At 44.0% G+C, this 127,606-nt stretch overlaps 1 protein-coding gene across 1 annotated transcript; it reads left to right on the top strand.

The window, feature by feature from the left end:
* Positions 1-26,341: 26,341 nt before the first annotated feature.
* Positions 26,342-98,497, top strand: foxo3b (forkhead box O3b). Its single transcript, XM_055634978.1, has 3 exons — positions 26,342-27,552; positions 77,397-78,804; positions 97,238-98,497. Exons 1-2 carry the CDS (start codon positions 26,965-26,967, stop codon positions 78,777-78,779), a joined length of 1,971 nt encoding a protein of 656 aa, XP_055490953.1. The 5' UTR covers positions 26,342-26,964; the 3' UTR covers positions 78,780-78,804; positions 97,238-98,497.
* The last annotated feature ends 29,109 nt before the right edge of the window (positions 98,498-127,606 follow it).

The raw sequence follows: 127,606 nt of genomic DNA, 5'->3' as shown, positions 1-127,606 counted from the left end.
CGCCCTCTGAGGCAGCGAATTCCACAGACTCGCAACTGTGTGTGAAGAAGTGTTTCCTTGTCTCCGTTCTAAATGCAGCATTCGCTGTAAGGCAGCAACTCTACCGCTGTAACGATGATGAAGGAAACGGTCTATTTTTAGGTGTGGGCTCGGTGAAAATGAGTCATACAGAGAATGAAACTCACCAGGACCACAGTGAAACTAGTCCAACCACTAGAGTGGGGTCAAAATGCCATCTGGACCACAGTCTACTCAATCCACCCTCCCTTCTTTCCACCCACCCTCCAGCACCCTATCACCTCACCCTCATCTGCTACATCCATTCCCCTCTCATCCCTCAGGGTTCCCTATCCCCTTACTCTCCTGTTCCCATCAGTTTGCCATCCCTCCGTTACTTGGTTCCACTCATCTACCTTTTGCATCATATTCCATAATCTACAGAGCTTTGGTGTCGCCTCTTATCACCTCCCATCTTCTGTTGCCATCTCCACCCTCATCTCCCTCCTCTGATTCCATCTTCACTAAACCCTTCGTCACCTGGATCCCTCTTCCCAGCTCTTAGTTTAGTCTAGTTTACAGAGACAGCGCGGAAACGAACCCTTCAGCCCACCGAGTCAGCGATCCCCACACACTGACACTATCCTACACCCACTAGGGACGGTTTACAATTTTACCAAGCCAATAACCTGTACATCTTTGGAGTGTGGGAGGAAACCGGAGCGCCCGGAGAAAACCCACCAGGTCACGGGGAGAATGTACAAACTCTGTACAGACAGCAGCCGGAGTCAGGATCGAACCTATGTCTCTGGCAACTCTACTGCTGTGCCACTCTGCACTAGCCCTTCCCCTCCCCCCCTGCTCACTTCTCATCACTTTATACCGGGTATCTATCTCCACTTGCTTACTGGAATTCAGGTGAAGGATGGTGAACTGACACATTGACTGGCCATTCCCTCCACAGATGCTGCCTGACCCAATGAGTTCCTCCAGCAGTTGGTTTTCTGCTCTGAATCCCAGCATCTGCAGTCGCCTGCATCTCCAGTCTGCTGTTTCTCCTTTAATGTCCACTAATCAGGATATCACAAAACCATTAATATGAAAGAGGGAGCACATATCGCCAATTCTGGCCTCCCTCCACTGGCGCCCGGTTCACTTTCGAGTTCATTTTAAGATACTGCTATTTGTTTTTAAATCTCTGAATGGGCTCGCCCCGCCTTACCTCTCTGAGCTGCTCCACCCATACGCTCCTGCTCGGTCCCTCAGGTCAGCTGGTCAGCTGCTCCTGGAGGTACCGAGGTCTAGTCGGAGGCTCAGAGGGGATAGAGCCTTCTCTGTTGCTGCTCCGGCACTCTGGAACACCCTGCCGTTGCACATCAGACAGGCCCCCTCACTGTCCATCTTCAAATCCAGTGTTAAAACACATTTGTACTCCCTGGCTTTTGACCGTGCCTGAAACTTTGCTTCTGTTTTTGGTGTTTTTGATGTTTCTTTATTTTACATGCCTTTTCCTACTATTTCTTTTGATTGTTATTTTTGTTGTGTATTAACTTTTTTTTTGTCAATGATTAGTGATGTACAGCCACTTTGTTGCAACTCTGTTTGTTTTTAGTGCTCTATAAATAAAATTATTATTATTATTATTATGAATACAATTAATCCTTAGGACAAAGACCACAGATGTCAATTCATTAACACACCCCTGACTTAGTCAAAAATGTACCTCAATTACCAAAATGTATACTCGCCTAAATGGTGACACATTTTTCCCTATACTAAGACATATTTTTAACAGCATCTTTCAAAGATTATTAAGCATTCAGATGCATGTGCAAATCAGATAAATAAAAATATGTTCCATTTCCCATTAAAAGATCGTAACCTATTTTCAGTCAGATACCAATATTGCTGGATACATTGAACAGCTGGTACTAGTAATCTTATTAAGTTTGTGTTGCAAACACAGACTCTGGAAAAAATGGGGCTCTGCACTTTAGAAAGCCTCCAAGTCAAAGGGACATTTCATTTAAAATATTTGGAAGCATTTCCTCCAATTTGGCATGTCGGATGTCAGATGTAAAACATGCCCATGTGTTCCAGAAATTCAGTGTTTTGTTTAGTTTAAAGATGCAGCGCGTAAACAGGCCCTTCAGCCGACTGAGTCAGCGCCGACCAGCGATACCCGCACAGCAAGGGCCAGGAAGCGAGCGGGCAAGATCATCTCTGACCTCTCTCATCATGGCCACAAACTCTTTGAATCACTTCCCTCTGGAAGGCGACTCCGGACTGTCAAAGCTGCCACAGTCAGTCATCAAAACAGTTTTTATCCACGAGTAGTTGCTCTACTCAAAAATCTGTAGCCTCCCTTTGATCTGGTATTTTGTTGGTTCACATGCTTGATCAATGGTGTTTTATCATTACTGTTTTATTATTATTCATGTTTAGTGTTTTCTGAGTCATTCGTAACTGTCACTGTATGTCATGTTGTTACTTGTGGGTGGAGCACCAAGGCAAATTCCTTGTATGTGAATACTTGGCCAATAAACTTAGTTACTTACATTAACACTACCCTACACATACTAGGGACAATTATACATTTGTACCAAGCCAATTAACCTACGTCTTTGGAGTGGGGGTGGAAACCAAAGATCTCGGAGAAAACCCACGGGGAGGGCGTACAGACTCCGTACAGACACCGTACAGATAGCACCCATAGTCAGGATGGAACCCGGGTCTCTGGCGCTGTGAGGCAGCGACTCACCAAGTACCAATAAATGTTGCATCTACAACGGCTGGTGTTGTGTGAATTTCATCCATTTCCGTTGATATGAACAACATAGAGACACAGAATCTTACAGCATGTAACCAGGCCCTTTGGCCCCACTACCCCCGTGCCAACCAAGATGCCCCATCTAAGTTCATAAGGTATAGGAGCAGAATTAGGCCATTCGGCCCATCAAGTCGAGTTTGTCCAACAACTCGCGTCAGCTCAGGAAGAAGCTGTCCTGAGTCTAGTGATGCGTGCTAGGAAAGGTTCAGAAGGATATGGGCCAAATATGGGCAGCAAATCGGACTAGCTTAGGGTGTCATGGGTTATGGGGAGATGGCAGTAGAATGGGGTTGAGAGGGAAAGATAGCTTGTAGATAGTATGTGGTAAATGAACTTCATGCTTTAAAACGCAGTCTGGAGCAAATAACGCAGGCGTGGTTGGACACAAGACCTGGCAGTCCGCGGCCTACAGGGGCATCCGCTGAGCCCATTCCCTGCACAGAGGACTCGAGGATTGCGGACTGCAAGGGGAGAGCACACCGAGCCGGCCCCTGCTCGTCCCCCAAAGACCAGAGAGTGGGAGGAAGGAACCGGCGACCACGACGGACATGAGGGGCGAGGATGGAGAGGAGAGGGAACCAGGGTCTGGCCCACCGTGCCCTCGAGGTCGGCTGTGGGAGGCTCCCACCACCCCCTCGTCCACGGGGAACAAAGGTGGACGGGCGAGGAGAGGAGAGGGACGTGGGTTCACCGCTCGATTCACACGACCAAGGAAGGCATTGGCTGGAGGCCCCACAGCAGCCTGGGGCTCGCCTGAAACGGGCACCGCTCATAATACCACTGCACTTTGAAAATAGCACCAAAACATAGCGTTCCTTGCATGCGGGATCAGTGGACTATTTCTGCACACTGGCTCATGGGGGATGTGCTTGGGTGTGGCAATACTCTACTGGACTTTTTCTAAGAAAATAATTTCACCGCACATGTGACAATAAAGGCTCCGTTGAACTATTGAACCAATGAACTATAATAACTCTGTTCTGAAACTGGAGAAGGAACTTCATCCTAACTTGCCCTTGGGAAACGGACAAGATAGGATCAGGCACCTGCTTTGCATGTCATCCCATTTTAATCTCCACCGACACAGTCCCATCAATCGTCATTGGATGGGTTAATTTTTTTTAATTCCCTATATATCCCTGAGGGCTCCACTCTATTATCTCCAGGAGTTGAAATGTTTCCATTGTGTTTAGCTCTTAAAATCTGTCATCGAGAAAATATGCTTCCTGGCAAACTTTATTGAGACATTTTTGTTGTTGCTTAGTTTAGTTCAGAGATACAGCACGGAAACAGGCCCTTCGGCCCACCGTGTCCGCGCTGACCAGCGATCCTCGCACACTAACACTATCCTACACACGAGGGACAATTCGCACTTGTACCAAGTATACAAACCCAAACCAATTAACCTACAAACCTGTGCGTCTTTGGAGTGTGGGAGGAAGATCTCGGAGAAAACCCACGTGGCCACGGGGAGAACGTACGAACTCCATACAGACAGAACCCGTAGGCAGGATCGAACCCGCGTCTCTGGCGCTGCAACGTTGTAAGGCGGCAACTCTACCGCTCGCTGCTCCACCGTGTCGCCGTACATGTTATAAAAGATGTTGGTGAGGCTGCATTTAGAGTCAATTATGTCAGACTTTATTTAAGGCAAGATTAGCAAGTTTACAGATGATACAACAGTGGGTGGATTTGCAGATAGTGAAGATGGTTGTGAACGATTGCAGCAGGATCTTGATCGATTGGCCAGGTAGGCTGAGGAATGGTTGATGGAATTTAATACAGAGAAGTGTGAGGTGTTGCATTTTGGGAAGTCTAACATGGGAGGGACTTACACAGTGAATGGTAGGGCTCTGGAGGGTGTTGTAGAGCAGAGGGCAGGCACAGTTCCTTGAAAGTGGAGCCACAGGTGGATAGGGTGGTCAAAAAAGCTTTTGGCACATTGGCCTTCATCAGTAGGATTGTGGATTGTGGATGATCAGCCATGATCACATTGAATGGCGGTACTGGCTCGAATGGCTGAATGGCCTGCTCCTGCACCTATTGTCCATTGTCTATAGTACATTTCCAGCACAGTTTAGTTTATTGTCATGTGTACCGAGGTACAGTGAAAAGCTTTGATCAGTAAAAAAATCAGTCAGAGTATTGAGTATAAAAGTTGAAAGGTCATGTTGCAATGATATAAGACTTTGGTAAGGCTGCATTTAGAATATCGTGTTCAATTCTGGACTGCATGTTATAGGAAAGATGTTATCAAGCTGGAAAGGATACAGAGAAGATTTACGAGGATGTTACCAGGACTCGAGGGTCTGAGCTGCAGGGAAAGGTTGAGCAGGCTGGGATGCTATTCCTTGGAGCGCAGGAGGATGAGGGGTGATCTTATGGAGGTGTATATAATCATGAGAGGGTAGATGCACAGAGTCTCTTGCCCAAAACAGGGGAATCAAGGACCAGAGCACATAGGTTTAAGTTGAAGGATGGAAAGATTGGAAGGAATCTGAGGGGTAACTTTGTCATACAAAGGATGGTGGATGTACGGAACAAACTGCCAGAAGATGTAGTTGAGGCAGGAAATGTTTTCATGCTGTATGACTATGACTATATATATTTTTTAATTCTGGAAAATTGACACTACTACACACAAGGTTACAGTTGATAGACACCAAGTGCTGAAGTAACAATGGATTAGGCAGAATCCACAAAGGAAAGGGATGGGTGACGTTTCGGGTTGGAACCGTTCTTCAGACTGAAAGTAGAGGGGGGTGGTGGGGTGGGGGCGTGTATTGAAGGGAGGAAAAGGCCAGAACAAATCAGAGCCAGCAGCAGATGACCAAAGAAGGGTGGAGTCAAAAATGGCCCATTGTTGGCTGGGGAAGACTCTGGAGTTTAGAAGGATGAGAGGGCATCTTATTGAAACATATAAGATTATTAAGAGTTTTGGCAAGCTAGAGGCAGGAAACATGTTCCCGATGTTGGGAGAGTCCAGAACCAGGAGCCACAGTTTAAGAATAAGGAGTAAGCCATTTAGAATGGAGATGAGGAAACTTTTTCTCACAGAGAGTTGTGAGTCTGTTGAATTCTCAGCCACAGGAGGCCGGTTCTCTGGATGCTTTCAAGAGAGAGCTAGATAGGGCTCTTAAAGATAGCGGAGTCAGGGGATATGGGGAGAAGGCAGGAATGGGGTACTGATTGGGGATGATCAGCCATGATCATATTGAATGGCAGTGCTGGCTTGAAGGGCCGAATGGCCTACTCCTGCACCTATTGGCTATTGAAGAGGTGATAATGAAGCGATACAGGAATGCGAACAGTGGAACAAGTAGGACGACCAAAAGTTAAAGATAGTAAAATAACAATTTTTCATAACCAGTAATTGCATTGTTCTGGGTACACAAAGACGCTGGAGAAACTCAGCGGGTGCAGCAGCATCTATGGAGCGAAGGAAATAGGCAACGTTTCGTGCTGAAACCCTTCTTCATTGCATTGTTCTACTCAAGAGGCAGCTGATTTCAATATGATGGCAAATGGGCATGATCACAATGAAGACAAAGCAGTTTAGAATCTGATAAACATTTCCTGCTTTACAACAGTAAGACACTAAAATTAAACATTCTGCAACTTTGTTTTATCACATTGCTTCCTCTCTTCTCTATATGTGAGGTGTGAGCTAAGTTAGGGTTTGCAAAGCAATGTTGCATCCTTGGTTTTATTTGAACTTAGAAGCATTGGCAAATAATATTACCAACTGTGAAGTCATTGTGTGTTCATTACTTTAACACAAGCATTGCACTAATAAATATTAGGGTCAATGTTATTTTTGGCCATCAGATCAAGTCATTTTTAGATCAATTTTGTGTTGGTACATTACAATGAAAACTCTATTTGTGACTAAAAATGATGCATTTCTTTGAATATTCAGCCTAATATGGTTTGTCAATGAATAAGCTGAATCGCCTCCTTAGCATGCATATACATTTGCAATGTTGTAGGATGGTATAAAGATAGCTTTTCAGCTTTCAAAAATAGATTTGCTCCTTTACCTTACGCATGCTGCTTCAATCATGTTTATTGTAAGGAAAAAGCTCTTTCTCTGCACTACGTCTTTTATCCTTTTATTAAAGTCATTGTCATACAGCGTGGAAACAGGCCCTTAAGTCCAACTTGCCCAATACTGACCAACATGCTCCACCTACACTCGTCCTACCTGCCTGCGTTTAGCCCACATCCCTCTAAACCTATCCTATCCATGTACCTGTCTAAATGTCGCAATCCTACCTGCCCCACGTCCTCCATCAGGGTATCAGCAGCTTGTTCCATACACCCACCACACTTTGTGTAAAAGAGTTACCCCTCAGGTTCCTATTAAATCTTCCCCCCCACCTTAAACCTATGAACTCTGGTTCTTGATTCCCCTACTCTGGATAAAAGAGATTTACCCGATCTATTCCTCTCATTCAAATTCAGATTCAGAATGAAGATCCAATTTGCAATTGATGATATTCAATAGTTTAATAGGACTTTATGGTCACATGTACCTAGATACAGTGAAATTCTTTGCTTTGCATGCAATTCAGAAAAACCATACCGTACATAAGCACATATAGAACATTTCTTCTTAGGCAGCACGCAAAGAGTCACCCCAATTTGGTCCAAGAACGTTCAAAATCTATCAATCATAATGCATGAAGCTCTGCACGTTTGTTGGCATAAGAATAACAACATTTTTTTTCTCTTTGCAAATCTTAATATGCATTCTCAGATCCATTTTACAAGATGCTGTTTTTGAACATCACAATGTATTAGCGGCATAACTGAACTCTGACAATCCGAGTCAAACATGCAAGTGTCGTTGCCTGGTCATCTTTAACCTTAAAGACAAGTTTGCAGAGACTAAAGGTGGCCTATAATGATGCCATGAGAACACTGCTAAGGAAACCTAGATGGTGTAGCGCTAGTAACATGTTTGCGGCTGCAGGAGCCAGTACTTTAGAAGCTATCATAAGAAATCATACGTATAAATTCATTTGCAGGATAAATGACTCTAAAAATGTCATTATTGTGGCTTTGTCAAACATAAGGTTTAGCACTACACGCTATGAATCCCAGTTGTGGAGACACTGGTATCGTTGTCTCGTTGTAAGGACACTGATCTTTCTTTTCATTCTGGATTTTAAACCATGTATTCCCTCAGATCGGCCGACTGGGGGTTAAAGAACATCCCACGGTCTAGGCATAAGCTCAGGGGCGACTGTGCCTTTGCGGTTGCAGCATCATCAGAACTGCCCCCTCCATCGACTCTTTTAAGTCGAGACTTAAAACCCATCTTTACTCTCAAGCCTTTCTTGACCTCCTCTCAGTGAGGGCTATATGTAGGTATTTATGTATGTACTTCATCTATGAACCACTGTTGTATAACGTTAGTACCTCCACCAATGTAAAGCACTTTGGTCAACGGGAGTTGTTTTTTAAATGTGCTATAGAAATAAAAGTGATCTGACTTGACTTGAAGTGACATGTATTGTGTTGTTTGGTAATATATAATTTATAATGCTCTTGTAAGTGATATACTAAGATTTTATATGTATTTTATGGTGTTTTTACATGCAAAGTATTTTTGTGTAATGTTGCCCCTTGTCTGGTCCTTGAGTCTGAAATATAGTTTATTATTAATATTATTATTATTATTATATTAACTTTTAAAAACTGCAGCTTTCCTGAATTGGGCTGGATGGATTTAGTGCACCATATACAATGAAAATTAATGATCTTAAAGAAGAAAAGGTTTCTGATGCAAGCTCTGTAGGGCAGCACGGTGGTTCAATCCTGACTATGGGTGCTGTCTGTACGGAGTTTGTACGCTCTCCCTGTGACTGCGTGGGTTTTCCAGATTCCTCCCACACTCCAAAGACATACAGGTTTGTAGGTTAAATGGCTTGGCAAAATTGTAAATTGTCCATAGTGTAGAATCGTTTTAATGTGCGGAGATCGCCGGTCGGTGTGGATATGGTGGGCCGAAGGGCCTGTTTTTGATCTCTAAACTACACTAAACTTCTTTGAATAAAAGTTATAAAACCAAATATGTAACACTGAACAGTTGATAGTCTTTTCAAGGGGAAAGAATTGGCTTAACCTCATTAACTCTTTGGAAATGTAAAGAGAGAGTGGACAATGTATGAGATAGAATTTATCTAAAATATATCTTTGCTAAGGTGCCATGACAGACTTGTCCCACCCTGGTGATTCCTTCTTGTCCCTGCTCCTGTCCGGCAGAAGATTCAGAAGTTTGAAAGTGCGCACCACCAGACTCAGGAACAGCTGTTATCAGGCTTCTGAACGGACCTTCCATAAGCTGGGGTCCTGTATGATTCACCTCTACCCCATTGGACTTTATGTCTATGAACTGATGCACGCAATGTTTAGTTTAGTTTTTTTTAGTTTAGAGATACAGCGCGGAAACAGGTCCTTCGACCCACTGAGTCCGCACCGACCAGTGATCCCCGCACATTAACACTCTCCTACGCTAGGGACAATTTATAAACATTTATACCAAGCCAATGAACCTACAAACCCATACGTCTTTGGAGTGTGGGAGGAAACCAAAGTTCTCGGAGAAAACCCACACAGGTCAGGGGGAGAACGTACAAACTCTGTACAGACAGCACCCGTAGCCAAGATCGAACTAGGGCCTCTGACGGTGTAAGTGCAGTAAGGCAGCAACTCGACCGTTGCACTACCGTGCTGACAACTCTATTCCGCACTCTGTATCTTCCCCTTTGATTTACCTATCGTACTTGATTTTGACTTGATTATATTTATGTGTAGTATTATCTGGTCTGATTGGATAGCATGCAAAACAAAGCTTTGCGCTGTTCCTCAGTACATGTAACAATAATAAATCTAAACCAAAATTTAAACCTTATTTCTATGATAGCTATTAAACCAAAATTGTAACATTGAATAGTCAGCAGTCCCAGAATGGCATCCCACAGGGATCCGTCTTGGCTCCGCTGCTGTTCAACCTGTACATCCATGGCCTCCCAGAGACCATGGCTGGAAAATATGGGTATGCTGATGATCTAGCCATCCTGATGAGACACAAAGAGTGGAAGACAATCAAAAAGCTCCTTGAGTCAAGACATGGGGACTTGGACAGTATACCCACGACAGTGGCGTCTAAAGCTGAGCGAAGGCAAAACAGTGTCAACAGCATTCCATCTAAACAACAAGGAAGCTAAGCGAGAGCTAGCTGTATTCATTAACAACAGGCGCTTGGACTTCCAACAAACACCCACTTACCTCGGCGTTAAGCTGGACCGGTCGCTTACATTTCGTCATCACCTGGCTGGTCTCCGCAACAAGGTCATGGCACGTAGCGGCCTCATCCGACGCTTGGCAGGAACAAGTTGGGGAGCCAGTCCATCAACTCTTCGCACCTCTGCCTTAGCTCTTGTGTACTGCGCATCCATATGGAGTAGAAGCAGACATACTAGCCTGGTAGACACGAGCCTGAACGGCACCTTGCGAACCATCACTGGGTGCCTTCAACCTACTCCAGTCAAGCAGCTCCCTATACTTGCAGGTATTCCGCCTGCAGGGATCCGAAGGCAAGCAGCAACTCTGGCACTATCTCGTCGTGCCATGGACCCAGATCACCTCCTCCATCAGGGTATCAGCAGAGAGCAGAGGCCATCCCGACTGAAGTCCCGTCACCCCCTTTGCTCCACATGGAAAATAACTCCTAGCATCCATCCAGCCAACTGAGACAAAAGCACGCTGGATAGCCACCAAGTGGTCACAGGGGTGGAAGGCAACCTCATCTCCATTACACAGCTACATCTCTTCACCAGATAAAAGCTGTCCAGGGTCTGACCTCCCCAGAGGAGCATGGGTGAAGCTCAACAGACTTGGTACTGGAGTTTCAATGCCAGCGTGTGGAGATGGGGGCTCCCTCCGCCAGAGCCCAGCCTGTGAATGTGGAGCAGAACAACAGACAGCCAACCATGTCATCTCTGGGTGCCCGCTCTACCACCCACCAAATGGAGCTGTGTCAGGGCCTGGCAGATATTGACGCCAACAGAGACAACAACTTGGCTGCTCAACACCCTAACTATTCCTTTGGTTTACGATTTATTCGCAAGAAGAAGAAGTCAGCAGTCATTTCAAAGGGATAGGATTGGTTTGACCTGATTAACACTTTGAAAATGCATTGAGAGTAGACAATGGAGAAGATAGAACTTATCTAAATATGTCTTTGGTAAGGTGTTATCTGATCAAATTGTGTGGAGGCAGCTCAATAGGGGCAAATGGAAAGATCAAGTCAAGAGTGTTTTATTGTCATATGTCCCAGATAGAACAATGAAATTCTTAGTTGCTGCAGCACAATAGAATATGTAAACATAGTACTCTGTAAACAATATGATAAACGAGGGAAAAAAGTTCAGTGTGTGTATATACACATACTGTATGAAGAAGGATCTCGACTCCAAACATCGCCAATTCCTTCTCTCCATAGATGCTGCCTCAGCCGCTGAGTTTCTCCAGCATTTTGTGTCTACCCTCACAAGTACACACACACACACACACACACTAGGACACTTTAACTAACACAAAAAAAATATATTGTGACAGGCTAAACTCTCTTTTGTTTTGTTCTGTTTAGACACACACACACATATATATACATATATACACATACACACACATATATATATATATATATATATATATACTATAGACTGTTGGGTTCCATATTCATATGGAAAGACTGGTCCCCCAACACAATATTCCATCTCTCCACCAATTCCAATACTGGTGGCCAGTGGGCTTTCTGGAGCGCTAGTATGGGTGTTGTGGGCCAAAGGGACTGGTTTCCAGAGGGCTAGTATGGACATTGTGGGCCGAAAGGATTCTTAGGTTGGCAGGTCAGTCATTCAGGCCTGGTGGGCTGGCAGCTCAGTCACTCACGCCTGGTGGGCTGGCAGCTCAGTCACTCAGGCCGGGTGGGCTGGCAGCTCAGTCAATAAGGCCTGGTAGACAAAAGTGCTGGAGAAACTCAGCGAGTGCAGCAGCATCTATGGAGTAAAGGAAATAGGCAACATTTCGGGCCGAAACCCTTCTTCAGTCAATAAGGCCTGCTGGGCTGGCTGCTCAGTCACTCAGGGCTGGTGGGCTGGCAGATCAGTCACTCAGGGCTGGTGGGCTGGCAGCTCAGTCACTCAGGGTTGGCGGGCTGGCAGCTCAGTCACTCGGGGCTGGTGGGCTGGCAGCTCAAAAAACTGCCAGAAATTTTGCCCAAAGAGAGAAAATTTTGAGAGAGAAGGGGGAGAGGGTGGAGAATCAATTTTCGATATTTTTCATCTATTTCTGCAGATCACAGCAATGAAGAAAGATCCTGGCCTGGATCTCACAGGGTGCTAACGAAGGGAGGGATAACAACTCCTCCTGGGCTAGTACAGGCCAGATGGGCTGAAGGGACTTTATTTTTTTTTAAAGAGTGAAATCTCAGTGAAAGGCACTTTTTCTGGACATTTCCTGGCCTGGAACAGGCACTGGGCCAAAATGCTCCTCCTGGGCTAATACGGTCATTTTGGGCAAAGGGGACTGGTTTCTGGGTGAATATGGGCCTTGTGGGATGAAATGATTGGTGTCAGGTAGGCCAAACAACTATTTTCCTTTCCATTTCAAGCACAGGGCAGGCCAACCCCTCATTTCAATTTCCTTTCCCTTTCAAGCACAGGGCAGGCCAACACCTCATTTCAATTTCCTTTCCATTTCAAGCACAGTGGAGAATCACAGTTCAGTTCCCTCACGGCGTAGACTCACAGTTCTGTTGGAGGAGAGGAGGACGGTGAGTGAGATGGAGAAAAAAATCATAGCGATATAGGGCAGTGTTTTTTCTAAAATTTATTTACAGCGTAGACAGGAAGTGGTCAAGATGAGATTTTTAGTAATAGTATAGATATATATTTACACACACACACACACACACACACACACAGTACTGTAATAATAATAATAGTCTATTCAGATCACTGACTGAAAGATATAAAGGAGGGGGTTAAAAGTAGCTCTTGGAGTTAGGACATGATATTGGGCTCCAACAAGGAGCTTTTTTTAAAAACAATACCATATTTTAATTTTGCCCAATGTAATTAGAGTCATTGAGTCATGCAGCACAGAAACAGGCCCTTCACCCCAACTAGCCTATGCTGATCAAGATGCCTCATCCATACTCTATGGTGTAATTCTGAATAACCAAATTGTACTTCATTCGTGTATGTCAATTTTGGAAAGGCATCGGAAAGGTATTACGACAAAGCAAGAATTTCTTTTTTCACTTTTTATATAGAGGATTTAGAGGCATTGGTGAAGGAATAAAAAAAATATGGGATACTAATAATGTGAGGAAAATACCAACAATGCGACCATACTTGGCAGGATGTGGATATCCTTTTTGTCGAAGCGGTAGAGTTGCTGCCTCACAACGCCAAAGACGCGGGTTCGATCCTGACTACGGGGTGCTGTCTGTATGGAGTTTTGTACCTTCTCCCCATGACCGCGTGGGTTTTCTCTAGGTGCTCCAGTTCCCTCCCACATTCAAAAAACGTACAGGTTTGCCTGCTAATTGGCTTCAGGAAAGATTGTAAATTGTCCCTGGTATATGTAGGATAGTACTAGTGTGCGAGTGGACTCGGTGGGTCGAAGGGCCTCTTCCCATGCTGTATCTCCAAACTAAACGGCTACCCTGATCTAATTGAGATCCGACAAATTGTGAAAGGTTTCGAAAGAAGGAATGGAGAGAGTGATTTCACTTGGGGAAGAACAAAATTAGATGCTTTCATTATAAATTAGTTCCCATAAAACGAAATAGGGAATCCAAGAGTAACTTGTTTGATTTAGAGTGGTGAAAATGTGGGACTTTATAGTTCCAATGTGAATTTGCTTATCCCTTCCCGCCCAGTTACATTCCCCAATAACCGCAGGAGATGTAACACTTGTCCCTGCACTCTCTCTATCACCTCCATTCATTATCCCTCTCCTCGATATTACATTTCACTCCTCCCCCTCGTTATCTGGCAGCCTCTTGCCTCCATTTTCACCTCTAGCTAATTATCTTTTCTCAACTAAATCTACCTAACATTTGCTAGTTTTAGCATTGTAGAAATTCAAGAGGGTACTGGGTAGGCTGAATGCAGTCTTTTTCTCAGGGTAGGGGAATCAAGAACTCCAGGGTGTTTAAGAACTGCAGATGTTGGAATATCGAAGGTACACAAAAATGCTGAAGAAACTCATCAGGTGCAGCAGCATCTATGGAGCGAAGGAAATAGGCAACGTTTCGGGCCGAAACCCTTCTTCAACTACAGGGTGTAGGTTTAAGGTGAGAGTTGGACGTTTTGTAAATGGCGCCAAAATATGGCGACTCGTGCATGAGTGAGCTATGCAAAAAGAATTTCTGTGCAGCACACACGTGACGATAAAGACCCATTGCAGGAAACATGTTCCCGATGTTGGGGGAGTCCAGAACCAGGGGCCACAGTTTAAGAATAATGGGTAAGCCATTTAGAATGGAGACAAGGAAACACTTTTTCACACAGAGAGTTGTGAGTCTGTGGAATTCTCTGCCTCAGAGGGCGGTGGAGGCCGATTCCCTGGATACTTTCAAGAGAGAGCTAGATAGGGCTCTTAAAAATAGCAGAGCCAAGGGATCTGGGGAGAAGGCAGGAATGGGGTACTGATTGTGGATGATCAGCGATGATTACATTGAATGATGGTGCTGGCCAGAGGGGCCGAATGGCCCACTCCTGCACCTATTGTCTATTGAACCATTGAGTTTTATCCCAAACCCTTCCCTCATTTCAGTTTACCAGCTTTCCCCCCTCTCTGATAGAATAGATTGGAACCCTTCTCTAGGCTGATAGTCTAAAGATGGGTTCCAATCCAAAATGGTGTCTGTCCATATCTCTACACTTTTTGCTGAGTTTTTCCTGCACTTTTTAGAGACTCTAGCATCTGCAGTCTCTTCTGTCTACCAAAATATGTGTTTGAGTTAAATTATATAAATTATATTAAGATTAGTTGAGTTTAGTTTATTGTCCCATGTGCAAAGGCGCAGTGAAAAGCATTTGTTGTGTGCTAACCAGTCAGTGGAAAGACAATGAGTGATTACAATCGAGCGATCCACAGTGTACAGATACATGTTAAAGGAAATAATGTATAGTATGAGATATAGTCCAGTAAAGTCCAATTAAAGATAGTCCAAGGGTCTCCAATAAGGGAGATAGTAGCTCTGAGCTGCTCTCTGGTTGTGGTAGGATGATTCAGTTGCTTGGTAGCAGCTGGGAAAAAACTGTCCCTGAATCTAGAGGGATCAGGGGTATGGAGAGAAGGCAGGTACGGGATACTGAGTTGGATGATCAGCCATGATCATATTGAATGGCGGTGCAGGCTCGAAGGGTCGAATAGCCTTCTCCCGCACCTATTTTCTATGTTCTGTGTTCTAATCTGGAGGTGTGCGTTTTCACACTTCTGCACCTCTTGCCTGATGGGAGAGGGCAGAAGAGGGAGTGACCAGGGATAGATTGATCCTTGATTATGCTGCTGGCCTTGCTGAGGCAGCTTGAGGAGTCAATGGAAGGGAGGAGTAAATGGAGTCAATGGAAGGGAGGTTAGTTTGTGCGATGGCCTGGGCTGCGTCCACAATTTGCTGCAATTTCTTGCGGTCTTGGACGGAGCTGTTCCCAAACCGAGCTGTGATGCATCCTGATAAAATGCTTTCTCGGGTGCATCTGTAGAAGTTGGTGAGAAGTAGGAAGTGGGCGTTAGAAAAGGAAAGAGGAAGAAATGTTGCTATAGTTAGGAAAGAAGAAGTTTAAATGCTGATATGGAAGGCATGGCAGAATGGCTTGTATATGTTCTATAAATTCGATATATTTATTTATAAAATTGCAGATATATGATCACTGTGGGAAACTAACAAGTTCAAGTTCAAGTGAGTTTATTGTCATGTGTCCCTGATAGGTCAATGAAATTCTTGCTTTGCTTCAGCACAACAGAACATAGTAGGCATTTACTACAAAACAGATCAGTGTGTCCATATACCATTATATAAATATATCCACACATGAATAAATAAACTGATGAAGTGAAACATCTTGGATGCGCAGTGAAGATTTACGAGAATGTCACTGGTCTTGAGGGCCTGAGCTATAGGCAGTGGTTGGGCAGGTTAGGACTATTCCTTGGAGTACAGGAGGATGAGGGGTGATCTCACAGAAGTCTGTCAAATCATGAGGGGAATAGACAGGGTGAATGCACAGAGTCATTAGCCCAGGGGAAACAAAAAAAAAACAGAGGACATAGGTTTAAGGTGAGAGGAGAAAGATTTAAAAGGAACCTGTGTTTAAGTAATGAGCTTCCAGAGGTTGTACTTGAGGCAGGTACTATAACAACATTTAAAAGACAACTGGACAGGTATATGGATAGGAAAGGTTTAGAAGATTACAGGCCAAATGTGGGTAGATTTGAGGGCGTCCTGAACCAGGGGGTCACAGTTTAAGAATAAGGGGGAGACCATTTAGGACTGAGATGAGGAAAAACATTTTCCACCCAGAGTTGTGAATCTGTGGAATTCTCTGCCACAGAAGGCAGTGGAGGCCAATTCACTGGATGTTTTCAAGGGAGAGTTAGATATAGCTCTTAGGGATAACGGAATCAAGGAATATGGGGAGAAAGCAGGAACGGGGTACTGATTTTGGATGATCAGCCATGATCATATTGAATGGTGGTGCTGGCTTGAAAGGCCAAATGGCCTACTCCTGCGCCTATTGTTTATGTTTCTAAATGGGGCTAGCTTGGATGAGGCATCTTGGTTGGCATGGATAAATCGGACCAAAAGGCCTGTTTTCTTGCTATATGGCTCCATGACTCAATATAGATAGAAACATAGAAAATAGGTGCCGGAGGAGGCCATTAGGCCCATCGAGCCAGCACCGCCATTCATTGCGATCATGGCTGATTGTCCCCAATCAATAACCCGTGCCTGCTTTCTCCCCATATCCCTTGATTCCACTAGCCTCTAGAGCTTTATCTAATTCTCTCTCTCTCTCTTAAATCCATCCAGTGATTTGGACTCCACTTTCCCCAGTAGCAGGGAATTCCACAAATTCACAACTCTCTGGGTGAAAAAGTTTTTTCTCACCTCATCCTTAAATGGCTTTTCCCCTTTCGGGGATGGAATTGGATCTAACCAAAAGGAATTGAAAAATCAGAAAAAAACAACATCATCAGTTGTTTGTTTGTTGACATCATCAGTAGTTTGTTTCAAAGCACAAAAATATTAACGTTCTTTAACTTTAGACATTTGAGACACAGTGCGGAAATAGGCCCTTTGGCCCACCGAGCCGCGATCACCCCCTATATTTGCACTATGCTACACACTAGAGACAATTTACAATTTTACGAAAGCCAATTAATCTACAAACCTGTACGTCTATGAAAGTAAGCATGTAGGTACAGCAGGCAGTGAAGAAATCGAATGGCATGTTGGCCTTTATAACAAGAGTCGCCAAATATAGAAGCAAAGAGGTCCTTCTGCAGTTGTACAGAGCCCTAGTGAGACCACACATGAAGCATTGTGTACAGTTTTGGTCCCCTAATTTGAGGAAGGGCATTCTTGCTATTGAGGGAGTGCAGCGTGGGTTTACAAGGTTAATTCCCGGGATGGCGGGACTGTCATATGCTGAGAGAATGGAGCGGCTGGGCTTGTACGCTCTGGAGTTTATAAGGATGAGAGGGATCTCATTGAAACATTTAAGATTATTAAGGGTTTGGATACGCTAGAGGCAGGAAACATGTTCCCAATGTTGGGGCAGTCCAGAACCAGGGGCCACAGTTTAAGAATAAGGAGTAAGCCATTTAAAACGGAGATGAGGAAACACTTTTTCTCACAGAGAGTTGTGAGTTTGGTGAATTGTCTGCCTCAGAGGGCGGTGGATGCAGGTTCTCTGGATGCTTTTCAAGAGAGAGCTAGATAGGGCTCTTAAAAATAGCGGAGTCAGAGGATATGGGGAGAAGGCAGGAACGGGGTACTGATTGGGGATGATCAGCCATGATCACATTAAATGGCGGCGCTGGCTTGAAGGGCCGAATGGCCTCCTCCTGCATCTATTGTCTTTGGAGTGTGGGAGGAACCTGGAGCACCCACGCAGGTCACGGGGAGAACATAAAACTCCGTACAGACAGCACCCGAAGTCAGGATCGAACCCGGGTCTCTGGCACTGTGAGGCAGCGACTCTACCACTGCGCTACCATGCTGCTCCTTTCATTGCATATCGAGGATTGTTAAGCATAATATAGGGAACATTTTCCACCTGTTTCTGTGCTGTATGAATGAGTCTATTACTCTGTGCCTTTCATAATTTCATGTACTTTAGTATAAGAATAGGCCATTGCTCCTTCAAGCCTACTCTGCCTTTGAACAAGATTACAATGGGTCTTCCACTTCAACATCTTTTTTCTGCCCTATCCATATATCCCATAACCCTTTAAAATCCAGAAATCTATCGATGCCTCCCCTGAATCCCAATCAATTTCTGAGCCACCACAACGTTTTGAATTACTTTCAAATTAAATGTAAAATCATTTGGTCTCTCTCTGCTCCATGCCCATTTATAAGATGATTATTAAGTCACTTGGATTAGAATGTACAAGGTATGATTAGTAAGTTTGCAGATCACACGAAAATAGATGGCATCAAAGTCAGTGGTTGGCAAGAATTACAGTGGGATCTTGCTGGAACGAGTGCAGAGTAGATTTGAATAAGTTTATTGGCCAAGTATTCACATACAAGCAATTTACTTTGGAGATCCGCCCACAAGTGACAACATGACACACAGTGATAGTTAGGAATTATACATAAAACATTAAACATTAATAATAAAACATTATTGATTAAACATGTGCATTAAATAAAATACCAGAGCAAAAGAAGGCTACAGATTTTTGATTATTGAGTAGAGCAACTACTCATGGATAAAAACTGTTTTTATGTCTGGATGTGACAGCTTTAATAGTCCGGAGTCGCCTTCCAGAGGGAAGTGATTCAAAGAGTTTGTGGCCAGGGTGAGAGGGGTCAGAGATAATCTTGCCCGCTCGCATCCTGGCCCTTGCAGTATACAGTTCGTCAATGGAGGGAAGGTTGCAGCCAATAACCTTCTCAGCTGATCAGACGATTTACGAGGGTGTTGCCATAACTCAAGGGCCTAGGTATAGGAGAGGTTGGGCAGGTGAGGTGTGTGGGAAGGAAGTGCAGATGCTGGTATATACCAAAAATGCTGGAGTAACTCAGCAGATTAGGCAGCATCGAAGTAGTGTTCTGACCAGAAATGTTACATATTCCTTTTCACCAGAGATGCTGCCTAATAGTTACTGAGTTACTTCAGCGTTTTCCGTCTCTTGGGTCTTTATTCCTCGGAGTGCAGGAGGCTGAGGGGTGATCTTATAGAGGTGTATAGAAGCATAGAAAATAGATGCAGGAGTAGGCCATTCGGCCCTTCGAGCCAGCACCACAATTCATTATGATCATGGTTGATCATCCAAAATCAGTACCACACTCCTGCTTTCTCCCCATAACCCTTAGAGCTAAATCTAACTCTCTTGAAAACAACACGATATACGATATACCATATAACAATTACAGCACGGAAACAGGCCATCTCGGCCCTACAAGTCCGTGCCAACACAACTTTTTTCCCTTAGTCCCACCAGCCTGCACTCATACCATAACCCTCCATTCCCTTCTCATCCATATGCCTATCCAATTTATTTTTAAATGATACCAACAAACCTGCCTCCACCACTTCCACTGGAAGCTCATTCCACACCGCTACCACTCTCTGAGTAAAGAAGTTCCCCCTCATGTTACCCCTAAACTTCTGTCCCTTAATTCTGAAGTCATGTCCTCTTGTTTGAATCTTCCCTATTCTCAAAGGGAAAAGCTTGTCCACATCAACTCTGTCTATCCCTCTCATCATTTTAAAGAGCTCTATCAAGTCCCCCCTTAACCTTCTGCGCTCCAGAGAATAAAGACCTAACTTATTCAACCTATCTCTGTAACTTAGTTGTTAAAACCCAGGCATTCTAGTAAATCTTCTCTGTACTCTCTCTAATTTGCTGACATCCTTCCTATAATTGGGCGACCAAAATTGTACACCATACTCCAGATTTGGTCTCACCAATGCCTTGTACAATTTTAACATTACATCCCAGCTTCTATACTCAATGCTCTGATTTATAAAGGCTAGCATACCAAAGAGTATGAATATCATTAGTATGAGATCATGGGGGGAATAGTGGAAATGTCTTTTACCCAGAGCAGAGCTAAAACAGAGAGATTTAGTCATATGACTCAATGACTAAGTGGACGGAATGTGTAGGAAAGAACAGCAAGTGCTGGTTTAAATTGAAGATAAGACACAAAATGCTGGAGTAACTCAGTGGGACAGGCAACATCTCTGGAGAGAAGAAATGGGTGACGCTTCAGGTTGAGACCCTTCTTCAGATTGATGTCAGGGGAGTGGGCAGGACAGAGATAGAATGTAGCCGGAGACAGTAAGACTGGTGGGAGAACTGGGAAGGGGGAGGGGATGGAAAAAAGAGGGAAGGCAAGGGCTATTTGAAGTTAGAGGAGTCAATGTTCGTACTGCTGCGGTGTAAGCTACCCAAGTGATATATGAGGTGCTGTTCCTCCAATTTGCGCTGGGCCTCACTCTGACAATGGTGGAGGCTCAGGACAGTCAGTTTGGGAATGGGAAGGGTAAGTAAAGTGCTGAGCAACCGGGAAATCAGGTAGGTGAAGGCAGACAGAGTAGAGATGTTCAGCGAAACGATCGCCGAGCCTGCGCTTAGACTCGTGTACATCGCCCACTCCTCTGACATCAGTCTGAAGATGGTCGGCTGCTCTGGAAGGTTAGATCCCATGGGATTCAAGGAGAGATAGCTGAGTGGAAAGAAAACTGGCTTCAGGGAAGGAAGCAGAGGGTGATGGAGGAAACTTGCTTCTTGGACTGGAAGCCCATGGCTAGTAGGCACTAGTGCTTTAGGGTTTGGTGCTGGGCCCATTGCTGTTTGTTACCTATGTAGAATAGAATAGAATGCCGTTTATTGTCATTTAAACATACAAGATTCAAACAAAATTACGTTCCTGCAGTCAAAACAGCAAAAAACTAACACACAATTAACACAATTCCACACAAACATCCGTCACAGTCAATCTCCAACCATCTCTTCACTGTGATGGAAGGCAAAAGTCTTATCTCTTCCCTGTTCTCTGTTCTTTCTTCTTCTTCTCTCGCAGTTAAGCAGTCAAACTGCTGCATCGAGCTGATCGAGGCTTTTGATGTTAGAGCCCCCGGCGGGCGATGGTAAGTCCCGCGACCGTTTAATTCGCGCCGGGCGATGTAAGGCGCTGCTCCGGGTTGATTTAAACCCCTCGATTCGGGCGGGAGAAGTTGCCATTGCGGGAGCTCCGAAAAGCGGTCTCCCACTAGGGACCCGCGAGCTGCCGATGTTACTGTCCACCGGGCCTGCAGCCGGAGCCTCCGAAGCTCCGAAGTCGGATTGCAGCTGCGCTCCATCACAGCGCTCCACGCTCCGAAGTTGGCCAGATGGTGAGTCCGCAGGCTCTGCGACTGAAGCCCCAGGTCGATTCCGGTTGGAGGCCGCCGGATCCACAGTGTTAGGCCCCAACGACAACGGACACTCGACAGGGAAAAGGTCGAGTCCCCGTGCAGGGAAGAGATGAAAACATTCCTCCCCCACCCCAACCCACATATACACAGCTAAAAATAAAGTGAAACTAAATCAAAAACTATACTGGACAAAAAGAAAGAAAAGACAGACGGACTGCAGTCAAATCGCTGCCACAAGGCACCGCCTTATATCCATGATTTGGATGAGAACGTACATGGCATGATTCGCAATTTTACAGATGACAAAAAAGTAGGTGGCATTGTATATAGTGGTTGTGAAAAATTGTAGCAGGCTCTTGATCGGTTGGCCAGGTGGGCTGAGGAATGGTTGATGGAGTTTAATATAGAGAAGAGTGAATGGTAGGGCTCTGGGGAGTGTTGTAGAGCAGAGGGATCTAGGAGTTCAGGTACAAAGAAACATAGAAACATAGAAAATAGGTGCAGGAGTAGGCCATTCGGCCTTTCAAGTCTGCACCGCCATTCAATATGATCATGGCTGATAATCCGACTCAGTATCCTGTACCTGCCTTCTCCCCATACCCCCTGATCCCTTTAGCCACAAGGGCCACATCTAACTCCCTCTTAAATATGGCCAATAAACTGACCTCAACTATCTTCTGTGGCAGAGAATTCCAGAGATTCACCACACTGATTGAAAAATGTTTTTCTCATCTCGGTCCTAAATGATTTCCTCCTTATCCTTAAACTATGACCCCTTGTTCTGGACTTCTCCAACATCGGGAACAATCTTCCTGCATCTAGCCTGTTCAACCGCTTATGAATTTTGTAATTTCTATAAGATCCCCCCTCAATCTTCTAAATTCTAGCGAGTACATAGTTCGTTGAAAGTGAAATCACAGGTAGATACGTTGGTCAAAAAGGCTTTTGGCACATTGGCCTTCATCAGTCAGGAAGGTCATGTTGCATTTGTTTAAGACATTGGTGAGGCCACATTTAGAGTATTGTGTTCAGTTTTGGGCACCGTGTTATAGGAAAGATGTTGTCAAGCTGGAAAGGGTACAGAGAAGGTTTACGAGGATGTTGCCAGGGAGACTGAGCTATGGGGAGAGGTTGAGCAAGCGAGGACTCTGTTCCTTGGAGTGCGGGAGGATGAGGGGTGATCTTTTAAAGGTGTATAAAAAATTGAGAGGAATAGATTGGGTTGACCAGGGGTCGGCAACCTGCGGCCCTCAGGCCGAATGCGGCCCGTAACCTGAAATAATCCAGCCTGCAGGCGGATTTTTTCCCCGCTATCATCCGGCCCGCCGTGCGGCCCAAGCAGCGGCCAAGTGCCCCATGCAGCTGCTGAGCTCTGGCTGCACTGCATCATGCGCAAATCCGCCAGTACGGCCGCTCATCTTCCGTGAACACATTTAAGAAAGAACTGCAGATGCTGGAAAAATCGTAGGTAGACAAAAATGCTGGAGAAACACAGCGGGTGAGACATGCAAGGATTGCATGAGGCTGCCTCACCCGCTGAGTTTCTCCAGCATTTTTGTCTACCTGTGAACACGTGATTTGATGCCTGCCATCAGGGGCGGGATCCATGTGTACACGTGATAGATGTGGCCCACCATCCGCTCACAGACATGCGTCCCGGCCCCTATTCAGAACAAGGTTGCCGACCCCTGGGGTAGACGCACAGAGTCTTTTGCCCAGAGTAGGGGGATCAAGAACCAGAGGACATAGGTTTAAGGTGAGTGGGAAAAGATTTAATAAGAATCTGAAGGGCGAATTTTTCACACAAAGAGTGGCAGGTGTACGGCACGAGCTTCCGGAGGAGGTAGTTGGGGCAGGTACTATCGCAATGTTTAAGAAACATTTAGGCAGGTACATGGATAGGACAGATTTAGAGATTTAGATTCACTGTGGTGGATGTTAATATGTGTTTATTGTTGTTTTTTATTGTATGTATGACTGCTTAAATTTCGTTCAGACTTCGGTCTGAATGACAAATAAAAGGCTATTCTATTCTAGAGGGATATGGACCAAACGCAGGCAGGTGGGACTAGTGTAGATGGGATGTTGCCTGGTGTGGGCAAGCAGGGCCGAAGGGCCTGTTTCCACACTGTAAGACTCTACGACTCCATAAATGCTGTTAGTGAACTGCCTCAACCACATCCTCTCTCAGTTCTTTTCATTTTTCCTCAACTGTGTGGAAATTACTCTGGATGTGACCTCACTAATATTTTGTACAACTGTAACATAACTTCTAACGGCTATACTCAATCCTGATAAATTACTGATAAATTACCGGTATGTACTTGTACTCATTTATGTCACTTACAAGGAACTATGTAGTCCTAGATTGCTCTGCACTACAGTAGGCTGGGGGAATCGAGAACAAGGGCATAGGATTGAGGTGAAAGGGGAGACATTTTATAGGAATCTGAGGGGAACGTTGTTATGCGAAGGGTGGTGGGTATACGGAACGAGCTGCCTGTGGAGGTAGTTAAGGCGGGCTCTATTGCAACATTTAAAAAGCAATTGGACAGGTACATGGATAGGGCAGGGATATGGATGTTCCAGGGATATGTTCCAAATGCAGATAAGTGGACTAGTGTAGATGGGACATGTTGATCTGGGAGGGAAAATTGGGCCGAAGGCCCAGTTTCCATGCTGTATGCATCTATAACTCTTATGACTCTCTAACATTTCAAATTGATGACCACTCACCTGTATTTGGAGGGAACCTAGATACCAATAACAAATGTGGGTGGGGGGGTGAGAGAAAAGAGGAGGACAAAGAGAAGAGTTCTACCACCAGCACAACCCTTGTGCAAATTACAGTTCACTTTTACAAGCAAAATGATTAAAAAGTGCGTTGGTCCAATTCCTTGACAGGGTGTTTTATTTCATGACTTGATTATAAAGTAACAAAGCATGAACTTTGAAGTATCACTTGAAAGCAAACCAGATTAGAATTCAAACATGCTGCTTCACTGATGGTGACTCTTTATATTCTCAATTGAATCTCGTTTCAAACCATTTATTTCTTCAATAGTGAGCTTGCATGTTTATCTAGGATGTAAAATTCCGACTGATGGTGGATAAGCAAACTGCTAGTTGTTGCCCCTTTATTTCTGTTGAAAGTGATGCATTCAAATTCTTAGAAAACACGGTGCCTTTTAAATCAATTTCCTTGCCAGAAGAGACACCATAATTGTAAAGATACTAAATCACTACTGCGATTTAGCAATATGTTTGGAAAGAATATGTCTTTAAATATATTTGTGATCCATCGCAGCTTAACATTAAAATCGCTTTCAATCTCATTAATTCGAACTTCGTCCCCTCTTTGTTTGCACAGTCGAGCTTCTCGAGAGACATTGCAATGTAGGTCAAATTACATAGCAACGCATGTGCAGTGCCAAATCTATTCGTGTGTTATGGTGCTTTTCTTTTTACAGTCAATCCTAATGGTTTGCAGATTTAACGGTAAATGCTTCCGTTCAGTGGCCGAGTGTAGGTTAAATTCTTTCCCCGCCTCCATAAAAGTTAAGGCGGCGTGTTGATAATTAAAATGTTCAGGCGAAATACAAACGAGCACATGGTGTACATAATGTTCTTCGAGAGGATTAAAACAGATGGTTGCGTATGCGGATTGCTGGGCTCACCAGGGGAATTGCAGCTCTCGTAATATTATGGGGGAGGGGAAGGGCGGGCTCTCTATCCTCCACCCTTTAGCACCATGACTTTGTGGAGATGTAAAAATTATAACAGTCCCTGTTTTACGAAACATCCCCTCAGAGTTTGTAAGTAATTTACTATATATATACACACACTGAACACACACACATATATATATATATATATGAACAAACATATATACATATATGTGTGCATCTATATATACGTACGCACTGAACACACACACACATATCTACTGTACACACACATATGAGTACACATATATTGATATGTGTATATGTATATATACATACACGCACACTGAACATATATAATGAACAAGACACAGAGATATATAATTTTAAAATGTTATTCAAATGGGTTAATTACTCGTTTATTTTGCAAATATATATTTTTAGTTCGCTGCATAACGTCAGCCCTTGTGGATAAAACAGGGCTAACAACAGCATGCACGTGTTGTGATGACATGCTGAAAATAATGCAGCATGGCTGCAGCATGCACCCCCTGACAACACGGAGCAGAGCAAGCCAGGGGACTCAACCTCCTCGGACTAACGCCAATGCAAGCAAGCAAACACCGCCAGCAACCAGCTTAATGCAACAAACGGCACCATCTCCATCCCTTCCCCCCCTCTTTTTGCACGTGTCTTCGGCCGGGATTTAATTATTAAATGCACTGTGCGTGCTTTTGTTATTATTGTGCCTCCCTCCCCCCTCCCCTCCCCTCCCTCAGCTGAAGCCTGAGTGACAAGCCGGGATCACGTGCTCCTGCCAGGGCGATGACGCAATGCATTGCTGACCTGGCCGAGCGGCCTGCGTGACGCACGCGAGCGGGGACGACCAATCAGGCGGCGCCCCCCCCCCGCCTCCCCCTTCACTCACCCTCCCGCCCGGAGACTACGCCGTCCAGTCAGCGGCCCGGAGAGGTAGGGCCGCGGTTGGAGTGGAGCTGCTTTCACGCCGTCTCCAACTTTGTTTCGCTGGCAGAAGTGGAAGATGTATAGAGAGTGAGAGAGAAATAATATGAGTGTGGCTCCCCCTCTCTCGCCAGTTTTCTTGTCAGAAGCGAAGGAGAGGCCAAGCCAAGGGGAACAGCGGCAGCGAACACCTCCCCCCTCCGATCGCCAGCTCCGTGCGAGCTGACTGCCGGGCGGCCCGTGAGCGAGCGAGCGAGCGAGCGCGCGCGTCCCCGTGACCTCCCCGGCGCGAGGGAGGGAGGGAGGGCTCGAGGCCAACGGTCGGTGCTCAAGGCCAACGGTCGGTGCTCGAGCGAGTGGGAGGAGGGGGGGGGGGGGGGGGGGAAGAAGAAGAGGGGCTTTAAACTCCCCTGTCATTAAACTCTCTCCCCCTCCCCCCCCCAATCCCATCCATCCCCGTCTCTGTAATCAACTCACTTCTCTGGTCAATCAGTCAGTCGAGAGGGAAGGGTGGAAGACACCTCCACAGGGAGGGGAGAGTAGTTAGAAGGAGGATAAGGTTGGAGGTGACACCGAGCCCGCTTGTCAAGATGGCAGCAGCGGCGGTGGCGGGCTGTTGAGCCGCCTCTCGCTCGCACCTCCAGTCCACTCCTTCCCTTCAACCAACCTACAGAGCCTTGCGCCCATCCCCTCCCAGGGTAATTGCTGGGCGTCCGGGGCGCTCCTCAGCCCCTCTTTCTTCCTCCCCCCTGCCCTCCATCTTTACTTCTCTTCACTCTCTCTGCCCCTCTCCTCTCTTGCGGGGCTGAGCTGAGCTGGAATCATGGCCGACGGCGGCGGCACCTCCTCCCCTCCTCCTCCTCCTCCCCCCCAAGCCGCCACGCTGGACATCGACCCCGACTTCGAGCCGCAGAGCCGTCCCCGCTCATGCACTTGGCCCTTGCCCCGACCCGGCGGCGACTTCCCCGGCGCTTCGTCCCAGAACGACTCGGCCGCCGAGATGATCCCCGAAGAGGAGGAAGAAGAAGATTTGGACGAGGAGCCCGGTACGGGTGGTGGTGGTGGAGAAGCGGAGCCTCCGGGCCTGGAAGGGTTGAAGCAGTCGGTGAGGGCGAGCGGCGGGCCGGGGGCTTCCCCTCGCTCCCCTCCACCCTCCTCACTCACCCTCAGCGGCGCCGGGGAGGCTCCCTCCTCCTTCCTGGTGTCGCCGGCCGCCCCGGGGCCCCAGCACCGCAAAGCCTCGTCCCGCAGGAACGCCTGGGGCAACATGTCGTACGCCGACCTGATCACCAAAGCCATCCAGAGCTCGGCCGACAAGAGGCTGACCCTGTCGCAGATCTACGACTGGATGGTCCGCTGCGTGCCCTACTTCAAGGATAAAGGGGACAGCAACAGCTCGGCCGGCTGGAAGGTAAATGTCCGTCTCTCCCTTGCCTCTAATGCCCCGTTCCCGGCATCACGCCAGCCGGTTTGCTGCTTTCACCAACATTTTAACGGGTCTGCACTCTGCACCTCTCCAGCCAGTTATTGCAGGCACTATCGTAATACACCTGGAAACCAGGAACTGCAAGTTGTGGTTTACCAAAAAAGAAAATACTGGAGTAATTCAGTGGGTCGGGCATCATCTCTGGAAGGGCTGTTCCTCCGACTGTCTGGATGCAGTTATTAAACTTACCGAATTGTTAGAAACAAACAAACCACAGATACTGGTTTGCAAAAAATATACATACAAGGTGCTGGGGCCTGACCCGCTGAGTTACTCCAGCACTGTTTTTAAATAAAAGTGCTACATGTCCTTTAGAGATGCTGCCTGTCCCGTTGAATACATTATTCTCTCTTGTATTTGTTTTGTTTCTCACGGCTTTTTTTTTGCAAATAAGGTTTTCAGCACAGCTGAGAACTTGTTCCGGAACACCCACAAGTGGCGTGGTAAACCTATGACAGGCGTTGAGGACGTGCTATTGGTTTTTCACACCCCCCGTGTCTTGGTTTAAATGAATCTGGTTAAATTAAATATGCCCAAGTGATATTCAGCGTAAAGAAATGAAAATGATGATAGCGTCCTTCACCACCTCGCAATTGCGCTGTAGCCAATGAGCTAAGGGGTGTGATTGTTATGGTGAATTAGGAACATGCCCGCCAGTTTGGATTGAGCAGAGTCCCAAACAGCTACGTGATCTATACTGGTTGATAATTGAAAAGGTCTTATCCCTCATACGATTCGTACGGGTGTATCTGCTGGCCTGGGCAGATTAACATTCAGATTTTAACATTTTCGTCTGTTAAGACTTGGTTCTGGCTATGGCTAATGGGGCTAGCCTTAAAGCCAGATAATATTCGTTCAGTGCCCACTACAGTTGTGGCAAGATAGGGTGAAATATGATAACGTTGTGATTTTGAATAAAATGTCTTGTTTGAATATTTTGTTAAGTCTGTGCGTGTGTGTGATGGTTGAAGGTTAGCAATGGTAGCACAATCTGTGGTGTTTATGTGGCTGTGAAGCATATCCTTTTGAGTGGGGGGCTTAGAGGCAAGGGAGCTTTATATTTATATTTTATTGTATTAATAAATGCAAACAGAAGAAAGCATAACAAAACAACAGACTTTTGGTTTGTTTAGTTTATTGAAAATGACATTTCTATTGTGGAATAACATTCATAATTTGCAAATTCTAATAGAATAAATAATAAATACAATGAGTACAGCAATAAAATATGTTATGCAAAGAATGTGTGGTCAGAAGAAGTACAAAAATATAGTGAATTAACTGAATGAGGTAAAGAGTTTATCCTGCATCTTAAGGGCACTTTCTACTTGGTTATGAGTTGTGACAAGGGGTTGCAAACATGAAATGTTGACTTTTTCTTTCCACAGAAGCTGCCTGACTTGCTGAATTTTGCCAGCATTCTCTGTTAGTTTTAGATGTCTAGCAAGTTCATATCTGCAGTCAGGATTTTCCTTGTCGTGGATGGCTAAAAGTACAGAAAAATAAATCAGTTGGAGGCGCTTTAGTTTGTGCTTGTGTAGTTTGAGCAGCAACTGATGATACCTTGGTTTATCTGGAAGGTTGTTTCATGGATAGGAGCACATTGCAGGAGGTGGTCACTCTGCAGTTCAAGAGTTTGCAGGCAGAGGGGGAAACAGACAAAAATTAGTATGTAGGCAGTTCAGACCCTGAGGGCATCTTGGTATGTAATTATTAATCAATTCTGTCCACTAACAGGGAGAGGATTTCTCAGGATAATGTAATTGGAGCCCAAACCATAGTGAGATGAGTAACTTACTATACAAGGAACGGCAATAGACAGATTATACAGTTGTTTTGGTAATCAAAGGTGGGATTCCAGGATGATATTTGTCACCGTTAAGGATATCTCTGAGCAGCTGCATGGTATTAGAACATAGAACAGCACAGGTACAAGGCCTTTGGCCCACGATGTCTGTGTCAAACATGATGTGAAGGCTATACATCTGCCTGTGCATAATTCATATCCCTCCATCCTGCCCATTCTCTCTTCCGGTCCCAGTCCCCCCCACCACCCCCCCCACACAATCAGTCTCGACAAGGGCCCTGACTCGAAACCTCACATCCATATTCTCCAGAGATGCTGCCAAACCCACTGAGTTATTCCAACAATTTGCCTTTTTTTGTAAACTATTAAAGTTCCTTGTATCTAAGTAATTTCAATCATGCATCCATTCTGTAACTCTTGTTTCATTTTGTACCTATCCAACATTCATGAATAATTTCATCCCAGGAAAAGTGTTGAAAGTTGACTCATGGATGTGTAGGAAAGAACTGCAGTTGCTGGTTTAAACTGAAGATGGACACAAGAAGCTGGAATAACAGCAGATCAGGCAGCATTTCTGCAGAAAAAGACTAGGTGACGTTTTGGGTCGAAACCTTTCTTCAGACAGTATGTGTGACACCTTAGATTTTTGAATCTCAGCAATGAGATGCTGGATTATAGAGTCATAGGGTGATACAGTGTGGAAACAGGCTGTTTGGCCCAACTTGCCCACACTGACCAACATGTCCCAGCTACACTAGTCCTTCCTGCCAGCATTTGGTCCGTATCCTTCCAAACCTGTCCTATCCATGTACCCGTCTTACTGCTTCTTAAATGTTGGGATAGTCCCTCCCTCAACTGCCTCTGGCAACTTGTTCCATACATCCACCACCCTTTGTGTGGAAAAAGTTACCCCTCAGATTCCTATTAAATGTTTCTTCTTCACCTTAAACCTATGTCCTCTGGTCTTCGATGCACCTACTCTGGGCAAGGGATTCTGTGCATCTACCCGACTAATTCATCTCATGATCTTATACACCCCTCGTCCTCCTGCGCACCAAGGAATAGAGTCCCAGCCTACTCAACCTTTGCCTATAGCTCAGACCCTCTGGTCCTAGCAACATCCTCGTAAATCTTCTCTGTACCCTTTCTAACTTGGCAGCATCTTTCCAAAAACACGATGCCCAGAACTGAACACAATACTCTAAATGTGGCCTCACCAACATCTTACACAACTGCATCATGACCTCCCAACTTCTATACTAAATACATATTGTATTGTCTGATGGAGGCCAATGTGCCAAAAATCTTTTTGACCACCTGATCTACCTGTGACTCCACCTTCATGGAGCTATGCACCTGCACTCCTAGATCCTCTGCTCTACAACACTATTGAGAACTGCACAGTTGCCAGTTTTAGAAATGTTGATACCCTCTAATTACCTAGATTACTTAAATGGCTCTCTAAAATAGTTGTCATCAAGGATGTTTGCCCAACGTTAGAGCTTGTCCATTTACAGATGCAGGACATATGCTGACCATGTTCTCCAAAAAATGGGAAGGACACCCATTATGGATCAGCCATGTGCTTTACTATAATAGCCTGGAGTTCAGCTGTTGTGATTATACACAGATGAAATCATGCTGCCTGCGCAGGTACCATCATGACAGCCCATGCTACACACTTTCTCAAAACAGACCTCCTTGGAATCTGTCCACTGGCTCCCTTGTAGTTGGCAATATGCAATTAGTAGCTGACTTGGAGCACAATGAGGGCAAGATCTGGAAGTGTTAATAGTACATTTTATTTAGAAAATGAACATCTCAATGTTGATAAAAATGCATCTGTCTTCTGGTGGAATAAATAATTTCACCTTCCTCCTCATGTTCCTTATCCATGGTATAGCTCTCAGATGAAATGGTAGTGTGCTGCCCTGTGTTTGAATGGTTTTAACCTGAACGTAAATGATTGAACCTTTCTCTGCAAGGTCTGATGCACTTGTCATAATCTGGATATGTCTGGGTCATCAGGAGAAGGCAACATACTGAATGCCAACAGAACCTGTTTATGCACCAATGGGAATTTAAAAACAGGAATTCTGAGTGTTGTTTGTATTTTTAGATTTTCTCCTTTTTATTTCTCTTCTGAATGCAAATGTAAGTCTGACTTGCAAGTCTGCAGGCAAAGTATTTGTCATCTTTTAAGACATCATTTAAATTTGTGCATCTTTGTTAATGGTGTGCACTTTGGAAAGTTGTTTTAAGCTTTACGTTGCATGTTTAAGGTTAGGATTGTTCTGCCAAGATGATAGTGGAGGCAGATTCAATTGTAATGTTCAGATGGGAGTTGGATAAGTGTTTGCAAATATGTTGGGTAGTGTTACGGGAAGATATTAGATGAATGAGAGTAGCTGCAGTCCAAATAAAAGGCCAATAAATATTTGCCGCGTGGTTTATGACTGCATATTTTGGTTTATGTTCATGTGTACTGAGATGCAGCGGAAAAACGTTTTTGCCTATCCAGATGGAACAAGTATAAATGATTACAATTGAACATGCACAAATGCAAAGAGAAAGGAAAAAGCATGCTTCCAGATCATGTTGGCTACTTTTCTGTGACAATAGTTGGTGGTGGTGGGGGGGGGGGCGGCGCAGAGGTAATTTGCATGATGTACTGGGCTGTACGCATAACTCTGCAATGCCTTGTGGTTTTGGGTAGAGCACTTTTTAATGACCATAGAAATTGAGATGTTGAATTACCTTCTGGGAAGTAGATGCAAGGTGTGCTTTTTTGGCCATAGCCTGAATTCTTACCTGTATTATGCTTTGGCTATCTCTATCAAATCCTGCTCTTCTCTTCTAAAAGATGAAAACTCAAATAAGTAAATAAGTGGCAAACTGCTCCCACGACAATGTGAGTATGTGAACACAGAAATGTTATTTACCACCTGGAATATTTTTTCTATTCAATGCGCATGAAATGTGACTAAGCGATATCACTCCTTGTCCCTTAATGCTTAATATTTTTATCGAAGTGATGAATGTTAATTAAAATTCTACCGACTTCAAGTTCAAGTGAGTTTATTGTCATGTGTCCCTGTATAGGACAATGAAATTCTTGCTTTGCTTCAGCACACAGAACATAGTAGGCATTTACTACAAAACAGATAAGTGTGTCCATATACCATGATATAAATATATACACACATGAATAAATAAACTGATAAAGTGCAAATAACAGAAAATGGTTATTAATAATCAGAGTTTTGTCCGAGCCAGGTTTAATAGCCTGATGGCTGTGGGGAAGTAGCTAATCCTGAACCTGGTTGTTGCAGTCTTCAGGCTCCTGTACCTTCTACCTGAAGGTAGCAGGGAGATGAGTGTGTGGCCAGGATGGTGTGGGTCTTTGATGATACTGCCAGCCTTTTTGAGGCAGCGACTGCGATAAATCTACTCGATGGAAGGAAGGTCAGAGCCGATGATGGACTGGGCAGTATTTACTACTTTTTGTAGTCTTTTCCTCTCCAGGGCGCTCAAATTGCCGAACCAAGCCACGATGCAACCGGTCAGCGTGCTCTCTACTGTGCACCTGTAGAAGTTAGAGAGAGTCTTCCTTGACAAACCGACTCTCTGTAATCTTCTCAGGAAGTAGAGGCGCTGATTTACCTTTTTTGATAATTGCGTTAGTGTTCTCGGGCCAGGAAAGATCTTCAGAGATGTGCACGCCCAGGAATTTGAAGTTCTTGACCCTTTCAACCATCGACCCGTTGATATAAATGGGGCTGTGGGTCTCCCTCCTACTCCTTCCAAAGTCCACAATCAGTTCCTTGGTTTTGCTGGTGTTGAGGGCCAGGTTATTGCGCTGGCACCATATGGACAGTTGCTCGATCTCTCTTCTGTACTCTGACTCATCCCCATCAGTGATACGTCCCACAACAGTGGTGTCGTCAGCGAACTTGATGATGGAGTTCGCACTGTGGTTGGCTACGCAATCATGGGTATAGAGTGAGTACAGCAGGGGGCTGAGCACACAGCCTTGAGGTGCTCCCGTGCTGATTGTTATCTAGGCTGACACATTTCCACCAATACGAACAGACTGTGGTCTGTGGATGAGGAAGTCAAGGATCCTGTTGCAGAGGGATGCGCAGAGACCCAGTTCTGCGAGTTTGGTAACCAGTTTGGAGGGCATGATTGTGTTGAATGCCGAGCTGTAATCGATGAATAACAGCCTGACATATGAGTTTTTGTTGTCCAAGTGGTCCAGTGCGGAGTGGAGGGCCAGCGAGATCGCATCCACCGTTGATCTGTTGTGGCGGTAAGCGAACTGCAGTGGGTCCAGATTTTTGTCGTGGTAGGAGAGTTGATTTGCTCCATGATCAGCCTCTCAAAGCACTTCATCACCACCGGCGTTTGTGCCACTGGTCGACAGTCATTGAGGCACGTCGCCTTACTCTTCTTGGGCACCAGTATAATTGATGCCCTTTTATAGCAGGTGGGGACCTCAGACCTCAGAAGTGAGAGGTTGAAAATGTCCGTAAAAACTCCCGTCAGTTGGTCCGCACAGGTTTTTAGAACACGACCGGGTATACCACCAGGACCAGATGCTTTTCGGGGGTTCACCCCTCTGAAGGATTTCCTGACGTCGGCCTCTGTGACTGAGACTGAAATGCCATCACAGCGAATGGGGGATCGGGATGGCACGTCAGTATTCTCCCTGTCAAAGCGTGCGTAAAACGCATTGAGCTCGTCAGGGAGTGATGTTTCACCGACATTCGAGCTGCCTCCTGGTTTCGCCTTGTAGGAGGTGATTGCATTCAGGCTCCGCCACAGCTGCCGAACATCTGTCTCATCTTCCAGTTTGGAGCAGAAGTCCCTTTTGGCCTTTTTGATGGCCTTACCAAGGTCGTATCTGGACTTCATGTAGGCCACTGTATCATCGGACATGAATGCCCTGTGTCTGGACGTTAGAAGAGTGCGGATCTCAAAGTTCATCCAAGGTTTCTGATTGGGAAACACTTGGAAGGCTTTTATAGGGATGCAGTCCTCCACACATTTCTTTATGAAGTCTGTAACGACTGTGGGGTATTCGTTCAAGTACGTTGCCGAGTCCTTGAACATTGCCCAGTCTACAGACTCCAAAACGGTCCTGGAGTTGTTTCTTCTGCACCCCCACACCTTCCCCTCCCCTCCCCCCCCCCCCCCCCCCCCCCCCCCCCCGACCAGCTCTGTGCTGTCCTCACTTCTGGGGGTGCGCTCTTCAATTGCTGCCTGTAGGAGCAAAAAAAAGAGCCAGGTCTTTCACAGTGGAGTTGCAAAAAAGTGGTATGAATTTGAAAATTCGCCTTGGGATCAATTGAAAATTAATGGCGAAGTTTCAAATTCATACCACGTTTTTGCAACTCCACTTTGAAAGACATGGCTCTTTTTTTTTTTTAAAGCTATCTCTCCTTGTTTGGAAATTTTTCTGAATTAATATCTTCACCTTGATACTAAGGAAAACAGTTAATGCAATCTAATTCTTTGTAGCTCTGGAATCATTTAGTTAACCTTATGCTACACATCTTTTAAGACTAATGCTAGTTTCTATGGTCTTCGTATCCAAATCTCACGTAATTCCAGCGATCATCTATTTAACATTTGGTATTGCTGTACCATAATGTCTTACCCTCTCTCTTCTCTTCTGGACCCCCCCCAGTGTCACGGGGGTCAGCAATACATGTATGTATATTTTAATAGTTCTAGCTTTCTACTGTTTGGGTAGTTCTGCCAGTGTTTTACTCATTCTTGTAATCTATCATTGATTTTTTTATATCCATGCTGCCAAAAGAAACTAGTGTGCAAAATATCCTCTTGCATCGTTCTACATTCCTGTCCAAGTCCCATAAAGCTGAGCTCAATGTTTTTAATCACAGCCTTAAATATACACAACAAATGTGCCAATTGTGCTCTGAATCGACAATGCCAACAATTTCAAGTTTATCTTCCCAATCAAAAATGGTTATTCTGAATACTGGTCCCTGAGTTTTAGACTATCCAGCTGGTGGAAACCATCTTGCCAAAATCTATTCTATCAAGTCCTTAAGTTATATATGTGTCAATGAACAAAACTCTGGTGGAAAAAAACAGGACAAGCAGCATCTGTGAAGGGAAATGAACAGAAGCATTTTGGTTCGGGACCTTTCTTCAGGCTGTTTCGGTCCGAAGAAATGTTTTGACCAGAAATATGATCTGTCCATTTCTCTTCATACGATATTCTGAATATTGTCTTCTTTAAAATCATGCACAATCATTGCAAATATTCCTTGTAAACCATATAACTTAAAATTTTGGTCAGTCACCACTTAAAACATTAACCTTCCATATAATATTAGAGTATTATAAGCAACAGTAGGCTGGTATGCCATTTGAGTCTGCTTTGAATGAATGAATAAGTTTATTGGCCAAGGAATTGCCAATTGTCTTGCACACACATCCTGCTTTTTAGTTTTTGTCAGTTGTGGAATACAATAGAATAATTGAAAAAGTAAATTGTTAATGAGTGTAAATCCTTACAACCTGACTTGTAACCAGAAAATGACCCGCTTGTTTTTTGTACTTTTGCCCTCAAAACAATCTATGCTAATATTTCAAAGGTACACAAAATTGCTGGAGAAACTCAGCAGGTGCAGCAGCATCTAAGGAGCGAAGAAAATAGGCGACGTTACGGGCCGAAACCCTTCTTCAGACTATTTCACCAGCTTCTTGAGTCATTATCTTGCAACTTATTTGCCTCTTATGCCTTTTTGTCTTAAATTCCAAGTAATATTATTATATTATCCTGTTTCATGCAGATCTGCTTGTCATATGTCCAATTTTAATTAACCCAGATCTAAACATTGCAAAGGGCATAACAAATTCTGGCAGGAGGACTTTAATGTCAAATGCCAAGAACGTCTTTGTAGCATCAACACCGACCAAGTTAGCCAAATCCTGAAGACCTAGCTGAGTCTGCAGCAAGTAATAAAGACAACATGAGCAATAAGCCGAAGATAGACACAAAATGCTGGAGTAATTCAGCGGGAATAGAAGGAATGGGTGACGTTTCGAATCGAGGCCCTTCTTCAGACTGAGAGTCATGGGAGAGGGAGACTAAGTGATAAGGACAGGGAAGGTGTCAAAACTAGACCTCAGAAGAGATGAAGATCAAGGAGAATGTAGGTCAGATCATTGTTAGCTAGGAGAAGGTGACAACAAAGCAAACGGATATAAAATGTAATTAAGGAAACAGTCAGACTGGTCGGGAGAACTGAGAATGGGGATGGAAATGTGAGAGAGAGAGAGAGAGAGGGGGGGGGGGGGGGGGGGGGGGGGGAGCAGCAAGCAAGGTTACCTGAAGTTAGAGAAGTCAATATTCATGCTGCTGGGGTGTAAGCAGCCCAAGTGAAATATGAGGTGCTGTTCCTCCAATTTGCACTGGGCCTCACTCTGACAATGGAGGAGGCACAAAACAGAAAGGTCTGTGGGACTGGGAGGGGGAATTAAAGTGTTTAGCAACCAGAAGATCAGTTTGGTTTAAGTGGACTGAGCGGAGATGTTCAGCAATACCCAAACAACCGCCCCAACCTCTACAGATGTGCTGCAGAAAGCATTTTATCAGGATGCATCTCAACATGGTTTGGGAACACCTTCATTAAAGACCGTAAGAAATTACAGAGGTTTCCACAAATCAGCAAGGCCACCAACATAAGAACCAGTCATGCCGCGGTCACTCCCACCTCCCTTCTCCCATCAGGCAAAAGGTACAGAAGTTACTACCCATTACTGATGCCCTTGTCTCCTTTTCATTTCTCGCCTTTGTCACTTCACTCAACAGCCTCCCATCTACAAGTATCACATGCCAGGCTTTGCCCTGTCCCCAACTCTCTTTTCCAGCTTTTCCCATTCTTCGGTCTGAAGAAGGATCCTGTCACAAAACCTCCCTTCAACATTCCCCGGGTGTTGCCTGAACTGCTGAATTTCTCTAGCACTTTGTGCTGTGCATAACATAAAATATTTAGTCGCCACTTTAATCTTTGGTTCAGATATTTACAACATTTGTTAAAGTTATAAGGGAATGTCCTTGGTATATGAAAGGCTGAGTGAATTTGTGGAAAGTCATTGATGTTTGAAGAGTTGAAATGTGAACCTGTTCCCAGTAATGGAGAGCACAGATTTGCATGAGAAATGGTTTTCGTGAGCACAAGCTTGGATCTGATTGATTGGCTCAAATGAAAAGGCACACTTGCAGTGGGGCAAAACTTCACTGATTCCATGATTTTGGGATTTATTGTTTCTTCATTAATGCCATGTAATTCACCAATTCTTGTGGCAATATTTGGTTCAAACTTGAGCTATAGAAATCTTTCCACCTTTGCATGCATCGTCACTTTAAAAAGTTAACATTTTCTTGGTTTAAACGTCTTTACATGCACAGTTCCAGGAATTAGAATCTAATTTGCCATGTTGAATGGTGCTGCTTGGTGAAATGATTGCACTGTGTCAAACTTGGAAAAAGTCCAGCGAAGCTTGCGTGAAGGTTTTTACTTGAAAGAATTGTCATATGATCATCCTGAATTAAAGGGGTATTCTGAAAGGACAAAAGGCTTAAGTATTAGTTAGTGATTTCTCTCACAGTTTATTACTGGAATATAGTTTAGCACTGATATCTACTTTTACAGGAAGCAAAGATTAATTTAAATGTTATTTGTGGAGTTCATAACAATTTACGCGACTTTTATCCATTACAAGCCTTGGTGATTTAATATGTTTTGGCTATGAATGTTGGGAGTACACCGAGTCTAATATTGTGGAATTATACAGCATAAAAATGAGTCTTTTCAACCCATCTCATCCTAACTGTGAAGCCCAACTGCACTAATCTCACTGGATTGTATCCTTTTATGCCTTTTTAATCCAAGTACTTGTCTCAAGGCCTTTTTAAACATTGTAATTCTATCTGACTTCTACCTTTGCTGGCTTGTTCCAAATAACCACCATCTTAACCCATGGGATCATCTTTAAATTTCTTCTCTCTCCTTAAACCTGTGCACTTTAGATCTAGACTTCCCTTGGAAAAGAGATTCTAGTGATTCCTGTCCCCCAAGGCACTATTCCACCACTGACGCATAGCCACCAACTCCGTAGGCGCGCTTGACGGGTTCCCGTTGTGATGCCCATGGAAAACCCTCCCCCAACAGTGCAGACGCGGCCAGCAAGTGGCAAAATGGCAATAACTTGTAAAATATCACCCCCTCCCCTCCTCCCTCTTCCCTTCTCTCTTCCCTCTCCACTCCTCCATTACCTCGCCATCCCTCTTCCTACCCCTATCCTCCTTCAGCATTCCCTCCCCCTCCTCTTCACCCTCTTTCCCCTCCCCCACTCTTTCCCTCCCTCTCCTTTCCCCAACTCTCAGTCAATCCCTCCATCCCGTCTTAACCCCTCTCCCTTTCCTAACCCCTTCCTCTACCTCCTCACCTCCCCGCAGCTCTCCTCTCTCTATCCCCCACTCCCTACTTCCCCCACTCTCCCTCCTCGCCTCCCCCACTTTCCCCTCCCTACCCCCCTCCTCTACCTCTATCCCCCTGCACCCCCCACTCCTTACCTCCCTCCGACCCACCCCCCCACAATGAAAATCGCGATCTTTTCTTTAAATGAAACCTCCCCCTATCCCACCCCCACAATGAAAATCACGATATTTTTTTTGAATGAAACCTCCCACCCATCCGCGATGAAAAACACAATTTTTTTTTAATGGAACCTCCCTCTATTGCACCCCCACAATGATTTTTATTAAAATGGAATTCTCAATGAAAATCACCATTTTTTAAAAATAACCTATGCACAATGTAAACTGTTAATAAAAACTGAAGAATTTGACTGTTTTTTTGAGAATTATGTTTTTTTTTATGTAAATGAGATTCGTGATGGCATTGTGATGTAATTGTGAATGAAAATGGAAGAATTTGATTAAACTTTGTTTAAAAATTGTGATTTAAAAAAATATATAAATGAGATTTGGGATCCCATTGTGACATTGTAAAGCGGCTGACGGGCAGAGCAAATGGAAAAGTGTATTTTGTAAAGTTTAAAGTTTAAAATATCAATAACTTGTAAAACATAACATCAATCTGAACAAAACTCATTTAATTTACATCGAAGGACAATAGTGAGTAAGGTGGGCCAACAATTGTAGCACTATCATGTACCGTTTTGGCATTGGGAGTAGGTGGGGTGGGGGAGGGAGGGGAAGGAGTTGAGTTTCTCAAAAATGGTCCATTTTGTGATCTTCCATAACCTGATGCTGTATTATGTGTTTTTTTTTGACATTTTTCCTCCGCCTTTTGTAAGATAAAATTTTTATTCCATCCCTAGATAGCAATTTATCAATTCTGAGATTTAATTGCTATTAACCTAACTGCTGTAATGCAGGTGTCGCCTTGGCCAATGAAGGTAAGTACAGGTGCACAACCTTTTATCCGAAAGCCTTGGGACCAGACACTTTTCGTAATTCAGAATTTTTCGGCTTTCGGAATGGAAGATTTTTAGCGTAGATTTTAACGGCTGGCTCAGTGGTAGAGTGCTCGGCTCGTATCCGCAAGGTCGCGAGTTTGCGCCTCGATCCCGGCAGTTACTCGGTCGCGAGTTTGAGTCTTCAATGTAGTTTTTTCTTGCAGAATAGGAGAGAATAGGGAGGGTTAGGCTGGGATCATTCTCTGCGAGATGATCTTAGTGCGGGAGACAAGTGTAGGAGAGGTGTACTGACTGTGTGGGCAGAACTTTGGAAGTGATTGCCCACCATTCTCAAAAGCCGCTGTGTCTCCCTGTCCCTCCAACTCCAGAGGAATCCGCTGCCCGATGGGCCGCTACGGCGACAAGTGGCAGTTCGCCCACAGCCCGAGCTGCGCCCCCTCATCCGCAACCCGGGTTCCTCTGGAGTTGGACCGGGGCTGGGCTGGAGTTGCTGCTGGCTGTGAGTCTCTGGGATCTCCGTGCTTGCAGTCGGTGTCCTGTTGGTCCTGATGTCTCCGGTCACCCCCCTGGAATGGAGCTGAGACTGGGAACTGTACCGCCCTTGCCCCCTCCCTCTGCAACTGCAAACAACCCCACAGTTCCCAGTCTCAGCTCCTGAACAGGGGGGTGGCCAGAGACGTCACAGCCCGAGCCATCAGCTTCTGTCCCTACGGGGACAGCGGAGAGCGTGTTCCTCTGGAATTGGAACGGGACTGGGCTGCTGCTGGCTGTGGGTCTCTGGGATCTCCGTGCTTGCAGTGAACCTGGGGGTCGGTGTCCCGTTGGTCCTGACGTCTCCGGTGACTGGCACTGGCTCCAACGTGAAGACAGTGCAAAGCCCCCGCGCCGGTGCAATGCGCGGGGAGCTGGAGAGGGGAGGGAAGGGGTCACACACATGGCCGGGAAGCAGAGGGGTGTAGGTGGGGTGAAACTGAAGGAGCGACAATTTGCTGCTGCCTGCACGCTGAGTTAAAAAGTTCCCACGCAAGACTCACGATACACTGTATCGTGAGTCTACCGTGGGAACTTTTTAACTCAGCGGGCAGGCAGCAGCAGATTGTCAATTATTAACCCTCCCGCGCAATATACCCTCACCTTCTCTTTTATGAATGGGGATTTAGTTCCCCTTTCTTCGAGAACCGACCGGAGGTTCCGCTGTCACCTCTGCGGGCCGCCCTCGGTGAACGTTTTCAAGGACCTTTCTTCAAGGACTGACAAAATGTCGCTATTCGGAGGTTTTCGTTATTTGGATCGTCGGATAAAAGGTTGTGCACCTGTATACCAAATACCGGGCTGGACGGCGTAAGAGTAGGGGCCAGTCTTCTAACTCAGTTAGAGAGTGAGCAGGGGTTTTGCCTTCTGTGCCCTTGAGTTTGGCTATGGTTCAAGGAGAGGAACAACTGTTTGCTGGATGATTCAGACAGAGGCAACAGCTGGAGGGAGTGACAAAAACTTTTTTTTTTGAAAAGGCTTAATTTAATCATCTTGCGAGAAGCAAAATTCGAGTTGACCAGTGCTAGCTTGAAATGAGAAATTACAAGGGATTTCAGAAACTGGAATCACCAGCGAAATCGGTGGGTCAGCCTGCATCTTTGGCAAATATCATCTGGCCTGCTGAGTTCCTCCAGCACTCTTTGCTTTGCTGATGAGAGGCAGGAGAAGTCAAGTTATTTTTGCTCCAAAGATAGGGTATTAGCAAAAGGTAATGGAGAGGCCAGAAGTGAAGAAGCAGATAAGGACATATTGCATTTGTTACTTTTTAAGTTAATTGTTGGCTTGTCAAATTTTCAAATTTAGCATTGACCAATTCTCATTTTGCTTGAACAGATAGATGCTGCTGCCTTGAACTCCATTCCTGCTGGTGAGATTACTTCAAAAGTATTGTTGAGTAGAGTACATTTAGAATGGTGAGATATTTCAAATCAGGATGTTGTTGTATAATTTGAAGGGAACTTTCAGGTTGTAAATTTTCTTTGTCCTTTCCAGCATTGGAAAGTTTTGCTGAAATGTTGCAGTACATGTTACATTTTATAGACAATACATACTTTAGTTACAGTGCATCATAGATGGAGACGCTCAATGTTAAAGAAAATCACAGGGTAACCCATTTGGCTGTTGGATATGATGCCACTGACAATTTTATTTTTTTTGTAGTTGAATTATTTCTGTTGCTGGTTACTTTGTTTTTGTTGAAGATGTTCATTGTGTGGCTTTAGTGAGAAATAAAAATCCTCGGTAGAATTGAAGTCAACGTTAATGTAAGGGAAATATCTCTATTTTTCCCAGACAGCGGATGCTAATTTTTGGAAAGGCTTCAAATATCCAACAATATTTGAAGACATCTTTCAGACTTGTGCGAAAGCTGCACAAGTGGAATGAGAATTAGTATCAGACCCACAGTGCAAAATTGTTTATAGTTCTTATGAATTTATTTGGAAACCGGCTTTTATTTGGAGGACCTTTCGTCACATATTCTGGTTCTGGTTTAGATGATAGAAAAATGGTTCCTATGATTGCAATTCAAGTAAAATGATGAAGAAATATATTTGCAGTAGATTTGATACATATGGAATGTTAAATGCATTGGGGGAAAATGGAACTTAGTCTCAAATTCCAGCATTTGTGTAACAACCAATATGAAGTTTACTTAGTGCCCTCCATAATGTTTGGGACAAAGACCCATCATTTATTTATTTGCCTCTGTACTCCACGACACATGGTTTCACAGGCGTTCGTAATAAGCGAGTTCGGTATTCTGAAAAACGTCAGGAATCATGGGATTCGCGATAAAGAAAAAGCGAATGAAACGCTGGCTTGCATAAACTGTATAAATTCTTATCTTCATTCATAATTCATGTGTAAAAATATATTTAATCTGAGGAACGGAGGTGCCGGGTAGCAGGAGAGCAGGGTATAACAGCGAGAAAGGGGGCAGATGCGAGTGGGAGACGGGGAGAGGCATTCTCGGCACTGGCACTGAGGGGGCCAACCGACAGCCCCTGGACAAGGCGAGAGGCGCAGCGGACGGCCCCGGGAGCCGGACCAGAGCCAAGCCGGAGCCTGCGCTGGCTGCAAGCCCTGGGCTGCCACCGCACAAGGCTGGCGTCCCATCAGTCCAGGGCTGCCGGCCGATCCAAGCTGGAGCCAGCCCCCCCCCCCCCTCTGCACCGGCTGCAAGTCCAGGGCCGTCACTACTCCGGAAAGTCAAAGAAGCCATTATGAGACTTAGAAACAGCCAAAATGAACTGTTTGGAACATCATTAAGAAGAAAGAGATCACTGGTGAGCTTACTAATCGCAAAGGGACTGGCAGGCCAAAGAAGACCTTCACAGCTGATGAAAGAGGAATTCTCTCTATAACAAAGAAGTATTTAAAAGTGCAACCACAGTTCTGGAAAAGGGTCTTATGGATAGATGAGGTGAAGATTAACTTGTATCAGAGTGATGGCAAGTATGGAGGAGAGAAGGAACTGCCCAAGACCCAAAGCATACCATCTCATCTGTGCAACACAGTGGTGGGGGTGGGCATGCATGGCTGCTGAAGGTACTGACCCACTTGTATTCATTGATGATACAACTGCTGATGGTAGTAGCATAATGAATTCTGAAGTGTACAGACACATCCTATTTGTTCAAGTTCAAACAAATGCCTCAAAACACATTAGCCAGTAGTTCATTCTACAGAAAGACAATGATCCCAAACATTCTGCTAAAGCAACAAAGGAGTTTTTCAAAGTTAAAAAATGGTAAATTCTTGAGTGGCCGTCAATCACCTGATCTGAACCCAATTGAGCATGTCTTTTATATGCTGAAGAGAAAACTGAAGGGGACTAGCCCCCAAAACAAGCATAAGCTAAAGATGGCTGCAATATAGGCCTGGCAGAGCATCACCAGAGAAGTCACCCAGCAACTGGTGATGTCCATGAATCGCAGACTTCAAGCCGTCATTGCATGCAAAGGATATGCAACAAAATACTAAGCATGACTACTTTCATTCACATTACATTGCTGTGTCCCAAACATTATGGTGCCCTGAAATGGGGGGGGGGGGGGGGGGGGGCATGTATAAACACTGTGGTAATGTCTACATGGTGAAACCAAAATGTATAAAAATTGCCTTTATTAAAATCTGGCAATGTGCACTTTCACCACATGTGATCTCTTTTTCTATTAAAAATCTCAAATTTTGTAATACACAGGCAAATAAATAAATGATGGGGGCATTATGGAGGGCACTGTATGCCAATATTGAAGCAATTTCTTCCCTTGCTCCTTTTTAACCAACTTTATGCTTCAAGGTTGCCAGCACTACTTCTTTTGTAATATCAATATGTTTCAGGACATCACTGTTTTCTTCCTTGAACTCTCTAGCTTTCATGTCCTTGTATAGATGAGCAATATTCATTTAAACCTAATCCACCTCTCGTGGTTCTGCATATAAATTACTGCACTATTCCTTATGGGAATCTCTCTGCCTAGTTACAGTTTTGTTCTCAATATATTTAGAATCTTTTGGGATTCAATTTTAGTTTATCTGCCGGCGATATCTGTTTCCTTTATTCACTCTTTACCACCTTGAAAATATGCTACATCCCTTCACTTTAGAGGGATTCGCTTGATCCCAGCTGTCCATACCCGACGTAGAACATGGAGCAGTACAGCACAGGAACAGACACTTTCGCCCACAATGTTCATGCCAAACCCAATGCCAGATTAAACTAATCTTCTCTGCCTACATGTGATCCATATCTCTCCATTCCCCGCATCTCCAAAGCCACTTAAATAGCAGTATCATATTTGCATCCTCCACTATTCCAGGCACCCAACGCTCTGGGTATGATAAGCATGTGTCTCCTTTTCCTTATCTATGGCGTTGGAATCCTTCTTCAACTATAGTTTACGGATCATTCACAGCTGCCAACTTTCCTCTTCATCTTCCACTGCTGGCATCTATACAGATCCCTGACCCATATAACTCTTATCAGCATACTCGGCCCATGATTTACGATTGAGGTAATTCCTGAGCACCACCTTCCACTCTGCGTACATGATAATCACTTTCTTCCTTGCGATATAAAGTTCTGCATGTGGTTTGGATCTACAGCCATGGAGGCATATTGTAAAACCCCCTGATTAAAATAGGAATACTGGAACTATTGTTTTTCTTTAACCTTAAATCTAATTGAACCCATTAGCAATAAAAGGTGCAGCAACGTAACACATTGCCCATGACAATTGCAATTTTACCCCACGCGTACTTGCTCTGTTTTACACAATTTGTCTTGCGCAATTAAGTACGCAAAACATTTTTGAATATGCACTGGTCATTGCATGGACGAGTTGGAGTTGAAAATGCTAATGAAAGATCATGATTGTAGACATGTATTTTTAAGCACATGATTGTCAAAGTATAAATCATTGCCAAAATAGTTTATAAATTTGGCATACTTTTTCTCTGTCCGTAAAAGCTAGATTAAAAAGTGTCGAATGAGTAATCTGCTCACCAACATAAACAACAAGGGCATCTTTGTTGTTATATTTCTTTCATATTTTATGATATATTTGTTTGATATAACGAAGATACAGTACATTTAGCCCCTTCACTTTTACCACATTTTATTACGTTACTGCCTTATTCTAAAACGGATTAAACATTTTTTTTAAATCATCAATCTACGCACAATGCCCCATTTAAAAAAAATCAAACAAACTGGTGTTTAGAAATTTTTGAAAAGTAATTAAAAAAAATACTGGAATATCACATTTTCATAAGTATTCAGGCCCTTTATTCAGTACTTTGTTGAGGCACCTTTGGCAGCGATTACACCTCAAGTCTTCTTGGGTATAATGCTGCAAGCATGGCACACCGTCTCCCAATTAATTTCTCCCAATCTTCTCTGCAGATCCTCCCAAGCTCTGTCAGATTGGATGGGGAGTGTCGATGCCTGATTGGTGGAGTGCTGCAGAAATAGTTGTCCTTCTGGAAGGCTCTCCCATCTTCAGAGGAACTCTCCAGAGGAACTCTGGAGATCTGTCAGTGACCATCAGGTTCTTCTCCTGACCAAAGCTCTTCTCCTCCGATTGCTCAGTTTGGCCGGGCAACAAGCTCTATGAAGAGTCCTGGTGGTTCCAAAGTTCTTCCATTTAAGAATGACCGAGGCCAATGTGTCTCTTCGGACCTGCAATGCTGCAGAACTTGTTTTATACCCTTCCCCAGATCTGTGTCTCAACACAATCCTGTCTCGGAGGTCTATGAACAATTCCTTCGTCTTCATGGCCTGGTTTTTGTTCTGACATGCACTGTCAACTGTGGGACATTATATAGACAGGTGTGTGCCTTTCCAAATCATGTCCAATCAATTTAATTTACCACTGGTGGACTCCAAGTTGTAGAACATCTCAAGGATAATCAATGGAAACAGGATTGAACCTAAGCTCAATTTTGAGTGTCATAGCAAAGAGTTTGAATACTTATGTAAATGTGATATTTCAGTTATTTCATTTTAATTACACTGCTAAAATTTCTAAACACCCTCATTCTGGGCTATTGTGTGTAGATTGATGATTTAAAAAAAATGAATTCAATCCATTTTAAAATAAGGCTGTAATGTAATTTTCCACAGTGTAAAGTAAGGCTTTTTCCACAGTGCAAAATGTGGAAAAAGTGAAAGGCTCTGTATACTTTCTGAATGCACTGTATGTTATGTCTTCTGGGTGAATGTCATTGTACACATATTTCTGATTTCAAGCAAAAAATATGTATTAGCAGTTGCATCCCTGAGGTTCATAACATTGAACTAATGTATTTATGGGGATGAACAGTACTTAATAGAAAGATACTAATGGATTTGAATGAACAGTGCTCGATTTACAAGCCCCAAAATGCGTGTTACATTGACATCATTAAATAGGATATAGAGCATAAATGTATCGTAATGAAACAGACTCCAAAGTGTGCAAACTTATTTTGCGCAATGTCCTTGCTCAATATTTGGAAAATATGGCACTGCTGATGTTGGTTTACAAAAGTAGACACAATGCTGGAGGAACTCAATGGGTTCGGCCGCATCTCTGGAGAACATGGATTGGTGACTTTATTTGAGGAAATTCTTTGATTCTCTCTTCTCATCCAAAAAGGACCGTGCTTTTCGTTTTTAAGCTCCATCTTACTACTCAATAGTCAGTGTTTTGACCTAATATTCTACAATCAGAAAAAATAGTCCATCCATCCTGGGAGTCCGTGCAGTGGTTGTGAACCAGTATCCTTATTAATTCTCACTTATCATACTTGTTACCAAGCAGGACATTTATTGAATTGCTTTGGACCCTCATCATTGGCATAATCCTCATAATTTAATGACACCTTCAATCTTGTCCTGGGTATTATGTGATCCATCCTTTGCTGTATCATGGACAAATTAGGTCAACGTTTCAAGGTCTTAAGGTCAGTTTATTGTCACATGTACCAATTAAGGTACAGTGAAATTCAAATTACCATACAGCCATACTTTAAAAAAAAAACAACAAAACACGCAACTATGTAAAAGTTAACATGAACATCCACCACTGCGGATTTCCCACGTTCCTCACTGATGGAAGGCAATAAAGTCCAACCTTCTTCCTCTTTTATTCTCCCGCGGCCGAGCCCGTCGAAATTCCTGCGGATTGGAGTTCCCGGTCAGTCTCCAACCAGAGACTGAGCTCTGCGATGGTAATGCCTCTGTCCCACTTGGGTGATTTTTTTTCGGCGGCTTCGAAAAACCAACGACTGGACCCCCCCCACGACAATGTTTATGACAAGCTACAACAACCTACCACCTAGTTGACGTCAAGCTACCGACAACCATTGAGGATAAATGGGGATCCTGTGGATAGGGTGAACTGTTTTAAATATCTGGGAGTCCACATCTCTGAGGATATGACATGGGCATCACACGCCTCAGCACTCATGAGTAAGGCAAGGCAGCGCCTTTACCACCTCAGGCAATTGAGGAAATTCAGAGTGTCTCCGAGGATCCTCCAGTGCTTCTACGCAGCGGCGGTGGAAAGCATCTTGTCCGGGAACATTACCATCTGGTTTGGGAATTGCTCTGCCAAGGACAAGAAGGCTCTGCAGAGAGTAGTGCGTTCAGCCGAACGCACTATGGGAACTTCACTTGCCCCCCTGCAGGAACTATACAACAGGAGGTGCAACTCCAGAGCAAACAAAATCATGAGAGACCCCTTCCACCCCTGCAACGGACTGTTCCAGCTGCTACGGTCAGGTAAACGCCTCCGTTGCCATGCGGCGAGAACGGAGAGGTTGAGAAGGAGTTTCTTCCAAGAGGCAATTCGGACTGTAAACGCCTATCTCACCAGGGACTAACTCTACAGAACGTTTTTCCTTCCATTATTTATTATGTAAAATAATATGTGTGTTATGATTGTGTGTATAATTTGTTTGGTTGTTTTGTTGTTTGTCTTTTGCACAAAAGTCCGCGAGCATTGCCACTTTCATTTCACTGCACATCTCGTATGTGTATGTGACAAATAAACTTGACTTGACTTGACTTGACCACGCTCCAGGACAAGGGGTCATCCAGGACATGGGGTCACAGCTTAAGGATAAGGGGGAAATCCTTTAAAACCGAGATGAGAAGAACTTTTTTCACACAGAGAGTGGTGAATCTCTGGAACTCTCTGCCACAGAGGGTAGTTGAGGCCAGTTCATTGGCTATATTTAAGAGGGAGTTAGATGTGGCTAAGGGGATCAGGGGGTATGGAGAGAAGGCAGGCACGGGATACTGAGTTGGATGATCAGCCATGATCATATTGAATGGCGGTGCAGGCTCGAAGGGCCGAATGGCCTACTCCTGCACCTAATTTCTATGTTTCTATGTAACCTGCGACCCAATCGTCGTGACCTAGGGCATCCACCTACGACGACACCTACGATAACCTACAACCACACAGGCGACAACCGAAGTCAAGCTATGACAAGCTACGACCCTGTCAGCGACAACTGAAGACAATTCACATCAATATGGCCTCTGAAACAATTAAATCACCCAGTTTTCCTATTAAAGCGATTGTAGGGTGTGGTTTCCAATCATTCTGCATCATGACTACCATGGAGCAACATCAGAGGGTGTTGCTCTTATTACAAGAAAAAGCCCTGCTGCTTGCAGCAGCCTTCATGCTTAAAGATCAGAAAGACAGAAGGACAAGCAGAATGGGAAAGAAGATATGCAAGAAGAGGTCTGTGTGGTTGAATGCCTTGTACCTGAAGAGACGCAGGTTGGGCCAGTATGACAACCTGATGACTGAGCTCCAGCAAGAAGATGAGGCTGCCTTCAGAAAATTCACTAGTCTCCCCCCCCCCCTGAGCTGTTTCAGGAGCTGAAGACACGGGTGGGCCCTCCTGCAGAAAAAGGAGACCCTCATGGGGAAGCCACTGGAACCAGGCCTGCGCCTAGTCACCACCCTCCACTACCTGGCAGCGGGAGACTCCTACAAGAGGCTCTCCTACAGCTTTCTTGTGGCCCACAACAGCATCAACAAGGTTGTCCGAAAGACCTGGAAGGCCATCAATGCTTATGAAGATTAAGTCATGGACTGCCCTAGTTCAGCAGATGAGTGGAAGAGAGTGGCGCAGGGCTATGAAACCAGATGGAACTTCCTGCATACATGTGGGGGGCCACCCACATCCTCCCAAAAGATTTTAATTTTCAATACAGTACAATGCTTGTGTTTGTTTTATTAATCAAATTATATGAAAAGATTTTGCTTTTCAATGCAGTGCAATGCTTTTGTTTGTTTTATTAATTGAAATATATGAAATTTTAATATTTGAAAGTAATGCCATGAGACGTTATTCTGAAATATAATATCTTCATACATCAATTTGCTGTCAATGTCAAGCATTTCCTTTATTGATATTGAAACAGTTTTAACAACAAAAAAAGGTTGATAAGAACATACAGCAGTGCATACAAAAATATTGTAATCACATTAAAATTGAAATTATCTATAATAAATCTATGAAGAATCATAACTTTCACAACAAATAATGTATTATTTATTATTAGATTAGAAAGAACATACAACTGTGCATACAAAAATAACTATTATACTCACATAAAATTGTATTCTCATACCTCAAACTTCAAACTCTAAATATAATACAAGTACAAAAACATACAGGATATTACATCATTTAGATAGGTTTAACACATACAAACAAACAACAAAGAAGGAAGGGACAGACTGTTGGCGAGGCAGTCATTGCTGATGCCACCCCGTGTAATTGTTCGTGTACAAATTTATTAAATGTTATCTAATCTTCCATTCTTTGCATTTCATGAGTTTTGCAACATTCCAAATGGTTTATTTCATGCAAACTGTAAATTAATAAAATATAACTGAAATATTGTTTTTTAGAAGATGGCATTCGCATTAATGTCAATGTCTCAGATAGGATGCTGAAAATCTTGGCATAAGATCATGTTGCTGTTGACAAAGGACTCTTGTACTAACTTTTATTTTTTTTAAAAGACACAGCCCTTGTATAAAGAGCAGATGATGAAATTAAATAGGAACAATAAAACCCCATCTCGGTTCTACACTATACATTAATTAAATCTGCATGCAGTTCAAGCTATACCATAATATAGCTTTTGTTACCTTGAACACTTATGGAAAATTTGTATGGCCGTTTAAATCTTTGAATGTTATCTCCTGAAAACAGAAGGTAGACAAAAATGCTGGAGAAACTCGGCGGGTGAGGCAGCATCTATGGAGCGAGAGAATAGGTGACGTTTCGGGTCGAGACCCTTCTTCAGACTGAAAATAGATGTTCCCACTCGAGTGCAGATTCTTGCACACTGACACCCGCTGGTGTCTTGTCAAATGTAAACTTTTTTTCATATGTTGGCCTTGAGCATATTCATCTGAAATATTCTTCCCTATGGCTGGACTTCAGAAAGGAATTCCTGGCAAGGTCCTCTTGAGTGATCAATGTATTCTTAACTTCCACTCGTACGCGTGCAGGCAGAAATCAGGAAAGTGTTATGGCCTTTTGTCTTGAGGATGGAAAATATTGTCAAAATATGCAAAAGCAAACTCCTTGTGTCCACTACTACATATTTCCTAAGCCTTTCTTTTTTTTTCCTCTTAAATATCTCGTTCAGCATTATACTGGTCTGTCACATGACTTAGCTCAAATCATTCATTATTTTTCTGGCCCCTCCTTGTCCATGAACCTACACCGTATCCAAAGTATAATCTTTTGGAATAAATAAATTGCTCAGTTTGTTATATTCCCACACTTTTCAATCTTGTTCTACTTATTTTGTTCCTTTACTTTATTTGATCTTTCTGATATTTGCTGACCTGCAAATATAAAGCAATAGTTCTACTATTAAAAAGCGTTGTGTTATAGAAAATCACGTTAGAAAAACAATTGTCAAAGGTAAAAAGGTGGTTGGGGAGCTGGAGAATTTCAGACCTTCAGTAAGTTTTGTTTCCCTGCAGGATTTTCCAAAAAAAAAAATATTTTTAATAGCTGTAGGTTTATTTTTATTACTACAGGCTAAATATTACTATAGGCTGTATGTCACATTGAAGACGCAAGGAACTGCAGGTAATGGAATCTTGAACAAAACGCAATGCTGGAGGAACACAGTGGGTCAGGCAGCATCTGTGAAGGAAGATGTACAGGAAACGTTTCATGGCGGGACTTCAGACAGATTAGAATAAAGGGACGAAAGCTGGAAAAGAGTTGTGGTGTCGTACATAGCCTGGCAAATGATAAGGGGAGGTGTAGGAAGGAACTGCAGATGCAGGTTTATATCGAAGATAGACACAAAATGCTGGAGTAGCTCAGCGGGACAGGCAGCATCTCTGGAGCGAAGGAATGGGTGACGTTTCGGGTTGAGACCCTTCTGTCAAGTTTTCAGACTAGTCTGAAGAAGGGTCTCAGCCCGAAACGACACCTATTTCTTCTCTCCAGAGATGCTGTCTGTCCTGCTGAGTTACTCCACCATTTTGTCTATAAATGATAACCGAATACTGGTGAGTTCATAAGTGAGAGGAGCAGAATTAGGCTATTCAGTCCATCAAGTCCATTGACGTGGCTTCCACAGTCTTCTGTGCAATACATTCCACAGATTCGCCACCCTCTGACTAAAGAAATTCCTCTTCATCTCCTTCCTAGACTCTGCAACTAGTGGAAACGTCCTCTCCGCATCCACTCTATCCAGGTCTTTCACTATTCGGTAAGTTTCGACGCACTCTCCCTCATCCTTCTACACTCCAGCAAGTAGAGGCCTGTGCTGTCAAATGCTCATTATATGTTAAGACACTCATTCCTGGGATTATTCGCATAAACCTCCTCTGGACCCACACCGGCGCCAGCACATTTTCTCAGATATAGGGCACAAAATTGTTCGAAATGTCTGACCAGAGCATTATAGAGTCTCAGCATCCCATCCCTGTTTTTGTATTCTAATCCTCCTGAAATAAATGCTAGGGGGGTGTTTAATTGCCAGATGGGTGGAGAGAACGACAAAGGCGAGGGGTGATAAGGAAATGATGCAATTTTTCACTCTAAAATAAGGCCCGAAAATGAGCCTGCATCTTGGAAGCCGAAGGTTAGGCCGAGCAATGCCACTCTCGTAGCGAGGTGCCTGCCAAGCCTTCGACCCTGAAGTGGGAAGCGGCTGTAAAAGGACAGGACCACTGGGTGGTGGGGGGGTGGGGGAAAGAGTTCCCTTTCACAGCGTGTGGGGAGTCTGGCCCGGGTCAGCACGGCCTGGGCTGCAGGGAGGGCAGGAGCGTTGAGAAGGAGGAGCTCGGAGATCATGCCAGCAACTCGCTCACTGCTGCCGCGGCGCTCCACACGCGGAGCCTCCGCATTGTGGCCAGGTGGGAAGTAGCTCGGGCGGCCGCTGGGACCGGACAGCGGAACCAGCCGCCACTTCAGGGCGTTCTGCCCGCCCGCCAGCAACGGTGTCCTTGGGCACAGGCGCAACTGGTGGAGGTGGTGGTTGGTGGGTAGCTACTGGGCGGAAGGCTGGCTTCTCCGTCCCGAGCTCGCCCTCTTTCTCTCACTCTCTCCCGTTATGTGATCTCCCTGAGCCAGGAAGTCCTCGTCCCTCTGACCTGAACCACACAGCGCATTGGGGGACAGGCGAAGATGGAAGTCCTCATTGCATCCTTGAAGGATTTTCACATCTTCCTTTCAACTGACTAAACCAAACCCTTGATCCTGTCCCGCAAGCTATTTTTCAAAATTTAGCAACTCAAAATGGGTGTGCGTCTTTGACGCCGGGAAATATGGTAAATGAAGTGTAACGCCAGAGGGAGGGATATGGGTGAAAAGAAGGGGGGGGGGGGGGGAGATAAATGGGAAATGTAGGACACTGTATTCCCATTCAAATGGCCTTGCGTCTGAGATTTTATCATTGGGATCATTATTCTCCAACTTCCTACACAATTTCACTCCAGTCTTTTCCACTCGTGACATTATCTAATCTTTTATAAGCTTGGCCTTATGAGCATTTCTCCTTTTGCTCTGTAATATGGATAAATTTCTAGTTAATCTGAAGGAAAATAAGAGAAATTCAGAGGTCATTGACTGAATTCTTTTTAGCCATCAGGTAATTTGCAGAGGTGGTAATTTGCCAAATGCAGTTGTTTGAAACTTAGAATGTAAGAAAATGAGGCAGCATGGGGACTCAAATAGTGAAAGGTAGTAGACAGAATGGGAGGCAGGAAGCAGAAATGGGAAGCACTCGGACACAAGAGGAGAAAGAAAAAAAAGGAAATAAACAGAGAATAAGAGACGGGGGTTTTCTTAAATGTGCATATTTTAATGCTAGGAGCATTGTAAGAAAGGTGGATGAACTTAGAGTCTGGATAGACACCTGGAAGTATGATGTTGTGGCGATCAGTGAAACGTGGTTGCAGGAGGGCTGTGATTGGAAATTAAATATTCCAGGATTTCGCTGCTTCAGGTGTGATAGAATTGGAGGGGCAAGAGGTGGAGGTGTTGCATTGCTAGTCAGGGAAGATATTACAGCAGTGCTTTGGCAGGATAGATTGGAGGGCTCATTAGGGAGGCTATTTGGGTGGAATTGAGAAGTGGGAAAGGTGTAGCAACTCTTATAGGGGTGTATTATAGACCGCCAAACGGGGAACGAGAATTGGAAGAGCAAATATGTAAGGAGATAGCAGATATTAGTAGTAAGCACAAGGTAGTGATTGTGGGAGATTTCAACTTTCCACACATAGACTGGGAAACACATTCTGTAAATGGGCTGGTTGGTTTGGAGTTTGTAAAATGTGTGCAGGATAGTTTTTTGCAGCAATACATATATGTACCTACTAGAGGAGGGGCAGTGCTGGACCTCCTGTTAGGAAATGAGACGGGACAGGTGGCGGAGGTATGCGTTGGGGAGCACTTCGGGTCCAGTGATCACAATACCATTAGTTTCAATATAATTATGGAGAGGGTCAGAACTGGACCTAGGGTTGAGATTTTTGATTGGAGAAAGGCTAACTTTGATGCGATGCGAGATGATTTAAAAGGAGTGAACTGGGACATTTTGTTTTATGGGAAAGATGTAGAAGAGAAATGGAGGACATTTAAAGGGGAAATTTTAAGAGTACAGAATCTTTATGTTCCTGTTTGGTTGAAAGGAAACAGTAAAAATTGGAAAGAGCCCTGGTTTTCAAGGGAAATTGGACATCTTGTTCGGAAAAAGAGGGAGATCTACAATAATTATAGGCAGCATGAAGTAAATTAGGTGCTTGAGGAGTATAAGGAATGTAAAAAGAATCTTAAGAAAGAAATTAGAAAAGCTAAAAGAAGATATGAGGTTGCTTTGGCAAGTAAGGTGAAAGTAAATCCAAAGGGTTTCTACAGCTATATTAATAGCAAAAGGATAACGAGGGATAAAATTGGTCCATTGGAGAGACAGAGTGGTCAGCTATCTGCAGAGCCAAAATAGATGGGGGAGATATTGAACAATTTTTTTTCTTCGGTATTCACCAAGGAGAAGGATATTGAATTATGTGAGGTAAGGGAAACTAGTAGAGTAGCTATGGATACTATGAGGTTCAAAGTAAAAGAAGTACTGACACTTTTGAAAAATATAAAAGTGGATAAGTCTCCAGGTCCTGACAGGATATTCCCTAGGACATTGAGGGAAGTTAGTGTAGAAATAGCCAGGGCTATGACAGAAATATTTCAAATGTCATTAGAAACGGGAATAGTCCCCGAGGATTGGCGTACTGCGCATGTTGTTCCATTGTTTAAAAAGGGTTCTAAGAGTAAACCTAGCAATTATAGACCTGTTAGTTTGACTTCAGTGGTGGGCAAATTAATGGAAAAGATACTTAGAGATAATATATATAAGCATCTAGATAAACAGGGTCTGATTAGGAACAGTCAACATGGATTTGTGCCTGGAAGGTCATGTTTGACTAATCTTCTTGAATTTTTTGAAGAGGTTACTAGGGAAATTGACGAGGGTAAAGCAGTGGATGTTGTCTATATGGACTTTAGTAAGGCCTTTGACAAGGTTCCTCATGGAAGGTTGGTTAAGAAGGTTCAACTGTTGGGTATAAATGCAGGAATAGCAAGATGGATTCAACAGTGGCTGAATGGGAGAAGCCAGAGGGTAATGGTGGATGGCTGTTTATCGGGTTGGAGGCAGGTGACTGGTGGGGTGCCTCAGGGATCGGTGTTGGGTCCTTTGTTGTTTGTCATGTACATCAATGATCTGGATAAAGGTGTGGTAAATTGGATTAGTAAGTATGCAGATGATACCAAGATAGGTACCAAGGGGTGTTGTGGATAATGAAGAGGATTTCCAAAGTCTACAGAGTGATTTAGGCCATTTGGAAAAATGGGCTGAAAGATGGCAGATGGAGTTTAATGCTGATAAATGTGAGGTGCTACACCTTGGCAGGACAAATCAAAATAGGACGTACATGGTAAATGGTAGGGAATTGAAGAATACAGTTGAACAGAGGGATCTGGGTATAACCATGCATAGTTCCTTGAAGGTGGAATCTCATATAGATAGGGTGGTAAAGAAAGCTTTTGGTATGCTAGCCTTTATAAATCAGAGCATTGAGTATAGAAGCTGGGATGTAATGTTAAAATTGTACAAGACATTGGTGAGACCAAATCTCGAGTATGGTGTACAATTTTGGTCGCCAATTATAGGAAGGATGTCAACAAAATAGAGAGAGTACAGAGGAGATTTACTAGAATGTTGCCTGGGTTTCAACAACTAAGTTACAGAGATAGGTTGAATAAGTTAGGTCTTTATTCTCTGGAGCGCAGAAGGTTAAGGGGGGACCTGATAGAGGTCTTTAAAATGATGAGAGGGATAGACAGAGTTGATGTGGGCAAGCTTTTCCCTTTGAGAATAGGGAAGATTCAAACAAGAGGACATGACTTCAGAATTAAGGGACAGAAGTTTAGGGGTAATATGAGGGGGAACTTCTTTACTCAGAGAGTGGTGGCGGTGTGGAATGAGCTTCCAGTGGAAGTGGTGGAGGCAGATTCGTTGGTATAATTTAAAAATAAATTGGATAGGCATATGGATGAGAAGGGAATGGAGGGTTATGGTATGAGTGGAGGCAGGTGGGACTAAGGGGAAAAAAAAAAATTTGTTCGGCATGGACTTGTAGGGCCGAGATGGCCTGTTTCCGTGCTGTAATTGTTATATGGTTATATGGTTATATGCCTGCTCTGCCATTTGATAAGCTGGGGGAAGTGTGGAGAAGATATGAGGATGTTGCCAGGACGGGCTTAAACTATAGAGAGAGATTGGCATGCTGGGACATCATTCCTTAGAGAGTATGGGGCTGAGGGCTGATGCAAAGGTGTGTAAAATAATGAGGGTAATAGATGGGGTGAATGGTTTCTTTTTCCAAGGTTGGGGGAATCGTGAACTAGTGGGCATAGGTTGCAAGTGAGTGGGGAAAGATTTAATAGCATCCTGAGTAGGATTATACCCACCATAGAAGGTATGGTATACCCACCAGAAGGTGGTGGGTATATAGAACGAGCTGCTTGAGGAAGTAGTTTAGGCAAATGCAGTAACAACTTATAAGACATTTGGACAGATACATGTTTAGGAAAGATTGAGGGATACGAGCCAAGCATGAGTAAATGGGTCTAGCTTACATTGGCATCTTAGCATTGGAGAGTTGCACTGAAGGGCCTGTTTCCATGCTGTATGACTTTATGATATGTCATATCTTTTGGCTCAGTACTACTTTCCTCATTATCATTATTCATATCCATATCATCTCGTTATTCTCATTATCTAATGATACCTTAGTGATGCTCCACAGATCTCTTGGGTAGGGAATCCAAATATTTCAGATTTAAAAAAATAATTCTTGCCTGTTTTGATTGGCTTATCCCTTTAAGACTGTAACCTCTGGCGCTAGAGTTCTGGATGGCCAACTGGGTCAAGAGCAATGCATTCATAGCAAAAGGATTTGAGTATAGGAGCAGGGGGGTTCTACTACAGTTGTACAGGGTCTTGGTGGGACCACACCTGGAGTATTGCGTACAGTTTTGGTCTCCAAATCTGAGGAATTGTTGCCATAGAGGGAGTGCAGAGAAGGTTCACTAGACTGATTCCTGGGATGTCAGGACTTTCATATGAGGAAAGACTGGATAGACTCGGCTTGTACTCACTAGAATTTAGGAGATTGAGGGGGGATCTTCTAGAAACTTACAAAATTCTTAAGGGGTTGGACAGGCTAGATGCAGGAAGATTGTTCCCGATGTTGGGGATGTCCAGGACAAGGGGTCACAGTTTAAGGATAAGGGGCTAATCTTTTAGGACCGAGATGAGAAAAACATTTTTCACACAGAGAGTGGCGAATCTCTGGAATTCTCTGCCACTGAAGGTAGTTGAGGCCAGTTCATTGGCTATATTTAAGAGGGAGTTAGATGTGGCCCTTGTGGCTAAAGGGATCAGGGGGTATGGAGAGAAGGCAGGTATGGGATACTGAGTTGGATGATCAGCCATGATCATATTGAATGGCGGTACAGGCTCGAAGGGCCGAATGGCCTACTCCTGCACCTATGTTCTATGTTTCTCCATTCAAGCCTCAAAGAATGTTATCCTTTTTGCAGTTGCCTCATCCAAACCTTATCGGCTTCATATCTCGGGCTAAATATGTCATCCTAGTAATCGTAGAACATGAGACTGCAGGTGGTAAAATCTTGAGTCGAAAACAATTGAATAAAAATGAGTCTGAAGGGTCGTGACCCAAAACATTGCCCATTCCCCTCATGGATGCTGCCAAGCCAGCATAGCTCCTCCAGCATGGTTGTTTTCAACCCAGGGATTGCAATAGTGGAACATTATGATACAATTTGGAATTGATTGATGCTTAGAATTTTTGGCTAAAAGTAAAATGCTGGACCAGTTTTGTATGTGTTTATTTATAATCTGCAAATTTGACTGAATTTACGTTCTGCATATTGTGACTCTTTTGTAATCAAGATCTTAAAATCAATCTGAAGAAGGGGTTTCGTCCCGAAACGTCACCTATTTCCTTCTCTCCATAGATGCTGCTGTACCCGCTGAGTTTCTCCAGCATTTTTGTGTTCCTTCTTAAAATCAATAAATGATTTACGAGAGTACTTATATAAGGTAGTCTTTCCGGAATTTGTTTTCAGGCATCCTTGTGTTAAAGATGCCTTTGCAGGTGAGTTTTAATAAAGTTCCCCAAGCTTTTTGTATTATAATGTTCCACTATTGCAATGGTTAGTGACACAAAGCCTTTGTTTTTATTCCGCTCCTGTTGCGCACAATGAGATTGAAATCTTCCTACTTCCTGCTTAACCTGAAAAACTGGCAAGAATTTGACTCGTGCTTCATTTACAATTCAGTTATCAATCTGATAGTGGCTATAATGTTGCTCCAAACCAGGTGATTTAAGCCTGTTTTATGTCGAGATTTTGTTTTCCTTCCCCACCCCAATCTGCACTTTTGTGTATGAAATAATATATGCACACATTTGTAATTTGGCTTAAACTTTATTGTTAGGTTGTTCAGGAATAACCTTCTGCATGCCAAATTATGTATGATTTACAAGCTTCAGGCCATAAATGCTACGCCTGCCTAACCATGATTTGAATATTTCATTGGAGACACAAGGATCTGCAGATACTGGAATCATGAGCAAACAAAGTGCTAGAGGAACTCAGTGGGCCAGGCAGCATCTCTGGGGTGAATGGACAGGTGACATTTCAGGTGGGAACCCTTCTTCAGACTCGGCACAGATCAGTGTTATTATTGTGTAGGAAAGAACTGCAGCTAGACACAAAACGCTGAAGTAACTCAGCGGGACAGGCAGCATCTCTGGAGAGAAAGAATGGATGACGTTTCGGATCGAGATCCTTCTTCAGACTGATCTGAAGTCTCCATTCTTTCTCTCCAGAGATCCTGTCTGTCCTGTTAGTGTTAGTGTCAGTGTTATTATTTGTATGGTCATGCACATTCTTTCTTGCTGCTCATGTGATTCTGAAACATGTTCAAGATTGTGAATTACTGGTGTAGTTTCCATTGCCTCTTGCTCACAGGCTATTCGCCTCCCACCGTTGCCCCAATAGTAAAAGTGGGTTTATTCTAGACATGATCAGCATTGTTCGTTGGACAATTTCTTGGCCTTCCTCCTCTTTAAAATCCTTATTTCTGTGCTGAGCTTGGACATTGGCAGGGAGACGTGTTCATTTTTTAACTTTGTGGTACAGCAAAGTGCATTGTACATGAAGGTTCTGCTGTATCGCTGGAAAAATCCTGTTTTCCCTTTACCACTGCCCCTTCATTTCAAGCAGTAATACACCTTTTATTTTCTTCTTGAATATAGAACTGGAACCTTGATTTAACATCTCAATTGAAATAACTTTTTGACAAATGCCATCTTCTGGATTACACTGAAGTGTCTGCATAGATTTAAGTCCATGATGAAATGCAGTGAATGCTCTAAATGTTGGAGACATTGTTCCTCAAAATGGTGCTAAGTAATTTTGATAGAATGAAAAATATTCACGATGTTCCAGTAGTAATGGAACAATCATAGTTAAGATAATCGTATTGGGTTCTATTGCAGGTTGTGATTAAGTAATGTCGATTTCCAGACTAATAGTAATCTCCCAGTTTTGCTTTGAGAAATCAATATTTATAACAAGTATGTGGTGTTTGATTTGGAACTTTTGATTTCATATGATTTAATAGTCAAGGGTATTGAAGTCTTAAATGTTGGCAGATATCAATGTTAGAAGAAAGTCCACGCTATTTGCAGACATGTAAACTTTAATTGTTCTGTTTTCGGTATATAGATGTGACAATGAAACGCTCTTGACTCTTGAAAACTGCCCCTGCATGATTTTAATCAGTTGGTAGTATTTTTATAAGTTTATTTGAAGTTTTGACAAAACATATCTGTTTCCTAAAGGAGAATATGGAGATGCCTTTGTGGAAGAATCACTGAAATGCAAAGGAGAGAAGGGTAGGAAAAAATCAACAGACATATGACAAAAATAAAATTGTCAAGCTATATTACCAAGCAACAGCAACCAATAATCTCTTCATTTTTGCCCAGTTATAGTTACAATAGATACACTTTGCTCAGGATGAGAAGGTGCAAGGCATGATTATTAAGATTGCAAATGATACTAAATTGGTGGTACTGTCGACAGTGAAGTGGGTTATCAAAATTGGACTGAAGAATGACTGAGTTCAATGCAGATAAGTGTGATGTGTTGCATTTTGGAAAAATTGAACTAGGGCAGTCCTTGACAGTGAATGGCAGGGCCCTGCGGAGTGTTGTAGGGCAGAGGGATCTAGGAGTACAGGTGCAGTTCCATGAAAGTGATGTCACATGCAGATAGGATGGTAAAGAAGGCTTTGGTACATTGGCCTTCATCAGTTATAGTAGTGAGTATAGAAGTCGGGACGTTATGTTACAGCATTGTACAAGACATTGGTGAGGCTGCGTTTGGAGTATTGCTGGCAGTTTTGGTCACCCTGATATAAGAAGGATGTCACTGTGGAAAGAGAGTGCAAAGAAGATTTATGAGGATGTTGCCAGGGCTTGAGGGTCTGAGCTGAAGGGAGAGGTTGGACGGACAAGGATTTTATTCGCCCAGGAGGCCAAGGGGTGATCTTAGAAGTGTATAAAATCATGAGGGGAATTGACAGGGTGAATGCATAGTCTTTTGCCCAGGGTAGGGAAATCAATAACCAGACTTGCATGGGTTATATTGCAATTATTTATTGCACTACAAGTCCATTTTTTTTGATGAACTCTGTTCGCATTTAATGTGCAGCAAGTTTACTTTGTGCTTGGTATGTGCTACAACAGTGAGATATGGACGCTCATGGTGCTTGGTCAGAGGAGCATCTTACAGAGTAAAGATTGGGAAGAGAGAAATCTTTGGGATGGGAATTTCAGAACCTAGAGTCTTGGTAGATGAAGGTGGCAGGGCAATAAGATTTATGATTTTTAAATTGCAAAGGAACAACCAAAAACAAGCTCTAAGGATCCATATCCTTGACTGTTTCTAGCTTCTGATTACAGGCATGATGTTACAAAGGTTGATGGCCATGAAGCCAAGGAGATGTTTGAAAATAGAAATGAGAATTTTACATTCAAAGTTAACAGGCAGTTAGTTAAGCCCAGAAGATGATTTAATCTGACATTCAATTTGAATAAAAATGATCAAGGGATTCATAAGGAGAAGTAAACACTCAACCACCTATTATTAGAATGCACAACGCAAACGCCATTCACCCAAATTGTCCCCCACCCTCTTTCTCTTCAGATTAAATTTGTACTTCTTGCTGCTGAAACAAAAGCTAAATTCAAACTGCTGGGAAATCTAAATTTTAGAAAATATTGGAGAGAGTTAACATTTCAGGTTGAAGCAGACCTCTACCTAAAATGTTACTTTTTTTCCTTCTTGACTGACCTTGTCCTGATCTGAACGTTAACAGCACCGTTTTATTGCTTCCTTCCTTCCTTCTATGTTTATCTAGCTATCATTGAACGCAGTTGGCACAGCTTCAAAAATGGTGAAATCTGCAGCATTTATATTTTTGGGATGCAGATAATAAAATTATATTTACCTGAAATGGATGTTTTGAGAAATGTCCATGAAGCCTCAAACGAGGTTGCTACGTTTCTAGATAAGTCTCATTACTTTCTATAGAGAGAATCAAACACATTTTCAACCAATAAAGACATTACTGTCGAGGCATAAAAGACACAGATTCTGGAATCTGGAACAAAAAGCAAACTCAATGGGTCAGGCAACATCTCTGGAATCCAAAGAAAGAGTCCTGACCTGAATCAACATTGTCAATATACCTCCTCCCTCGACTCTGTCCAGGGACCCTGACAGTCCTTTCAGATTAGGCAGAGGTTCACTTGCACCTCCTCCAACTTCATCTACTGTATCCGTTGTTCAAGGTGTGGACTCTTATACATCGGTGAGACCAAATGTAGACTGGGCGATCAGTTCACCTGGGCCTACCTGATCTACCGGTTGCTAAACACTTTAATTCCCATTCTCAGTGACCTTTCTGTCCTGGGCCTCTTCCATTGTATTTCGCTTGGGCAGCTTACAACTTGAATCTTGATTTCTCGTACTTCAAGTAACCCTTGCATCTCTCTCTCCGTCTCTCCCCCACCCAAGTCGTCGTACTAGTTTCAAAGTCGTCTTGTTGAGTCTCATTGTCTATAACTTGTTTTCCCCAGGCTCACAGCTAACAATGGCCGGTTTTCTTTTTCATCGTTACTTTTTTGCACATTTCATTTACTCTATATCTCTCTACTACTCTATAGCACAGTCTATATCGCTCGTTTCCCTTTCCCCTGACTCTGTTAGAATAAGGGTCTCATCCCGAAATGTCACATTCTTTTTCTCCAAAGATGCTGTTTGACCCGCTGAGTTACTCCAGGTTTTTGTCTATCTTCTGTCCATTTTCATACACAGGTGCCGCCTGTCCTCGAGCTGTATGTTTTGAGACAATTTCAATATACATTCCATTGTCTTCATAATGGTACCTTGGGTTTTAAATATATATATATATATTTGTTATTATTTTCATGGATGCTACTTGATCTGTTGAGTGCAGTATTTTGTATTTCCAGCACCTTGAGTTTCAATTTTTACTGATTGCAAGGAAAATTAGTGTAATTCTGGAGCTTGTACTTAACTCCAGTCATCGCTGAGATTGTGTTTCTGGTAGATGTGTTAGCAAGGATTTTGGATATTTGTCTCTTCCTCTCCCCCTCCTCCCTCTCTCTGTCTCTGCCCCTCCCTCTCTGTCTCTGCCCCACTCTCTCTGTCACTGCCCTCTCTACCCCCCCTCCTTCTCCATCTCTAGACGTGCCTGCGAGGTGGGGGCTATGCGTGTGGATAGGGCGGGCATGGGGTAAAAGGAGCGAATGAATAATATTAATATGATATCAAGGGGGTGGTTAGTGTGTGTGGGGGGTTGCTAGTGTGTGTGTGTGTGATGCCCCTTCCCCCTTCAAGGGTCCCAACGTGTCCCACATGGTCTAGCACATAACTAAAACTCTCATCTTGTTATCTTCCAGTTTGCGTTGTTTTTACATTTGTGCAAAAACGGTACACGATAGCGCTAAGATTTTTCGCCACCTTCCTCACCATTGTCCTGTGCTGCAAGTGCGACACATTTTGTTGTTATATTTTAAAAGTCATCAAGGTTTAAAAATCCTTAAAACAGCATGGGGGCTACGGCTGATTGATGGAATATTGCGTTGAGGGAACGCAATATGACAGGAACACAACGGATCGCACTTAGTCTAGTATATATATCATATACTTATTAAAACTCTGATCTTGTACGTGTGTGTATATGTGGTTGTCTTTACATCTTCACAAAAGCACTGCACGATAACGATTACAATTTTACATATTCCGATTGACATTTTTCCCCTCGAGACCGGGAACACCTTATCTGAACATTTTATACTTAATTTCTCGACTCATTACTGATTCAAAGTCCAAAGACTTTGAAATTAAAACCACCAGCTTCAACTGATGACGTCACAATGGCTCAACTAGCAAAGTTGATCACTATCTCCTTTGTCTTGCTGACATTGAAAGAGAGGTTGTTGTCTCTACACCAGGACGCATGGTTCTCGATCTCCTTCCTGTACTCAGTCTCATCATTATTTGATATCCGTCCCACAATGGCGGTGTCGTCTGCGAATTTGTAGATTGAATTAGATTTGTACATGGCTGCACAGTCGTGGGTGTACATGGAGTAAAGAAAGGGGTTGAGAACGCATCCTTATGGAGCACCAGTGTTGAGGATTATCATAGAGGATGATTTGTCCCCTATCCTCACTGATTGGAGTCTGTTGGTTCCGACGTCGAGGATTCAGTTGCAGAGATGAGTGCTGACACCAGTTTATGAACAGGAGTCTGATGTAGGTATCTCTTATCCAGTTGTTCTCGGAATGAGTGTAGGGCCAGGGCGATGGTATGTCCGTGGATCTGTTGTGGCGGTAGGTGAATTATAGTGGGTCATGGTTGCTTGGTAGACTGGATTTAACGTATTCCATAACTAGCCTCTCATAACCTCATGGATGAAGTATCTTTATTCCAATACTCAATTCCACATGTAATAAAGGATCAACTACAATTTGAGGCTTTAATAGCTTGCTGCACTTGCACATAGACTTTGACTTGTACACAAGGATATTTGTGTCTCTTTGAACATCAAGTTCAAGTTCACATTTATTGCCACGTGCACCAGTTAGGATACAGATGAATGTGACTTACCATGCAGCCATACAATCAAAAAGAACACAATACACACTAGAATATAACATGAACATCCACCACAGTGGAATCAACATTCTTCACTGTGGTGGAAGGCAATGACGTTCAGTCAGTCCTCCTTTGTTCATCTGTGGTCGGGGCCATGAACCCTATGCAGTCGCTGCTACAGACGGCCCGATATACAGGCCCTCGTCGGAATGCTCGAAACTCCGACATCGGGACGGAAGGACACTCTGCGGCTTCACGATGTTATCCCTGCAAGGGATTCCAGACTCCGCGATGGAAAGTCCACTGCGCACCCGCGGCTTCAGGATGTTATAGTCCGCGGGCCAGTGATCGGAGCACTTCTTCTGGCGATCCCCGGCCAGGGATCGCCCGGCTCCGCGATGGAAAGTCCGTGCTACGGCCGCTCCTGAAGTTCTGGGCCCCGACTCCAGGAGAGACCGCACCAATCCAAGCTGTTAGGCCGCGAGGGAGGGTGAAAATGTGACATGAGGAAAAGTCACATTCCGTCGAGGCAAGTGGCCGAAAAACAGTTTTCCCCCTATTCCCCGCTACCACCTGCTGGCGAGGCTGGAGACTCGCGGCGCCACCCATCACTTTTAGTGCTATAACACTTTTGCTGCCTCAAAAAGACTGGCAGCATCATTAAGGATCCACATCATCCTGGCCACACACTCATCACCCTGCTACCTTCAGGTAGAAGGTAAAGGAACCTGGCAACGACCAGGTTCAGGAATAGCTACTTCCCCACAGCCATGAGTCTATTAAACTTGGCTCGGACAAAAACTCTGAACAATAATAACCCATTATCTGTAGTAATATTTCGCTCCATAGATGCTGCTGCACCCGCTGAGTTTCTCCAGCTTTTTTGTGTAACCATAACCCATTATCTGTTGTTTGCACTTTACCAGTTTATTTATTCATGTGTGTATATATTTATACTATGGTATATGGACACTCTGATCTGTTCTGTAGTCGTGCCTACTATGTTCTGTCGTGCTGATGCAAAGCAATAATTTCATTGTCCTATCAGGGACACATGACAATAAACTCTCTTGACTCTTGAATCTAATCCAACAGATAGATGGCCCATATCACTCAGACTCTCCTATCCAACTGTTGTTTAAATGTCGTAACTCTACCAGGCTCCAATGCTTTTCTTGCGAGCACATTCCATATACACACCTCCTTCTGTGTAAAATGAGATTTTTTCATGGGCTGATGTGTCTCTGTCCAAATGTTGTTAGCTACCAGCATATAGTTGAGGTGGAATTTCATATTAGCCAGATTAGTTGTAGGGCATGTCTCTATTTTTAAAGATGTCGTAATAAAGTAGGCTGGCATGTTTCTTTTTTGATGGCAGCCTATAAATAACGTGATTTACTTAATTTGCATTTATTGGGTGAGATTTGACTCAACCTCCCAGTTATTAGGCCATTATCAGCAATACTCAAATTAAAAATCTGTGACATAATTTGGGCTTTTTTCTTTTAAATTCCTTTTGGATTTCCTATCAATGATCAGGGCATTTTTGATTGAACTAAAGTTTATTTTAAACTAGTTTACAAAGACATTCTGCACTTCCTGGCTCATATTAAGGAATTGCATGTTGGCAGAAGGTTAAGTTGTGGAACAAAAATATATTCTCTTCCAAAAAAACATACGCTTGGTTGTGTGGAATGGAATGTTCTTTTTTGCATTCCAAATATGCAGAGCTAAGATTGAGGCTATTGCAAGGTCAGTGTAGTTTCACTCATCTGCGATCTTTAAGGTAGTAATCATCAATACAGGGTGTGTCCCAATTAGATATTGTAGAAAATAAAAATGGGCCTGAGACTTATATTTTGTGGTTAAAGGATATTTAATTGTAAATCTACAAATTTTATTTGTAATACAATTAAATCATTATGATATATACCACTTTGATTTTATAGTGTTTGAGATTTACAAGCTGACCGTAGAAAATGCATATCTACTCTGCTGTGTAAAGTACATTTGATTAGTAAAGGATTTGTACTTCATTCATAACTTTGATCAAGCCTTCTATGGAATACCGCATTTAATTCAGTTGTTTTAGTTTATTTTAAAGATACAGCGCGGAATCAGGCCATTTGGCCAACCGAGTGCGCTGACCAGCGATTCCCTTATACTAGCACTAACCTACATACCCGGGACTTTACATTTTTTACCAAAACCAATTAACCTAGCAACCTGTAGGCCTTTGGAGTGTAGGAGACAACCGGAGCACCCGGGAAAACCCATGGGGTAATGGAGAACTCCGTAAGACAGCACCCGTAGTCAGATCGAACCCAAGTCTCTGGTACTGTAAGACAGAAACACCATGCTGCCCATTTTACATGGTGAGGAATTTACTGAAGTTTTGGGTAGGGGGCAGAAGAGGCCTATAAACATTCCCGGTTATAAAAAAGATTGTTTATTATTAAACTAAGACATGGAATGCTGCACATTTGCTAAACTTGAGTGTTTGTGATGTAGGAGATGATGGAGCAAAATTCTGTATGACTTAAATCAAATCAAATCAACCTTTATTGTCATCTTGCAAAGCAACAGTTGCACAGTGCAAAATGAGAAGACGTTTCCCAGGGAATACCGGAGCATCGCACATGAAACTTAAAACATTTCACACATAATAACAATAAAAAACAATCCAGTCCCTGATGAAACGGTATAAATAGTTAAAAGCAGGTAAAACAGCAACTTTAAAATACAGTAAAACCAATCATTAAAATATCCAGGGCAGCTGATTTGAGTGGCCAGTGCCAGAGTTATTAAAATGTCAGTGCAAAGCCACAGATCAGGTGACTATGAGCACAGAGTGACTGTTTAGCAGCCTCACAGCCTGTGGCAGGAAGCCGTTTAGCAGTCTTGTAGTCCGGGCTTTGATGCTACGGTATCTCTTGCCTGATGGCAGGAGATCCAGGTGTGTGTGGAGGGGGTGCAATTTGTCCTTAGCTATTCTCAGAGCTTTTTTCAGACAGCGGCTCTGGAACAGTTCTTGTACCGAGGGTAGGGAGACGCCAATGATCCTCTCTGCTCCCCTCACTACCCTCTGCAGAGCCTTCCTGTCTGAGCAGTTGCAGTTGGAGTACCACGTGTTTATGCAGTACGTGAGTACAGACTCCACCGTGCCCCTGTAGAAAGTCCTGAGGATGTTGGTGGGGAGTGAGGCCTGTTTGAGTTTCCTCAGGAAGTGCAGTCGCTGATGGGCCCATTTGACAATCCCAGTGTTGTTCCTGGACCAGGTGAGACTGTCTGTAATTTGCACTCCGAGGAACTTAATACTCTCCACTCTCTCCACTGTGGTGCCACTGATGTTGAGGGGTGTGTGTTTTGGCTGCGCCCTCCTGAAGTCGACAACCATCTCCTTTGTTTTGTCGACATTTAATGCTAGATTGTTGTTGCCGCACCAGTCCACTAGTTGTTTTACTTCCTCCCTGTACATTGATTCGTCATCTCCGCTGATGAGTCCCACCACTGTTGTGTCATCCGCAAATTTTATGATCTTATTGTCCCTGAATCTGGCAGCAGTCATGTGTGAGCAGTGTGAACAACAGCGGGCTGAGCACACAGCCTTGAGGGGAGCCGGTGCTCAGCGTGATCGAGCCTGAAGTGTTCTTGCCAACACGGACTGACTGCGGTCTCTCTGTCAGAAAGTCCAAGATCCAGTGACACAGGGTGGTGTTGAGGCCCAGCAGGGTTAGTTTCTCCACGTCTCTGTGGGATGATGGTATTAAAAGCTGAGCTGAAGTCAATGTACAGGATTCTGACGTAGGTGTTTTTGTTTTCCAGATGAGTGAGTACTGTGTGCAGCGTGGTAGAGATGGCTGGAGGTGGTCTAACGATGAGGGGAGGCTGGCAGTAATGTGAGGTTTCACCAGGCGTTCAAAGCACTTCATTATTATTGGGGTCAGGGCGACAGGGCGGTAGTCATTTAGGCAGGCAACAACTGGTTTCTTTGCTATTGGGATTATTGTGGACGTTTTGAGGCATGTGGGGACAATGGCTTGACTAAGGGAGATGTTGAAGTTGTCTGTTAGCACATCTGCTAACTCCTCAGCACATTCCTTGAGCACACGTCCTGGGATGTTGTCGGGTCTGACTGCTTTCCACGGGTTGGCCTTAGACAGGATTCTCCATGTGTCCTGTATGGTGCCTATTTTCACTAAGAATAGTAAATATGTGGACCAAGATGACTTCTCGTGCATGGTTGGCAATTTCTGAATTCAGCAAAAGCTGGGATGTACATTTCTATGTAACAAAAGTTGGATGTTGCAGATAATTCTGAAATTGTAGGAAATGGGATGATAAAATGTTTTGAGAGCTGACAGACTGGGCTGAATAGCTGCCTCCTGTGTTATAAGAAAATAAGAATATTATCTTGTAAACCCAACCTTCACTTTGAGCACCCCTATCTCTAGACTAATTGCTCCTATTTCTTCAACCTTCATATCCAGGTATTTTGTGCAACCCCTGTTTCTGCAGCATTGATGTATCTTGCAGAAACTGGATTCCAGCTATCTTCAGCTGCCTCAATCATGTCAATACATTGATGACTCCATCGGTGCTACCTCCTGCACCCATGCAGAACTCACTGACTTCATTAACTTCCTGCACCTTGCATCCTGCCCCACTCCCTTTCTTGTTGGAGATATACGAGAAGCGGAGCATCAGTAGAGCCATCTCCATCATCATGGACCCCTACCACCCATCACACCACATCTTCTCCATTCTGCCATCTGGGAAGAGGTACAGGAGCATCAGCTGCAAAACCAGCAGGATGCTCCACAGCTTCTTCCCACAGGCAATAAGACTTAATGGACTGTGTCCCCTCCCCAAATATCATTCACCAACACATTCAACCTCGTCCATACTTTGACAGCTAGTCACCTGTCAAAGTAAAGCCACTGTCGGTCGGAATGTCTGTTTTTATTCTATTGTAAATTTTAGGCCTACTTTCTGTTTTTAGACATGGTAATTTTAATTTGTTTTTAAAGCTCTATGTATTTATCCTTTTTTTTTTACTAACTACACTGAATGGAAACTGATCGAGTAACGTTTTTTCGTTTCCTCTGTGTATGCAAGTACTCAGTGAAAATGATATTAAATAAATACTGATACTGAATACTTTTCCTGCAGTACGGTTGGATAACAATTTCGAATTAGCCATTGTCCAGGCAAATTTTGGCTATTTGATGCATTTCAGTAGTTGGGTTTTGTACAGCAATGCATTCTTAATGTCTTCCAACATCTCTAGGGCGGTGTAATCAGATGTTCCACATCTGCATGGATGAGTATAGCTTCAATGTGACTTGTATACCTCAAGATTATCCAGGACACAGCAGCTCACTGAATATTCACTCTCACCACTAGTGTCCACAGCAGAAACAAGTCAAGAGAGTCAGCAGTCCAAAACAAGCAGCTTCTACTAATACAAGAACAGCAGTCACATTGGAACTTCACCATCTCCATCTTGAACTGGAGAAATATTGTTGCTTGATCATCACTGGGTTGACATTCTGGATGTCCTTACTACAGCTCTGTGTGAATTAATTTAATAACAGCGTTGGTGTGTAAGCCTTCAACATAAAATCTCTATCATTTGATTCCTCTCCATTCTGATGCAATTTATCTATCTTTCATCTGCTTATGTATTCTTTGGTGATATAGTGTCACCTTTTTTGGCAAGTCCTGTGAAATGCAGAAAGCAATTTTATTCCTTACAGTTTTTGAGGAACACAGCACAGTCTGACGTACAAATCTCATGTATGAAATACTTTGTAACTTGTAGCATTTTGTTATGATTAATCCCAGCAATATTTTGTTTTGGAAATTTTTTCGTTTCCAGAGATTTTGTTACGCAGCATTGCACAACTTGCTTTTTTTTAAAGTAGTCTTGTTACATTGCAGAATGATAAATTAATACCATATGTTTCTTTCAAACAAAAATCTAATTGGTTGATCAGTTGCAGCTGGTCAGTTTATAGTATCAACTTGCAATGTAAATGACAGTTGGATGGATCCCAAGTAAATGGATTTAAAGTTCCACGTACTTTCTCAATCTATATCCAATGCAGGGGGAAAATGGCTATTTCTGAAGCTCATATTTCAATTGGCCATATAGACATTCTTTTGGCCAATGTGTAGTTTTGATTTAAATGGTGCTGAAATATATTTTGGACTCAACAGTGTTTAAAATATTGACTGTCCCTGAGTCAGCCTACAGGGATGAGGTCCAGCACCTGAAAACCTGGTGTGCCAACAATAACCTCGTCCTCAACTCCAAGAAGACGAAGGAAATTATTGTTGACTTCAGGAAGATCAGAGGGGGCAGACATACCCCCAATCCATATAAACGGGACTGAGGTGGAGCGCGTCTCCAACTTCAAATTCCTCGGGGTACACATCTCGGAGGATCTGTCCTGGTCCCTCAACACCTCCAAGCTGATCAAGAAGGCGCAGCAGCGCCTTTACTTCCTGAGGAGGCTCAAGAAAGCTCACCTGTACCCCCAGATCCTGACCAACTTTTACCGTTGTACCATCAAAAGCATCCTGACCGCCTGCTTCACGGTATGGTACAGCAGTCGCACCGTAGCGGACAGGAAGGCATTACAATGGGTGGTGAAAAACGCGCAGTACATCATCGGTGCCCCGCTCCCTGCCATGGATGCCCTCCACCGAAAACGGTGTCTGAGACGGGCCGGGAAGATCATTAAAGACCCCTCCCACCCCAACCATGGACTGTTTGCCCTCCTCCCACCAGGGAGGCGGTACAGGAGCCTCAGGTCTCGTACCAGTAGGATGAGGAACAGCTTCTACAATAATACCATCACATTGCTGAACTCGGAGTCCCGCCGATAGACTTCTCCAGTCTCTCCGTCCACATTGTTTGATTATTCTGTATTTTTATTTTTATTTCTATATTGCACTATACTACGGACTGACGCTAAACTGCATTTCGTTGTACCCATACTCGTATTTGTGCAATGGCATTAAAGTTGAATTGAATTTGAATAAAGAGTATTCCCTTGCCTTGGAATTAATATCCTCTTTTATTTCAGTTTGAAGCTAATGGTCTTGCTCATCAGAATTTCTCAGATAGCCTAACCTTTCATCAACTGCATTTTAATCCATTTTACTGTTGAGATTTTACTTGTAGGCTAATTCTCAAGGTGGTTTTGATTTGATTTTGCATATTCTGAGCTGTTCCAACAAAAATATACTTCATACAAAATGTTTCACCAACTCCATAGCAAAAAAACTCCATACCTTCGATAATGGGGAGGTTAAAACCTGTAATGGACCGGGTCATGTCCACCACTTTCTATCTCCTTTGTTTCTGGATGTTTGACTTACCGAACAGGCTGTGAAGCAGTCAGTGAATATACTCTCTACTATACACCAATGGTAGTTCAAGAGAATATTTGTTGATGTGCCAAATCTTCTAAGGAAGTAGAGACATTGATGGTCTTTCTTATATTCTCAGCCCAGGAGATATGCACATTCAGGAACTTGATGACTCTCTCCACTGCTGACCTGTCAATGAAGAAAGGTTTGTAGATCTTTGGCCTCCCTCTTCTAAAGTCAACAATCAGCTCCTTGATCTCCTGATATTGACAGCAAGGTGGTTGTCTGGTACCATTCAATCAGACGGTCAATCTCCTGCCTATTCTCTGACTATTTGTAATTCGTCCAACAAAGATGGTGTTATCAACACACTTAAAGATGGAGTTGGAACTGTATCTGATGATGCACTCATGGGAATAGTGAGTAGAGCAGGGAACTGAGCATACATCCTTGAGATGCGCATGTGCTGATGGTTGTCGATGAGGAAGTTTTTTTGCCAATTTGTACTGATTGTGGTCCGTTGAGGAGGAAGTAGCGGATCTATTTGCATAGGGATGTGCTCCCAGTGCCATGAGCTTGATAACAAGTCTGGAGGGTGTGGTGGTGTTGAACACTGATCTGTAATCGATGAACAGCAGCCTGACATACATGTTCTTATTCAAAGTAATTCAGTGCAGAGTGAAATCACATCATGCATAGATCTGTTATAGGGTCATACAGTGCGGAAACTGGCCCCATTGCCCATATACAAAAACAGGAATGTAATGTTGAGGCTCTACAAGGTGCTGGTAAGGGCGCATTTTGAATATTGTGAGCAATTTTGGGTACCATATCTGAGGAAGGATGTGCTGGCTCTAGAGAGTTCCACAGGAGGTTCACAAGTATGATCCCAGGAATTAATAGGTTAACCTATAATGAGCGTTTGTCGGTACTGGGCCTGTACTCGCTGGAGTTTAGAAGAATAAGGGGGGGACCTCATTGAAACATACAGAATAGTGAAAGGCTTGGATAGAGTGCATGTGGAGAGGATGGTGCCACTAGTGGGAGAGTCTCTGACTAGTCATAGCCTCAGAATTAAAGGACGTTCTTAGGAAGGAGATGAGGAGACATTTCTGTAGTTGGAGGGTGGTGAATCTGTGAAATTCTTTGCCATAGAAGGCTGGGGAGGCCGCCAGTGGATATTTTTAAGGCACTGATGCATGGGATCTAGGGAGAGCTATCTGACTGGATGCAGAATTGGCTTCATGGTTGGAAGTAAAGGGTGGTGATGAAAGGTTGTTTTTTTGGGCTGGAAGTCTGACTATTGGTGTGCCACAGGGATTGCTCATTGTCAACAAGAGCAATGATTTGAATGAAAATGTACAAGACATGGTTTGCAGATGACACTAAATCTGGTGGTATCATGGAGAGTGACAATGGTTATTAAGAATTGCAGCAGGATCTTAATGAGCTGGGGGGGGGGGCAAGGAATGGTTTCATGCATTCAATAAATTATATTGGAATTTTAATATAGCACCTGAAGGAAAATGTGTGTAAGCCTTCCATGGGTAGCAACGTATATTGTTGATTTTGGCTGTTAGTTGGGAAATACACAGAGCACCAGTAGATGGTAACAGTATTGCTGCAGTATTGTAGTGAATAGCATCAAAAGCATATGTGTATTTTTAAATACTGGCACACAATAATTTCAAATTCCTTCAAAAAGGTTGGCAAGCACTTTATTGGGTTCATGACTAACATAGTATCAACAAAAAAATTAAGAAAATATAGCATATTGATGGCAAGTTTCCGAAAATGACATCAGAATACACAAATACATTTTGTGTAACGGTTGTCACTTTGTGTCCACAGTAAGTGCACGTATTCATTACTCCTTTCTATGTTTATGAACACCACATATCTATCTTCTATCTATCTATCTATCTATCTATCTATCTATCTATCTATCTATCTATCTATCTATCTATCTCTATCTATCTATCTATCTATCTATTAATATATAAAACTCAAATCCATCCGTCCGCCTGCAGTACGGATCCCTTCCTGCCTTTTGATTCGTTGACGGCTGCTCCTTCCTATCAGCTTCCAACACACTTCGAAACAAAGTTGCAAGACAGGAACACTGAACTTTTCACTGCTGCAGCAGGCAGGGGAGGTGCAATTGAGGGAGGCAGGGGAGTGCTGGAAACTTACATTTGGCAACGGCTTCAGTTCCATTGGAGGAGACGGGTGCATGGTGGAATATTGGGTTGGGGGAATCACACCATTGGGGGAGCAGACCCAACGGGTCTGCACTTGGTCTAGTATACATTTAAAACTCTGGGGCCATCCGACCGACTGCCGACCGGCATCCTTCCTGCCTTTCGATTCGTGCCCGATACTCGCAGATGTCCAATCGGAATGGCTGATGCTCGCAGATGTCCAATCGGAATGGATTCATTTGCATGTACGGCTGCCGGCTGCATTTCTTCCTTTGATTCATTGCCACGCCCAATCCAGACGCTCAATCTCCGAGATATTTTCCATTTCGGTAGAGATTTCGCTTTTCTTTCTAAGTATCCGCTCCTCATTTCATTTCGTCGTGTTGAAGTACACGTTTTTAATCAAATCCTTCTCCCCCCCCCCCCCCAAGTATTTCAAAAATAAACAAGTATTTCAAAAATAAACAGGCTTCTCCATTTACATGTCAGCTTCCAACACACTTCGAAACAAAGTTGCAAGACAGGAACACTGAACTTTTCACTGCTGCAGCAGGCAGGGAAGGTGCCATTGGATTTTTTTTTAAAGAGGCAGGGCAGTGCTGGAATCTTACTTTTGAGAACGGCTTCAGTTCCATTGGAGGAGACGGGTGCATGGTGGAATATTGGGTTGGGGGATCACACCATTGGGGGAGCAGACCCAACGGGTCTGCACTTGGTCTAGTATACTTTTAAAACTGTGTGTGTGTGGGTGTATGTCACTTTACCTTTGAAACGTATCTCCTCGAAAACCAGATGCAAAAACGCAGAGATTTTTACATATTTCGGTAGGGATTTAACTTATGATTTCAGAAATCCACTCCTCTCTAAATTTGCTCAATTATTTCCCCAGATTTTGAATAAAGTTGTTCACAAAACTCACTTTAAAAAAAATAATCGCCGCTTGCCAGCTGCTGACGTCACAATGCCCACATGCCCACCAATCGAGGCCCACCTGCCTCCTGGCCCCGACCCACGCCGCTGTAGATTAATGCAGCTGCTGTCAACGCACATGCGCAGTTTTCCACGAGGTAAGTTCGCCCACCCACACCGCCATTCTTCAAAAGGTGCAGAAAGATCGAGAATGTTCTGCAGAACAAAGATTCTCAGTTCTCCGCTATAGGATCTTTGTTCTGCAGATCTCGGGGTCAGCAGTGCCTCGCGCGCTGAACCTTCTCCTCACTGTCGGTGCAGCTCGTGAAGCCCCACCTGCGCGCTCATTCCAGCTGCTGGTTCCCAGAGAGTCAGAGGCAGCTTCTGTCTCCGCATTTTGCAGCCCACTCACTCGCCCGGCTCCCCTCTACCCTCCCCCCTCCTCTTCTCACCTCCTCTCCTCTCCTCCTTCCCTCTCTCCCATCTCCTCTCTACCCGTCACAGGGGACGACCTCCTCTCCGGGGAGGCCCAATCGTCTGACTCCCCCGGCCCGGCTCTATCATGCTGGTGGGTGCGCTTTCATTAGCGGAAGCCACGATCAGCTGGTCCCCCCCGCTGCTTTTCACCGTCCTCAGATCGGGCCCCCGCGAGCTGCCGCATTATAGTGAAGAACAATCACTATAATTGAAGAGAGAAAACTTGATCTTCCATTGATAGAAATTAACTTGTGTATGTTTGAATGTTTGAATTTAATACTATGAGAGCTCTTTTGTACATAGCAGCATCCATTAGCTGGTTGTTTGTAACCAGGAGACAGCGTGTAAAGGTCTTTCAAGTTGATATTCATTTTTTAAACTTTGTACTCTTCAGTAACAAATAAAGTGGGAAGTTTGTTTATAATTGTACGTACATAATTGCCTAAAGATGTGCTGATGGTTAGTCATACAGTACTGAAATGGGTCCTTTGCCCACCAGGTCCACACTGACCATCAAGCGCCCATTTATATTAATTTTGCACTTATGACATTTTATCTTCCCCATATTCCCATTAACTGCCCTCACCGCAAGTTCTATCATCCACCTACACGAGGGCCAATTTATAGCAGCCAATCCACCTACAACCTGCACATCTTTGGGATGCTGGAGGAAACCCGTGTAGACAGGGTGATGTAGTCATGTGCAAACTGTACACGGATGACATTGAAGGTGAAAGGTTGAACAAGTTAGGGCTTTATTCATTTGGAGCGCAGAAGGTTAAGGGGGGACTTGATAGAGGTTTTTAAAATGATGAGCGGGATAGACAGAGTTGACGTGGAAAAGCTTTTCCCACTGAGAGTAGGGAAGATTCAAACAAGGGGACATGACTTGAGAATTAAGGGACTGAAGTTTAGGGGTAACATGAGGGGGAACTTCTTTACTCAGAGAGTGGTAGCTGTGTGGAATGAGCTTCCAGTGAAGGTGGTGGAGGCAGGTTCGTTTTTTTTATTTTAAAAATAAATTGGATAGTTATATGGATGGGAAGGGAATGGAGGTTATAGTCTGAGCGCAGGTATATGGGACTAGGGGAGATTATGTGTTCGGCACGGACTAGAAGGGTCGAGATGGCCTGTTACCTTGCTGTAATTGTTATATGGTTATAAGGTCGGGATGGAAACTGGGTCATGAGCTGTGCGACAGACTCTGTGACATCCAAATGGACCTATTTGAATTCTTGCCCAATTTCTTTGGCATCTGCTATTTTCTCTGCTAAAAATCGCAATTATTCAAAATGTTGTTGTCATTTTCCATTTCTTGTCCAATTATTCAATGACTAGTGTAATCCTCTTGTACCCTACTACCACCAACCAACCAACCAAGCGTACTGCTTTGATATTTTGAATGCTATATGATTGAGATGCATTCTGCAATGAGTTGTTCACAGCCAGAAAGGAAGTACCAATAAATGTTATTGAAAAGCTCCTTCAAACCTCAGTTTAAAAGATGATTGGTAATTTGCAAGATGTTAAATTAACATACATTTTTTCGATTTTCCACAAGCATCATGAAATAGCTGTTTTTGTTTTATTTTTTGACTCCCTATTGTGTTATTAACATTTTGATTTTTGTTTTCCCTTTTCAGAATTCAATTCGTCATAACCTTTCACTGCATAGCAGATTTGTCAGAGTTCAGAATGAAGGTACGGGCAAAAGTTCTTGGTGGATGATCAATCCAGATGGTGGAAAAGGTGGGAAGTCTCCACGAAGGCGTGCAGTTTCCATGGATAATAATAATAAATATGCAAAGAGCAGGGGTAGAGCAGCAAAGAAGAAGGCAGCCCTGCAAGCTGCACAAGAAGCTAGTGTGGAAAGCCCGTCACAGCACACAAGAAGCCCAACATCTCGCAGCAGTGACGAATTTGATGTATGGACAGACTTTCGTTCTCGTACTAACTCAAATGCCAGTACTTTGAGTGGGCGGCTTTCACCTATATTAGCCAATCCTGAACTAGACAATGTTCCAGATGAGGAAGCGGCTCCTTTGTCTCCCATGCTTTACTCTAGTCCATCCAGTGTTTCCCCAACTGCAACTAAATCGTCCACTGTTGAGCTCCCTAGGTTAACTGACATGGCTGGAACCATGAACTTGAACGATGGATTGACAGAACATTTAATGGATGATTTATTGGACAATATTACTTTAACACCTTCTCAACAGTCATCACCTGGGAGCATTGTGCAGAGAAGCTCAAGTTTTACTTATGGGTCAAAGAGTTCTGGTTTAGGTTCCCCAAACAGTTTCAGCAATTCCATATTTGGACCACCGGCTTTGAATGCTTTGCGGCAGACTCCCATGCAAACTATTCAAGAAAACAAGCAAGCCACATTTTCTTCCATTTCCCGGTTTGGCAACCAAACGTTACAAGATCTGCTTGCGTCTGATTCTCATGGTGACGTTATGATGACTCAGACAGACCCTCTGATGTCTCAAGCGAGTTCTGTGGTGTCTTTACAAAACTCACATAGAAATCTGATCATTCATAATGATCCAATGATGTCGTCCTTCACTGCCCAGTCTACTCTGGCAAACCATAATCCACTGCATCGCCAGTCTCCACCTCGGACGTCTGCACTTACTGGTGATAGTGCCTTGTCAAACTCCATGAATCATGTAGCATTACCAACAGATTCTAACAGTGTCGCCACAAAACACCAGCTTCAGTCATCTGTCAATCGGTCTATGCATATGGGATTGTCTGATACACTTACTGGCCCTCCCTATCCTGGTAGCATGGTTCTTCCACCTATGGGGCAAGACAAGTTTCCCAGTGACCTGGACTTGGATATGTTCAATGGAAGTTTAGACTGTGATGTGGAATCCATCATTCATAATGAACTCATGGACGCTGATGGGTTAGATTTTAATTTTGATTCACTTATATCTGCTCAGAGTGTTGTGAACTTGAATGTGGGAACTTTCACTGGTGCTAAACAGACATCGTCGCAGAGCTGGGTTCCAGGCTGAAGTTGCCTTTTAATGGTGGAAGGAGGTGAGTGAAATCTAGGGAAATATGTAATAGAAGTGCCCAGGAGTTTAATAGAATGTAAATGAATATATAGAATTGTGTGCATTTGGAGCACACCAAAGATAAGTATAAGTTTTTGATTCATTTCCAGCATAACCCAGTGCTAATGAAGCTCAGCAGGTCAAGCAGCATCTGTGGAGAGAATGGGCAGACGAGGGTTCAGGGCCTAAAACGAAACATTCCTAACCTAAGATGTCATCTACAGGAAGGAACTGCAGATGCTGGTTTATTGAAACTGAAAATAGACGCCAAAAGCCGCAGTAACTCAGCGGGTCACACGGCATCTCTGGAGAGAGGTGACGTTTCAGGTCAAGACCCTTCAGACATCTGTCAAGGCGTCGTCATCTGTCCGTTCCCTCCACAGATGCCACCTGACTGCTGAGCTCCTCCAGCAATTGTGCATTTTGCTCAGGATCTTGTCTCCAAGTTCTTGTCTCCACTTTCTATTCATTTTGTGACATGCTGCATTCATGATTTGCCAATAATTTGCTTTAAGTAGTTGACAGTGGTGAATTGCCATGTTGAACAGTTATATTGTGAGGATAGTTGTACAATATTGGTTAGAGAGCAGCATGAATTAGAGACATGACTCTTGAAAGAATGGTGATTTTATTACTAAGGCGGGATGTTTGGTGATTTGAGGGGAATCTATAGCTGGTGGTGTTTGCATGCCCCTGCAACCTTTCCACTGGTTGTTAGAGGTCATCAGTTTTGGAGGTATATCAAGTAACCTTGATGAGGAACTGCAGTGGGTTTTGGAGACGGCACATTCAACAGCCATAATGTACTGGTGTTGGTGGCAGTGCATACTAAACGTGTGGATGGGCAACCAATTGTGAGCAGCTTTGGCATAGTAACACAAGTTACTTGTGTTGTTGGAACTTCACCCTCGACGTATGCCCTGAAGATACTGCAATGCTTTGTGGTGTCAGGAGATGAATCACTCTCTGCTGGTTATTTCTATATGGTGAAACCAAATATATAAAAATAGCCTTTATTAAAATCTGACAATGTGCATTTTAACCACGTGATTTTTTCTATTACAAATCTCAAATTGTGGAGTACAGAGGCAAATAAATACCCCCCCCCCCCCCCCCCCCCCCCAAGGGAAAAATGACGGGTCTTTGTCCCAAACATTATGGAGGGCACTATGTTTGATGATCAGTCCATGCTTGATTGTTCTCTGTGTATTGCTGTCTGCGGGATGCATTGCTTCATTCTCTGAATCATTGTGGATGGAACCTTGCAGTATGTAATTATCAACAAATTAAAGTACATTAACACTATCCTACACACATTAGGGATCATTTACAATTTTAGCCAATTAGTCTACAAACCTGTGCGTCTGGAGCATGGGAGGAAACTGGAGCTCCCGGAGAAAATCCACACAGGTAATGGGTAGAACATACAAACTCCGTACACACAGGCACCCATAATCGGGATCGAACCCGTGTCTCTGACGTTGTAAGGCAGCAACTCTGCCGTTGCGCCATCGTGCCGCCCACAGTGCCCCTTGTATGCAGGTACAAGATGTTAGAAACTCGCAGCATGTCATTATAAGGGGTAATTGCATTGGGAAGTGAGGAGGGCTTGCTACATTTATATGGGGCATCTGTGAGAATGAGTGTACTGAACAATTCTAATATCCATCAAGGAAGAATGTTAATACATTAGAAGCAGTTCAGAAAAAACGACTACCTGGAATAAAGACGTTGTTTTGTAGGGGGAAAATAGGTTGACAGGCAAACTTGTATTCACTGGAGTTTAGATGAGAGAGGGGCACTTGTTGTTTTCTAAGATCCAGTTGGTTATGTTATGTTATGTTATGTAATTGTTAATGTCATAAATGTAATTTGCTGATTGTTGCATGGGTTTGTTTTTGCTGCTTTATGTACATATAAATGTCATGTCCTTGCTGGATTGGCATCTCGTCGTTAGATATGCCAATGACAGTAATGGACCTGGTTTCGGCAGTCTTCACTAATCGCATAAGTAGACTGAAGAATATCCTTCGGCATGGGCTGTACAGTTCTGTTGGAATCTGCTGATTGCGACTTCACATTATGGATACTCAGCTTTGAGCTTTCTGGTCTGCTGTGAATCCACATTGTCTTGTAACATGATAGAAGATTTTTGCAAACATTTGAGTACATCAGGAATATGTGGTGGTTATTTCTACTAGTTGAGATATTAGCAGCAGGTAGTGAGGCAGTAAATTTATTCCTAGTTTTGTTCTCTCATTGTCTGAAAACAATGCTTTCAATTATTTGGCCAACTTGGTCAGTGGTGATATGCACGTCACTTCTCGTGATGCATGTTGAAATCTTGCTCTTTGAATACCCTTTGCATCCTTGTCACCGTGACACTCTCCATAATAACTTTGACATTTTATGGGCCCAACTCATTTCTCATCTATATACTTCAGCTCATTCCAAATACTGAATTGATCCAATCACCTGTACATTTTAACTTTTCTAGTATCTATTGGCTCCAGTCCTACCATTTGTGCATTCAAAATTATCTGTTGGTTTGCCCTTCTTACGTCTTGTAGTCCTGCAATCTTTGTTCCTTCATCTATGGCCTAAGCATTTTGTCACATCCCTTGCTTTAGTCATTGAATATATCTTTGAGCTTCCATTTTCTTCATCTCCTTAGAACCCTCATGTAAAGCCCCATCAAAGCTTTTGGATAACCACAAGATTTTCTTTAGCTATTTTTATATTTCTATGAACTCATTGAACTTTAAGTTTTCTTTAAATGCAAACTGTGAAAGGGATAGGTTTGATCAAAAACAGTTACCCCGTCCCAATCGTTTTTATAGACCTAGTCAATCAGAATGTCAATCGACATCGACTTAATAATGCCTTTGTACCCCAGTGAATCTTACATGAATTTGTGGTTTCTATACCTTTTCTCTCTGTTATCTTTGTATATCTTGCCCACTCATTTTTTACACAAATATTCTCTTTTACTGGTTGTTTGACTCAATATTAATTAGAAATTAAATAATATTTAAACTTTTAATTAAATGTGTGCTTATAAATCGATATGTTATCTTCCTCTTTAAGTAAAACAATTATAGAATAGAATGCTATTTATTGTCATTCAAACCTAGGTTTGAACGAAATATCATTTCTACAGTTTTTTACATTACAAAACAATCCAAGACCCACACTTAACACAATTTACATAAACATCCATCACAGTGAGTCTCCAACATCTCCTCACTGTGATGGAAGGCAAAGTCTTTATCTCTTCCCTTTGTTCCTTCTCCCTTATGTAAAGCTATTTAAACTTTATTTGAATGTTCCTGAGAGTGGGCCCACTGGATGTGTCACTGGAGGCCAAGAAACCCATGTAAAACTATTCTAGACCTGCTGAACTTATCTTGTGGGCCCACAAAAGGTTAATTGTGACCATGCATGTATTGAGCATAATCTGGCCCATTAATTTGTTTTTCAATCAGGTGAAAACTTTTTTGGGAAGTACTTGTCTGTGTTCATATGAATTCATTTTTTTGAAAATATGGACTGGCAGTCCTGTTTGTATTCCTCTTTCCTTACACCGATAGTTTTGCCATCTGCTGGTGTTTTTTGTTTGCATTCATGACTCCAAGGCAAGTTGGTAACTGGATCCAAAATTTGGCTTGGCAATGGGAAATGTAGTGTGATGGATGAGGCTTGTTTATGCGATTGGATGTCTGTGATCAGTGGTGTCCCACAAGGATTTGAGCTGAGACCATGATATCTGCAGTATATGTGAATCACCTCTGGGAGGTATGATCAGCAAGTTTGCAGATGACATAAAGATTGGTAAAGTTGATGTGTGTAGGAAAAGTCTGAAGAAAGATCTTGACCCGAAACGTCACCCATTCCTTCTCTCCTGAGATGCTGCCTGCCCTGCTGATTTACTCCAGCATTTTGTGTCTACCTTTGGTAAAGTTGATAGTTTGGGAGGTAGTTCTGGGCTGCAGAGTTATCAAAGTGTTGAAATGAGTGTAAAATGACACTTGCCGTTTAATCCAGACAAATGAATTTTTGTATTGTGAGAGTATCAATGAGGCTCAGACCTACACTGAATTGTAGTCTTGAGGAACAGAAGTATTGAGGAACAGCAGGACCAGTGATCATTGATAGTAGTTAGTATAGTTGGAAATGTATATGGGATACTAGCCTTCATTAATCATGACATTGAATAGGGACTTGATACTTCATAGAAACATAGAAACATAGAAATTAGGTGCAGGAGTAGGCCATTCGGCCCTTCGAGCCTGCACCGCCATTCAATATGATCATGGCTGATCATCCAACTCAGTATCCCGTACCTGCCTTCTCTCCATACCCCCTGATCCCCTTAGTCACAAGGGCCACATCTAACTCCCTCTTAAATATAGCCAATGAACTGGCCTCAACTACCCTCTGTGGCAGAGAGTTCCAGAGATTCACCACTCTCTGTGTGAAAAAAGTTCTTCTCATCTCGGTTTTAAAGGATTTCCCCCTTATCCTTAAGCTGTGATGTTAAGTCCTTGCCTAGACCTCAGATGGAATGCTATGTACAATTCTGGGCACAAAAGTAAAGGAAGAATGCGATAGCGTGGTGAGGATGCAAGGAGATTCATCGGGAAGTTGACTGGCATGGAGCAGTTCAGTTACGAGGCTAGAAAAACTAGGTCTTCTCCCTGGATTAGAGATGGTTAAGAGGGATATGATTGAGGTATATAGATATGATAGATTGAAAGAAACTTCCCCATTAGATAAAAGTGGAGGGTATATGTTTAGATTAATGGGGACACTCTGAATCTCCTCAATCTTCTAAGAAAGTAGAGATGTAAAACATTATCAAACATTATCTTATTTTTTTGGTTGTAATTTTATTCAATTGTGGTTACATCTATGTTATTGCACTTTGAATACTTCACATAAGAGATAATTAGTTACTGTGCAGGCAGTCTATTTAGGGATTAACTGATTAGGCAGACAAATAAAAATAACACGTGTGCACTCTTTCAGTTCTCTGCTTTTAAATAGTTGGGAGACCCAAGTGCAGTTTGACATTTTAAAGTTCTGTGTGTAATCCCTACCTTTTGTGGTGTACTTTGAGTGAAGCCAGTTGTGTTTTGGGGGGTATGTATGTATGTAGGTAAGTTTCATAAGATTTGCTCAAGGATGAGAAAGTATTAATGACTGAATTATTTATTTAATGCTTGATTTCAGGATAATGTCATACAATTGATTAGTTGGTGTTCAGTCACACTGATTCCAAGAATGCTGTTGAAGCCCTGGTCACATAATATAGGCATTCGTTGATGTCAAATCTTTGTGCTCATGCAGAAAAATTTACAGTCTCAAGATCAAGTTTGTCCTTGTTTATTGAATTATTGTTAATAAGGACATGGATAAATTTATGGACACAAAATATTTTTCATACATTTGTGCACTTATGTAATAAGCTATGCTTAGATTCGTTTTTTTAGTTTAGAATACAGCAGGGAAACAGGCCCTTTGGCCCACCAGGTCCACACCGACCAGCGATCCCCGCATATTCCCACTATCCTACATCCACTAGAGACAATTTTTACATTTACCAAGCCAATGAACCTAAAAACCTGTACGTCTTTTTAGTGCGGGAGGAAAACGAAGATCCCGGAGAAAACCTACGTATGTCACGGGGAAAACGTACAAACTCTGCACCCGTAGTCGGAATCGAACCCGGGTCTCAGGCGCTTTATTCGCTGTAAGGCAGCAACTCTACCGCTGCGCCACCATGCCGCCATGCCTCAATAACAAAAATCAAAATATCCAGGGAATATTTTGAAAGCATGGCACTTGGTGTTCTTCTAGACCCACGATTTCACAATTGGGCTTTCATTTCTAAACGGATTAAAATTATAATGGTACTGTGACAAGAAATTGGCGATGTTCCTGAATGATGAGGTTGCTTGGGCATGGTTTCACTGCTTTTAAATTGAGGAAATTATATCATTGATGGTGTTCCCTTCATATTTGGATTTGAGGGTAGTTGAGCTTCGCTTCTTCTTTGAGTTATTTAAGCTATGAAATGTGCCTCTTTAGAATACCGCTTCCATATTTATATTGCACTATTACGTAAACAAATGTGGAAAAGTATTCGAGATTTGAGATGGGGCTGTTTCTTGGCACCTCTTTCTACAGACAGAAAAGTAGTTGAAATGACCAGATTCAAATTTGAGTGGAAAAATTGAATTACCTTATTACAAAATTGAATGTAACAAAATCTAGATTTTTGCAAAATTACCACGATCTGGTGTAAATGAAGGAGCAGGTCGTCAACTACAGGAAGTGGTGTGGAGTATATGCCACAATCTTTGCCAATGATGCTGAAATGGAGATGGTCAAGAGCATCAAGTTTTTAAATGTAAATATAACCAACAATTTGTCTTGGTCCAATCACATTGACGTTATGGCCATGAAAACACATCATAGAAAAATAGAAACATAGAAATTAGATGCAGGAGTAGGCCATTCGGCCCTTCGAGCCAGCACCGTCATTCAATGTGATCATGGCTGATCATCCACAATCAGTACCCCATTCCTGCCTTCTCATAATCCTTGATTCCGCTAGCCCTGAGAGCTTTATCTAACTCTCTTTTGAAAGCATCCAGTGAATCGGCCTCTACTGCCTTCTGAGGCAGAGAATTCCATAGATTCACAACTCTTGGTGAAAACGTTTTTCTTCATCTCAGTTCTAAATGGCCTACCCCTTATTGCTAAACTGTGGCCCCTGGTTCTGGACTCCCCCAACATCAGGAACATGTTTCCTGCATCTAGCTTGTCCAATCCCTTAATAATTTTATATTTCTATAAGGTACCCTCTCATCCTTCTAAATTCCAGAAAATTCAAGCACAGTTGCTCCATTCTTTCATCATATGACAGTCCCGCCATCCCAGGAATTAACCCCGTGAACCTACGCCACACTCCCTCAATAGCAAGAATGTCCCTCATCAAATTAGGAGACCAATACTGCACACAATACACCAGGGCCCTATACAACTGCAGAAGGACCTCTTTGCTCCTATACTCAACTCCTCTCGTTATGAAGGCTAGCTTTCATCTCATCACTGCCTGTTGTACCTGCATGCTTACTCTACTTTCTCAGAAACCTAATAAAAACTTGGCCTGTCTGTAATGACCCATGCCATTTTCTACAGTGCAGCATAGAAAGCATTCTATCTGGATGCATCACAACTTGGTGTGATACTGCTCTTCCCAAGACTGCACAAAATTACAGAGTTGTGAACGCAGACCAGTCCATCACTCAAACCAGCTATTGACTCAATGTACACAATGCTGTCTTGAAAGAGCAGCCAATGTAATCAAGGATCTTGATTATTCTTTCTTTTATTATTTCTCCTGTCAGGCACAATACAAGTAAGCTTAAAATGATGTATCACCAGATTCAAGAATAACTTCTTCCCTGTGGTGTCAACTGTTGAACAGACTTGTAATTGGCCCTTGAACTTTTTTTCTACGCTTTCTCTGTAGTCGTAATACTATATTCTGCACTCTCAATTTCTCTTTTGCAATACTTTATATACTGGTATAATTTGCCAGATTAACATGCAAAACACGTTTTTCACGGTATCTCAGTATACGCTACAATAATAAACCAATCTCACAAAGCAGTCACAAATGAAGAATGTCATTGCCTCATTTTAATATTCATCAAAATGTTTCATGTTTTCCCACAGCCAAAATATTAATCGTTTAAGTTTCAACTGCTACTTGGTTTGGCAGTCATGATGCATATTTATTTTATAATTTAGTTATTAAATCAATGGTCCAACGTAATAATTTTTCTCAACCATATATAAGATTGCCTTTTGGTGCTTTGTTCATCTTTTCTGCCTTGACAAATAGTCCAGCAACTTGAATATGAGCAAGACTATACAACAACTTCTATTTTCCAGCCCTGTTCCAATATCCCTAGTCTGTCTTTCTGTCAGGATATACTGCTTGCACAACACTTTAACACATGGAAATCCAAAGATAAAAATCTTGAAAAGTTCTCATCATTTGTCTTAAAGTCACGATCCTTTATCCTTGGACCATGCTTATTGCTCACCTTCATTCATTCTTTTAAATTCCACACAATACAAAATCTATCAGTTTAACATTTCCTCAAGATAACTCTTAGAGTAAATCCAGTAAACCCCTCCACTGACTTCAAAGTAAGTACATCATTAAGATCAAGGCTGAGCACTATATTCATACGAGATTTTATCAGAACATAGAACATTACAACAGAGGAACAGGCATTTCAGCTCCATGTCTGCACTGACATGATGCCTATATAAAGTAATCCCATCTGCCTGAGCATGGTCCATATACCTCCGTTCCTTGCCTATGCACGTGTCTGTCTAGGATCCACCTTAAACTTTACATTGTATCTAAACATCTATCTCTATCTACACCTTTCATGATTTTTTAATTCTATCAGGGTTGCCCCTCAGCTTTCAATGATCCAGAGAAACAATTCAATTTGTCCTTCGAGCTAACACTACAATCCAGGCAACATCCTGGTAAACCTTTTCTGCACCCATTTCAAAACCTCTCCCTATTGTGTGAGAACCAGACTGCATAAAATGTGGTCCAGCCAAAATGTTATACATCGGCAACATGACTTCCTGATCACATACCTTCTTTACCACCTTATTTAATTGTGTGCCTTCTTGGTGGAGCTATGGACTAGGACCCCAAGATCCTTCTGAGGGATCTGTACATTAATGCTATTAAGGGTCCTACCATTTTTCAAGCCACCAACTCCCTCTTAATATTGATAGGATCTAGTTTATCAAAATTATCTTTCCTAAAGAAATTTTCTTTCAGTATGTAATTCCCTAAGTAATATCTTTCAGTCTGAAGAGGGGTATAGACCCGAAACGTCACCTATTCCTTCACCCCGTAGTCCGAAGAACGGTCGCGACCCGAAACGTCACCTATTCCTTCGCTCCATAGATGCTGCCTCACCTGCTGAGTTTCTCCAGCATTTTTGTCTACTTTCCTAATCTCTCAATTATCCGTGCCCTTCTCCATGTCGAACATTGTGACATTCGTTAAGGACCATGCCCACTTCCTCTGACACCAAGCAGAAATCACCTCTTTTGTCCTTTAGGGGTCCTACTCTTTTCTGAGCTAGTTGTATTACTCCATACACATATGTATGCATATTTCTATGTGTATATAAAATGCTTTGGAATTTGTCTTAATCTTATTTGACACGGACATTTCATGGTCCCTTTTAGCCTTTCTAATTTCATGTATACTTTTTTCCTGCTTCATATATATTTAGGGACAAAGACCCATCATTTACTTATTTGCCTCTGTACACAATTTGAAATTTGTAATAGAAAAAAATCACATGCGGTTAAAGTGCACATTGGCAGATTTTATAAAAGCCATTTTGGTACATTTTGGTTTCACCATTAGGAATTACAGCTGTGTTTACAAGAGAGCACTGGTGAGCCTGCTAATCGCAAAGGGACCACGCAGGTCAAGGAAGACCTCCACAGCTGATGACAGAAGAATTACCTCCATAATAAAAAAAAATCCCCAAACACCTGTCAGACAGATCAGAAACACTCTTCAGGAGTCAGGTGTGGATTTGTCAATGATCACTGTCAGCAGAAGACTTAATGAACAGGAATACAGAGCCTACACTGCAAGATGCAAACTCGTTAGCTGCAAAAAAAAAGGATGGCCTGGTTATAGTTTGCGGCCTGGGCATGTGTGGCTGCTGAAGGAACTGGCTGACTTATCTTCATTGATGATACAACTGCTGATGGTAGTAGCATAATGAATTCTGAAGTGTATATACATATCCTATCTGCTCGTTCAAACAATGCCTCAAAACTCATTGGCCGGAGGTTCATTCTATAGCAAGACAATGATCCCAAACATACTGCTAAAGCAACAAAGGAGTTTTTCAAAAGCTAAAAAAAAGTAAATTCTTGAGTGGCTAAGTCAATCACCCGATCTGAACTCAATTGAGCATGCCTTTTATATGCTGAAGAAAAAACTAAAGGGGACTAGCCCCCAAAACAAGCATAAGCTAAAGATGGCTGCAATACAGGCCTGGCAGAGTATCACCAGAGAAGTCGCCCAACAACTGGTGATGTGAATGGATCGCAGACTTCCAGCAGTCATTCCACGCAATGGATATGCAACAAAATGCTAAACATGACTACTTTCATTTACATGACATTGCTGTGTCCCAAACATCATGGTGCCTGGAAATAGGTTGAATATGCATAAACACTGCTGTAATCTCTACATGGTGAAACCAAAATGTATAAAAATGGCCTTTATTAAAATCTGACAATGTACACTTTAACCGCATGTGATTTCTTTCTATTACAAATCTCAAATATTGGAGTACAGAGACAAATAAATAAATGATGGGTCTTTGTCCCAAACACTATGGAGGGTACTGTAAGCATAACTACCTGTAAATTGTGGCATCATGGTTACTGTTCTCAAAAATGCTCCCCTACTGAAACTTAGATTACCTGGCCAGGTTTATTCCACACCTCTGGGTGTAGAACAATCGCATTCCTCATCGGACCATGTCGTTTCAAGACTGGATGCAGCACGATGTCCAAAGAAAGGCTCAGGACTCGAAGGACTAAGCTGTAGAGAAAGGTTGTACAAGCTAGGGGTTTATTCCTTGGGGTGCAAGGAACAAATAAAAGGAATCTAAGGTGATCTTAGAGGATACAAAATCATGAGAGGAATAGATTGGGGATAGCACGCTAGTTTTTTATTGTACCTCGGTACACGTGACAATAATAAACTAAACTAAAGCTTTAGGGCAGGGGTCACCAGCCTACGGCCCACGGGCCGAATCCGGCCCGTAACCTGAAATCATCCGGCCCACAGGCGTTTTTTTTTTTTCAATTCGTTATCGTGACCTGGGAACTGTAGCCAGTCCCGGGGACGCGAGCTGATCTGGGAACTGCAGCCAGCACTAGTCAGTGGATACACGGGGCGGCACGATGGCACAGAGGTACTGCTGCCATACAGCTCATTCAGCGTCACAGATCCGGGTTCCATCCCGACTATGGGTGCTGTCTGTACGCAGTGGCGGACTGGGTCTAAAAAATATTGGTTGTCTGGAGACAAAGGGGGCCCACTTCATCAGGGGCCCACTTGCCATCAGGCAAGCTGACACCCTGGACAGTCCGCCACTGTCTGTACGAACTTTGTACATTCACCGCGAGGGTTTTCTAAGACATTCAGCACATGAACAGTACAGTCCCTTTGGCCCACAATGTCAAGACCTTCTCTCATCTATCTACGCATAATCTATATCCCTCCATTCCCTGCATATCCATGTGCCTATCCGAAAGTAGAAAGTGATGAGATAGAACAAGGTTGGGATTGTTGATGCAGATTGCTAATGGAAAACTCATCTCCGCACCATGTGACTTCACAATTGTGAAGACATTGTTTCGGCCACATCTGCCATGAACAGAATTGTCAATGAACAAAAGAATGAAAATGTCTTCTCATTAGAAGGTCAGAAGATAGATCTGAGTATTATTGGCGTGCATTTTAAAACTGCAGCTTTTGGACACTGTCAATTGGCAGTATGCAGGTGATAGATTGGGGAAGTAACTGAGGGAAAGTGCTTTTCAATTGATTCTGTAATTGTACCCAGATGGATACAAATGGAATTACATGCATGCAGTCACACCCAATTGATAACAAAGCTCTATTGGAAGTGAATGATCAGGTGTTAACGGTTGAGAAGGACCACAGGGAATAATAAACCATTAATAGTCGCACGTAGTCATTTGTAACCGAGCCATGTTGTACTGTGACAAGGGCAGGAATCCGGAGGGATTCCAAGCTGGGGAAACATAGAAACATAGAAACATAGAAATTAGGTGCAGGAGTAGGCCATTCGGCCCTTCGAGCCTGCACCGCCATTCAATATCATCATGGCTGATCATCCAACTCAGTATCCTGTACCTGCCTTCTCTCCATACCCCCCTGATCCCTTTAGCCACAAGGGCCACATCTAACTCCCTCTAAAATATACCCAATGAACTGGCCTCGACTACCCTCTGTGGCAGAGAGTTCCAGAGATTCACCACTCTGCGTGAAAAAAGTTCTTCTCATCTCGGTTTTAAAGGATTTCCCCTTTATCCTTAAGCTGTGACCCCTTGTCCTGGACTTCCCTAACATCGGGAACAATCTTCCTGCATCTAGCCTGTCCAACCCCTTAAGAATTTTGTAAGTTTCTATATGATCCCCTCTCAATCTTCTAAATTCTAGAGAGTATAAACCAAGTCTATCCAGTCTTTGTTCATAAGACAGTCCTGACATCCCAGGAATCAGTCTGGTGAACCGTCTCTGCACTCCCTCTATGGCAATAATGTCCTTCCTCAGATTTGGAGACCAAAACTGTACGCAATACTCCAGGTGTGGTCTCACCAAGACCCTGTACAACTGCAGTAGAACCTCTCTGCTCCTATACTCAAATCCTTTTGCAATGAAAGCTAACATACCATTCGCTTTCTTTACTGCCTGCTGCACCTGCATGCAGGTGGGCACAGACTTATTAGGCAGCACTTTAAGGATTTTTGCAAGTGGGTGCAAAGTAGAATGCAAGGATGAAGGGGGTTTTTTAAGTAGAGAGTTAAATATTGTGTAAAACCTTTGTCTTTCGAGGCACAATTGCAAAGAATGTTTCCTAAACTAAATCTTGGCATTTTCTCAAGTCCTTGGGAGATGAATTGCTATTTTCAGTCTCCAGGGAGCTGACGGTTTCCACAGAAATGAAAGAAAATGTTTTCCAAAATGGCTCATGACATAGTTTGGCCAACCGGAGTATGCCATTAGAGATGTACTGCCTATCCATGTTTTAAGCACGGTCATTTGTAAACGAGCCAGACTGTACTTGATTCCAAGCTGGGGAAAGATGGGCACAGACTTATTAGGCAGCACTTTAAGGATTTTTGCAAGTGGGTGCAAAGTCGAATGCAAGGATGAAGGGTTTTTTTAAAGTAGAGAGTTAAATATTGTGTAAAACACTTGTCTTTCGAGGCACAATTGCAAAGAATGTTTCCTAAACTAAATCTTGGCATTTTCTTGGAAGATGAATTGCTATTTTTAGTCTCCAGGGAGCTGAAAATGTTCCACAGAAATGAAAGAAAATGTTTTCCAAAAATGGCTCATGACATATTTTATTTTGAATGATGTATGCCATTAGAGATTCCACTGCCTATCCATGTTTTAAGCACGGTGTAAACAAGACCTGTACTTGTTTCAGAAATTATTGCATCATGCTTGAGGGTGAGCAGTTTCTCTTTTATAGTTTCATAAAATAGTGTAATTCATTATCTATGTTTTTCAGTATCAAGAGAACTGAACTGCTCAGGAGCCTTTACATTCACTTTAAAAAACGTTGACTTTTTTCTTTCATAGTTCTAAATGGATGTCCTTATCAAATTCTCAGCTGTTGCTCTACTCTGTCTGTGTCTGTGTCTGTGTCTGTGTCTGTGCCTCTGCCTCTGCCTCTGCCTCTGCCTCTGCCTCTGCCTCTGCCTCTGCCTCTGCCTCTGCCTCTGCCTCTCTCTACCCTCTGCTCACAATACTGTCAATAAATACATCTGAACTATCAAATTGAGTATCAAGCTGTTTCTCCTTATACTGGAGCCTTTGTGTGGCCTGAAGCACACCTGTTCTTACTATTGCTCAACAATTTCATAGAAATAGAATTGAGAAGTTCTCAATTCCACAGTAGTCAGCACAATTTGTTAGCTTACGATTCCTAACAATTATCAAGGTTGAATGTTCACAATCTTGCTTTGAATTCAACTTTTCCCTATTGAGAATTCACCATAGAGACTTATGTGACTCAAATAACTGACTACTTGTTCCATATCACATCTGTCCAGATGATCTCTAGAGCCAATAATTGAATGACATTCTACTGTTAATTAGGTGCGCTCTTTTTACCCTAGGGTTTGGGCGTTTTTAAGCAAGAATTGTTGCAGTCCGTGGTGATACTTGAGATACCACATGCTAATAAATGGTTTTAAGCTTTTATTTAATGGCTGTTTAGTTCTCAACATGTACAATAGTTCTCAACAGGCAAATACTTTGCAAAGAATGATGCTACCAACACACAGGCATCTTATTTTCAATTTGCTTAAGTTGCTGACTGTTTTATTTATCTTTATGTGCTGGCTTCATCACTCTGGTTTGGGTAAAATGATTCCATTAGAGTATTCTGTTGCATTTTGAGTAAAATCGCAATAATTATATCATTTGTGGCCGAGACCTCTGTGCTGCCAGAATCAATTTAGCCACAGAATAGGTGGTGTGGTACAGCTGGCACTATTTTAACATTCAGGCATATCTTCATGTACTGTCAATGTATTAGTTATGTAGTGAACTGAACCAGTGTTTGACAGTCAATAAAATATGATCTGGAGTAATTTGTCAAACTGATAGTCGGGTTCATGTCACTTTTCTGGCCTGCGCTTTGTATTGAGTACATTTGAAATATACAGAACATTTTGGCTTAATTCACAATGGAATGGCATTTTGGGTCTGAACAAAGGTCCCAACCAAAAACATTATCCATTATTTTCTAAGAGTTTAGCCCGCCGAGTCACTCCAGCACTTTCTGTTTATTCTTGATTTTATTTTCTACTTGGGACACTAAGGTGCATGATTTTGAATGTTTTGTGAGGATCTGCTCCTTTTATTGACAATTCCTCTCGTCTTTCCAAATGTTACAAACCTTCCTGCTGCAAATAGACCCTGTTTTGGCATCGTGAAAATACTGCAATTCCGTCCACCTGTAAGTTAAAGGGTCTGGTGTTTCCATATATGGCATTGCAGTACATCCATTTTGCTACCTAAGACAAATTCATGGCTGTTAGAATCAAGGATGAGGGCAGCAGGTACATGGAAACACAACCAACTTGGGTCCCAAGTCACACTATTTATTATTGTTGGATTTAATTCTTGAATTGAGGTCTTGTTTAATAAAGTACTTTCTTTTACAAAAATCTAAGCTCAATCACAGATCTAATTTATGTATTTGTGAAGGTAGGACATTCATTTATAAAGCGTGCATCAAGACTTCCCAAAGTGCTGTGCAGTCAGTGAGCCCTTTAGAGTTGTACTCAACTGTCCATGTCGGAATGTTGCTTTTGAAATGTGTCACGTACAATGGTTAGCATTGCAGTCTAAATTATCGTGGATTTGTTATGAAGTGGGGATCATGTCTGTTGAACCGCTGGATGCACAGATTCCCTCTTGTGAATTAGAGAGGAGGTCTTTGGCCTTTTGGAGGTGGTGGTAGACAAGGCTCCTAGCTCCTGTGGTGAACAAGAAAACAAATTACTGAATCGCTTAACTAGGGTAATCATGATAAGGGTATCTCTTAATTCCTCTGACATGATTCCTCTTCCATTATGAAGGATATGATCATGAATTCACACCAGAAATATTTATTAATTTTTAATAATCAAGAGGCTTTTTTCCTGCTCCAGAGGCCTTTTGTTCATCTGCAGACGCTTCCGCCCATTAACGTTGTGACGTGTGTGACAGAGACTAGGATATCATCATCAAACCTGGTATCAAATTCACAAGCTCCTGAGCACAAATGGACTCCAATTGTTTCTATGGTTAAGAGACAAGTACAGCTTACATTAGGCCCCACATCAGTCTGAAGAAAGGTCTCAACCCGAAACGTCGCCTATTCCTTCGCTCCATAGATGCTGCCTCACCCGCTGAGTTTCTCCAGCATTTCTATCTACCTGAGAAATCTACCAACAATACCCTTTGAACATAATCTTCATTTGACAGGAAAGGTGAACCAAATGTTTGACGTTTCTCCCATGTTATAGTCCCCAGTACAAGGCTTTGATTAGCTTCGTTGAATGGCCCATGTTGTCAGCATGCTTGATGCTAGGCCTTTGAATTGAATGTAATACTTTATTGTCACATGTAACAGGTCACAGTGAAATTCTTTGCTTGCATACCCAAGGAAAGCAAATAGTCGCCACGTACGGCGCTGACAATGTTACAAAGTACCTTCACGTCGGGTTCTTCCCCCTCCCTCACAGCGGTCCCACCATGCCGGTTCCTCTTTTGTTCCTTCCCCCGGCAGCGGCGTCCTCACTTCCATATGGTCCATCATCGTCCGCTGGTCAAGGCCCTCATCGACCGCCGCATTGACCACTCCACTATTGCTGCCAGGTCCTCTCTGGACACCTCCATGGCGCCGACCCCAGCCCCAACCACGGCTCAAATGCGGCACGACCAAAGTCCTTCTTTGCCTTTGATCTGGTTCTGCGGCCTCGACACCTCTCACCTCCTCGACGCCTCTCGATCAGGTGGTAGTTGGCGTGGATGTTGGAGTGAACGCTCTTGAAGCACTGAATCTCTGAAACAAGCACTCTGAGCTTTGTCAAGACAAGAAATTCCCAAGAGGATAGAAGAAGCATATAATGGGCATTCGCTGTCTTCATGGGAATAAAACGCCTTCATTGACTCGACTCGTGTAACCGCTCGTATGGAGGAGCAGCAGCATCCAGAAAGCTATTGAGCAGCATGTATCGCTGCCTTCAGACCAACCAGACCAAACCAAATGGGAGAAGGAGCAAGCAACCCACTTCACAACACCATCAGGCACCACCTGCCTCATTGCAGCCTGTGAATCCTGCCTTAGATTCTTCAGCAACCTTAATGTCTGGAACTGAAGTGGCAGCAAGATACCCTGCATCCACATGAGGCAGATATTGCAGATTCTTTGTCTCATTAATGTGGCACCTGAAATATAAAGTGGTGTCAATTTTGTGCTTGAGTCTTTCATTAGATTTGGGTGCTTCTGATTCAAGTATGGATTTAATATTGTCAAGTGTACTGACAGTAATGTGTTTTTGTGTGTTATCCAGGCTGATCGTACCAAACATGGGTGCAATCATATTATGCACAAGTATAACACAAGTAGTACAAAAAGTGAACGAGTGCCCGATAAGGGAGGTGAGAAGAGAGAATGATGGCTGGGATGTGAGTGCTTATGTTGGCAGTGAAATGTAGATGAAGTGTGGATAGGGGCTGGGGCTGGTTTGTGTGATGGACTGGGTGGCAATTTCTTGTGGACTTTGGCAGAGCATTTGCCGTACCACACTGATTCATCCACACAGAATGCTTTCTGGGGGGGGGGGGGGGGGGGGGGGGGGGGAATGTGTGGGAGGAAACTTTTTTTCTCTCTTTGACAGAGATGAGACTTTTTCTGTATCGTATCCCCGTCCACACTGCGGCCTTAACATCATGGAGCTGACAGTCCCTTTGTTAGGGATCGACTTCGGTAGCTTCGACCGCCCTGATCGCAAGAACCTCGATCGCCCCGATCACAGGAGCTTCGATCGCTGACCTGATCGCGGGAGCTTTGATCGCCCCGACCGCGGGATAAAAGGAGGAAGATGGTATAAGTTATTTGGCTCCCATCACAGCGAGGAATGTGAAGTCGCCGAAAAGACAAGATGGACGTGGTGCCTGCACTGGTGGGGACTCGGAGGCAGTGCCCTGAGTGCAGTGATCTTGGTGTTTGTGGGGTCATGGACGGCTTTCTGACTGTTTGGGTGGACAGGGAGTGCAGAATGACAGCGGTCGGTACAACTCTGGTCACATCACGGTGAAGGAGTGTGTGTGTGTGGCCCGGACATTGAACTGATGGCTGTGGGTCTCCGCTTATGCTGTGTGGCCTGGGTATTCTCATACACCGCTGTGGTGGCTGTTTATGTTTAATCTTTATGTAATTTTGTATCTTGTTGGTTTTTTTTGGTATGGCTAAGGTAAATGAAATTTCACTGTACCATTTGACAATAAAGGACCATTCAACCACTGAAATTGGTTAGAGTGATTGAGACATGCCAAATTTCCTTAGTCTTCTGAGGAAGTAGAGGAGTTGGTATGCTTTCTTGGTCATGTCATTGATGTGAATGGATCAGGTCAAATTGGTGGAAATATTTCCATCCAGGACCTTGCAGCTCTCGACCATCTCCACATCAGCACCAGTTGCATTACCTCAGTAAACTGTAACCCACTGACCGCATCTGATACTACTTTTAATATCCTAAATGAGTTATTTTTAATGCCAGAGCAATCATGCGACAAGCTCCCTTCCTCAAGTCAAAAACTAGTTTTAGATTTCTGTGGTGATGTTTCTGAACGTTCTCTAGTCCTATTTACAGTTGATTGCTTCATATTTTGAGTAGAGTGCATTTATACTGGGTTATTGGAAGTTATGTAATTATAACATTGGAGAAGTTGAAGGAGAGGTATACTTATGAAGCCAAGTTTATTCTAATCCTTTCCCTTTTTTTCCCCATAGGTTAGTGAACTGAATCCTTCTCGCCAAATCTGCTATCATCAAGATAACATGAGTCAGAAGACAGCAAATGTATTTGACAGCTGTGTATCTGACATTTTCATCTGTAGTGGGGCCAGTTCCTGGAAGAATTGCATCTCAACCAAGCGAAAGATGTTAACGAGAAGAATACAATTTACACTTGAAATGATTTTTGAAGTGTTTAAAAGAAATTCCATTTAAGCTGTACAGTTTCTCCTGCATCCCGTTATATTTAGCCGTCTATAAATTGTTGGTTGATGCAGGTTGGTGCTTAATTTCAATTTTATTTGATGAGCATCTGCCTATGGTCTCCATTGTATCAGAATGATTGAAGTGGTGATAGAATGGGACTAATGAACAGTGCCAACAAAGGCAAGAATACTAATGAGGAAACGAACATGTCAACTGATTGAATGGAGTGCGACAAATCAGCATTGTCAAAATGCCGGAAGACTTAAAAACAGATGATGGTTTTAATCCTTTTTAACCTAATATGCAATTGATTAATTGGCATTTTTTAGTAATTTGAAACTGCATGAGCTTATTCACAATGAATTTCTGGTTTGAATGGACATCTCGAATTTATGACCCAACTTTATTTGGTCTTCTATAATAAGAGTGTAAGATTTAGAGGTGAGGTTGGTGATTAAAAAAAAAAAAAAATACATTCATGTGTTGACAAGTCACCTACCCTTGGCAAAACTGACTCTAACTTTGCTTGGCTTTACAGACCAATGTGTGTACAGACCAATCTTGTGAACTAGTGATTGGGTAGAAAGTTTTTTTTTTTGTGTGTTTACAGATTATTGCATTCAGAGAAAAAAGCCAAAATTATTTTCTCTCAAAGCCAATTTTGCTGCATGCATTGAAATTTAAATATATTTACAGGATTGGACAACTTGCTCTATTATATACATTAATCATAGATTTTTTTTTTTCAAAGTTCCTGTCGTTTAAACAGAAAAAAAAACTTTGCCCTTCCCCATTCTGAGTACAGATTGATTTGAGATAACAAATCATATCATCATCATCAGATAACAAGCTGCCTCCCTTTTGAACTGAATCATCAATGGTCAGCTTTAATGTGGTCTATTTTCTGTAGGTACATTTATACTTGTATAGTCAATTGTTTTCAATAATGCATTTCTGTATGACATTTGTACATTTATTGAAAGTTTTATTGTACTGTGTACCCTTGATCACCTTTTTGAAATGTTTCTATATAAATATACAGCAGCTCAGATTGCACCAATTTATGCATATTTCTTCAACTAATGTGTACGATCTTTCTCTTTATACAATAGGGTAATGCACATTTATATTTTATTATGGCCAGAGACAAATCATTATGCATGATTATTTAGTAGGAAATTAGCAGTTTGCTTCAACTCATTGCATGAAATTCTAGGCCATTGTGGTCGTTGATGTCAGTGCCCCTGGGGAGCGAACAGTGAAGAAACTTAATTGTGTAACTAATGTCTCTCATAAATGGATTCTTGTCTTCTCATCATGGACGTCATCTAAAAAGGTGTGCTGTATGCTATTGTAATTGTAGAATGATAGCATATCAATTATGGCTATTGAATTGTTCTCATCAAATGTAAATGAAGTTTAAGGTAGTATATTCATTCCTTTCATTTACCAATGTTTTTATTTTTGCTCTTTAAAATCATACCACTTATTAACTTCTGAATCAGGTATTTTGATAGAGAATTCTGCATATGCCAATGTTCTTGCTATGGTAGAATAGCAATTAAAAAATGCTCCAGTTCCTGCCAGTCTATTTGGAATCGTACCACAAACCATAACCCAGTGTTGACAGTGTCCTGAATCTGTGGCAAGTCTCAGGTTAGCATCTCAGGATATGGGGAGAGGGAAGAATTGCAGGGATTTACAATACCACAATAAGTGAATGTTAACTCAACCCCTTCTGGGGTTTGTATAAAATTAATGGGAATGGAAAAGTGCTTTTGTTCTTTTGAGATTAACTTAGTCCTAATGTTTGCAACTTGTAAAACTCAGATCATTCATACATAATCCAATTTGTTAAATCCCCCCCCCCCCCCCCCCCCCCCCCCCCCCCCCCCCCCCCCCATCCGATGAAAACGCACCACTTGGCTACCAGTTACATCTATTGGTTTGAAACTGCCACAATTCACGTTTCTGGGGGGGGAAAGCATTTTTTTATAAACTGTGTCCACTATCCAATTCTGCCTGCACCCATTGGTCAGAATGTGGTGACTGGTGCTGATTAAAATTGAGATGGGAATATCCTATATTTTATTTTTCAAATGCATATATTGAAATATTATGTACATGAAATCTATATTCTAAGATGAATATACTACCTTCCCTTCACCTCCTGTAAATTTGATTAGTTTTGACAAGAAAACAAAAGTTCTATTGAACTGCAGTTTTTTATTGAATAAATTATTGGTATGTATTGCTATGTACTTCATTAATCTGTGCTCTAGAAGAGTGCGCATGTAAAATAAAGCTTGATAACACTATATATATATTGAACTGAAATATTTCCTTTGGGTTCTAATTTTCATATGTAAATTCTATTCATGGGTTATTCCAAATGGAAGGTAGTTATAAATATAATTCCACAGCAAGTTACTTTCTTCTCATCTACTAATCTCATCTAATGCATCTGCTGTTCCCAATGTGCATCCTATACATCGGCGAGACCAACCATAGACCCATGCCAACCAATGAACACTTACGCTTGGTCCGCTGAGGCCCAGGGGATCTCCCGGTTACCAACCATTTCAACTCCCATTCCCATACTGACCTTTCTGTTCTGGGCCTCCTCTATTGCCACAGTGAGAACACATGCAAATTGCAGGAACAACACCTCATATTTCGCTTGGATAGCCTGCAACCCAGCGGTATGAACATTGAATTTGTTAATTTTAAATCACTTCCACCTACACTCCTGCCCACTTCCTCCTCCCTAGTCGTTTAACCAGTTCCTCAGCTCTCCTCAGAAGATAGACACAAAATGCCTGAGTAACTCTGCGGAACAGGCAGTATCTCTGGTTAGAAGGAATGGGCGACCTTTTGAGTCGAGACCCTTCTTCTCACCACATTGTATTTCTCCTGAGTTCACACCCTCTCTAGCCAACAATGGGCCCACCAGGGCACCACCCTGCCCAAAGATCTTACAGCGGAGCTGCGCTATAAGATCTTTGACCCTGCCTGAGATAATTTTGTTATCTGTCCCAATGGGTCCTGGTGTTATCTTGCCACCAGCGCTTCACACCCCCCCTCCTCCTCCTCCCACTTTCAGTCTGAAGAAGGGTCCTGGCCCTGAAACGTTACCTATTCCTTTTTTTCCAGAGTTGCTGCCTGACCTGCTGAGTTAGTCCAGCACTTTGTCTGCCTTTTTGACTAGGTTGTGTATGTTACTACCCATGTAAGAATCTGAGCTCTCATTTGGAAAATCTCCAAATTTGGAAACCTGAAACCATGGTGTCAGTGCCATTAATAACTGAGAAAGAAGGTTGGGCAAATTGTCTGACCTGCTGACGTAGTCACTGCCTTAACTACTGTCTTTTTCCCCTACACATAGGATTGTATACAAATGTACATATTCACTCACCCATCTAGTTCACTGGCCCCTTGACAAGCCACTGGTAGCTTGGAACGTTTTCATTTGTGGAGGCTTTCAGTGACAGCAGTCCAGGGTCTGCCAAGAGACTTTAGACTGACTGAAGTAAGAACAGCCTTAGTCTGGGGACACTAGAAATTGTGGGCCAAATGGCCTGTTTCCGCACTGTATCTCTAAAATTGCCGATACTAGAATCTTGAGGAAAACACAAATGCTGGAGGAACTCTGCAGGTCAGACTTCTTCAGACTGAAATTAGAGGTGGGGGGAGGGAGGGGGGAAATAAACAAAGTGAGTAAAGGCCAGAACAAATCGGGGCCGGCAACAGATGACCTCAGGAAAGGCGGAGCCCATATTGGCCCATTGTTGGCTGGGGGAAGGTGTGATAACAAGAGGGATACAAGGATGCAAACAGTGGATCTGGTAGGACGACTATGTGGGGAAGGAGGGAGAGGGGAGGGAATGCAGAGGTTACTTGAAATTAGACAAATCAACGTACATACAATAGACAATGGGTGCAGGAGTAGGCCATTTGGCCCTTCGAGCCAGCACCGCCATTCAATGTGGTCATCCCCAATCATACCGCCTTGTTGTAAACTGCTAATGCGAAGTATGAGGTGCTGTTCCTCCAATTTGCGTGTGGCCTCACTGACAATGGAGGAGGTCCAGGACTGAAAGGTCAGCATGGGAAGGGGAGTTGAAATGTTTTGCAACCAGGAGATCGTGTCGGCCAAGGTGGACTGAGCATGTGTACAGCGAAATGACTACCCAGCCTAAGCTTGGTCTTGCCGAGGCAATAGGCCGACGAAATATTGAGTCTGAAGAAGGGTCCTGACCTGAAACGTCATCTATCCAAAACCTCCACAGACGATAGACACAAAATGTTGGAGTAACTCAGCGGGACCGGCAGCATCTCTGGAGAGAAGGAATGGGTGATGTGTCGGGTTGAGACCCTTCTTCAGACTGAAGACATGAAACGTCACCCATTCTCTTCAGAGATGCTGCCTGTCCCGCTGAGTTACTCCAGCATTTTGTGCCTATCTTCGGTTTATCCATCTGCAGTTCTTTCTTACACATTTCACCTGCTCCACTGCCAAATCTCCGCAAGGTATGTCTACTTTGAAGAAGTTCTCTCTCTCTCCGACGAGAGTTCTGCAGCTCAGTCTAGACCTGAAACATCATCCATTCGTTCTCTCCAGAGATGCTGCCTGGCCCGCTGAGTTACTCCCAGCATTTTGTGTCCATCCCCTCCATAGATGATGCCTGATTCGTGAGTTACGCCAACACTCTGTGCCAGGGTCTAGTCTAGTCCATTCGATGGGGTGGTGATGCAGAGAAACTATAGTTAAAGAGGTATTTTTACTGAGATTTTTTTAACACATCCCAACATTGTCCTCGAGGGCTGTGCAGTCCAGGAGCAGATGACCCTACAATGCATTGCTCTCATGTCTCCTCCGCTTCACAGACTGTGAAGTGGATATTTTCTGAAATAGGAGCAACACAACGATTCAATTCTGTTTACTGTCAACAAAGGTAAAGTGATATACATTTTTTTTTTGCATCTAGATAAGACAGCACGGTGGCGCAGCAGTAGAATTGCTGCCTCACAGCTCCAGAGACCCGGGTTGAATCCTGACAATGGGTGCTGTCTGTACGGAGTTTGTACGTTCTCCCCATGGCCTACATGGGTTTTCTCCAGATGCTGCGGTACCCTCCCACACTCCAAAGACGTGCAGGTTTGTAGGTTGATTAGCGTGCTAAAATTGTAAATTGTTCCTAGTGTGTAGGATAGTGTTAGCGTGCGGGGATCGCTGGTCGGCACGGACTAGGTGGGCCAAAGGGCCCGTTTCTAGAAAATATATCTCTGAACTAAACGAATCACTGCGATTATCGTTGCACATAAAGACAATCCCCGATGAAGTACCCCATGCATGGAGTTTAAGAAGGAACTGCAGATGCTTGAATATCGAAGGTAGACAAAAGTGCTGGAGAAACTCAGCATCTATGGAGCGAAGGAAATAGGCAACGTTTCCTGACTACAGGCGCTGTCTGTACGGAGTTTGTACGTTCTCCCTGTGACCATGTGGGTTATCACCGAGATCTTCGGTTTCCTCCCACACTCCAAAGATATACAGGTTTGTAGGTTCATTAGCTTGGTAGAAATTTAAATTGTCCCTAGTGTGTGTAGGGTAGTGTGTAGCGGTCGATGCCGGCTTGCTGGGCCGAAGGGCCTGTTTCCGCGCGGTATCTCTAAAACTGAAAAACTAAAAGTTCAAACTAAAACTAAGACACAAGACACCGTATACCACATTTGCACCTTGTACAAAAACTCCATATCCAGCACCAAAGGTTAGGATTGAAGCCAGATCATGCCATTAGACAGCATTCCTAGCCAACCACTGTGCTGCCAATCACTTTAGTAGTTCTTACGGGAGATTAGCTGCCAATGCAACAACTCCTGACATTATGGGTCAATAACATAATGGAAAATATATTTTCATTCACCACAGCCCATTAATCACAATAGTATGTTGCAGAGTTTCAAGTTGCAGAAGGATCTGGATGTCCTTGTGTATAATATACAATAGCTTGGCATGGAGTTGAAGTGATTAGTAAAGCTAATACTGTTATTAGTGAAAGGCTGTGGAGAGGATGTTTCCACTAGTGGGAGAGTCCAGGACCAGAACTCACAATTAAAGGACGTTCCATTAGGAAGGAGATGAGGAGGAATTTCTTCAGTCAGAGGGTGGTGAATCTGTGGAATCTTTGCCAAAGAAGGCTGTGGAGGCCGTCGATTAATATTTTTAAAGCGGAGATAGATTCTTGATTAGTACGGGTGTCGGGGGTTAAGGGGGAGAAGGCAAGAGAATGGGGTTAGGAGGGAGAGATAGATCAGCAATGATTGAATGGCGGAGTAGACTGGATGGGCCGAATAGCCTAATTATGCTCCTAGTTATTGGTCATAATCATTTAGTAACAACTCGTAAACTAATGCTGTACAACGCCCACCTCATCCCATCTCCACTCGTCCCACCTCCCTGCATTTGGCCACGTATCATTCAAAACCCTCTCTATCCATGTACCTGTCGAAATGTATTTTATAGTTCCTGCTGCAACCACCTCCTCTGGCAGCTTGTTCCACACCACCCACCACCCCCTGTGTGTAAAAAAAAAATTGCCATTCAGGTTTCGAGCAATTCTTTCTCGATTCACATCAAACCCCTGATCTCTGGTTCTTGATTCTCCCTACTCTGGGTAAAAGACTATGTGCAGTCACCTTATCTATTCCCCCGTTCAAGAAGGAACTACAGATGCTGGAAACATCGGAGGTAGACAAAAATGCTGGAGAAACTCAGCGGGTGAGGCAGCATCTATGGAGTAAAGGAATAGGTGATGTTTCGGGTCGAGACCCTTCTTCAGACTCATTCCCCTATCTATTCCTATCTATTATCTACTACCCTTATGATTTTATACACCTCCATAAGATTACCCCTCAGCCTACTGCAGCTCCAAACAATAAAGTTCTCGCCTGTCCCAATGGCTGAGGGCCTCAATTCCTGGCAAGGTCCTCCTAACATAACGTTCCTGTTTTGACACAGATTTACAGTTCTGGGCTAAAGCTATTGGAAACATATGAGGAAAAAGTCTCTTCAAGAATATTTAAGATCTGGATTTTACTACCTGCGATAGGAAAATCCTGTTTGACAAATTTCAGTTTGCTTTTGAGGCTATAATTATCAGGTTGCATAAGTGCGAACCAGTAGTTGCGGTATTTCTGGATTACTGAAAGGTGTTTGGTGATGTACCACAGTACAAGTGGTGTAGGAAGCAACTGCAGATGCTGGAGTAACTCAGCAGGACAGGCACCATCTCTGGAGATAAAGAATAGGTGATGTTTCGGGTCGAGACCTTTCTTCAGATTGAGAGTCAGGGGAAAGGGAAACGGGAGATATTAATGCTGATGTAGAGAGATATAGAACACATAGAAACATAGAAAATAGGTGCAGGAGGAGGCCATTCGGCCCTTCGAGCCAGCACCACCATTCATTGTGATCATGGCTGATCGCCCCCTATCAATAACCCGTGCCTGCCTTCTCCCCATATCCCTTGACTCCACTAGCCCCTAGAGCTCTATCTAACTCTCTCTTAAATCCACCCAGTGACTTGGCCTCCACTGCCCTCTGTGGCAGGGAATTCCATAAATTCACAACTCTCTGGATGAAAATGTTTTTTTCTCACCTCAGTCTTAAATGACCTCCCCTTTATTCTAAGACTGTGGCCCCTGGTTCTGGACTCGCCCAACATTGGGAACATTTTTCCTGCATCTAGCTTGTCCAGTCCTTTTATAATTTTATATGTTTCTATAAGATAGAAACATAGAAATTAGGTGCAGGAGGAGGCCATTCGGCCCTTCGAGCCTGCACCGCCATTCAATATGATCATGGCTCCCCCTCATCCTTCTAAACTCCAGTGAATACAAGCCTAGTCTTTTCGATCTTTCCTCATATGACAGTCCCGCCATCCCAGCGATCAATCTCGTGAACCTACGCTGCACTGCCTCAATCACAAGGATATCCTTCCTCAAATTAGGAGACCAAAACTGTACACAATACTCCAGATGTGGTCTCACATGAATGAAAGATATGCAGAAAATCAAAGATGGTAAAGGAAACAGGCCATTAGCTGTGAGCTAGGTGAAAACAAGTTACAGACAATGAGACTCACCAGGGTGACAGTGAAATGGGAGTTAAAGTGTTCGGCAACCCGGGAGATCGGGTGTGAAAGGAACAAATCAAAGCCAGTCGTAGAGCTGGAGAGCAGGAGGAATCATGGGGGGGGGGGGGGGGGGCAGCAAGAGAGGACGTTGCAGAACTCCTGTCTGAGAGTGGAGGAGAACTCCTTCAAAGTAGACACACCTTGAGGATATTTTGCAGCCACAATGTGTAGGAAGGAACTGCAGATGCTGGTTTACACCAAAGATAGACGCAAAATGCTGGAGTGACTCAGCGGGTCGGGCAGCATTTCGGGAGAGAGACGTTTCGGGTCAGGACCCTTCATCAGACTCAGCGGGTTAGACAGCAAAGTTGTTGTACAAGGCTGGAGTGAGCTCTTGGCATGGGTTGAGTATTGTGTTATGGATAGAAAACAGAGGAGTCGTTAATTGGTCATTCTCAGATAGTCGCTCCATGGTGAGAGAGGTGCCAGAGATCCTTGGCTAATCGTGATTTAGTTTCATGATTTTTTTCGCTAACTGTGACAAGAAACTAAACTGAACTTTGTTCAAGAAATATAGCTAGACACTGATGAGTCTAGAGGTCATGGTGCAGCTTTATAAGACTTTAGAGAAACAGCGCAGAAACAGGCCCTTCGACTCACCAAGTCCACGCCGACCAGCGATGACACTGTACACTAACACTATCCTACACACACTAGGGACAATGCACAAATATATCTAGCCAATTTTTCATTCATTGTTCTTTATCTCTCCACATCACCATCTATATCTCTCGTTTCCCTTATCCCTAACCGGTCTGAAGAAGGGTCTCGACCCGAAACGTCACCCATCTCCTCTCTGCAGAGATGCTGCCTGTCCCGCTGAGTTACTCCAGCTTTTTGTGCCTGTCAAGGTGTAAACCAGCATCTGCAGTTCCTTCGTACACAGCCGACAAACCTTCACGTCTTTGGAGTGTGGGAGGAACCCGGAGCACCTGGAGAAAATCCACACAGGTCACGGGGAGAAGGTACAAACTCTGTACAGCCAAGTACCCATAGTCAGGCTGGAACCCTGGTCTCTGGTGCTGTAAGGCAGCTACTCTATTGCCGCCCTGATCCACCTCATTACAGGAAGGGTGTGGAGGCTTTGGAAAGGGTGCAGCTGAGGTTTACTAGAATGTTGCCTGGATTAGTGGGTATTAGCTACTGGGAGAGGTCAAGGAAAGAGCGTTCACGTCACGGCCCACAAGTAACAACATGACAGACACCAATGTATGCAGATGCTGAGAAGTGCGTTCAGTTCTGGCTGAACAACTTCTAATCTTGCGTGTGGACTCGATAACAAGAAGAAGCTACTGGGAGAGGTTGTAAAGTATAAGTACAGTATACATCGGTGAGACCAAGCTTAGGCTTGGCGATCGTTTTGTCGAACACCTCCGCTCGGTCCGCATTAACCAACCTGATCTCCCGGTGGCTCAGCGCTTCAACTCCCTCTCCCATTCCCAATCCGACCTCTCTGTCCTGGGCCTCCTCCATGGCCAAGAGTGAGCACCACCGGATATTGGAGGAGCAGCACCTCATATTCCGCTTGGGCCGTCTGCACCCTAGCGGCATAAACATTGAATTCACCAATTTCCGGTAGCCCTTGCTGTCTCCTCCCCTTCTCAGCGCTCCCTCAGCCCTCGGGCTCCTCCTCTTCCTTTTTCCTTTCTTCTCCCCACCCTACATCAGTCTGAAGAAGGGTTTCGGCCCGAAACGTTGCCTATTTCCTTCCGTCCACAGATGCTGCTGCACCCGCTGAGTTTCTCCAGCACTTTTGCCTACCTTCGATTTTCCAGCATCTGCAGTTCCTTCTTAAACAGTATAGTATAAAGTATCCTTTATTGTCATTCAGACTTTTCGGTCTGAACGAAATTACGTACCTTGCAGTCATGACAGAACAAAATAACAGAACACACACTTAACACAGTTTAACATCCGCCACAGTGAATCTACCAGGCACCTCCTCACTGTGATGGAAGGCAAAAATCTTAAAGTCCTTGTCGCTTCCCTCCTTGTTCTCCCTCTGCGTTGAGGCGATCCAGGCTTTCGATGTTGGGCCCCCCCCCCGCTGGGTGATGGTAAGTCCCGCGGCCGAATCTGAGCTCCGCGAACGGGCCGGTCCAAACTCCGCAGCCCGGGGCGGACGAAGGTGCCACCCTCCAGTCCAGACTTGGATTGTTTTCCCTGGAAACGCCAGAGGTTGCGAGGAAACCCGATGTACGATCATACGAGGCGCCGATCACGGTAGGCGATCAGAACATTTTTCCCAGCCTTGAAAATCAAAGATAATTGGGCATAGCTTTAAGATGGGAGGGTTAGAGTTTAAGAAGATGTGCATGGTAGGATTTTTCTACACCGAGGGTGGGGTGCGGCTGGATGTGTCGCCCGGGATGTGCTGGTTGAAGCAGAGACGTGGACTTTTGGACATGCAGGGGATAGAGGGACATGGATCACATGCAGGCAGACGTGATGGTCTTGGGCAGGAATTGTGGGCTGAAGGGCCCGTTCTGCTATACTGTTCCATGCGGATGAACGAAAGGAGGATTCAAAGACAACCATATAACAATTACAGCACGGAAACAGGCCATCTCGGCCCTACAAGTCCGTGCCGAACAACATTTTCCCCTTAGTCCCACCTGCCTGCACTCATACCATAACCCTCCATTCCCTTCTCATCCATATGCCTATCCAATTTATTTTTAAATGATACCAACGAACCTGCCGCCACCACTTCCACTGGAAGCTCATTCCACACAGCCACCACTCTCTGAGTAAAGAAGTTCCCCCTCATGTTACCCCTAAACTTCTGTCCCTTAATTCTGAAGTCATGTCCTCTTGTTTGAATCTTCCCTATTCTCAAAGGGAAAAGCTTGTCCACATCAACTCTGTCTATCCCTCTCATCATTTTTAAGACCTCTATCAGGTCCCCCCTTAACCTTCTGCGCTCCAGAGAATAAAGACCTAACTTATTCAACCACTCTCTGAGTAAAGAAGTTCCCCCGTCATGTTACCCCTAAACTTCTGTCCCTTAATTCTGAAGTCATGTCCTCTTTTATGTTACGTTCAAGTTATGTTCAAGAAGGAACTGCAGATGCTGGAAAACCGAAGGTAGACAAAAATGCTGGAGAAACTCAGCGGGTGTGGCAGCATCTATGGAGCGAAGGAAATAGGCAACGTTTCGGAACGAAACGTTGCCTATTTCCTTCGCTCCATAGATGCTGCCGCACCCGCTGAGTTTCTCCAGCATTTTTGTCTACCTTCAAAGACAAGTTATGTGTGTGGACATGAAAAAGGCAGATAGAGCTGATGCTTAAATGGGAGGTTATTCACCTTTTAGTATGAATATTTGTACATACCAGGGTCTAGTCAACTAGCACTGCATTATTAATCCATTGTATTATTGATTTTTATATTAATTTGTGTTATTGCATTAATAGGCCTAGAATTTCAATATTCTGTTGCCAGTACATATGACATTTAAAGTCTCTCCTGACTGCCCAAGGCTGCAAGAAATGTCAGAGCTGTGGATGTAGCCCAGTCCGTCACACAGACCAGACCCCCCCCCCCCCCATCGACTCCATCTACACTTCACGCTGCCTCGTGAAAGCAGCCAACATCATCAAAGACTTGTCCCACCCCGGTCATTCCTTCTTTTTCCTTCTCCTGTCTGGCAGAAGGTACAGAAGCTTGAAAGCGCGCACCACCAGACTCAGGAACAGTTTCTTCCCCTCTGTTATCAGGCTTCTGAACGGTCCTTCCATAAGCTAGGGTACTGTCCGATTCACCTCTACCCCATTGTGGACATTGGACTTTGTCTGTGGAACTGATGCGCTACAATGCTGAGAACTATATTCTGCACTCTGTATCTTCCCCTTTGCTCCACCTATTGTACTTGAGTTTGACCTGATGGTATTTATGTGCGGTATATCTGAACTGTTTGGTTTGTTGACTGTCTTTAGATTAGATTAGATTAGATTAGATTTTATTTGTTGTCATTTGATCCTAGAGGTTCAAACAAAATGTGGTTTCTCCAGTCATACACACAAGTAGAAAAACCAAGACACAACACAATTTACACAGACATCCATCATAGTGAATCTCCTCCTCACTGTGATGGAAGGCAAAGTCTTATCTCTCCCCTGTACTCCCCATTCTCCTCCCGATGTCAGAGTCAAAGCCCCCGGCGGGCGCTAGCAAAGTCCCGTGGCCATTTAAAGCCGCGCCGGGTGCTGTAAGGCCACGCTCCGGGTCCTGGTGTTGGAGCCCCCGGCGGGCGCTAGCAAGTCCCGCGGCCATTTAAACCCACGCCGGGCGATGTAAGGCCCCGCTCCAGGTCATCCTCAACCCTGCAACTCGGGCGGGAGAAGTCACCGTTGAGGAAGCTCCGAAAAGCGGTCTCCCAGCAGGGACCCCGCGGGCTCCCGGTGTCACCGTCCACCGGGCCGGCGTTTGGAGCCCCCAAATCTCCGGGGTCGGGACGCAGCAGCGCGCCACCTCCGCTCCTCCAATTCCGACCTCTCGGCCAGCTACACGGTGGTAAGTAGGTCCGCAGGCACCGCGACTGGAGCCCCAGGTCGTTCCGGTTGGAGGCCGCTCCACGGTGCTAGGCCCCAACGACAACGGAGACCCGACAGAAAAAAGGTCGGGTCCCCCGTACAGGGAAAAGATTTTAAAAGTTTAACTCCCCCCATCCCCGCCCCCCCCACACATACCCAGTTTTTAAAAAAAACACTATAAACTACACTCAAACGTGACAGAAAATTAAAAAAAAAAGACAGACGGACTGCAGAGGCCACTGCGACATGGACCTGCTGTATGTCGATATTCAAGAGGCGTACAGCTCCATAGCCCTTCCGCCACTGGGATGGAAGCTCCCACCACAACCTGGTTCATCTCCTACCCAGGTACAAGCCAACGGTCCCCAGAGGCTGCCAGTGACCACAAGGTGAGTGAGGAGGTGGTCACACAAGGCCTGTGACGCTCCAATGGGCTGTTTTGAGGACACAGACTGGGACGCACTCTGTAGGCCCCATGTAGAGGACATCCTTATAAGATTGTTAAGGGCTTGGATCCGCTAGAGGCAGGAAACTTGTTGGGGGAGTCCGGAACCAGGGGCCACAGTTTAAGAGTAAGGAGTAAGCCATTTAGAACGGAGACGAGTAAACACTTTTTCCTCACAGAGAGCAGTGAGTGTGGAATTCTCTGCCTCAGAGGGCGGTGGAGACCGGTTCTCTGGATGCTTTCAAGAGAGAGCTAGATAGGGCTCTTAAAAATAGCGGAGTCAGAGGATATGGGGAGAAGGCAGGAACGGGGTACTGATTGGGGATGATCAGCCATGATCACATTGAATGGCGGTGCTGGCTCGAAGGGCCGAATGGCCTACTCCTGCACCTGTTGTCTATTGATGGACTATATTACCAGCTACATAAAGTTACGTGTTGGTGACGTTGCCCCTGAGGAGACTACACTCTTTCCCCAACTAGCTTGTACTCGCTAGAATTTAGAAGATTGAGGGGGGGTCTTATAGAAACTTACAAAATTCTTAAGGGGTTGGACAGGCTAGATGCAGGAAGATTGTTCCCGATGTTGGGGAAGTCCAGAACAAGGGGTCACAGTTTAAGGATAAGGGGGAAATATTTTAGGACCGAGATGAGAAAAACATTTTTCACACAGAAAGTGGTGAATCTCTGGAATTCTTTGCCACAGAAAGTAGTTGAGGCCACAGTTCATTGGCTATATTTAAGAGGGAGTTAGATGTGGCCCTTGTGCCTAAAGGGATCAGGGGGTATGGAGAGAAGGCAGGGCCAGGATATTGAGCTGGATGATCAGCCATGATCATATTGAATGGCGGTGCAGGCTCGAAGGGCCGAACGGCCTACCCCTGCACCAATTTTCTATGTTTCTATTTTGTGTCTATCTTCAGTGTAAACCAGCATCTGCCGTTCCTTCGTAAACATTACGTCTAACGACTGTAAAATTAGTTTTGTGCCTCAGACCTCCAGCATCTGCACTTGCTCTATGCTTTGATGAAACAGGGTGTTTCTATGTTTCTATCAAGCCCTGTGTCACCAGTCACATAAAGGCCCTTCTCAACCAGAAGAAGAGAGCCATGAGGAATGGTGACAGGGAGGATGGTGAAACGGGTGCAGGAAGACCTGAAGGCCAGACTGAGACAGGGCAAGGAGGAAGACTACAGGCGGAAGACTGGAGCTGAAACCTCAGCAGAACAACACGAGGGATGTATGTGTGGAGTGGTATGAAGAGCATAACAGGCTACAAGAAGACCAGTGGCCTGGGGAGGGTAATGCCCCCGTCCCACTGAGGAAACCTGAACGGAAACCTCTGGAGACTTTGCGCCCCACCCAAGGTTTCCGTGCGGTTCCCGGAGGTTTTTGTCAGTCTCACTACCTGCTTCCACCACCCGCAACCTCCGGCAACCACCTGCAACCTCCAGGAACCGCTCGGAAACCTTGGGTGGGGGCACAAAGTCTCCAGAGGTTTCCGTTCAGGTTTCCTCAGTGGGACAGGGGTATAAACAATCAGCGCTGGGCCAACGAGCTAAACCTGTTTTTTTAAAATCAGATTTGATGGAGGGGTCTCTTCCCCCCCACCACCCCCCCCCCCCCCCCCTCCTCCCCGACAGACTCTCCCCCTCAATCTCCCTGGTCCACTTCCTCTGCCCTTTCTTTGACCATCAGGGCTGAGCAGGTGAGGAGGGAGCTGAGCAGAGTCCGCCCAGGCACTGCCACGGGACCCCCATGGTGTTAGCCCGAGGGTCCTCAAAGCGTGTGTGTGCCAGCCAGTTGTGCGGAGTACAACATGTCTTCAACATGAGCCTGAGCCTGGAGAGGGTTCGTTCCTGTGATGTGGAAGACACCCTGCCTGCTTCCTGTACCAGCTCCTTATAACCATATAGACCATATAACAATTACAGCACGGAAACAGGCCATCTCGGCCCTACAAGTCCGTGCCGAACTTTTTTTTTTTTTTCCCCTTAGTCCCACCTGCCTGCACTCACACCATAACCCTCCATTCCCTTCTCATCCATATGCCTATCCAATTTATTTTTAAATGATACCAATTAACCTGCCTCCACCACTTCCACTGGAAGCTCATTCCACACCGCTACCACTCTCTGAGTAAAGAAGTTCCCCCTCATATTACCCCTAAACTTCTGTCCCTTAATTCTGAAGTCATGTCCTGTTGTTTGAATCTTCCCTATTCTCAAAGGGAAAAGCTTGTCCACATCAACTCTGTCTATCCCTCTCATCATTTTAAACACCTCTATCAGGTCCCCCCTTAACCTTCTGCGCTCCAGAGAATAAAGACCTAACTTATTCAACCTATCTCTGTAACTTAGTTGTTGAAACCCAGGCAACATTCTAGTAAATCTCCTCTGTACTCTCTCTATTTTGTTGACATCCTTCCTATAATTGGGCGACCAAAATTGTACACCATACTCCAGATTTGGTCTCTCCAATGCCTTGTACAATTTTAACATTACATCCCAGCTTCTATACTCAATGCTCTGATTTATAAAGGCTAGCATACCAAAAGCTTTCTTTACCACCCTATCTATATGAGATTCCACCTTCAAAGAACTATGCACGGTTATACCCAGATCCCTCTGTTCAACTGTATTCTTCAATTCCCTAGCTCCTGTAGCTCCTCTACAGACTACAGACCCTGACTTCACACATCATGTAGTCCCTGGAGAGGCTGGTGCTCATTCCCCTGCGACCCCTGGTTAAACCCTACCTGGACCCCCTGCAGTTCGCTTACCAAACAGAGATGGGGGTTGAGGAAGCCATCATCCACCTGCTCCGTCTGCCAAGCCGGCAAACATTGTGTGAGTCGTGGTTTTGTTTACTTCTCCAGTGCTTTGAACACCAGGCAACGACTTTGTTGAGTGGTGTGGGCTGAATCACCTGCAGTTCAACACCAACAAGACTCAGGGGTTAGTGGTTGACTTTAGAAGGAGAGGAACAACCCTCCATCAATGGTGTGCAGTTTTGGTCCCCTCATTTGAGGAAGGACATTCTTGCTGTTGAGGGAGTGCAGCGTAGGTTTACAAGGTTAATTCCCGGGATGGCGGGACTGTCATATGCTGAGAGAATGGAGCAGCTGGGTTTGTACACTCTGGAGTTTAGAAGGATGAAAGGATATCTCATTGAAACATATAAGATTGTTAATTGTTTTAACTTACAACATTCTTAAGGGGTTGGACAGGCTAGATGCAGGAAGATTGTTCCCGATGTTGGGGAAGTCCAGAACAAGGGGTCACAGTTTAAGGATAAGAGGGAAATCTTTTAGGACCGAGATGAGGAAAACTTTTTTCACACAGAGAGTGGTGAATCTGTGGAATTCTCTCCCGCAGAAGGTAGTTGAGGCCAGTTCATCGGCTATATTTAAGAGGGAGTTAGATGTGGCCCTTGAGGCTAAAGGGATCAGGGGGTATGGAGAGAAGGCAGGTACAGGATACTGAGTTGGATGAACAGCCATGATCATATTGAATGGCGGTGCAGGCTCGAAGGGCCGAATGGCCTACTCCTGCAACTATTGTCTATTGAAACAAGTGAGGGGGCTGTTTGATAAGTAGAAGAATGGGTAATCGATGGTCGGTGTGGCCTTGCTGGACAAAAGGACTATTTCCACGCTGTATCTCTAACTAAACTGAATGTTTCTCCTGAGATGTTGGCTGAGTTACTCCCACTGAGTTACTCCAGCACTCTGTGAAACGTCACCTATCCATGTTCTCCACAGATGCTGCCTGACCCGCTGAGTTACTCCAGCACTTTGTGAAACGTCACCTATCCATGTTCTCCACAGATGCTGCCTGACCCGCTGAGTTACTCCAGCACTCTGTGTTCTCTTTTGCCATAATTATCCCTTGTTTTGATATTAGGCACAGGCTTTTCTCGTCATTTTGAGGTCATTTATTATTATGCATTTTTATGCCCCCTTCGGTCGTGGCTGACCATGGGTGTCTCCAGGGGTGCTGTTCCCTATATGGAGGATGCCTGTGCGTGACTTTGTTTAACGTGGGGAGACTGGTGCACAGACAGCCACCCCACACGGTCCTTTACAGATCTGGGTCAGGATCCAGTGGCATGGAGTCCAAGACGACCGGAGACCCTTTTCTGCTGCAGCCTTCATCCGCCTTCCCAGCCGTTGTGACGTTAGCTCCACTAAGGTCAGCCATCGTCCTCCGCCTGTTCCACCGTTGAGGTCTTGGTTGGATTGCTCTCTGTCAGAGACCTCCTCCTCGACCTTACCGCCGTGGGTGGCCCTACCAGGAGCATCGCTCCAGACGGCATCGCTCTCAGGATCTCAGGTCCACACAAGCTTCTCCACCACGACAAGGTGACCATCCACAGAGAAGTCTTGCATTAATTAAGCAAAAATAATATAAACCACAATGGAAAAACCCAAGGTCAGATTTAGATAAATTTCAGAATACTTTATTTAAAATCACATGTTGTCTAAAATGCACCTGTGATCCCATGACAGGATGACACGAGTGTCTGAACAACTCAAGCGTAACACCCTGTTTCATCAAAGCATAGAGCAAGTGCAGATGCTGGAGGTCTGAGGCACAAAACTAATTTTAGAGTCGTTAGACGAAATGTGTAGGAAGGAACGGCAGATGCTGGTTTACACTGAAGATAGACACAAAATAGAAACATAGAAAATTGGTGCAGGTGTAGGCCATTCGGCCCTTCGAGCCTGCACCGCCATTCAATATGATCATGGCTGATCATCCAACTCAGTATCCTATCCCTGCCTTCTCTCCATACCCCCTGATCCCTTTAGCCACAAGGGCCACATCTAACTCCCTCGTAAATATAACCAATGAACTGGCCTCAACTACCTTCTGTGGCAGAGAATTCGAGAGATTCACCACTCTGTGTGTGAAAAATGTTTTTCTCATCTCGGTCCTAAAAGACTTCCCCCTTATCCTTAAACTGTGACCCCTTGTTCTGGACTTCCCCAACATCGGGAACAATCTTCCTGCATCTAGCCCGTCCAACCCCTTAAGAATTTTGTAAGTTTCTGTAAGATCCCCCTCAATCTTCTAAATTCTAGCGAGTACAAGCCAAGTCTATCCAGTCTTTCTTCATATGAAAGTCCTGCCATCCCAGGAATCAGTCTGGTGAACCTTCTCTGTACTCCCTCTATGGCAAGAATGTCCATCCTCAGATTAGGAGACCAAAACTGTACGCAATACTCCAGGTGTGGTCTCACCAAGCCCCTGTACATGTTGGAGGGCCTTGGTGTTGGAGTAAGTCAGGAGTAAGTCAGCGAGTCAGGCAGCTTCTCCGGAGAGAAGGAATAGGTGAAATTTCCAGAAGGGTTGACAGTCTGAAGATGGGTCTCAACCCAAAACGTTACCATATAACCATATAACCATATAACAATTACAGCACGGAAACAAGCCATCTCGGCCCTACAAGTCCGTACCGAACAAATTTTTTTTTCCCCTTAGTCCCACCTGCCTGCACTCATACCATAACCCTCCATTCCCTTCTCATCCATATGCCTATCCAATTTATTTTAAAATTATACCAATGAAAGTTACCCATTCCTTCTCTCCAGAGATGCTGCCTGCCCCGACGAGTTACTCCAGCATTTTGTGTCTATCTTTAGAGTCTTCGAGACAGACAGCACAGAAACAGTCCCTTCAGCTCACAACAACAATGCCCACAAAAATGCCCCGTTTGCTGGAAATTTGTCCCTTATCCGTCTAAACCTGTCCTATCCATGTACTTGTCCAAGGGTCTTGTCAATGTTGTTATGGTTTCTGCCTAAACACCCTCCTCTGGCAACTCTTTCCACACACCCAGCATCCTCCGAGTGATAAAGTTGCCCATCAGGTTCCCATTCTAAATAAGGGGCAGCACGGTGACTCAGAGGTAGAGTTGCTGCCTCACAATGCCAGAGACCCGGGTTCCCATCCCGTTTACGGTGCTGTCTGTACGGTGTTTGTACGTTCTCCCCGTGACCTCGTGAGTTTCCTCCAGGTGCCTCAGGGTTCCTCCCACACTACAAAGACATCCAGGTTTGTAGTTAACTTGGCTTTGGTAAAATTGTAAATTGTCCCTAGTGTGCAGGATAGTGCTAGTGCATGGGGATTGCTGGTTGGCACGGACTTGATGGGCTGAAGGGCCTGTTTCCGCACTGCCTCTAAAGTAAACTAATTGGTGAACTTGCAGCTCGAACTGACTTTGAAGGTGGTTGGTGGTACACAAAATTGCTGGAGAAACTCAGCGGGTGCAGCAGCATCTATGGAGCGAAGGAAATGGGCGACGTTTCGGGCCGAAACCCTTCTTCAGACTCCGGAGAGAAGGGCTCGTAAAACTTAGATAGGGCTTGTAAAACTTTGAAGGTGGTTGGTCAGTTTGATATGTTTCATTCAGAAAACTATTAACGTCTAACTTGGTGCAGTATTAAAAATAAAGTCTGTTTAACAACTGAGGAATACTAAATGAATAGAAGAAAAGAGACACAATTGTGATGAAGCCATAGAGACATACCACACCGAAATAGGCTTTTTAGTCCAACTTGCCCATGCTGACCAAGATGCCCCATCTGCACTAGTCCCACCTACCCATGTATGGCCCATATCCCTCTAAACCTTTCCTATCCACGTACCTGACATCCTCTGTGTGAAAAAGTTGCCCCGCAGATCCCTATTGCATATTTCCCCTCTCGCCTTAAGCCTATGCCCTCTGGTTCTTGAATGCCCCACTCTGGGTGATATTGGGAGTAATATCTACCTGTCATGGTTACTGAGAGATATTATTAAGGAAGAAGGGTCCTGACCTGAAACGTCACCTATCCATGTTCTCCACAGATGCTGCCTGACCCGCTGAGTTACTCCAGCACAGTCACTCTGTGAGAACTGCCTGACACCTATCCATGTTCTCCACAGATGCTGCCTGACCCGCTGAGTTACTCCAGCACTCTGTGAAACGTCATCTATCCATGTTCTCCACAGATGCTGCCTGACCCGCTGAGTTACTCCAGCACTTTGTGAAACGTCACCTATCCATGTTCTCCAGAGATTCTGTATCTCAGAGGGCAGTGGAGGCCAGTTCTCTGGATACCTTCAAGAGAGAGCTAGATAGGGCTCGTAAAGATAGCGGAGTCAGGGGATATGGGGAGAAGGCAGGAACGGGGTACTGATTGGGGGTGATCAGCCATGATCACATTGAATGGCGGTGCTGGCTCAATGGGCCGAATGGCCTCCTCTTGCACCTATTGTCTATTGAGTTACTCCACCACTGTGTCTTTTAGTCACAATGAAAGCTAGGTTCTTTTAACTATCATCTTTTTAAAAAAAAACGTTATTTTTCAGTAGTCCCTCATCCAGTGCGGAAGCGGCCGTTCCAGGGTTCCCAGGCCGCTGTGAGGACTCTCCCGACGCCGGAGCAACATCACCCGGCGAGAACGGCCTGGAACATCGGGCCTCCGTAGAGGCAACTGTGGAGGCCTCAATAGGCCCGACTATGGGTGAACTGGGGATGGGGACTGGACTTTGTGCCTTCCCTCATGGTGGGAGCCATTGTGGGGGGATGTTCTTTGTGTTTAAGACTCTCATTGGTGTTATGTCTGTATTCTTTCTTTGTGCACTGCAAAATGGCAAAAAGCATTTCACTTCATTACACCTCGGTGTATGTGAATGTGACCAATGAAATACCTTTGATACTTTGATCTTACATTAGAAAGACTGAGGCAAATAAATGATTTTGGTAAATGAAAATGATTTATTTACTGTAAAGACCATAGATAGACTATAGGAAGACACAGTGGTGCAGCTGGTGGAGCTGCTGTCTCACACATCACCAGGACCCTGGTTTAATCAGGAGTCGAGTGCTTTATTGTCCTCAGTCCCAGAGAGAACAATGAAATTCTTACTGTTTACGAAGGAACTGCAGATGCTGGAAAATCGAAGGTAGACAAAACATAGAAACATAGAAAATAGGTGCAGGAGTAGGCGATTCGGCCCTTCGAGCCTGCACCGCCATTCAATATGATCATGGCTGATCATCCAACTCAGTATCCCGTACCTGCCTTCTCTCCATACCCCCTGATCCCTTTAGCCAGAAGGGCCACATCTAACTCCCTCTTAAATATAGCCAATGAACTGGCCTCGACTACCCTCTGTGGCAGAGAGTTCCAGAGATTCACCACTCTCTGTGTGAAAAAAGTTCTTCTCATCTCGGTTTTAAAGGATTTCCCCCTTATCCTTAAGCTGTGACCCCTTGTCCTGGACTTCCCCAACATCGGGAACAATCTTCCTGCATCTAGCCTGTCCAACCCCTTAAGAATTTTGTAAGTTTCTATAAGATCCCCTCTCAATCTCCTAAATTCTAGAGAGTATAAACCAAGTCTATCCAGTCTTTCTTCATAAGACAGTCCTGACATCCCAGGAATCAGTCTGGTGAACCGTCTCTGCACTCCCTCTATGGCAATAATGTCCTTCCTCAGATTTGGAGACCAAAACTGTACGCAATATTCCAGGTGTGGTCTCACCAAGACCCTGTACAACTGCAGTAGAACCTCCCTGCTCCTACACTCAAATCCTTTTGCAATGAAAGCTAACATACCATTCGCTAAAGTGCTGGAGAAACTCAGCGGGTGCAGCAGCATCTATGGAGCGAAGGAAATAGGCGATGTTTTGGGCCGAATCCCTTCTTCAGACACAATTTCAAATGAAATTCCTACTTGCAGCAGCACAACAGTATATGTGTAAACATAGTATTGTAGCGGCCTCTGCTAGCGCACGCATATATCGAACCCGGCGTTCGGAAGCCGCGGTCATGTGACTCGGGAGGGGCTGCTTGTTTGGCGCGGTTTTTCACTTGCGCGCGTTAGTTCAGCGCTGACCACCGTTGTGGGCAGACGTGTCTGGAGAACCTGTATACAGGATATCGAACTTTTGATTAAAGATCTGTTGAAAAGTCCAGTAGTCGTTTCTCAGACTACTAAAGTATACTGTAAAAAATATAATAAATGAGAAAGAAAATACATATACACACACACACACATATATATAGTGCAATAATAGTCTATGTAGTTCAGAGTTCAATGGAGGATGTTGTGATTACTAGCCTGATGGCTTTCTGACGATCCTGAATTGGGTGTTATCCATATAACCATATAACACTTACAACACGGAAACAGGCCATCTCGGCCCTACAAGTCCGTGCCGAACAATTATTCTCCCCTAGTCCCATCTACCTGCATTCAGACCATAACCCTCCATTCCTTTCCCATCCATATAACTATCTAATTTATTTTTAAATGAAAAAATCGAACCTGCCTCCACCACTTCCACTGGAAGCTCATTCCACACAGCCACCACTCTCTGAGTAAAGAAGTTCCCCCTCATGTTAAACCCCTAAACGTCTGTCCCTTAATTCTCAAGTCATGTCCCCTTGTTTGAATCTTCCCTACTCTCAGTGGGGAAAGCTTGTCCACGTCAACTCTGTCTATCCCTCTCATCATTTTAAAGACCTCTATCAAGTCTCCCCTTAACCTTCTGTGCTCCAAAGAATAAAGAGCTAATTTGTTCAACCTTTCTCTGTAACTTAGTTGCTGAAACCCAGGCAAAATTCTAGTAAATCTAGTTTTCCGTGTGGAATTTGTCCCTTCTCCCTGTGACCACGAGAAAGGGGGGGGGGGGGGGGGGGTTTGCATGTTCACGGGGATTCCGGGTGCTCCGGTTTCCTCCCACGTCCCAGAGATGTGCGGACCTGTATGCCATTTGTCCTGTGCAAACGATAGGATAGTCCCAGCCCCCAGTGTGCAGGGAGCGGATGAGAAATAATCAAGTGGACGTCGGAATGGACTCAATGGGCCGAAGGGCCTCTCGATGCTGCATCTCGAAACTAAACTTGAAGTAAATGGTGTCAATAAATGCAAAGTAAAATCGAAATGCAAATGACTTTATCCTGCCACTTATCGTTCCCACTGTCAAAGTGAAACCTTTGTTCGCAAATTGGTGCATCCTGTCAGCTGATTAGAGCAAATATTAGCAAGAATATTTGAATATTATTTTTCATGATGCATTTTAGTCGCGCTGTTCGGTCTTTTAAAAAAAAGAAATGCATTCTTGAATAGTGTTTGCCACCCATTATTAATGCAATGCCAACAATATTAAACAAAAGGACTGCGTGCGAGCGTGTGTGTGTGTGTGTGTGTGTGGTTGTGAAATGCTCTTCTTTGCTTCTAGTCCCAGCAACAGTCTGCCGATTGGCTTTCGGAACTGGAGGGTGTCCAAAACGATTGGTAGAATTGGCCTGCCAACTGGGGCTGCAGAAAGCAGGGATAAAACTGCCATTGGCTGACAAGGGGAGAGCTTCGAGACAAATGAACAGCTTTGTATCCAAGGCACTGAGTCATGTGCAGCTATTTTTTGCTTGCCTGGGATAATAGGAAGTGCCCTGCGTGCCAGTGCAGTACGTGGAGGAGCTACAGTTGAATTATATCATCTAAAGACATCGTGTCTGTCTGAATCGTTCACAGTTCTTTGAGCAGCATTCATGCAGGGATGACCACAGGCTAAATGCTACCCACACTCTGCTAATTCAGTATAGAATATTGTATTTAGGACATTAGTTAGATCACGCAGATAGACACAAAGTGCTGGAGTAGCTTTGCAGGGCAGACAGCATCTCGAGAGAGAGAAGGAATGGGTGACGTTTCGGGCAGAGACCCTTTTTCACTCTCTGTCTGAAGAAGGGTCTCGACCCAAAACGTCACCCAATCCTTTTCTCCAGAAATGCTGCGTGTCCCGCTGAGTTACTCCAGCCTTTTGTGTCTATCTTCAGTATCAACCAGCATCTGAAGTTCCTTGTGTAAGAAAGAACTACAGATCCTGGTTTAAATCGAAGGTAGAGATGCAATAGACAATAGACAATAGGTGCAGGAGTAGGCCATTCGGCCCTTCGAGCCAGCACCGCCATTCAATGTGATCATGGCTGATCATCCCCAATCAGTACCCCGTTCCTGCCTTCTCCCCAAATCCCCTGACTCCGCTATTTTTAAGAGCCCTATAACAGCCAACAATGTCCCAGGTACACTAGTCCCACTGAGTTAGATAGAGCTCTAGGGGCTAGTGGAATCAAGGGATATGGGGAGAAGGCAGGAACGGGTTATTGATTGGGGACGATCAGCCATGATCACAATGAATGGCGGTACTGGTACGAAGGGCCGAATGGCCACCTCCTGTACCTATTGTTTATGTTTCTATGTTTGCCTGCGCTTGGTCCATAACCTTCCAAACCTGTCCTATCCATGTACCTGTTTAACTGTTTCTTAAACAATAGGATAGTCCCAGCCCCAACTACCTCCTCTGGCAGCTTGTTCCATACACCCACCACCCTCTGTGTGAAAAAGTTACCCTTCGGATTCCTATTAAATCTTTTCCCCTTCACCTTGAACCTATGTCCTCTGGTCCTCGATTCCCCTACTTTGGCTACAAGACTCTGTGCATCTACCCAATCTATTCCCCTCATGATTTTATACACCTCTATAAGATCTCCCCTCATCCTCCTGCGCTCCATGGAATAGAGACCCAGCCTGCTCAACCTCTCCCTATAGCTCACACCCTCTAGTCCTGGCAACATCTACGTAAAAAGATGTTTACATCATACATCCTTGTAGTTACGGCAGTATTTTGTGTTTACCTACGTCTGACTCCTATTCATAGACGACAACTCTGGCCTTTAACACTTTAACTTTAACACTCTAACTTCTACAGGTTCAATACTTTAACTTCTACAGTCGAGAGCATGCTGACCGGTTGCATCGTGGCTTGGTTCAGCAACTTGAGCGCCCTGGAGAGGAAAAGACTACAAAAAGTAGTAAACACTGCCCAGTCCATCATCAGCTCTGACCTCCCTTCCATCGAGGGGATCTATCGCAGTCACTGCCTCAAAAAGGCTGGCAGCATCATCAAGGACCCACACCATCCTGGCCAAACACTCATCTCCCTGCTACCTTCAGGTAGAAGGTACAGGAGCCTGAAGACTGCAACAACCAGGTTCAGGAATAGCTACTTCCCCACAGCCATCAGGCTATTAAACCTGGCTCGGACAAAACTCTGAACATTAATAACCCATTATCTGTTATTTGCACTTCATCAGTTTATTTATTCATGTGTGTATATATTTATATAGAAACATAGAAACATAGAAATTAGGTGCAGGAGTAGGCCATTCGGCCCTTCGAGCCTGCACCGCCATTCAATATGATCATGGCTGATCATCCAACTCAGTATCCCATCCCTGCCTTCTCTCCATACCCTCTGATCCCCTTGGCCACAAGGGCCACATCTAACTCCCTCTTAAATATAGCCAATGAACTGGCCTCAACTACCCTCTGTGGCAGAGAGTTCCAGAGATTCACCACTCTCTGTGTGAAAAAAAGTTCTTCTCATCTCGGTTTTAAAGGATTTCCCCCTTATCCTTAAGCTGTGACCCCTTGTCCTGGACTTCCCCAACATCGGGAGCAATCTTCCTGCATCTAACCTGTCCAACCCCTTAAGAATTTTGTAAGTTTCTATAAGATCCCCTCTCAATCTCCTAAATTCTAGAGAGTATATACCAAGTCTATCCATTCTTTCTTCATAAGACAGTCCTGACATCCCAGGAATCAGTCTGGTGAACCTTCTCTGCACTCCCTCTATGGCAATAATGTCCTTCCTCAGATTTAGAGACCAAAACTGTACGCAATACTCCAGGTGTGGTCTCACCAAGACCCTGTACAACTGCAGTAGAACCTCCCTGCTCCTATACTCAAATCCTCTTGCTATGAAAGCCAACATACCATTCGCTTTCTTTACTGCCTGCTGCACCTACATGCCTACCTTCAATGACTGGTGTACCATGACACCCAGGTCTCGCTGCATCTCCCCCTTTCCCAATCGGCCACCCTTTAGATAATAGTCTGCTTTCCCGTTTTTGCCATCAAAATGGATAACCTCACATTTATCCACATTATACTGCATCTGCCAAACATTTGCCCACTCACCCAGCCTATCCAAGTCACCTTGCAGTCTCCTAGGATCCTCCTCACACCTAACACTGCCCCCCAGCTTAGTGTCATCCGCAAACTTGGAGATATTGCCTTCAATTCCCTCATCCAGATCATTAATATATATTGGAAATAGCTGGGGTCCCAGCACTGAGCCTTGCGGTACCCCACTAGTCACTGCCTGCCATTGTGAAAAGGACCCGTTTACTCCTACTCTTTGCTTCCTGTTTGCCTGCCAGTTCTCTATCCACATCAATACTGAAACTCCAATGCCGTGTGCTTTAAGTTTGTACCATATAATGGTATATGGACACACTAATCTGTTCTGTAGTCAATGCCTACTATGTTCTGTGTGCTGAAGCAAAGCAACAATTTAATTGTCCTACCAGGGACACATGACAATAAACTCTCTTGAATCTTGAATCACTATTATACCATCCAAAGATCACCAAACTTACTGAACTTGGTGCCAGCACTCATCTCTGCAACTGGATCTTCGACTTCCTGACCAACAGACTCCAGTCAGTGAGGATCGGGGACAAATCATCCTCTACGATAATCCTCAACACTGGTGCTCCACAAGGATGTGTTCTCAGCCCCCTACTTTACTCCATGTACACCCACCACTGTGCAGCCGTGTACACGTCTAATCCAATTTACAAATTCACTGACGACACCACCATTGTGGGCCGGACATCAACTAATGATGAGACGGAGTACAGGGAGGAGATCGAGAACCTCGTGTCCTGGTGTCGGGACAACAACCTCTCTCTCAATGTCGGCAAGACAAAGGAGACAGTGATGGGCTTCAGGAAGTGAAGCTGTTCACATACCCCAGTTTGCATTGACGGTGCCAAAGTAGAGATGGGTGAAAGCTTCAGATTCCTCGGAGTCAACGTCACCCACAACTTCTCCTGGACCACCCATATTGAAGCAACGACCGTTGAAATCACACCCACGCCTCCACTTCCTCAGAAGGCTTAGAAAGTCCAGCATCTCCCCAACTTCTACAGATGCACCACTGAAAGCATTTTATCCGAATGCATCAGAGCTTTGGCTTGGGAACAGCCCAGACCATCACAACCTCCCTTCTATTGACTCCATTTATATCTCACCCTACCTCAACAAGGCCAACAGCATAATCAAGGACATGTCGCACCCTGGCTATTCCCTCTTCTCCCCTCTCCCATCGGGCAAAATAGACAATAGACAATAGGTGCAGGAGGAGGCCATTCGGCCCTTCGAGCCAGCATCGCCATTCAATGTGATCATGGCTGATCATCCCCAATCAGTACCCCGTTCCTGCCTTCTCCCCATATCCCCTGACTCCACTATCTTTAAGAGCCCTTTCTCTTGAAAGCATCCAGAGAACCGGCCTCCATCCGCCCTCTGAGGCAGAGAATTCCACAGACTCACCACTCTCTGTGAGAAAAAGTGTTTCCTCGTCTCCGTTCTAAATGGCTTACTCCTTATTCTTAAACTGTGGCCCCTGGTTATGGACTCCCCCAACATCGGGAACATGTTTCCGGCCTCTAGCGTGTTCAAACCCTTAACAATCTTATATGTTTCAATGAGATACCCTCTCATCCTTCTAAACTCCAGAGTGTACAAGCCCAGCGAAAGGTACAGAACTGACCATCATGGTGGCGCAGCGGTAGAATGGCCACTAGTGGCGCCGCATGATGGCAGCCTCTGCCTACAGTCTGTCTGTTTTTTCCATCTTTTGTTTAATTTTTAGTCTGTATAAAAAGTATGTGTTGGAGTATTTCTTAGTATTTTAATGTGGGGGAGGTGGGGAGGGTAAGGGGGAAACTGTCTCCCAGTCACTTCCTGGCGAGGATGCGACTATTCTCCGAGTCACTCGCGTCCTCGCCTCCCCCCCCCCCCCTCCACACGGCCTACCAACTGGATTGGCGCGGCCTTTCCTGCCGGAGACCGGACCAGAGCTTCAGCGGCGGCGCAGCACTGGATTCACCGCTGAGCAGGCGATGCCTTACCGGGGATCGCCGTTTGAATCTCCGGAGTATTGGGCCTGCTACTTCGACATCGTGGAGCTGTGGTTTGAGGAGCTCCCAGCCGCGGGCGGCGCTGACTTCAACATTGCGGAGTCCTGGGATCCTTTTGCCGAGGGCCGCCGGCGTGAATCTCCGCCCAGCTCGGCCTGTGGACTTCAGGAGCCGCGGTCTGCGGTAAGAAATGGCCGATTCAGAGGTCCAAGCCGCCGCGTTCTGACGTCGGAGTTCCATCATCGCGGCGAGAGGGCCTGAACATCGGGCCGCCCATAGCGGCGACTGCGGGGGGCTCGGGAGGCCCCGACCACGGGTGAACAACAAAGAGGAGGATGAGTGAACTTTGGTGCCTTCCCTCACAGTGGGAAACTTTGATTCCGCTGTGTGGGGATGTTTTATGTTAATGTCTATCGTGTGTTGTGTTCTTTTCTATTCGTGTGGCTGTATGGTGACCTCAAATTTCACTGTACCAATTGGTGCATGTGACAATAAATGTCTCTTGAGTTGCTGCCTTACAGCGAATGCAGCACCGGAGATCCGGGTTCGATCCCAACTACGGGTGCTGTCTGTACTGTGTTTGTACGTTCTCCGAGATTTTCTCCGAGATCTTCGGATTCCTCCCACACTCCAAAGACGTGCAGGTTTGGCTTGGTAAAAGTAAAAATTGTCCCTCGTGGGTGTAGGATGTTGTTAATGTGGGGGGATCGCTGGTGACGAGGACTCGGTGGGCCGAAGGGCCTATTTCGGCGCTGTATCTCTAAACTAAACTAAACTAAAAATGTGAAAACGCACACCTCCAAATTCAGGGACAGTTTCTTCCCAGCATTTATCTGGCAACTGAATCATCCTACCACAACCAGAGGGCATTCCTGAACTATTATCTACCTCATTGGTGACCCTTGGACTAGCCTTGATTGGACTTTACTGGCTTTACCTTGCACTAAACGTTATTCCCTTATCATGTATATTTACACTGTAAATGACTCAATTGTAATCATGTATAGTCTTTTGGTTAGCACGCAACAAAAGCTTTTCACGTGACAGTAAACTAAACTGTAAACTGTAGATGAACACAGGCAAGGGGATTTTTGATGAACAAATGATTGGCTTGAGCTGAAAAACCTGACCTGAAATGCCACCTACCCATGTTCTCCAGGGTTGCTGCCAGACTCACTGAGTTACTCCAGCACTTTATACCTTGCAAATCAGCATCTGCAGTTTCTTCTTTCAACGTAATCAAAGATTTGTCCCACCTCGGTCATTCCTTCTTCTCCCCGCTCCCGTCCGGCAGAAGGTACAGAAGCTTGAAAGCGCGCACCACCAGACTCAGGAACAGTTTCTTCCCCTCTGTTATCAGGCTTCTGAACGGTCCTTCCATAAGCCAGGGCACTGTCCGATTCACCTCTACCCCGTTGCGGACATTGGACTTTATCCATGGAACTGGTGCGCTACAATGATGAGAACTGTGCAGACACCTCGTGCTTGGACACGCTAGAGGTAGGAAACATGTTCCCGATGCTGGGGGAGTCCAGAACCAGGGGCCACAGTTTAAGAATAAAGGGTAAGCCATTTAGAACGGAGACGAGGAAACACTTTTTCACACAAAGACAATATACAATAGATGCAGGAGTAGGCCAACTCTGTTGTGAGTTCTAGGGTCTGTGGAATTCTCTGCCTCAGAGGGCGGTGGAAGTTGTACATAAAATGTATTATGAAAATATATATTAGGCACTTTGGTGCCATATGACTGTGCTTACTTCTAATAAAATAAAATTAAAAAAATAATAAAAAACAGGGCGGTGGAGGCAGGTTCTCTGGATACTTTTAAGAGAGAGCTAGATAGGGCTCTTAAAAATAGCGGCGTCAGGGGATATGGGGAGAAGGCAGGAACGGGGTACTGATTGGGGATCATCAGCCATGATCACATTGAA

This window comes from Leucoraja erinacea, chromosome 5 (assembly GCF_028641065.1).
Source record: "Leucoraja erinacea ecotype New England chromosome 5, Leri_hhj_1, whole genome shotgun sequence".
NCBI lineage: Eukaryota > Metazoa > Chordata > Chondrichthyes > Rajiformes > Rajidae > Leucoraja > Leucoraja erinaceus.
This window is presented reverse-complemented; position numbering and strand designations above follow the sequence as displayed.

Bases quoted from the DNA above. Each gene is read 5' to 3' on its own strand.
- foxo3b (XM_055634978.1), top strand. From the start codon at position 26,965: ATGGCCGACGGCGGCGGCACCTCCTCCCCTCCTCCTCCTCCTCCCCCC. The intron at 27,553-77,396 runs GTAAATGTCCGT...TTCCCTTTTCAG, and splicing joins ACAGCTCGGCCGGCTGGAAG to AATTCAATTCGTCATAACCT.